We start from the raw sequence: 144179 nt of genomic DNA, 5'->3' as shown, positions 1-144179 counted from the left end.
ACTGCTATTTAATATAGTTCTAGGAGTTCTAGCCAGAGCCATTAGGCAAGAAAAAGAAATCAAAGGGATACAAATTGAGGAGGAAGTCAAACTATCCCTATTTGCAGATGATATATTCTATATATAGGGGATCCAAAAGACTCCACTGAGAGACTATTGGAACTCATAGAAGAATTTGTTAAAGTGGTAGATCATAAAATCAACACAAAAAAAATCAATAGTCTTTGTATACACACACAATTCCATGGTTGAGAAAGAATTTCTAAGATCAATACCATTCATAATAGTTACAAAAAAATCAAATACTTTGGAATAAATTTAACATGGAATGTTAAAGAACTCTACAATGAGAATTACAAAACATGAAAGAAAGAAATAGAAGAAACAAAAATGGAAAAATCCATGTTCATGAATTGGAAGCATCAATATCATCAAAATGTCCATTTTTCCAAAAGCAATTTACAGATTCAGTGCAATACCAATCAAAATACCAAGGATATTCTTCTCAGATACAGAAAAAAATTATGCTGAAATTCATATGGAAACACAGGACACCCCGAATAGCTAAAGTAATCTTATACAATAAACACAAAGCCAGAAGTACCACAATAACAGATTTCAAGAAATACTACAAGACAGTTATAATCAAAATAGCCTGATACTGGTACAAAAACAGATGACTAGACCAGTGGAACAGAATAGAAACTCCAGAAATCAACCCATGCATCTATAACCAACTTATCTTTGACAAAAGAGCTAAAATCAATCCCTAGAGCAAGGACAGTCTATTCAACAAATGGTGCTGGGAAAACTGGATCTCCACATGCAGAAGCATGAAGCAAAACCTGTACCTTACACCTTACACAAAAATCCACTCAAAATGTATTAAAGACCTAAATCTACAACCCTTACCATCAAATTATTAGAGAACATTGGGGAAACCCTGTAAGACATTGGCACAGGCAAAGAGTTCTTGGAAAAGACCTCAAAGGCACAGGCAATCAAAACCAAAATCAACAAATGGGATTACATCAGATTGAGAGGCTTCTGTACTGCAAAAGAAACAGTCAGCAAAGTGAAGAGGCATACAACAAAATGGGAGAAATTATTTGCACACTATGCAACTGATAAAGGATTAATAACCAGATATATAAAGAGATCAAGAAAATCAACAACAACAAAACAAACAACCTAGTTAAGATATATACTTAGGCATTTTTCAAAACAGGAAATCCAAATGGCCAACAGACACATGAAAAATGCTCAGGATCACTAGTCATCAGGGAAATTCAAATCAAAACCACAATGAGGTTTCACCTCACCCCCATTAGAATTGCTTTCATACAGAAATCAACAAATAACAAATGCTAGCGAGTATGTAGGGGAAAAACATGCCCTATTCCAGTGTTGGTGGGAATGTAAACTGGCACAGCCACTGTGGAAGACAGTATAGAGATACCTAAGAAATCTGAATATAGAACTACAATATGACTCAGTCATCCCAGACCTGGGAATTTACTCAATGGAAATGAAATCAGTATATGAAAGAGTTATCTGTACCCCCATGTTTTTTGCAGCTCAATTCACAATAGTTAAGATACGGAATCAACCCAAATGTTGGTCAACTGAAGACTGGATAAAGAAATTATGGGATATGTACAAATCTGAATACTACACAGCATTTAAAAAAATGAAATCCTGTTGTTTTCAGCAAAATGATGAAACTAGAAAACATCATACTTAGTGAAATAAGTCAGTCCCTAAAAGACAAATACCATATGTTCTCCCTAATCTGTGATAACTCATACAGCACCTAAAAGGTAATCTATAGAAGTGAAATTAACACTTTAAGTTGCAATGACTTTGAACAGACTCGTATCAACTGTTGAGGAACAAGTTTTTTTCATATAATTTGCTGAACTCTTTACTTGGTATAGAGTTGATCACATGTTTATAAAGTTAATTGAAAATAGGTCTTAGTGAAAAATAAGAATGGGAATTCGAAAGGGAGAAGGAAGAGAGGTAGGAGTGTGGGTGGGAGGATGGGTAGGTATAGTGGGAAGAATCACTATATTCCTAAAATTGTATTTATGAAATGCATGAAGTTTTATTCCTTAAATAAAAATTTCTGGGGAAAAAAATCACTCCCAAGGCAAAAAAGAAAGAAAGAAAAACCATGATACTTTATTAATCTAATTTTTGTACAGTAAACATTTCATAAATTTGAGTTTTTTGACAAAAAAAGAAAATGCACATCACATCAATAAAGAATTTACTGAAAATTCCTCTTTATGCATTACTTTACATTGTTTGCATTACTCTGAGCCTTTTAAACTAAATTCTCTTCTAAGAAAATGCTAGATTAAAATAGCATTCTCTGTAGAAGTAAATCAATTTGTTAAAATTTCCAGAGATGTTTTCCCTTTGATCATATTCTTATAATCTAAATTGTAAAGTAACTTATCCCAATTTATTATTTTTTCCAGGACCAAAAGTCATCATGATGCAATATTGAGATCAGTCAGAGATTTCTCTGTAAGCTTTTTAATTGAAATTTTCATTGAGGAAATTATAAGTTTATATGTATTATTGAGAAATAATACAAATACATCCCTTGCACATTTCTCCAATTTGTTCCAGTTTAGAAAATGACATTTTGGAAAATTACAATACAATAGCACATCCAGAAAATTGGTGTTATACATTCTAGCAATTGTATTCTGATTTCCCCAGTTTGATTTACACAGTAGACTCCCTTTTCTGGGGGAAGATGCTCTAAGACCCCCAGAAGATACCTGTTACTGTGAATACACTGAACTCTATATCTACTATAGTTTTTCCTATGCATACAAACAGTACCCTGATAAAATTTAACTTCTAAGGTAAGCACAGTACAAGGTTAACAGTTAATGACAAAGCAGAACAATTATGACAATACATTATAGTCAAAATCACATGAATGTGACTTCTGTCTCTTCAAAAATCCATAACAAATATCAATATTTTCAGATAGCAGTTGACAGAAGATAATTGAAACTGGAAAGCAACACCTCTGAAAAGGGGTGAGACAAATGTGTGTGTGTGTGTGTGTAGCATATTAAATGCTATACAATTTTGTGACTAGAATAGGTTTGTGTATCCACAGCCACAATCAATATATTGAATAGTTCCATCGCTACAAGATCCTTCCTAATTTATTTTTTATTAGTCCCATAACTACGTTGTGGTAAATCGAAGGTCAAAGGCTTGCCTAGTTGTCATGTATTCAGTTATCCCCCAAATGTAATTTTCACAGTGGGTGTCCATTTTTCAAATCCATCTGTCATAATCTGCCATTTCAAAAGGATCCAGATTATAATTGCAGTGTTTTCAAACCAAAGCCTTGTTTTCAGCAAGCCATACTTGCTCACATCATTGTCAGCTCAGAAGGAACAGAAACATTTTTAGGATGAAAAACAGACTATCAAAGTCCCAAGACTGATAAATGTTAAAGTCCCCAGAAAAGTAGATAACAACAGACAATATACTCCTTTGCTTTGGCCTTGCCACTATGTCTCCTGCTGTCTGCTTTCATAATGTATGTTTTTCCAACTTCATCCTTATTTTTTAGGGAGATAATGACGTTTAAAAAGTCAAAATTTTCCATTTTTGTACACTTAATACTAGAAGAATTTAAAGTCCAGATCATAAGATGATACACACTAGAGATGATACACAGTAACCAAAAAGAGTAGAAGAGAAGAAGGATGGTGACGGGGAATGTGATCAATAGCTACCCACATAATCCCATCTTCATGAAGCACAGGAGATTCTGGAACAGCAGCAATTTTTAAAATTGAGAGCTGAAGAGAAGTTCCAAGCCTCCATCTCAGATTCCCAGGCTAAAACATTAAAACTGCTCCACTGTTCCAACAAAGCTAGACCCAGAGAGTGGATTGCACCATCTTTGCAGCAAAGGCAAGTTTAGCGTTATCAAGGCCAGGAGAGCCAGGGAAGAGTGGCTGCCCCATGTGGCTGGTCCTGTGAGACAAAAGCATCTTTGAGGATTGATCTCAGGATTATGTAATAGACTCTACGCCAACTTTTATCAAAAGCCCAACCTAAATGGCCAGCCATGAAGTTCACTAGACAAAGATATCTATTTCCATGTAAGAGATGGTCCCACCAGTCTCACTGGCTTAAATCTCACACATGATACAATCTTGGCACATTTTCTCTCTTTCAAGCATTAGAAAGAACCCCAATGTGTATGCTAGTATTGCTGCCAATGTAGTTTTGTCAAACTTTGTTGTATCTTTGTCAAATATGCTACTATTGCTTCAATGATATGTGTTTTAAAATTTAATGTATATGAAGGAAATATATTTATTAGGGATGGAGGGAGAAAGGGAATATCATTTTATTCTTAGAATTATATCTATGTGGGGCCGGCTTTGTGGCCAGTAAAGCCACAGCCTGCGATGCTGGCATCCCATATTGGCACTGGTGTGTGTCCTGGCTGCTCTACTTCCAATCTGGCTCCCTAGTAATGGCCTGGGAAAACACCAGAGGGTGACCAAGTGCTGGGGTCTCTGCCACCCACACGGGAGACTTGGATGAAGCTCCTGGCTCCTGGCTTCAGTCTGGCCCAGCCCTCACTGGTGTGGCCATCTTGGGAGTTAACTCAGCAAATGAAAAATAGCTCTCCCTTCCTCCCTCCCTCTCTCCCTCCCTCCCTCCCTCCTACTCTCTCTCTCTATAACTCTTTAAAATAAATCTTAAACAAAAGTGTCAAATTGTGAAATCAACAACAGGAGTCACTGTGTACTTAGGTCTCATGTGGGATCTGTCCTTAATGTGTTGTCCAACGTGAAGTGATGCTATAACTCGTACTAAAACAGTATTTTTACACTTTGTGTTTCTGTGTGGGTGCAAACTGATGAAATCTTGACTTAGTATATACTGAATCGATCTTCTGTATATAAAGATAATTGAAAATGAAAAAAAAACTGGTGTTAAATTGGAAATTACATAGAAAATTAATCAATTTTTTAAAAATATCATGTGGGATCTCTGTCTTTAATGTGCTGTACACTGTTATTTAATGCTATAACTAGTACTCCAACAGTATTTTTTCACTTTGTGTTGCTATGTGGGGGCAAACTGTTGAAATCTTTACCTAATATATACTAAACTGATCTTCTGTATATGGGGAGAATTGAAAATGAATCTTGATGTGAATGGAAGGGGAGAGGGAGTGGGAAAGGGGAGGGTTGTGGGTGGGAGGGAAGTTATGGGAGGGGGGAAGCCATTGTAACCCATAAGCTGTACTTTGGAAATTTGTATTCATTAAATAAAAGTTAAAAAAATTAAAAGAAATATAAAAATCAAAATAAATAAATCTTTAAAAAATGAAATTCATTCTCTAATACAGTCATTGCTTAATTGCAATTTCAACTAATTATACCCCTAGTCCTCTTAATTCAATTTAACAATTAACATCTACTAATTACCCATAATTGTACAATAAAGAGGAATCAGTATATAGTATTAAGTAGTATTTTCTACAGTTTCATATGCATGCATTTACATATATTCTCACAATGTTTTATTAAAATTATATAGTATACAATATGTACTTTAACAGTAAGGTTAAAAACTTGGGGCCAGCGCTGTGGCGCAGCGGGTTAACACCCTGGCCTGAAGCGCCGGCATCCCATAGTGGCGCCGGTTCTAGTCCCAGCTGCTCCACTTCCAATCCAGCTCTCTGCTATGGCCTGGGAAAGCAGTAGAAGATGGCCCAAGTTCTTGGGTCCCTGCACCCATGTGGAAAACCCAGAAGAAGCTCCTGGCTTTGGATCGGCCCAGCTCCAGCCGTTGCAGCCATCTGGGGAGTAACCATTGGATGGAAGACCTCTCTCTCTCTCTCTCTCTCTCTCTCTCTCTCTTTCTGCCTCTCCACACTCTGTGTAACTCTTTCAAATAAATACATAAATCTTTTTTTAAAAAAATTTCCCCTCTCTTTTTCCCTTGGTCTTAAAATTCTTCTTTATGATAAATAATACAACTAAACTATTAATCTATGCTAACTAATCCAAGTAAATTGTTGGTTACTCTCATTCACCCGGTTTTTTTTTTTTTTTAATTTCATTCTTATTAACAGTTCAAACATAAGGTAAGTCCATTATCAGATAGTTTTTAGTAGTTTGGGTGCTCCCTCACAGGGTCCATAGCACTTTGAACTTCCTGGGTGAGGGTTTTAGTCATCCTGTGCTGAAATGGCCTTGCCACTTGCCATTTGCTACTTGCCATTTAACCCCAGGAAAACATGCCTGTAGAGCACAGAATGTGTCTATCTTATACAACACTGCAATCCCAGTGCCCAGGGTATATATTCAGTTGCTAAATGAATGAGCAGAGCTCCTGTTTACTCTGTGTGCAGCCCTGTTTAGACTGCTGACACAAGTATAACTTGGACACAAAATAATTCCCCACCAATCTGTTGCGAAGCAGTTCAACCATGGCTTCACACACTTTGACCCTTTGCAATATCCATTGCCAGCTGCTGTTTTCCACTCCTTGAAAGCCTATGCAATCAAAGAACTTTTCATTTTCTGTTGATTCTGAACAATAAGCACCTTAAAAATCATGTCAGGTGAATCTCATTAAGCTTTTTTGATGCAGTTAATGCTAATTCATAAAAGAAAGTGTCCTAAATCCCAACTTTAACAAAGATGAAAAATTAAGGATTTATTTAATTCAGCTTGCAAAACTGGGCTACATTTCTTGTGCCATGAACATGGTGAAAGGGATTCAAATGACTGAATGAAGGAAAACAAAAGGAAAGATGAAGTAATGGCATACTCAGTCTGTTTGGGGCTGGGGGAGAGATCCCAATGCTATAACACAGGGATTACTTTTGAACTTACTCTCCCCATCTATATTAATGACTTTGGGGAGGAGAAGCAAATAGCAGCTTAATAACCTCTAAAGGCAAATCGCAACATCCATCTGTGTAACATTGTTAACATTCAGAGCTAAGAAATGAAACCAAGTAATACAGTCAGATTAGAAAAGGAGGCAAGCAATAAAAATAAGATCCAGCCTAGTAAGCTAATATCTCTGTGGGGAATGTTGTAAAACACCTTTTAGGTAATGGAACGAAGGTCCTTGTAAAGATATAATGGTAAAAGAGACATAGAACTGTTATAAGAAACTAAAACAGGATTTACTGTGAGTGATGAAAGTTAAGAAAAAAAAAAGTAACTGAAACGTGGCTGGTACAAACACAGGTATCCAGCCCCTCCTTTAGAAGTTACCCAGTCACCTCACGAACGAACTATGGAGTCAGCATCATAATGTCAAGCTCAGTTCTCAAGATGCACCCTGAGAAAAATTCAGAAAATTAAAATATATATATATATAGGAGGCAGAAAATAATAAGAATTAAAGAACTCAAGAGGATAATTTATATTGAAAGATTTGAAAAATCAGATCTGTGTGCTTTGCCTGAATAATGACTTTGAAGAAATACAACTAGCTACAAATGTTTGTAGAGTGTGAATACTTAATATAAAAATTACTTAGAATGCAACAGAAAATATTTGAAAACAGTGATAAAATGAAATTGAAGGAAAACATTTATAGTGTCTTTATTTGGATTTAACAATAGTCTTTCAAAAGACATCAAGTAAACTACACCATAGACTAAATCTAAGTCTTGCAATACATCTAATTTGGGGGTATATCAGGGTACAAATGCACATTAGGGTTACCTCCTTTTTCACAAGCAGCAAAGGATACATTTTCCCCAGTCTTTTTCCTTGTCCTAAACATCTATGCCTGTTTGAAAAATGTGTGGAAAATACATAAACTCTCTTCTACTTTTTTAAACTGGAATACCCAGCACTTCTGCCCAAATATTTATCAACTGGGATTTATTCAGCTGCTAATACAAAGGTGGAGATTGAAGTTATTTTTTTCTAACTTCCAACAAACGAGGAGGTGACTGAGTCACATGTAGAATTTACTGCATACAACAAGGAAGACTCACACTAGAGGAGCAAGGAACACAGGTCTTGTTTTCCAGCTTTCTTTTTTAAATATTATTTTACCCTAACTTTTTGACCCAAAATTGTTGAATGTGCGATACAGCCCCAATCTTTAATCTCTTGTATGCTCTACTCAGATAATGAGAATGAATTCTAATGAAACCAAGTTAAATTTGTGTGTTAAAATCTCATTTTTGTCCTTACTATAAATGCAGGACCCAGTCTCTACCCACAAACAATCTGCTATCTTCTCAGAGACAGTGGACATGCACATAAAAAATAATTCATCATTATAAAGAAGCACATAATCAACAAATAAGTGTGACAGCAACATAGTGAGTCATGGCCAAGAAACCAAGAAATTTGGGGATACCAAGCTAGGTGCAGAATTGAGAGCTCGTTATTGCATGTTTATTTCTTTTTCTTTTTTGTATGTATGAATACTCAGCACCTAGCCTACTGAAATAACCTTTGAAATAACCTACTGTGCCATTCTAATATACTCATCCAGGTATATAATACTCGCCTGCATACCTACTGTATACAAAGAACTATTTCAATAGCTGCAAATACAGAAAGGAAGAAAAATAAAGTCTCGGGCTGGCACCGCGGCTCACTAGGCTAATCCTCCGCCTTGCAGCGCCGGCACACCGGGTTCTAGTCCCAGTCGGGGCACTGATCCTGTCCCGGTTGCCCCTCTTCCAGGCCAGCTCTCTGCTGTGGCCAGGGAGTGCAGTGGAGGATGGCCCAAGTGCTTGGGCCCTGCACCCCATGGGAGACCAGGATAAGCACCTGGCTCCTGCCATCGAATACGCGTGGTGCGCCGGCTGCAGCGCGCCTACCGCGGCAGCCATTGGAGGGTGAACCAACGGCAAAGGAAGACTTTTCTCTCTGTCTCTCTCTCACTGTCCACTCTGCCTGTCAAAAATAAAAAAAAAGAAAAAGAAAAAGAAAGTTTCTGCTGTCATGGAACGTACATATGGAAAAGCAGGTGCAAACAATAAAGAAATTTCAGGGGCCAGTGTTGTGGTGTAGTGGGTAAAACCGCCACCTGCAACAACAGCATCAAATATAGGCACTGATGCATGTCCCAGCCACTCCACTTCCAATCCAGTTTCTTGCTAATGGCCTGGGAAAGCACCAGAAAATGGCCCAAGTTCTTGGGCCCCCTGCATTGACATGGGAAACCCAGATGAAGTTCCTGGTTCCCAGCTTTGACTTGGCCCAGCGCTGGCCCTTGTAACTATCTAGGGAGTGAATCAGAGGATGGAAGATGCTTCTCTCTCTAACTCTGACTTTCAAATAAGTAGATCAATCTTTATAAAAAGAAAGACATTTCAAAATGTGTATATAAAATATGCCAGGTAGCGGCCGGCGCTGCGGCTCAATAGGCTAATCCTCCGCCTTGCGGCGCCGGCATGTGGGGTTCTAGTCCCTGTCGGGGCACTGGATTCTGTCCCAGTTGCCCCTCTTCCAGGCCAGCTCTCTGCTATGGCCCGGGAGTGCAGTGGAGGATGGCCCAAGTGCTTGGGCCCTGCACCCCATGGGAGACCAAGAGAAGCACCTGGCTCCTGGCTTCGGATCAGTGAGGTGCGCCGGCCGCGGCGGCCATTGGAGGGTGAACCAATGGCAAAGGAAGACCTTTCTCTCTGTCTCTCTCTCTCACTGTCCACTCTGCCTGTCAAAAAAAAAAAAAAATATATATATATATATATATATATATATATATATATATATATATATGCCAGGTAGCAAGAAGTACTACGAAGAGGTAGAATGAAGCAATATTTTGAATGAAAAGGTGGAGGGGTTATTTTAAATGAAGTGGTTGGAAAAATTCCACCTACAATGAGGTAATAATTAAACAGAGGGGCTGGATATAGAGAGGAAGTGAGCCACACTGCTATCTGGTGGAAGTGAATTCAAAGCCAAGGATACCACAAGTGCAAAGGTCCTGAGGCAGAAGCACATCTGCCTGATATGCTTGGGGATTTCAGTGGCAGAGATCAGAGTTGTTAGGGGACAAGAAGATTTAAGAACTTGCTAGCCATGGCAGGATATTGGCTTTTACATTGATCAGGAGAACCACTGGAAAGTTCTAAGCAGATGAAAGTGTATCTGTCTTGTTTTAAAAGGCTTACTGTATGCTCAGTGAGTTTAAATATCAAGGGGAAAGGATGAATAAATGGGAGATGAGTTAAAAGGTGAAGTCAAAGTGTGGTGAGAAGAGATAAGATTCTGAACAATAAACAGTGTTTGCTGAGATGCAGTATAAGAAATGAAGAGGATTCAGGGTGAGTTTTCTGCCTAATAATTGGTAGGTACAGTGGAGCTGCCACTTACTGAGATGGGGAAAATTCAGGACAGAGCAGCTGTAGAGTCCTGGGGTTAGAAGTGAAGGCACAAGAATTCCCTTGTTTTATGTGAACTTTGAGTTGTTCATCAATCTTCCCTGTGGCAATAACTAATAGGCAATTAGGGCCGGCATCGTGGCTCAACAGGCTAATCCTCCGCCTTGCGGTGCCGGCACACCGGGTTCTAGTCCCGGTCGGGGCGCCGGATTCTGTCCCAGTTGCCCCTCTTCCAGGCCAGCTCTCTGCTATGGCCCGGGAGTGCAGTGGAGGATGGCCCAAGTGCTTGGGCCCTGCAGCTGCATGGGAGACCAGGAGAAGCACCTGGCTCCTGCCTTCGGATCAGCGCGGTGCACCAGCCACAGCCTGCCGGCCGCGGCAACCATTAGAGGGTGAACCAATGGCAAAGGAAGACCTTTCTCTCTGTCTCTCTCTCTCACTGTCCACTCTGCCTGTCAAAAAAAAAAAAAAAAAATCAATAGGTAATTAGTTGTGAGTCTAGAGTTGAGGGAAGAGGTTGTAGATAGAGATAAACATTTGTAAACCTTCAGCATACATATGATATATAATGCCATATGGTTTTATGAGATTATATAGGGGTGAGTGTAGAAAGAAAGTAAGCTGAGAACTGAGATTTGGTATACTCCCACATTAAAAGGTGTATGATTCTTTTCAATTTTGAATCCATAGAAATTATGATATAATAGTCAAATACTAAAATTCTGCTCTATTCATAGTAAAACAAAACTCAGATTACTGAGTGACATTTAAAGTGCAGAATACTTTCAGGAATCACATATACACTAAGAAAGTTTAAGGCCTGAACTTAGATTGGTAGCCAATACTCTGCCCTCCCTGATCCTCTCAATCAAATAGAGCATAACAAAAATATAAATGAGAAGATTTACAGATCACTAGGTAATTCTGCAATATGCTCAAAGGTAGTTTTCTACTGTAGCTATAAGTCTAAGAAATACTCAATTGGAAATACACTGTCACTCTCAAGCCAACAGCAGTTTATAGATACAGGGCAAGGAGCCTGGACTAGAGAGGCTGAAAAATAATTGAGAGAAGTAGATACAAATCATATAAATCACACTGTCAACCAGAATGAGGTAGATAAGCAAGAGGCAGCTGAAGTGGCTGGGCAAGACAGGTAGACAGACAAAAAACAGGAGTATGCAAATACCATAAAATACCATAGGTGGGAAGTCCCACATCCAATAAAATACTCAAGCCCCAGCCAACCAAGGGAAGCTTACACAAAGTGGGGAGAGGGGGAGGGTGGAGGCAGCAGCTGAGGGAAAGAATATTTGGGTGAAGGGAAAGGCATGGGATTCTGCAAGGTGGTTGTGGGGATCAAGTTACTTAATATGTTCAGAAACAGAGGTGCCTTTTTGAGGCAGAGAAAATAAATGGGAGCTAGAAAATGGGGGTCTATATAGACCATCATAAAGAAATGGCACTTTATGTGTTGGGGAGCAAGTGCAGGGGTTCCAAGCAAGGTAGTGAGATGAATACAACACATTTCAGAAATACCATAAATTGCAGAGGGGCAGATCTATCTAAACTAAACTGTGGATATGGGAAGAAAATATACTTACGAGAGCTTCAGAAGCCAGGTTCAACAGAAACTGGGTGAGGAGGTGTACATGACCCTAGCTTTCTGACCTGCACATCAAGTTGGAATACTAAGGAGTACAGGAATGAAAGAAGCAGTCCTGGGGTAAGGGTGGAGGTTTATTAACAGGTGTCATTTTGGATAAGAGTTGGAGAAAGCTCAGGTAATTTGTTTTGATTGATCAAGGAAACAAGTGTAGTTGAACATTACACAAATGACAGGAATGTTTCATGATATTGAAGTATACAAAGCAGGCTCAAGAAAGCAAAATATGTTACATTTCTCTTTTGAATAGAAAAATAAGAAGTTTCTGTTAAGGTTTATGATAAGCTATTGCTCCAATTAATCACAGGAAGACAGGATGAATTTAGATTTAAAAGTACAAGAAAATTAGTTGTCTCTTTGCAAAAAGTGAGTCAGGTCTTAAATCAACCTTCAAAATAATAGGCTATGAGACAAATGCAATCCTATTTACTTATTTATCCTTTTCCTTAATAGATTAGAATTTTATATAAAATCTTACTATATTGCAAAGAAACCAATATACTCAATTGCTAATCAGCACTATACTAAAAGTATAAATCAAAGAAATTTTTTAAAATCATGGTGTTCTAAGGGAAATGATCCCAAAATTCTTCCACATGCTTTAGGATAACCATAGTGGAAAAACTCTATGTTCTCTAAAATCATCATATTTAATTAAGCATATATCTATAATAGTAACAACATTAGAACTTAGCAGTTTACATAGCACTTTCATTACATAACCACATTCAACCACATACATAACCACATTTAAGAGAAGTCTGCAATAAATTCAGTTTCTTCATGTGTGTGAAAAACTATGTTTTGAGAGAAGGCATTCATTAGAGTAAATCACAAAGTCTGGGCCTGGGAATTGTTATTTGTTATCATTTGGTCTGTAAATAAATCACAGAAAGCAGACCATCACCCCTGGAAGCATTAGGGGGCCATAAGACTCCAACACCAGAGGCAATGGGCTGTAATTCATTTCTATCACACATTTGTTATAAGGACTCTGTCAAGCATCTCTACAAGTTAACTTGGTAAAACAAAGAAATTCTGTGAAATACGTAACAAAAATATTCTTATCCCAAGATTTTTCTATGTTGTGAGTGTTCCAAGAAGTAGATCTCTAGAGAAAATGGAATACAAATCCCAAGCAAACGTCTAGCTAGGAAATGTAGTTTTAGCAATATGCCTCTCACATCTGTCGGATAAAATCCTACTCATTCTTCACAATTTTCTCAAAAGGCACCTCCTCCATGGCATCTTCCTTGTTCTAACCACCAGCCACACCTGCCCAGAACACATATTACTTTCTATGCGGTTCTCTACAATTAAGACAGTAACTGGGTTCCTATGGATGGGGACTTTCAATTCATTTTTGTGACTCTCACCACAACTGGCATGTACCAGGTAGCCAGCAGCCACTAATAAATGTTGGTTGAATAGAAACCTTAGAACACTACATAATCATTCCAACATGGTTAATCACTATTTAAAATATTTTGGAAGCTGTTTTTGAACTTTTTAGTTTTTGTTTGTTTTTTTTTTTTTTTAGTATTTCCAGTGTTAGTAGACCTTTGCTCTCCCAAACTTTCATACTTTATTTTAGAAATTTTACAAACCTGTAACTCTGTACGTTTTTTCTTCTTTCCCCCTGGATGCTAAGGGTCTCTGCTCTTTCCCGGGCCAACAGCTGCACAACAAATGTGTGGAATGAGTGAACAAGTGAATCAATGAAGTAAATGGGATCTCGAGTTGTATAAGAGCATTTGTATTCAACAATGAGATTATTGCTGGCATTCTATCACCTGGCTGTGTCCTGACCTTGGAAACTCAAAATTTTGACAATAAAGAGAAAAGAGGACCAAATTGCTAATTGCCCCATGTGCACTAAGACTTTCCCAGGGGAAAGAAATTACTAAATTCTTTTCTTACAAAAGATTTATTTTTTTTATTTGAAAGTCAGAATTTCAGAAAGAGAGAGAGAGATGAACGGACAGAGATCTTCCACTTACTGGCTCACTACCCAGATGGCCATATCAGCCAGGACTGAGCCAGGCTGAAGCCAGGAGCCAGGAGCTTCTTCTGGGTCTCTCATGTGGGTGGCAGGAGCCTAAGTACTTAGGTGATTTCCATTGTTTTTCCCAGGGCATTATTAGCAGGGAGCTGGATCAGAAGTGGAGCAACCTGGACACAAACCAGCACTCACATGGGATGCCGCTGTCACAAATGGCAACTTTACCCACTATGCCACAACACTGCCCCCAGTTACTAAATTCTTAATAAGGCAATAACTGCCATCCATCTCCTATATCTGTTATTCCCTGAGGCCTCAAATAACTCAGTACTAACAATGCAAAACCAGAAGCCCAGTGACTTCTAGAACATTACTCATTTCCCTTGAAGTCTTTGCTGTAATAGATCCCATCCCCTGGTTCCCTAATACCCAAGCCTGTGTCTTCATTTGGTAGCAGGTAGCAAGTATCAAACTGGAGTATATGTTTAATATCCCAGAAACCAGACCTCAAAAGTAGGTCTTGATGGGAAATCAGGGCAGGGAAGAGAGAAGAATGGAGAGAAGACATTGTGCTGGATTTGTGCATAAGAACCTAATTCATCCACACAACGGTCTTAGGAGGCATGCACCACTGTGCACAATCAAGACTCAACAAGACTAAATGACTCATCCAAGGGGTGAGCATCTAGCACAGTGGTTAAGACACCAGTTGGGACACCTGCGTCACATATCAGAGTGTTTGGGTTTGAATCCAGGCTCTGTTTTCAATTCAAACTTCCTGTATATGAACGCCCTAAGAGGCAGTAGATGATGGCTCGAGAACTTGGGTCCCTGCTACCCATGTAGGAGATCCAGGACTGAGTTCCTGGCTCCTTCTTTCATCCCAGATGCAGCCATTGCCAGCAATAGGTGAGTGAAGCACTGAATGGAAGTTCTCTTTATTCTCTCTATATATATAGATATAGATATAGATACAGATACAGATATAGATATATCTTCCCCCACCTTCCAAATAAAAATTAAAATAAATACATAACTTATACAACACCCCACAAGTCCACAGACAGAGGCTCAGATTCTAAGCACCTGCAAGACTCCGAAGTTCATGTTTACTCTAAGCAGCCCTAAACTGCAGCTATAAACCATTTCAAATGACTTCTTCTTTGGGCATATCTCTGAAAACCATGCCAATAGAAGAGTTCTCAAACTCCTGTATGAATAATAGAAACAACCTGAGAATAAGCTGATAAATCCCTGGGGTCACTAATTTAGACTCATTTGAACTTCTTCTGTATACATGGATTCAGTGTAAGGAGAAAGGATCTAAAGAAGATGGGGAGAAATGAAATAGGGCCGAGGCTTACACATGTTGACCAGAGCAGATAATGTTAGAATTTTCTTTCCCTTTTTTCCAGACAAATCCAATAAAGATGTCTGTCTCTGTTGTCTAAAATAAGCCTGGAAGCTTTGTCCCCTCCCAATTTTAGTGGCTTCATCTAGAGCACATGATTGAGCTCCTATGGCAAAGACTTCTTTCAGTGTTTTTATACCATTACTTACAGCAAGTTCTGTTTTATCCTTGGCAACCATAAGCAGAATGTCAACAATGCTCCATATATTAGCTGCATTAGAGAGAAAATGCCATGAAGCTCTAATGATTGTGATTACTGGGGCAATGAAAAATCCATGCCCTGTTCTGGTGGACCACAGCTTTGGCAGGGTTAGTGAGCTGCCTTCAAAGTGCACCAATGAACTTTCCAACCTGCTGTTTCAGATAAATGGCTTTCATTTCACTGTTTGCTTGTGCTTGATGAGGTTACTGGATTGATTCAAGTTCTTTGCAATGCCTTGAAGGCAAAGGATGTTATAGCATCTACTGTCCTCACGACACACTTGCTTTTCTCAGGAAGGTGCTTGTCACAATATCCTAGAAATCAATGGGAAATATTCTCCTTCTTATCATGTATTAATTTCCCACTGAAATAAGTAAATGTAATACCCCAACTGCCAATGAGAATTTCATGTGGATGCCTCTGTGTGTTTTCTAACCTGTAGATATTAGCAAGATCTCTTTTAGTTCAAGATTCAAAATCTCAGACCAAGCAGAATAAGCATCTAAACATCTATTCTCAACTTGGAGTTGGAAATTACAAAATAGCATACAAACCACTGGAAAGTAGATCCTATTGTCCTTCAAATAAACACACTGTAAAATTTTGAAGGAAATGTGAACCATGTTAACACCACCCTGCTTTTAGAGTGTTAACAAGAAAGTTACTAGCAAGCATGAAACTTTGAAAGCTTGATGGGTTTAGATACAAATATCTAAATGTTTCATGATCAGCATTTAACCTAGTGGTTAAGATGCCATTTTAGATTGCATCTCACATTGGGGCAACTGGATTCAATGCATGCTTGAGCTCCTGACTCCAGCTTCCTGCTAATGCAGACCATGGTAGACGATGGTGACGGCTCAAATAATTGAGTCCCTGAAACCCATGTGGAAAACCTGGATTGAGTTCCTGGCTCCTGGCTTCAACCCAGCCCACTCTCTGCCATTGTGGGCATTTGGGGAGTGACCTGGCAGAAGTGAGCACTCACTCTCTCTCATTCTCTCCCTCTCAAAAATAAATACACAAACAAATAAATCCATTGTTTCACATTAATCAGAATATCAATCATAGAATCCTATATGCAGGAATGGGCACGTGGCAACAGTGGTTAAGAAACCACATGGGATGCCAGCATCCCATTTGGGAGTGCCCTGGTTCAAGTCCCAGCTCCACTTCTGATCCAGCCTCCTGCAAATGTGCACCTTGGAAGGCAGAAGATGCTGGCTCAAGTGGCTGGGTCCCTGCTGGAGACCAAGATCAATTTTCTGGTTCCTGACTTTGGCTTGGCCCAGCCCCAGCTGTTGCATGCTTTTGGGGAGTGAACCACTGAATGGAACATATTTCTCTCTTTTTTTATCTGTTTGTCTTCCCGCTTTTCAAATAAAATGAAAATAAATAACCTTAAAAAACTCCGTATCACACAACCATTTCTGAAATAACCAAACTGAGATATACTTCACATATAAGAAAATTTTCTCCTGAAAGTAAAGACCTCCAACCATCTCCCCCAGAAAAAAAAAAAAAAGTTAAAATCATTGTTCTCTCCGTTCCTCAGACTGATTTTTTTTTTAAATAATAAAAGAAGGGCTGGCACCATGGCTCAGTAGGTTAAGCCTCAGCCTGCGGTGCCAGCATCCCATATGGGCACCGGGTTCTAGTCCCGGCTGCTCCTCTTCCAATCCAGCTCACTGCTGTGGCCTAGGAAAGCAGTAGAAGATGGTCCAAGTCACTTGGGAGACCCGGAAGAAGCTCCTGGTTCCTGGCTTCAGATCGGCGCAGCTCCGGCCATTGTGGCCATTTGGAGAGTGAACCAATGGAAGGAAGACCTTTCTCTCTCTCTCTCTCTCTCTCTCTCTCTCTCTCTCACTGTCTGTAACTCTACCTCTTAAATAAATAAATAAATAAATAAATAAATAATAAAAGATTTACTTATTCATTTGAAAGTCAGAGTAACAGAAAGGAAGAAAAGGAGGCAGGGAGGAAGAGAGGGAAAGAGAAAGAATCTTACATCCGCTGGTTCACTTTCCAAATGGCCACAACAGCCAAGACTGGGCCAGGCCAAACCCAGAGGTCAGAGGCTTCATCTCAGTCTCCCAGGAAATGGAAGATCTCTGTATGTCTGTGTCTGTTGCTTCCTTGAAACTAAATAAAAATGAATACATTTAAAATTTTTTAAACAGCAAGGAATAGCATTCTGGAATTTTTCAAAATAACATTAAAAAAAAAAAAAAGGAAGGAGGGGCCAGCACTGTGGCATAGCGAGTAAAGCCGCCACCTGCAGTGCCAGCATCCCATAAGGGCACCAGTTAGAGCCCTGGCTGCTCCACTTCCCATCCAGCTCTCTGCTATGGCCTGGGAAAGCAGTAGAAAGTGGCCCAAGTCCTTGGGCCCCTGCATCTGCATGGGAGACCCAGAGGAAGCTCCTGGCTTCAGAACGGCACAGGCTCGGTCATTGCAGCCACCTGGGAAGTGAACCAGTGGATGGAAGACTTTCTCTCTCTCTCTCTCTCTCTCTCTCTCTCTCTCTCTCTTTCTCTCTGCCTCTGCCTCTCTGTAACTCTTCCTTTAAATATTTTTTAAAAAATGAAGGGGAATAAAGAATATTAGGAAAAGGTAGATAAAAAGTCAAATGGAATGGTCAAGGAAGGCACTGTAAGCAGAATAATGCTCTCTGTGCCCCCACCCCACAACAGGTTCATAATTTTACATGGCAAAAGGGACTTTGCAGATGCAATTGAGTTAAGGTTCATAAGACAGAAGGATAGCCTAGATTACCCAATGTAACCATTAGAGTGCTTATATTAAAGAGACTGGAAAAAAAAAGTGAGAGGCAGGAAATCAGAAGATAGGAGTCAGAACGACTCAATTGCTGGCCAGCAGGAGGTCATGAGCCAAGGGATGTGGGTATCCATCCTCTCAAAGCTGGGAAAGGAAAACAAATAGATTGTCTCCTAAGAGGGATTTGTGTTATTTTTTTAAGCCAGTAAATCTGTTGTTTCAGCTGTCATAGGAGACTAACACAGAAGATCTCACTGGGATGATGACATCTGAGCACACTCAAAGGTGCAGGAACCAGCTCTACAGGTAGCTGGAGAAGAGCATCCCAAGAAAAGACACACAGTGGGTGCACTGAACTGAGAAGTAGCATGCCAACATGCATGCAGTGGAGCAATTCTGGGACTCAGGGCAAAAGGAAGAGGTAATACAGAGAGAGAAATAGAGTTGGATGGGTCAGCTTATTAAGAACCTTCTTGCCCATTGGATTTTGGCTTCTTCTGAGTGAGACAGGGAATAAAGAGAAGCTTTGAATATTTACAATAATTCTGAATGTTTACAGAGAGACTAAAAGTGGTATGCTGATAAAAGAGTTGTTGGGGGGATGAAAAACAATCTCAATTTGTAGCATTTGTTGATTTAAATCTTGTAAATATGCCTACCATGGCCAATTTCAAACTACCACTGCTTTGACAGCTAGCCCACAAAATACCTGAATATTATCAGTTCCAGAACAGCACTGCACATGTGATTCTCCATTTGCCAATGCCACACTATATTCCATTTGACCAAGAAGTTTAGGAGGCAACTAATGGCAAAATAGATATGAAAGTTCTCAATAAAAATCAGTGAGACGATATCTACATTCGATAGATGCTATTTTATTCCTCTTTACATGCTCTGCCTGGTGATTAAGTGATGATCTGAAAAGAAGTACTTTTAATTTTTTATCAGAATCTTGCCACCAAATAAATAAGATATACTTACTCTATTTAGTCTTACATGTTTTTCATTGTCCTCCATAGAAACATTATCAGAGCCCAGCTTCATGAGAGGAGATGCATGACAGAAGTTGAAGTTGTTTGGGTAAAAAAAAATTGCAAATTATACTTTAGATCAGGGAAATGGGGAAAAACAGGTGGATCAGAAAGGAGAGGTAGCGTTGGCCAAGCCAAAGAGGCTTGAATTTAGGAGGCATTGAGAGAAAAAGGAATGGTCATAGAAGGATACAATCTAAAATTTCAACAGTAAAGCCACTGCCTGCAGTTCTGGCATCCCATATGGACACCAGTTCGAGTCCCAGCTGCTCCACTTCTGACCCAGCTCTCTGCTATAGCCTGGAAAAGCAGTACAAGATGGCCCAAGTCTTTGGACCCTGATCCTTCGTGGGAGACCCAGAAGAAGCTCCTGGCTGCTGGCTTTGGATTGGCTCATCTCCAGCCATGTAGCAATCTAAGGAGTGAACCAGCGGATGGAACACCCCTCTCTCTTTCTCTCTCTCTCTCTCCCTCCCTCCCTCCCCACTCTCTGTAACTCTGCCTTCAAATAAATAAATAAATCTTTTTTAAAAAATAAAATTTTGAGAGAGCTGAGGGAGCTGTTTGGCCTAACACTCTTGTTTTGTACAGGAGGAAAGTGATATGTGGATGTGGATGCAATGAATAGACAGCATATATAGGTCATGTCCCTGGAAAACAGATCAAGGTGGCACACAGTCGGGCTGAGATTAAACTGCATAGTAGGGCACAGCAGTTAAACTGTAGTTTGGGACACCAACATCCCATACAGAGTAACTGGCTCAAGTTCAGCCTAACCTGCTTCAGACCTCGCTTCCTGCTAATAGGCACCCTGGAAGGCAGCAGATGATGGCTCAAGTATTTGGGTCCCTGCTACCCATGTGAGACACTGGCTTCAGTGCTGGCTTCCTGATTGTAGCCTGGCCCAACCCTGGCTGTTGGGGGTATTTAGGGAGTGAACCAGTGGATGGAAGGTATTTCTTTTTTTAAAAAAAAGATTTTATTTATTTATTTGAGAGAGAGAGAGAGTTACAGACAGTAAGAGAGAGAGACAGAGAGAAAGGTCTTCCATCCGCTGGTTTATTCCCCAGGTGGCTGCAATGGCTGGAGCTGCGCCAATCCAAAGCCAGGAGCCAGGTGCTTCTTCCCAGTCTCCCATGTGAGTGCAAGAGTCCAAGGACTTGGGCCATCTTCTACCGCTTTCCCATGCCATAGCAGAGAGCTGGACTGGAAGAGGAGCAGCCGGGACTAGAACCAGCACCCATATGGGATGCCAGCGCCACAGGCAGAGGGGTAGCAGGTAAAGCCATTGCCTATGATGCTGGCATCCCACGTGGGCACCATTTCAGATCCCTCAGATCCCGGCTGCTCCACTTCCGATCCAACTCCCTGTTGATGTGCCTAGGAAAGCAGTGGAAGACGGTACGAATGCTTGGGCCCCTGAACCCACAGGAGAGACCTGAAGAGAGCTCCTGGCTCCTGGCTACTGGCTTCAGACCAGCCCAGCTTCGGCCTTTGCAGCCATTTGGGGAATGAACCAGTGGATAGAGGATTTCATTCTCTCTCTCTGTCTCTCCTTCTGTGTGTGTGTGTGTGTGTGTCTGTCTGACTTTCAAATAATTAATTTTTTTTAAAAAAAATTTATTTCCTTCTGGCCGGCGCCGTGGCTCAACAGACTAATCCTCCGCCTTGCGGCGCCGGCACACCGGGTTCTAGTCCTGGTTGGGGCACCGATCCTGTCCCGGTTGCCCCTCTTCCAGGCCAGCTCTCTGCTGTGGCCAGGGAGTGCAGTGGAGGATGGCCCAAGTGCTTGGGCTCTGCACCCCATGGGAGACCAGGATAAGCACCTGGCTCCTGCCATCGGAACAGCGCAGTGCGCTGGCCGCAGCGCGCTACCGCGGTGGCCATTGGAGGGTGAACCAACGGCAAAAAAGGAAGACCTTTCTCTCTGTCTCTCTCTCACTGTCCACTCTGCCTGTCAAAAAAAAAAATTTATTTCCTTCTTAAAGCTGAATAATATTTTATTATATGCACACATCATGGAATGCTATTATTTATTCATTTATCCACTGATGAAATTTTAGCTTGTTATAAGTATTTGGCAATTGTGAATAATCCTGATATGAACATAGATATATAAACTGCTTGAGATGCTGCTTTCAATTATTTTGGATACAGATACAAATATAGGTATACAAAAAGACAGAAAAATAGACCTAAGAGCGACACTGCTGAATAATATGGTAAACCCATATGTAACTTCTTGAAGAACTGACACAGTGTTTCCCATAGCTTCCGATGATCTTACATCCCCACAAGCACATCCTTGCCAATATTTGCTATTTTCTATTGATTTGAAGGTAATCATCCTAAAGAGTCAGCACTGTGATTTTTGTTAATGTTACTATAGAGATTTTAATGGGTAATCAGGAGAAAAAAAGTATGCATCCTGAGTCTCAGTTTTTCATATGGGCAAAATAGAACAAAAAACCTACTGAAGAGTTTTTGTGGTGATCTAATAGTGCATGATAGAAGGACATCAAAAAAAGTTGGACCTTCTCTTATTCCCTTGGGTTTCTACTAAACTTCCTTTCTCAATGTTCAAAGAAACTCCATAAAGTTATAAACTATGCAGATTTTGCATAGGGCTGATTTTAACTTCTGTTTTGTTTTACCTATATATCTTGCAACAGATGTCAAATGTGTCCTCCATTATATCAAAATAGTACTGCACCTGCACCCAACTTCCCTCTTAAATTAACTACTCATCAGCTCTATTATTAAACAAACAAGGAGCAGCTGTAATAGTTAAGGGACTAAGTGGGATTATACTTTAAAATTACATCTCTGCCAATACTTTCAGTCTGTTGAATAACTGCAATATCCAGTTAAATTGGTAGAATACTTTGGTGTCCCTAAAATCCTGAAACACTTGGCAATAGAAGCAACAAAATATTTTATAAATAAAGAATAACTATGTGACACCTTAGAAATGCTTTCAGTGATCATTTTTAAAGGGTTTCTTTTTAGATAGCATATTTTCTTTCATCTCTTGGTTATAAGCCGTGGCTTAGTACATCAGTTGAACACTCATTTTATGTTCTTTGTAAAATGCTGGAGGTCTATGATAATGTGATTATTGGGCTTCTGACAGAATTTTCAGAAGACCTCAGGAGCCACAAACCAATAAGTTGGCTATGCAGCCTCTAAAGTGTTTGCCAGAAAACACTGAACAATTGAGTTGTAACAAAGCAGGAATCAAACTATATTAAAGACTAGGTATTCTACCTGAACATTATACAATGCACACCACAACCGTGGATCAATGAAATATTGGAAAATCCAAACCAACTGTGGATCACTGCTGTGCATTTATTCCATGGTGTCAGAATGTGGCAAATTAAAACTAAACAAGTACATAAAGTGCTTTGCGGAGGGAACTCAAAAAATATGTATTAAAGCAAACAAAACTTCATGCAATCTCCAAGGTGCTCAAAGTAAAGTATTCATATGCTTTGTACATTTCCCTCCACAATATAAAAGTTTGGATAGGGTCAGGCTTAGGTAAAAGTCTAAAGTAAACTGCTTATTATTGGTTGGCTTCCCCTCCCTGTTTGGTCTTCAATGCCTTTCCCTTCTGGGTGTCACAGACACAGTGAGTGAATCCATTAGGGGACCTAATGTGCACTGCCAGTTGGGAAAGTTCTTGCTAAGGTCGAGAACTGGAGCAGAACATCATAATTTTTTTAAGATTTATTTATTTTATTTGAAAGGCAGAGTTACAGAGAGGCAGAGGCAGAGAGAAAGAGGTCTTCCATCCACTGATTCACTCCTTAAATGGCCACAATGGCCACAGATGGGCCGATCCAAAACCGGGAGCCAGAAGATTCTTCTGGGTCTACCACATGGGTGCAGGGGCCCAAGCACTTGGGCTATCTTCCGCTGCTTTCCTAGGCCATAACAGAGAGCTGGATAGGAAGCAGAGCAGCCGGGACTCGAACCAGCACCCACATTGGATGCCGGCACTGAAGGCAGCTGCTTTACCCACTATGCCAAAGTGCTGGCCCCATAAACTTCTTTTTAACCTTTGAGTCACCTGGAGGCCTAATTCAAAACACAGATTCTGATTCATTAGGTGACAGAAGGACCTGCATCCTAACAAACTCTCAGAGAGGCTCAGGCAGTTGTCTTGGGACAACGCAACATGGAGCAGGATGACAGCCAACAAAAGAAAAGTAAATGCATCTGTGAACAAGGCCAACTTAAGCATCTGAGAAAAAGGGTAAGGTGAGACTTATGAGGACTAACACAAGAGGTGAGGCTGTAGAGATAGACAAGAGCCAGGTCAATGTGTTAAGTGCCTACCAAGTGCAAGGCACTGGACTAGGCTCTGCATGAACATAAATAAGTAGGGCAGACCTACTCCTTGCATTCTTACAGCTTGTAGTCTAGCAGAATTACCTTGTGCCTTGGAAACCACTGAAGACTTTTAAACAGAGAAGAGGCATGGTCTGATTGAGATCTTTAAAGAAGCCTCTAGATGCTATATAGAGAAGGTACTGGAAGACAGCAAAGTTGGAAATAGGACTTTATGTACACTGCCCAGGTAGGAAAGGCAGTGGGGATGATGGGGGTGGATTATTTTAAGATATATTTTAAAGGTGGAATAAGAAGATATGATTACAAATGTGATAGTAAGTGGTAGCAAGAAGCAGGAAGCAGCAATAATTACTGCTCAGTTCTGACAGAATCAAGTTAGGAAATGGAAGTGAGTTTTATAAAGAACAGGACAGCCAGAGAAGAAGTAAACAAGAAGGAATAGATTTGGGAAGAGGCATAGATCTGGGGTCAGAATTCAGGAGTTCTGGATTCTGATTGTAGAAATGACTATGAAAATCCAAGTGGAAATTTCAAAAAGGAAGGTATACATAAGGTTTTGGAGTTTTGCAGGAGAGGTCTGAAACAGATTTATATATAGGAGTCACAAGCATATAAATGGCATTTAAAGCCATATGAGTTAATAAAATCTTTTCTAGAGTCTGTGTAGAGTGAGAAGAGAAATGGATTTGGAATGGTAGATTGAGAAACTTCAACATTTGCAGTTTGGGCAGTGAAGGAATAACTGGTGAAGGGAAGGGAAGGGAAAAGAAAGGAAAGCCTAAGGTAAGGCAAGGTAAAGGGAAGAAAATCAGGCAAGCGTAGAGTAAAAGAAATGTCCACCTCCTGAAAAAAGAGTGCTTCAAGCCACAGGAAGAGATCTGCTCTACTGAACATTCCTGAGATGCCTTGGACTTATAAGTAGGAACACTTTTATAATTCCTAGGAGCTGAATTGTGTGCCCTCTCCCCACAAAATTCATTTGCAGAAGTCATGATTCCCACTACATTGACTATATTGGGGCCAAGCATTGTGGCACAGTGGGTTAAGCCATTACCTGTGATAACCAGCATCCCAAAAGAGCGCTGGTTCAAGTTCCCAGTTGCTCCACTTCCAATCCAGCTCCCTGCTAATATGCCTGGGAAAGCAGTGGAAGACAGCCCAAATACTTGGGCTCCCACACCCACTTGGAAGACCCGGATAAAGTTTCTTGCTCCTGCCTTCAGCCGGGCCAGTCCTGGCCATTATGGCCATTTGGGGAGTAAAACAGTAGATGGAAGAACTCTCTGAAACTCTCTCTCTCTCTCTCTCTCTCTCTCTCTCTCTCTCTTCCTCTGGCTCTCCTTCTCCCTCTGTAACTCTCTCTTTCAAATAAATTTAAATTTGTTTTAATTTTACTATATTGGAGACAGGGCACATCAAGAGGTATTTAAGATAAAGCAATAGGGTTGTACTGCAATCCAACATGATTGATGTCCTTATAATAGAGGATTAGGTGCCAGCCAAGGGAGCCTCAGAAGAAATCAAACCTGCCAGCATCTTAATTTTAAACTTCTTGCCTCCAGAACTGCAAGAAAATAAAGCATCCAAATTGAGGCCTCCTGTTCTTGCAGCCCTACCACACTAACACAGTGACTTAACAAAAGGAGAGACCTGGAAAAACTAAAGCCAAATTGGCCTCAATAAAAAGTGAAAGGAAAACAAAGAAGAGTCAGAAAATGTGGGAGATTCTGGTCAGGAAGAGAGAAGGGAGTTGGATCAGTAACTAGAACGCCATGCAGAGTCAAGGGAAAGGTTTTCCCAAGACTAAAGTTAACATTTTTTTTAAATGAAAGATTTATATTTAAATGCCAAGAGAAAGCATCAAGAAGGAGGATGATTGGAGATGTAGATGAGATACAAAAAAGAAAACAATAACAAGATTCCTTGAAAAGCGAGGAAAAGAAGGGGCCCAGAGATCATGTAAAGGGATGTCCTTTTACCTTAAAACGAATACTTCGGGGCAGTGCTCCAAGATGGTGGAATAGGGAGGGAGCGCACTGATAGTCCGGAAAAAGATAGTTTAATAAAAGCAGAGATACTGTAGTCTCAGGGAAGAGTTAGGGAAAAAACTGCAGAGGAAACTCTTCCAGAACTAGTGGGACATGGTGGACCTATGTGGAAGGCACGGGCACCCAAGGCTCGGGACCCCAGCCGCCAAGTCTATGCACCAGCACTGGAAAGGGAGGTGAGGTGAAACCACAGTAGCCCGAGACATTGGTGGAAAAGCAGTAGGAAGTGCCTAGAGGGAACAAGGCTTGAAGCCCCATGGGGAAAAGTTCACCAGCCTAACTAGAGGAGAGAAAAATAAATAAATAAAAGGAACTGGTACAGACACGATTCTCTCTCTCCACTCACAAAAGTGGGGAAAACAATACAGCAGACACCATTTTGGACATACATAACAGCTGTGCCAGCTCAGGGCTGTGCCCGCCCTGAGCCAAGCAGAAAAACCTGACTCTGTTGGGGAGAAATAACAGGTTAAGACCTAGTGAATGTGTGGAGCTTATGAACTGGGACTGTGAAAAAAAAAAAAAAACTGAGGATGTGTGAGAGAACTCACAGAGTGCCTGATATATGAGTACTCGAGTTCTTTGTGGAGACGCCACAAACTCAGTAACCTTGGCAACACAGTGGGAGACATTGCAGGGGAATCTGAGTTTACACTGAGGACTCCACAGATCCTTTGTGTGGTCCTTGGGACAGAGCAGATGAATATTATACCCCCTGGGGCTAGCGCTCAAGCACTGATTGCCATCAAGGAGAAGAGCTCAGCTGATCGGAATTACTTCCCTTCTGAATAAGAAGAGAGAGAGAGAGAGAGAGAGAGAGATTTACCATGCCAAACCTGGGTGTGTCACCTTTGGCACACCCTTAACCCTGAAGAACTGAACAGAGTTCTCTGGCCACACCCACCACAAGCCTTTAGAGATTCACCAAAAGCAGACAGTCCACTTAATCTAGAGTCATAGCATAATGAGAAAAGCCACCACAGCGAGGAAAAAAAAAAGGAAGAAGAAACCAAAGAATATCTCCACAATGCCAAACAACAAATGCAGAAACCAAGGAAACAAAAACAAGGAAGACATTATGATGACCCAAATGAACATGACACTCCAATACAAGATTATGAAGATGATGAGATAGAAGAAACACAAGATACAGATTTCAAAAAAGTTATGATAAGAACATTTAGAAGTTATAAAAAACAAATTCATGAACTACAGAAATTCATACTGGGCAGGATAGAAAATCTCTCTCGTGAAATGAAATCTTAAGGAGGAATCAAAATGAAATGAGGAATTTAGTAGAACATGAAAATGAGACATTGAAGAGAAATCCAAATGAAATGAAGAATTCAATAGATCAAATGACAAATGAATTTGAGAGCCTTAAAAACAGAATGAGTGAAGCAGAAGAGAGAATATCAGACTTAGAAGACAGAGAACAGGAAAGGAAACAGGCAAACCAAAGAAAAGAAGAGGAAATTAGAAATCTAAAAAATATTGTTGGGAATCTAAAGGATAATATTAAAAACCCAACATTCGGGTTCTAGGAGTTCCTGAAGGCATGGAGAGAGAGAAAGGATTAGAAGGCATTTTCACTGAGATACTAGCAGAGAACTTCCCGGGTTTGGAGAAGGACAGAGACATCCTAGTACAGGAAGCTCATAGAACCCCTAATAAACATGATCAAAAGAGATCCTCACCACGACACATTGTAATCAAACTCACCACAGTGAAACATAAAGAAAAGATCGGCCGGCGCTGCGGCTCACTAGGCTAATCCTCCTCCTTGCGGCGCAGCACACCGGGTTCTAGTCCCAGTCGGGGCACCGATCCTGTCCCAGTTGCCCCTCTTCCAGGCCGGCTCTCTGCTGTGGCCAGGGAGTGCAGTGGAGGATGGCCCAAGTCCTTGGGCCCTGCACCCACATGGGAGACCAGGAGAAGCACCTGGCTCCTGCCATCGGATCAGCGTGGTGCGCCGGCGGCGGCCATTGGAGGGTGAACCAACAGCAAAGGAAGACCTTTCTCTCTGTCTCTCTCTCTCACTATCCACTCTGCCTGTCAAAAAAGAAAAAAGAAAAGATCCTAAAATGTGCAAGAGAGAAATGTCAGATTACTCTCAGAGGATCTCCAATTAGACTCACAGCAGACTTCTCATCAGAAACCCTACAGGCTAGGAGGGAATGGCGAGATATAGCCCAGGTACTAAGAGAGAAAAACTGCCAGCCCAGAATATTATATCCTGCAAAGCTCTCATTTGTGAGTGAAGGTGAAATAAAGACCTTTCATAGCAAACAGAAATTGAAAGAATTTGTCACCACTCGTCCAGCCCTGCAAAAGATGCTTAAAGATGTGTTACACACAGAAACACAGAAACACGGTCATCAATATGAAAGGAGGTAAAGGAAGGAAATCTCACAGCAAAAGATCACAGGAAGTTCAAAGCATATACTAGAAAATATCTTTGGGAAAATGGCAAGGCAAAGTTATTACTTATCAATAGTCACATTGAACGTTAATCTCTTCAACTCTCCAGTTAAAAGACACAGACAGGCTGAATGGATTAAGGAACAAAACCCATCTATTTGCTTCTTACAAGAAACACATCTTTCCAACAAAGATGTATGCAGACTGGAAGTGAAAGCCTGGAAAAATATATTCCATGCCAACAGAAACCAAAAAAGAGCTGGTGTAGCCATATTAATATCAGACAAAATAAACTTTAACACAAAAACTGTTAAGAGAGACAAAGAGGGACACTATATAATGATTAAGGGATCCATTCAACAGGAAGATGTAACTATTATAAATTTATATGCACCAAATTACAGGGCACCGGTTTATTTAAAAGATATGTTCAGGGACTTAAAGAGAGTCTTAGACTCTAATACAATAGTACTGGGGGACTTCAATACTCCACTTTCAGAAATAGACAGATCAACAGGACAGAAGATCAACAGACCTAACAGAAATCTACAGAACTTTTCATCCTACACTTAAATAATTTACATTCTTTTCAGCAGTACATGGAACCTATTCTAGGATTGACCACATACTAGGCCATAAAGCAAGTCTCAGCAAATTCAAAAGAATTGGAATCATACCATGCAGCTTCTCCAACCACAGTGGAATGAATCTGGAAATTAGCAACTCAGGAACCCCTATAGCATATGCAAACACATGGAGACTCAACAACATGCTCCTGAATGAACACCGGGTCATAGAAGAAATTAAAAGAGAAATCAAAAACTTTCTGGAAGTAAACGAGGATAACAACATGACATATCAAAACTTATGGGATACAGCAAAAGCAGTGTTAAGAGGAAAGTTTATAGCAATACATGCCTACATCAATAAATTGGAAAGGCACCAAATAAATGAGCTTTCAATGCATCTCAAGGATCTAGAAAAACTGCAGCAAACCAGATCCAAAACAGTAGGAGAAGAGAAATAATTAAAATCAGAGAAGAAATCAACAGAATTGAATCCAAAAAAAAAAAAAAAAAAAATTACAAAAGATTAGCCAAATGAAGAGCTGGTTTTTTGAAAAAATAAACAAAATTGACACACCATTGGCCCAACTAACTAAAAAAAGAAGGGAAAAGACCCAAATCAATAAAATCAGAGGGTTGCAGGTGGGAGGGAGGTTATGGGGGCAGGGAGCCACTGTAGTCCAAAAGCTGTACTTTAGAAATTTATTTATTAAATAAAAGTTAAAGAAAAAAAAAGACAAATACTTCATCCACTGCCCCTGGATTGGAAAAGCTTGTAAATGGCTGGCAATATGCACCCAATTTTCGAGATTTATGCTTTGCAATAAACTTGGTTGTACATGACCTAATATGGTCAGCCTGTGAGATGACAAGTTATGCACATTTACATATGAACAAAAAAAGGGCAGAAAAAAAATGAAGTGGTCGGCTTGAGTTCACATAGACGGTTGCAGGGAGCCTGACTCACTACTTCTGTGAACTTAAATCCTGCAAAGGCTAAGTCACACAGCATGCTGTCCGCACTGTGAAAGTGCCCTGCAGCTCCTCCCCGGGTAATAAGACCTTTTAAGACACATCAAACCATGACTAAGCAAACATCAGCTATGGGCAAGGAAACAACCACTGCACTGTAGAAGTTGTAAGCTTTACATTTAGGGGCCATTGTAGGACGGGGGATTAGTGATCCCATCGCTGGCCTTCCCTTGCTTTTGGAAATGAGTATGAGAACATAATGTGATTCCTTAATCAATAATCAAGTCTGGTGACTGGCACTGTGGCACAGTGGGTTAAAGCCCCAGCCTGAGCACCAGCATCCCATATGGGCAGTGGTTTGAGTCCCGGCTGTGCCTCTTCTGATCCAGTAGAAGTCAGGTCCAAGTTCTTGGGCCCTTGCACCAGCGTGGGAGACCCAGAAGCAGCTCTTGGCTCCTGGCTTCAGATAAGCTCAGCTCTGGCCACTGCAGCCATCTGGGGACTGAGCCATCAGAATAGAAGACACCTCTCTCTGTGTCTCTACCTCTCTCTGTAATTCTGTCTTTCAAATAAAAAATCTTTAAAAAATAATCAAGTCTATTAGCTGTTACCAGGTGTTCTTTGATTTTCAGTGTGATCGATAACCACACATAAATCTTTATTGTTTAAACCTGATTCAGTGCATGTACTCACCCTGTAAGAAAAGTGGAAAACCTATAACCAGACTTATGCTTGCAGAACAGCCAGCTCAGGCAGCTGACTGGTTGCTACTGAGTATAAATCCTCAGTTGGACTCACTGAATAAAACTTTAACTTTGATTTCTCAACCAGACTCTTATTTTCAGTTAACATTTCATACCAGAATGTAGATAGAGTTAGATATCATGTCAGTTATTATGTTTTTCAATCTTGAAAATAAGAATATTGTTGGATTTTTCAATTCATTAACCAAGCACAAATCAAAGAGGTAACTTCCTTAAAATACTGTTACACAAATCTCGAATTAAAAAAAGGTTTTTTTTTCCAATTTTCTAATTATTTGCAACAGTTAAATAACCTGGGTCAAATAGAGGAACTTCTCATAGATGAAGGTTATTTTGAAATGATGAGATTAAAGCTAGCATAATAGGTAGGTGAGTATTCTAATTAAATGAAAGGTGATGAAATTCATTGTGAAAGGATTTCACTTTCAGGAATCTGAGATTTGATGAGAAGGAGGGAGCAAAATTCAGAAGAAGAGGATGAGAAAGATCAATTAGAAAGCTCTTCAAATTCAAATGGGCTCCTCAAATTATTGAATCCCTGGGACTAGACTCCAACTGGAAAAAAATGGAAGAAAATGATGTCCTTCTCCCGTGAGATCACAAACAAGATTTAGGTAAAAAGCTTTTCGTTTTATGGCTAGGGAGGTAGCAATAAAGAAAATGAACTTCCTGCCAGTGATTCTTTTTCAAGCCCTGCCAATTCTTATGTCTGGGGAAGCCATAAAGAATGTCCAGCCTCACGTCAAAAGAATTGCTGTGCATCTCCAACCTGCCTGCATGCAGGCATCCAAACATCTCCATGCCTGCTCCCAGGTCAGCCTGCACTCGGAGAGCCCCAAGGTCCTTTTCTGTTCTGCTGCAGCTCCATTGTCTGGGTGTCAGCATCACCAGAACTATCAGCAATAGGTGCTGGAGAAATAGAGCAAAAGTAAACAGTTGATGAAAAGCAGAAACTCTTCTCTTTGGCAGCAATACCAACAGCATGAAACATGTCTCTTTTGGAGCTTTCCAGACCACTTCAAAAGCAAGTTTCTGGTCTGCATCAAGACAGCTAGGAATATCATCCCTGAGCACACAGCCACCAGCTGAGACACTGATGAGTGAGGGCAGCTGAGGACCCAGGCTCGAGCCCTGGTGATGTCCTTCTCAGGGCGCTGCTTAACACCAGCAGGTGTGGGCAGCTTTGCAAGAAAGCAGAGTGGATTTCTGTGATCTTTTGCCAAACCTTACATGGCCAGTTCCTCCTCCAGCCCCTGCCCCCTTCACAGTAGCCTGCCTAGACTTGCTATCCCCAGATCTGACTTGTGCCTTTGTCGAAATCTAGCAGTCTTGTGTCTGCTTCCCTTTGGACTATACAAACTAATTTGGTAAACCTGTGAAGTTAACTTCTACTCATGGTTTAGTGGGAATTGGGCACTGAAGGGTTTGCTAAAGATTACCAAAATCAATTCTATTTTCTTGCAATTGAACTGAGGACTGCTGGGGTTGAACACAACTCTAAGACCTAAGTATAAGAAGTCAACTTCTTGTTTTATCTTCCTGGCCTTTTTAACTTTTTGCAGAGATTTTCCTTACTCTAACCCAGAAGAGAGATTCATATAACATTTGCATACTGTAGAAGAGCCAGTAGAACAATGTGTTTACCATCTTTCAGAGCCCCACAGGTATATAAAGTTTATCAGTAAAACCCTCCCTTATGACTCACTCCAAGCTCCAAATCTGCACTGATGCCTCAGGCATCTCTTCCCTATGAAATATGCAACTTGAAGATAAATTCCTGAAGACCAATGACTTAGAAGAATTAAAGAAAAACTCGTTAATGGAGAAACCTCATAAAAAATGGCACTCTAAAGGTAAAGAGAACTGCTTTAAATCTCAGTGACACCTGCTCCTGGCTGTGTGATCCTTGGCCTTCTGATTCTTGGCTTTATCAGCTCTAAAATGGGACTAATGATATACACTTGTGAGGGTTGACTATGAAGATTTTCAAAGTACAAAGCACAAAGCAAATACTCCATAAATATTAATAGCCTTCCCAGTCAACTTAGTGGAATTTCAGGCCACAGTAACAAGAGACTGTTCCCAGCAGTCCTTAAGGTGAGGATATGATTTGCCATGAACCAACCAGTTAGTTTGCCTCAGACCACATCACCACTCTTATGCATGCCTGGTATCTGGTGAAGAAGAATGGGGAAGCAATCAATGTCCCCAAAAACCTGCTAAGAGATTCACCTCATAACATGATTCTTTCACCATTCTTGTTTCCTGAATCTCCATTTTGATTTTAAATCTGAAATGGAAATAAAGTTTTTAATAACAGATATTATTAAGATGGTATTAACAAACCTCCCCACAATGTTCCTAGGAAAGATATATATGCACAGAAAACAAATCGTAGTGAAACTACACTTTATGACTACCCAGAGGGTTTTTTTTTTTCCAAACAGAGTGAGCTCTACTGAGCTGAACTTAAAACCAGAAGAACTCTGTTCCTCATTTGTTCTAATCCCAAAGCAAGCCAGAGATCCCTTTGCCTACTTCTACTCAAACCCACATGGTTTTAGATCCAGCCACTCCAATAAGAGAAAGAGCTGAATCCCTGGCTGAGGACAGAGAGGAAAGCAGCCAGTAAGAGAGGGGATTTGTTGGTGCCTGAGGAGTGCACCTAAATTTGATTTGAGTTTATATATTCGTTTTTGGTTGTGTGTTGGGTGTAAAAGAGTGAATATGAAGTCCACAGCCAAAGGATTAGTCTCCATGCTTATATTTCCCAGCATTTGGGGGAACAAAAGCAGTCTCCAAAAGAAAGGAAATGATGATACTTTCTCCCAAAAGGAGCAACCCCAGGCTGGCCTGCCCCTCCAGCTTGCTTATGAATCCCCACCTACAGTTATGAAAGTGTTACCCTGAGATGATAAAACCATAGCAGTTTATCTCCTTGGAAATGACATGAAAGGAGATCAGTAAGAAACTGGGAGCTTTATGTCCTCTACAGGCCAACGGTATGTCTGCCACTTCTTAAAGACCTTGTGCACAGAAAGCTTCCATCTGAGGTTTGCCCACTGACAATACCACAGACGTTTTCCTTTGCTCAGCGGGAATATTAAAGACACCAAAGAATTTGTCAGGAATATGGTGTCCTAACCACAGGTTAATAAGCTGCTATGCAGACAGATGTCCTGGGACAAGCCTCCCAAACTGAGTTCCTCTGTTAAACCAGAATAATAAAGGCAAACAACACAGGGGTTTCATGTGGATAAGATTAAGTAACATTATATGTTTAGCTTTGGCATTTAATTAATTCTATTGCATGATACCAAAAATACATGCTTTTACCTATCATAATATTTTTACCTACCTGTAATATTTTGAGCAACTGCAAGTTTTGTGTATGTGATTCTGTAAAAATTCTGTATGTATAATTGGGAATAATGAGAAAATCTATCAAGGAAATGGTCAAGTATGCTTGGTTTTTAACAAATCGAGGCAGAGAGCTTTGGCAAAGATCAAGCTATAATTTTGTCTTTTTATAGGTATGACATTTGTTTTCAAAGGATAATCAATTGTTATTAGACAAGAAGTACTGACTGCATGTTTGTGTCCTTCCAAAATTCATATGATGAAACCCTAACTTGCAATGAGATGGTATTAGGCAGTAGGACATTTAGAAGATAATTAGGTTTAGCAGAGGTAGAGACCCTGTGGTGGGATTAGTGTCCTTATTAAAAGAGAAAGAAACTATTGTAGAACTCTTTCAGCCATGGAGGATATAAGTAGAAGACAACCATCTGCAAACTGATTCTAGGGTCTTCACCTGACGCTAGACGTGCTGGCACCCTGATCTTTGACTTCCCGGCCTTCAGAACTGTGAGAAATGCAGATTTAATGTTTTAGCTGCTCAGTCTGGAAAAATCTGTGACAGCAGCCTCTAAGAGAATTTTCCAATTTTTTTCTCCCCCAGAAACCCAGCTTAGTTGCAGACCTCTACTATTCTGAGGTGCTGTTTCTGCCTCTTCCCTTGAAGTGTAAATTCTGGGACTATAGATTCACGGAGCTGAATCTGTATCCCAGACCTGAAAACTCTATCTCTGCTCCTGTGGGGTGTTCTGTCTAACCTAAACAATCAAAGAATGTTTGCTAAATGGATTTAAACATTTTGATGCTGCTCACCAGACTGCACCTGCAGAACACACTTCTGTGGATTCTGTCTGCCTTGGATTTCTGAGATCACTTAATCCTGCCCATCAGACCGGGGTGTCAGTGCAGTCAGGAAGCTCAGATTCTGAAGTAAGCTTTGTCCTCAAGATGTGCATTAATACCTACTTAGCACGGAACACTGAGCATTGGGCCATTACCTCTGGCTGGTGTCCTCTCCCCTTATTCCAGTTTCCTGCCAACTCCCATGCAGCCCAATTGGCATTTATTGTGTGTTTGGCCTGCTGTGGCCACCAATGACCTAGTCAAGTCAGGACACAGATGTGCTGGTTCCCAATCCAGTATTTCTCCCCAGTTTATCAGTATATACATTAAACAACCAGGCTCACTCTATTTTCGTTTTCTCATTTGCCATTTCTTAGAATTCTCCATTTAGAGAATCCTGACCTCCCAATATTCCATAATCCTGCTGGAAGTGACACAGCAAATATGATGCAAACCACAGCCAACTTCATTTTTCCATCATCTAAAAAGCACATAAGGTAATTTCTAAACAAGCAGTAAAATCTATTTATAAAGAATGCTGATTTGTTTTCTGTACTTTCCAGCACAGAGGTTCAATTTATTTCCTTACCATAAAAAGAACCATTACCTTTTTTAAACAATCATAGTTAGTGCATTTTAGAAATATTTTAATTTCAAAAAAAAACCCAACTTGCAAATTGGAATGTAAATAGCTTTCTTAAAATGGCACCATTTTAAACCTAGTTTGCTGATTGATGATTGTACTATGCTTCAAAGCAGATGATTTCAGTCACTGTGTATATAAAATAATGATGTTTTTATAAAGCACTCAGTATCACTAAAATATTATAGATAAAATTGTAGGAAAATAAAAAGAAATCTTTACTCTGGCAATGCTGCATTTTGAGCTCATTGCTGAAAAATACATTTCTTCAAGAAAACCCACACACACCTACGGTATTAACTTAATAGCAGCTTGAAAGCTTAATAATTATGGGACAGGAACTATGGTAATTTTTTAGAGTACATTGTGTTCTTGGGCAGGAATGAGCAGCCTTGTATTATTAGAAGGGAAACAGCAGCCTCTTGTGGACAAATGAGAAACTGGGTGGATTTTGCTCCAATAGTACCAGGTTATATTAAGAACACCTGTGCTTTCAAAGTAGTATCATGTCTGTATTAAGGGACACCACAGCACTGCTCATAGATACTTAGAAATAAACCTACAAGGTCTTCATGGAGCTATATCATCTAAAGATAGGTATATGAATTATTTTGGGGGAGTGGGGATGGAATGAAACAGAAGACTTCTTGAAATGCACCAAAACTCAGGAGAAAAGGAAAAACAAACCAAAAAAAGCTTTAATCAGGAAGTATTAAGTATACACAATCACACCATTCCTAATTCATGATAATATCATAATATAAAAAGCAAATCCCAGCAGCAAGATCCCAATGGAAGACGCAATTGTAGTACTACAGGTTAAACCACCACCTGGACACTTGCATCCCATATCTGAGTGCTAGTTCTACCCTTGGCTATTGCAGTTTTGATCCTGCTCCCTGCTAATGATCTTAGGAAGCAAGAGGTGACGGCTCAAGTACTTGAGTCCCTGCCACCCATGTGAGAAATCCAGATGCAGTTCCTGGCTCCAGACTTCTGTTTTACCCAGCCCCAACAGCTGTAGTCATTTGGGGAGTGGGACAGAAGATGGCAGTCTCTCTCTCTCCCACTCTCTTTCTCTCTCTCTCTCATCAAATATACGAACAAACAATATTTTTTGAAGCCCAAAGGAAAGGAAAGGACGATGACAAGGGCTGTGCTTTCCATACCCCAAACCTCCTCCACCACCACTCAGCAAAAGCTCCCACAACTCACAATCACTGCTTTGTCTCCTGGATTTATCCTCTACTCTGCGGCCCAGGAAGCCCTGGGAGTTTCCGGAATTCCTTCCTGGGTACCTGCAAAGTCAAAACACTTCTTTACAAATTCTGCAGGTGTTATTTCTACTCACATTCTATCACAAATGTATACTGGAGCATCCTGAAAGCTACCAAACACAGGATATCACAAGAAACTGAATGTGGAAGCAGATAAAAGGACCAAGCCCTCTTCTTTTCAGCCAGACATTAAAGATATGAGCAAATATACAAAACAATACCACTCTACTCATCAATTTTATTGCTTTGAAAACAGTAATTTTAATAACAATGATTTATGCTGACTTGTAATAAAAATATTTTAATTGTTTAAATTCCTTAGTTCTAATCTTTATTTTTTTTAAAGATTTATTTATTTATTTGAAAGTCAGAATCACAGAGGGGGGAGAAAGAGAAAGAAAGAGAGAGAGAGAGAGAGAGAGATCTTTCATTAGCTGGTTCATTCCCCAAATGGCTGCAACGGCCAAGGCTGGGCAAGGTCAAAGCCAGGAACTTCATAAGGGTTTCCCACGAGGGTGCAGAGGCCCAAGTACTTGGGACATCTTCCACTGCTTTCCCAGGTGCATTAGCAGGGAGCAGGATCAGAAGTGGAGCAGCCAGGACTCAAACTGGCACCCATATGGGATGCCAGCATTGCAGATGACAGCTTAACTCTTTGTGCCATAGTGCTGCCCCACTTCTAATCTTTATGCCATTAACAGAAACAGATATGATCCACATAAACAAAAGCTCCGTGTGCTTCTTAGTAACTTCGAAAAGTGTAAAGAGATCAGGGCCAGTGCTGTGGTGCAGTAGGTTAATCTTCTGCCTGCGGTTCCAGCATCCATCAGATGGGCACTGGTTCGTGTCCCGGCTGCTCCACTTCTGATCCAGCTCTCTGCTATGGCCTGGGAAAGTGGCAGAAGACGGCCCAAGTCCTTGGGCCCCTGCACCCATGTGGGAGATTGGGAAGAAGCTCCTGGCTCCTGGCTTCAGATAGGCCCAGCTGCGGCCATTGCGGCAATTTGGGGAATGAACCAGCAAATGAAAGATCTTTCTTCCTCTCCCTCCTGCTGTCTGTAACTCCACCTCTCAAATAAATAAACAAAATATTAAAAAAAAAAAAAAGAGAGAGAAAGAGATCAACAAGCTTGAGAACCACACAGTTTTTAAACTTTCAGTAAATCTGAAAACTTAAATACATGGCTTTTTTGTTTAGTTTTTAGATGCTTTTATTTATTTATTTATTCCCAAAGAAACCTTTTATTTAAGGAATACAAACTTCATGCATTTCATAAGTACAACTTTAGGAATATAGTGATTCTTCCCACTGTACCCACCCTCCCACCCCTCCTCCTCCCTCTCCCATTTCCAGTCCCATTCTCCACCATGAGAATTTCCACTAAGTTAATTTCCATTAACTTTATACACAGAAGGCCAACTCTATACTAAGAGTTCAACAATTTGCACACACACACACACACAAACACTTGTTCCTCAACAGTCGAGACAAGGGCTGTTCAAAGTCATTGCCTCTTGAAGTTAATTTCACTTCTTTTTTTTTTTTTTTTTTAGAAACTTAATTAACTTTAAAGAAGCACCCAAGAATGACACATCTTTTGGAAGCACTTAGATATAATTATAATACAACTCTTTGAGGACAGAAGTCCTGCATGGGAAGTACATTCCTTCTGATGTAGCTTACAGTCTGTCCATTTCTTAAAGAAAACACTTCATCAATCAACTCCCATTACTCTCATTCTACAACTCTTTTTGCAAAAATCTAAGAGTATTTCCCTATTCCAGTCCTTCCTGTTATGGAGTTCGGAGTGTTAAAAGCATCACCTATTAGCCTCTTTTTTAAGAGTTTCCTTGAGGGGTGTGCGTTTTGTGTAGCAGTTAAGACACTCACATCCCATACTGAAGTACCTGGGTTTGAGTCCCAGCCCTGGCACTCACTCCAGCTTCCTTGGTGGGGGGAGGGAGGGGGTGTTTGCAGTGATGACTCAAGTGGTTGGGTTCCTGCCACACATGTGGGAGATCTAGATTACATTCCTGGCTCCTGGCTTTGACCCCAAACTAGTCCCGTCCCTACAGTCATTTAGAGAGTAAGCCAGTTGATGGGAGCTCGCTCCCTCCCCCTTTTCTCTCTCCCTCTCTCTTTTTTGTCTCTCTCCCCCTCAAATAAATAAGTAAAATATATTTTATTAGAAAAACAGCTTTGGGAGCCGGCACTGCAGCGCAGTGGATTAATGCCCTGGCCTGAAGCGCCGGCATCCCATATGGGCCCTGGTTGGAGACCCAGCTGTTCCACTTCCCATCCAGCTCTCTGCTGTGGGCTGGGAAAGCAGTAGAAGATGGTCCAAGTCTTGGGCCCCTGCATCCATGTGGGAGACCCAGAAGAAGCTCCTGGCTCCTGGCTTTGGATCAGCCCTGCTCCGGCCATTGCAACCATCTGAAGAGTGAACCAGTAGATGGAAGATCTCCCTCCCTCCCTCCCTCTCTCTCTCTCTCTCTGCCTCTGCCCTTACCTCTCTGTAACTCTGCTTCCCAAATAAATAGCCTTTAAAAAAAAAAAAAAAAAGGAAGTTGTCAACATCAGGCCCATTATCTTTTATAGTCCCCAAGCACACTTGCTTACACAGAGATGGTTGATAAATCAATAGAGAATTGACTTCTAATTACCTAAAAAATATAGTATCTCCCCTTTCATCCAGTTTTCCTCCCATTTCCTCCCGGCCGTTGCGGCCAATTGGGGAGTGAACCATTGAATGAAAGACCTCTCTCTCTCTGTCTCTCTCTGCCTCTCCTCTCTCTCTGTGTAACTCTTTCAAATAAATAAATAAATCTTAAAAAAAGAAAGAAAAAGAGCTTTGTTCACATATTTTAAAATGGATATATTTAAAGTGTACAATTTGATATTTTGATATATCAGGATATACATTATGAATCAATCACTATAACCATGCATATTATAAATATTATCTTGGCAGAACTGCCTTTATGTGTGTTGAGAAGCTTTAATTTATGATCTATTCTCTTAGCAAATTAGAAGTACACACTAGTATTGTCAACTATCATTTCCATGCTAGACATTAAATCTTCAGAAATTATTCTAACTGAAAAATTGCACCATTCACCCAACAACTCCCCATTTCCCATTCTACACAGTCCCTGGCAATCACCATCCTACTCTGCTATGTAAATTTGACTGCTTTAAGTTTTGGTCGGGCCGGCACTGTGGTGTAGCAGCTAAAGCCACCACTTGCAGTGTCAGCATCCCATGTGGATGCCAGCTCAAGATCTGGCTGCTGCACTTTGATCCAGCTCTCTGCTGTGGTCCGGGAAAGCAGTAGAAGATGGCCCAACTCCTTGGGCCCCTGCACTCGCATGGGAGACCCCGAGGAAGCTCCTGGCTCCTGGTTCCTAGCTTCAGATCTGCATAGCTCCAGCCCTTGCAACCAAATGGGGAGTTAACCAGTGGATGGAAGACCTCTCTCTCTCTCTCTCTCTCTCTCTCTGCCTCTCCTTCTCTCTGTGTAACTCTGACTTTTAAATAAATAAATAAATCTTTAGAAAAAAAGTTTTAGTTCCTGGTATCCAAACTCCATCTCCCTACCCCTTCCAATCTTTACTAATCACCATCCCGCGTTCAGATTGAGGGTTTTTTTTTTTCTTTTAGTTGCCACAAATTAGGGAGAACATGTAGTATATATCTTTCTGTGTCTGGCTTATTTCACTAACATGACATCTTCCAATTCTATCAGTTTTGCTTCAAATGACAGGATTATAATAGCTAACATCTTTTGGGGGGGGGGGATTTTTTTAACTTTTATTTAATAAATATGAATTTCCAAAGTACAGCTTTTGGATTACAGTGGCTTTTTCCTCCCATAACCTCCTTCCCACCTGCCACCATCCCATCTCCTGCTCCCTCTCCCATCCCATCCACATCAAGATTCATTTTCAATTATCTTTATATACAGAAGATCAACTTAGTATATACTAAGTAAAGATTTCAACAGTTTGCACCCACACAGAAACACAAAGTATAAAGTACTGTTTGAATACTAGTTATACCATTAATTCACATAGTACAACACATTAAGGACAGAGATCCTACATGAGGAGTAAGTGCACAGTGACTCCTGTTGTTGATTTTAACAATTGACACTCTTGTTTATGGCGTCAGTTATCTCCCTAGGCTCTTGTCAGGAGTTGCAAGGCTATGGAAACCTTTTGAGTTCACCAACTCGGATCTTATTTAGAAAGGTCATAGTCAAAGTGGAAGTTCTCTCCTCCCTTCAGAGAAAGGTACCTCCTTCTTTGATGGCCCATTCTTTCCGCTGGGATCTCACTTGAAGAGGCTTTTTTTTTTTTTTTTTTTTTTTTGCCACAGTGTCTTGGTTTTCCATGCCTGAAATACTCTCATGGGCTTATCATAGCTAAGCAGCCCAAATTAAGCACTCTGTGACTTATACCATTTAATCCTCACAACCCTCAGAGATTCTTTTACTAACTCTACTTTAAGAGATGAGGTTTTTTAAACAGTTTTTTGCCAAAACCCTAAAAAAGCCAACATAAATAGCCTCCCATCATCCATTTTGCTACTGACTCTAGAAGTTTTTTCATCATGACCTATAGATTGATATAATAGGGAATTATTATAAAAATGTTAGAAAAGATGTTATAATAGTAAGGACACCGAACTAAAACTTATGAATGATGAATTTGTCTTCTGACTTGGGTTTGTGATGGACTTACTCTGATTCAGTGCTACTATGGAATCATAACAGCTCCCAAGATTCTTCTATCCAAACTCTCCTCTATGGTTTTTAGTTCACATAAAGAAGATCTTGAGGCCGGCGCCATGGCTTAACAGGCTAATCCTCCACCTTGTGGTGCTGGCACACCGGGTTCTAGTCCCGGTCAGGGTGCCGGATTCTGTCCCGGTTGCCCTCTTCCAGGCCAGCCCTCTTCTATGGCCCGGGAAGGCAGCGGAGAATGGCCCAAGTGCCTGGGCTCTGCACCCCATGGGAGACCAGGAGAAGCACCTGGCTCCTTGCTTCGGATCAGCACGATGCGCAGGCCGCAGCAGCCATTGGAGGGTGAACCAACGGCAGAGGAAGACCTTTATCTCTGTCTCTCTCTCTCACTATCCACTCTGCCTGTCAAAAAAAAAAAAAAAAAAAAAGAAGAAGAAGAAGAAGAAGAAGAAGAAGAAGAAGAAGATCTTGAACAACAGGTAGGATTTGGCAAATGGAGACACTTGGGGGAGGGAGGCAGGTGGTTGGAGTACAGGGCCTTATGGAGTGATGGGAACTAAGTCTGAGAGGATAAATCAAGGTCGTGTTGGAATTGAACTTGAATGAAATCATTAAGCAGCTGAGACATTAAGTGGCAGGAAAGTGAGATAAACATCAATACTGCAGGATGCTTATGTCTTACAGAATCCATCCTATTTGTTGCTGCAGAATAATTATCCTAGAGTACTTCTCTGTTTATCTCATTTTCGTGTCATTCAATCAGTCTCAATTGCTTACTGATTTCATTCACATTCTTCAACTCCAAAATGACCTCATCTTACTGACTCAGTCCCAGTTCTACACACTCGACACTCCAACCATCTGGACTACTCACTGCACCTTACATAGCCTGCTACTGTTCTACCACCATGCCTCTGCACACAGGGATTCCACTATCTGACAGCCTATATACACATACACGCACACACAATCTCCACTTAGCAAAATCCTACCTGTTGTTCAAGATCCTCCTCAGATGCCTTCTCGACTATTATGCGTCCCCTAATCCCAGAACATGCCACTGAGCATTTACTCTGAACATGAGCATGTTGCTTCCATATCCTAATAGAATATCTTGCTTGTATCTTTCTCAGGAACTTGGACAATGAATAATAATAAATAACATGTATGAGGCACTATTTATCCAGGGTTTTAAAAGTGTTTTACTATATCAATTAAAGTATCATCTGATTCGTTGGCTGAAGAAACAGATACACAGATCTAAATTACTTGCACAAAGTCATCCATCTTCAAAAAACAGAGTGAGAGGGCCAGCGCTGTGGCGTATTGGGTAAAACTGCGGCTGGCAATGCCGGTTTGATTCCCGGCTCCTCCACTTCCAATCCAGCTCTCTGCTATGGCCTGGGAAAGCAGTGGAAGATGGCCCAAGTCCTTGGGCCCCTGCACACACGTGGGAGACCCAGAAGAACTCCTGGCTCCTGGCTTTGGATCAGCCCAGCTCTGGCCATCGCGACCATCTGAGGAGTGAACCAGTGAATGGAAGATCTCGATCTCTCTCTCTCTCTCTCTCTCTGCCTCTGCCCCTACCTCTCTGTAACTCTGCCTCCCAAATAAATAAATAAATAAATCTTTTTAAAAAAAAAAAGTGGCCAGCGCCGCGGCTCACTTGGCTAATCTTCCGCCTGCAGCACCAGCACCCCGGGTTCTAGTCCCAGTTGGGGTGCCAGTTCTGTCCCAGTTGCTCCTCTTCCAGCCCAGCTCTCTGCTGTGGCCCAGGAAGGCAGTGGAGAATGGCCCAAGTGCTTGGGCCCTGCACCCGCATGGGAGACCAGGAGGAAGCACCTGGCTCCTGGCTTCAGATCAGCGCAGCCCACCAGCCGTAGCGGCCATTTGGGGGGTGAACCAATGGAAAAGCAAGACCTATCTCTCTCTCTCTCTCTCTCTCTCTCTCTCTCTCTAACTCTGTCAAAAAAAGAAAGAAAGAAAGAAAGAAAGAAATGTGTTTATGTATCTATTTGAGAGAGAGAGAGAGAGAGACTTCATCACCCACTGGTTCATTTCCCAAATTGAGCCAGGAACTCAATCCAGGCCTCCCACATGGGTGGCAGGGACCCAACTGCTTGAGCCATCACTAGGTAGAACCTTAATTCTTTAACAGACACCCAGGTAGTGCTTACTTAAAAGCTGGCAATAGGGAGGGTATAGGTGAAATGAGGGTGAATAAGCTACAATTCATGTACTAAAAAAAAAAAAAAAAGCACACAATTAAGAGATAGCATGAGAAATATAAACTATTTGGGGAAATACAGGGGGTCATTCAAAGATGGATTTTGAAGGACATGATGCCTGAGCTTGAATGTTTGAAAAAGGGACAAAGACTGCATTCTGGACAGCAGACAACAAACAGAGCATTTGAAAATTTCCAATAACTGAGTGTAACTGGCAGGGGTTAGGTGATGAGAAAAAAGGTCAAGTCACCAGCAGCCTGCTGCTAGAATCTTTGCGCCCTGCCTCACAATGGAAGACTCTGAAAGAGGCAGGAGAAACACTCGGTGAGCAACTCCAGGATGCTCTCTGACACAGTTTTCTCTGTCTTCTGACTCTTCAATGCCAACTGCCACCTCAGCTCTACCCACATCCCTACAGCTCTTGTGACTTGTGCAACCCCAAACTGGCACTTAATTATATATTATGTTATTCCCTAATTGCTTCCTGCACTTTACTCACGCCTCTCTCGTTCGCACAATATAGTAAAAGTCTGTGGCATTCAAGTGGCTTATAAAACTGCCCAAAGGGGCCTGCACTGCGGCATAGCAAGTAAAGCCTTCGCAGCGGCCAGCATCACACAAGCGTGCCCATTGGAGTTTGGGCTGCTCCACTTCATATCCAGTTCCCTGCTAATGGCCTGGGAAGGCAGCAGAGGATGCCTTGGGCCCCTGTCACACATGTAGGAGACCCGGAAGAAACTCCCAGCTCCCGGCTTTGGCCTGGCCCAGCCCTGGTGGTTGTAGCCATTTAGGGAGTGAACCAGAGTATAGAAGATCTCTTTCTCTCTCTCTCTCTCTCTCTCTCTCTCTCTGTAATTCTTTCAAATAAATGAATAAATCTAAAAAAAAAAAAAAAAAACCTTGCCCAAGGCCCAGCATTCGGCTGCACCAGGTAGTCAGGCCCGGTCCGCTGTAGACAAGCACGGGGAGGGTTGACTGGGTTATTTCACCCTGTGACTAAGCAAATCCTCACCTACTCCTGAGACGCTGCAGGAAGCTGAACAAAAATGGCAAAGACCGCCACTGCTGTGAGAGCTGCCGCATCCGCCAGAGGGCGAGTCCTTCCCGGCGTCCTCGTTTGAGAAAGACTTAACATTCAAGAGTTCCGCCAGAGGGCGCACATGAACGCCGATGTATGTTGACCCTCTGCAGCCTCCGTAGCGCCTCGCCTTAAAACAGGAAATAAGAGTTCCTGGGTTTGGAACTTCTCTTCCGGTGGGAAACAAACGGTGTTTTGAGCGGAGGACTGGTTGCGCAGTCTTTCTGGGAGTCGTTACTTCTCCCGCGTTCCCGTTCCAGTGTAGACGTTTTGTCCGGAGGCGGCTGCCGCCTCCTTATACGGGTTTCTTCAGAACCATGGCGGAATACTCCTACGTGAAGTCCACCAAACTCGTGCTCAAAGGGACGAAGGCTAAGAGGTGAGACCTGACTCTGGCGCGGGAAACTCTTCGGTTCTTGTTGACGTGTCCCTGCCCACCCCGAGCCCCGAGGGAGCCGCAGAGGGCTGTCTTTTCTCGTCTGCTGGAATCTGAGCCTGGCCCCGTGTCCTGGGTGGACGGAGGCGGCCGCTCGGCTCGCCGCGCCGGTGCAGGGCCGCGGAGAGGGAACACCGAGGCCTGGCCCCCTCGTTGTTAGCCCCTGAGAAGGAAAGAGCGGGGAGACCAGTAGCCCGATAGCTAAAAGTTTGGGTCCCCCGAGCTTCCCCTCCAGACCTGTGTGTGATGGGTTGGCTTTAGTCTGATCCAGTGAGTCGGACAACTTTGTAGGTGTGTATTTTCACCTTTTATTTCTTTCCGCCTAAAATAACTGTTGGTTCATTTTTTTTCTAACGAAATGGGGAGAGTGGAGCTGGGCTGAATCTCATAGGGATTAAGGGTGTGTTGGTAGGAATACGGCCTGGAGTCTGGTCTCCACCAGGCAGCTGATGTGGTCTGCTGCAGATCGGTTTATATCTGAGCTTCCACTTAGCTCAGTTGTTTTTTTGAGTGTCCATATGTACTTTAAAAGAATTATTATGAAGATTGAATGAAGTAACGTGTGCAGTAAATAGAGCCAAATGCAAGGGACCGTGGTGATGAATTGTGATTAACTTTTAGGGAAAGGTAACTAACTGTCCACTCGTATCTCCACGTCGTTTTGAACTGGTAGGTTTGTCCGAGGTTGACGGCTTTTACAAATGTGGAACGTTTACAGCTGAGCACAGAGATAAATAGCTTTGGGTAACTTGGATTGAATTGTAGAGAAAGTGTCGAGGAGCCAGCTGAAGCCATTGCCCTTGAGAACCCTACCTAGAGGTCTGGCATCATGAAGAACTGGTCTGGAGTAAATGTGAAACTTTTACTGTCCGAATTTGCTGGGCGGAGTGGAGAATTAGCTTTTGAAAAGTTACTTGATGATTAAAATGCAAATAAATGTGTCTTATTTGTAATTACTGACCACAGCAGGAATGTCTCACTTTCTATGTGCCAAGAATTGTTCTAAGCAGTTTGCATATTAACTTTTTCTTAAAATTGCCCTTAGAGTCTATTTTATCATTTTCGAGATGTAATTCATACACCATAAAATTCACTCCTGTAGTACTCAATAGTTAGTGTATTTATAAGGGTCACTGCTTTCTACTTATTCAACATTTTCATCACTCCAAAAAGAAACCTTTTACCCATCAAGTAGTCTCACTCCTTGTCCCCTCCTCTCCTAATTCCTTGACAACCTGTCATCTGCTTTCTGTTGATAGGGATTTACCTATTCTGAGTACCTCATGTAAATGGAAACATCTTATGGGGACTTTTCATCTGGTTTCCTGTATTTGGCTATTATGGATAATTCGGATATGAATATTCTTATTAAGTGTTTACGTGGTATCTTTTCATTTTTCTTGAGTATATATACTTAGGTGTGGAATTGCAGAGTCCTATGGTAACTCTGTGTTTAAATTTTTAGAAACCCCAAACTATTTTCCCAAGAGGCTGCTCCACTTAATATTCCCATTAGCAATGTAGGAAGTACATATTAACTTTTATTTTTAAAGATTTATTTATGTACTTGAAAGAGTTACAGGGAGAGAAGGAGAGGCAGAGAGAGAGAGAGAGGTCGGTCTTCCATCTGATGGTCCACTCCCTAATTGGCTGCAAAAGCTAGAGCTGCACCAATCTGAAGCCAGGAGCCTCCTCTGGGTCTCCCACACGGGTGCAGGGGCCCAAGGACTCAGGCCATCTTCTACTGCTTTCCCAGCCCACAGCAGGGAGCTGGATCGGAAGTGGAGCAGCTGGGACTCAAACCTGCGCCCACATGGGATGCTGGCACTGCAGGTGTGGCTGTACCCTCTACGCCACAGCCCCCATATTAACTCTTAATCCTCATGGTGACCTAAAGAATTGGGTTAAGTTATCCTCGTTTTATTAAGTGGGGAAATTCACTCACCGAAATATTAAGTACCTTTTCCAAAAATCACAGCTAAAAATCGACAGAATCGGTACTTAAAGCCGTGTAATCTGGCTCCAGAGTCTTCTCTTACCCATGACACAGTATCCACAGGGCCAGAAGCAACTTCTCTATTCTATAAGTAAGAGTATTTCAGGCCGGCGCCATGGCTCACTTGGCTAATCCTCCGCCTTGCGGTGCCGGCACACCGGGTTCTAGTCCCGGTCGGGGCACCGGATTCTGTCCCGGTTGCCCCCCTTCCAGGCCAGCCCTCTGCTGTGGCCCGGAAGTGCAGTGGAAGATGGCCCAGGTCCTTTGCCCCTGCACCCCATGGGAGACCAGGATAAGCACCTGGCTCCTGGCTTCGGATCAGCGCAGTGCGCCGGCCGCGGCGGCCATTGGAGGGTGAACCAACGGAAAAGGAAGACTTTTCTGTCTGTCTCTCTCTCTCTCACTGTCCACCCTGCCTGTCAAAATAAATAAATAAAAAGAGTATTTCAGTATAAATCAAGAATTTATAAATTAATACATAGCTTAAAAAGCCCATATAAGCTTCCATCTTTTGATAGTTAACATATAAATCAATGTATATGCTCATCCAGATAAATTATCTCCTGTAGTAAGAAGAAAAAGAACAAAGATAAGAAGAGAAAAAGAGAAGAGGATGAAGAAACCCAACTTGATGTTGTTGGTGAGTCAGTTCAGAACTTTATTCTGAGAAAAGTTAACATGTGTTGAATTCTCCTAGGTAAGAATTTATTACCTGGGGCTGGTATTGTGACTTAGTGAGTAAAGCCACCACCTGCAGCACCAGCATCCCTTGTTGATGCCAGTTCAAGTACCTACTGCTCCATTCCCCATCCAGCTCCCTGCTAATGCGCCTGGGAAAAGCAGTGGAGGATGGCCCAAGTGGGAGACCCAGAAAAAGCTTCTGGGTCCTGGCTTCTGCCTTTCCCAGCCTCAGCCATTGTGGCCATTTTGGTGTTTGGTGATTGAATGAGCAGACTGAAGACATCTCTCTCTCTCTCTCCCTCTCTGCCCCCCTCTCCCCCTCTGCCCCTCCCTCCTTCCCCCACTTTCCCTCTCTCCCTCTCCTCTCCCTCCCTCCATCTCCTTTTCTCTCCTTCTCTCCTTCCCTGTCTTTCAAAATGAGGATGTTTCCTTTTACACTTCATTTCCTGGGAGCTTTTATTACTAAGCGGTTTAGTTCCATCAAGTGTTTTTTCTATGCCTGTTCAGATGATAACATGGCAAGACTTTTGCCAATGAATTACCCTAGTTTCATTTCAACTCTAAAGCCAACTTCCTGTGCCTAAGCTACACCTCAGTTGGTTTATGATGTGTTTGTTTTCCTTTGATTTATTGCTGGATTTGATTTCTAGTATTTTTTCAGGCTTTTTAAAGCTGTGTTGAGCAAAACTGGACTTTTGTTTCCTTTTCTCCTAATGTCTTTATTTTACTTTGGTGTTAAGATAATACTGGTCTCAAAATGAGTTGGTAAGCACCCTATCTTCCCCTAATTTGGAACCTGCTGTATAAGATTTCTATTTACATGTTTGGTATAATTTACCAGGGAATACATCTGGACCTAGAGTTTTGTTTAGTTTTGTTTTTTGTTTTGTTGTGTGAAAATGTAAAATTTTCAATTACATTTCTTTAAAAGACATTTTTAGCTTTTTATTGTTTCACTTTTGGCAATTTATATCTTTAAGAAAATTTTTATTTCATGTACCTTGTGAATCTGTTATAAAATTGTTCAGAAAAGTCTCTTAATATTCCTGTAATTTCTGTAGATGCTATATTGCAATCTCTTCACTCATCCTCATATTGGTATTTTGTCTTTTTGCAACTTTTTTCTTGGATTATTCAATCTAGATGGAGATTTACCAATTTGATAATCTTTATAAATTCCAATTTTATTAACTTTTTTCTCGTACTGTTGACTTCGAGCCTGCCTGCCTGCCTTCATTCCTTCCTTCCTTCCTTCCGTCCTTTGAGAGGCAGAGAGCCAAAGAGAGTAAGTTCCTATCCACTGGTTCATTCCCCAAACATCTGCAACAGCTTTTGCTAGACTGGGTCCAAAGCTGAGAGCAGAAACTCAATCCAGGTCCCTCGTGTGGGTTGCAGGAACTCAGTCACATGAGCTGTCACTACTGCCTCCCAGGTTTGGATTCAGGAACCACAGCCAAGAATTGAATTCAGTACTCCTATAAGAGGATACAGAGCCTAGTGGCTAAACACCGTTTCCTGATTTTCTCGTTCATTTATTTAACAGATGTATTATTTTCTTCATTTAACTTACTATAGATTTAATTTACTCTTATTGTATACCTCCTTATTGCGGAAGATTAGAACTCCTTCACACTACTGTAGCTACATCCACAGATTTTCGTGTTTTATTTTCATTCAGTTAAAAATGTTTTGTGGGGGCCCGTGCTGTGGCATAGCGGGTAAAGCCGCTGCCTGCAGTGCCGGCATCCCATAAGGGCACCAGTTCAAGTTCTGGCTGCTCAACTTTTGATCCAGCTCTCTGCTTTGGCCTGGAAAGCAGAAGATGGTCCAAGACCTTGGGCCCCTGCGCCCACGTGGGAGACCTGGAAGAAGCTCCTGGCTTCGGATTGGCACAGCTCTGGCCATTTTGGCCAACTGGGGAGTGAACTAGCTGATAGAAGACCTCTCTCTTTCTCTCCCTCTTTCTCTCTCTCTCTCTCTCTCTCTGCCTCTCCTTCTCTCTGTGTGTGTAACTCTGACTTTCAAATAAATAAATGTTTTGGGGAGACAATGCTGTTAAAGCCATTTCCTGCAACTCCAGCATCTCCCATATGGGCACATGTTCAAGTCCCAACTGCTCCACTTGCAATCCAGCTCCTAATGTGCCTGGGAAAGCAACAGAGGACGGCCAAGTCCTTGGGTCATTGCACCCATAAGGGAGACCCAGATGAAGCTCCTGGCTCCCAACCTTGACCTGGCCCAGCCCTGGTCGTTGCAGCCATTTGGGGAATGAACTAGTGGGTGGAAGATTCAATCTTGCCTCTCCCTATCTCTGTAACTCTGCCTTTAAATGATTCATGGGTTATTTAGGTGTGCTGTTTAAGTTTTTCTACTTAGAAACATCGTAACTGTTATTGTTAATTAACTCATTTATAATGTGGCTAGAGAACATACTTTCGTGGTGAATTTCCATGTACACTTGAAAAGATTGTGTACTTTGCAAGAAAATCGATTGGTGGAGGCAGTAGATGTTCAGATAATTGTATTTCTGATTTATGACTAATTCTACAGTTTACTGAGACAGTTGTATTAAAATCTCCAACTCTAATTCTGGATTTTTTTCTCCTCTGTCACTTTTTGCCTAAAGTGTTTTAAACACTTATCTTATGATGCATGCACATTTAGAATTGTTAAGTGTTCCTTGTCAGTTCAGCCTCTTCTTTTAATGTAGTTTCTTGTTCTTCTGGAGCTCTGTGCCCCTGCTCTAGTGGAGAAACTGCCATTAGGCAGAAAACCAAAGTGAATGAAAACCAAAGGGTTACCTCGTATGTTTGCATTTGTCAGAAATCTCAGTCCTGCTGTGTGTGTGCTCAGTTCCTGAAAAGCGTTTTCTCATACATCCTGTCCATTGTTTCATGGTAGAGGGCAAACTCAGCAGCAGTTTCTTTTCTTGACTCCTTCTTTTGCATTATGGCTTTGCCGAGCTTGATGTATAAATAAGCATATATTTATTTTTTACAAAACAGATCTTCTTTGTTTTTTAAGATTTATTTACTTAGATATTTATTTTTTTTAAAGGCAGAGTGACAGAGTGGGGGAGAGAGAGGTAAGCAGATAGATAGATGGATATCAGGAGAGATCTTCCATCTACCAGTTCACTCCCTGAAATGCTGCAGCAGCCAGGTTTGGACCAGGCAAAAGCCAGAAGCCTGGAATACATCCTGTGTGAGTGGCAGAGGCCCAAGCACTTAGATCTTAACCTTGACGGTTGTCACACAAACACACAAGTTCATATAAACCTAGTGAAATCTGAGTGAGATTCATGGGTTATATCAATGTCAGCTTCCCAGTTTTGACACTGTATTACAGTTAGGAAAGATGCATTGGGAGAGAGTAAAAGGTATATGAGTTCTCTATACATTTATTTCTTGCAACTGCAAAATAAATAGTTTTTTAAAAATTTGTGACAACAACAAAAAAGAACCTATATTTAAAATATAAAGGTTAAATATCTTTTTTTTTTTAGGGATTTGGTGGACAGTGGCAAACTTTGGTGACATTTCTGGAACCATAGCTATTGAAATGGATAAAGGAACCTATATCCATGCACTTGACAATGGTCTTTTTACTCTGGGAGCTCCACATAAAGAAGGTTTGTATCTGGTTGTAGCAACAGAATGGAAAAATCCTTTAAAAGTATATATTTTTTTAAGTTCTTTGACTGAAGCCAAATTCTGACTAGTCAAGCATATTCCAAAGAAGTGGATCCCTTTCAGTGGACTCTTCCATTTTGTTCTTTCTCAATATTTACCAACTATTGACAGCTTACTTTTTCCAGTATAAGCATTTGAAATATTCTATGTAGTTCCAGAAGAGCACAAATAGAAATCAAAAACAGCATGAACTGAAATAGTAAGTGAAAAGAAAAAGAGAACCTGGTTAAGTCAAAGGTTTGAACTTCAGACATTTTTCCAAAATTAACGTAGTTTTATAGTTAACATTTAGAAGTTTTCTCATTCTCTAGTCCATCAGAGAAAGCACTAATGAGATATGAAGTAATTAGAAAGTAAGAAGTAGTCTCATTTTGGTCAAAATGGCTATCCCTTCAATAAATAAAAGCATTTACTGTTTTAAAAGTTCAGTGCTTCCATGTTTACGTGCTGTATTTTAAAACAGAGAGCAAATACCTTAGAAATGACTAAGCATCTTGCCAACTTCCCTTATAATGTAAATTAGCGCTGTACTTATGATACAGTGAAACAGATCTTGATACTGTAGATGCTATATTGTTACAGTATGTCTGAATACCATGATGTTCTTACATTTTAGAATAAAAAGCTACATTTTTAAAAGCCCAGGAGTGTCTCTACATATAAAATAAAAACAAATGACAAGTTTATTTTCTATGTTTTTTTTTCCCTGTAGTTGATGAGGGCCCCAGTCCTCCAGAGCAGTTTACTGCTGTCAAATTGTCTGATTCAAGGTAAGTTTGTGTTGAGCTACAATAATAACTTTTTCCTTTTTCTAAAGATTTATTCTTTTATTTATTGGAAGGGCAGAGTTACAGAGAGAGAAGGAGAGACAGAGAGATCTATCTGCTATTTCACTCCCCAAATGGTCACAATGACCAGGGCTGGGCCAAGCCAAAACCAGGAGCCAGGAGCTTTTTTCAGGTCTCCCACTTGGGTGCAGGGACTCAAACACTTGGGCCATCTTCTGCTGCTTTTCCAGGCACATTAGCAGGGAGCTGGATGGAAAGTGAGCAGCAGGGACTTGAACCATATGGGATACTGACATCGCAGTGGAGATTCAACTGCTACACCACAATGCCCCATAACTTTTTATTTCCTAATTTAATTTCATTCCCTAAAAAATTCTAGTATCTATGTAGATAAAGCCAAAGAAATAGATTTTGTGCCATTTTAAATATCTAACATTATGTAAATATTTTAAGTATATAAATTGGATATATAGTAACTGTGTTTTTAGAAGAGAATTAGGGGCCAGCACTGTGGCATAGAGGTAAACAGCAGCCTGAAGTGCCAGCACCCCATATGGGTGCTGATTCGAGTCCCAGCTGCTCCACTTCCAATCTAACTCTCTGCTATGCCTGGGAAAGCAGTGGAAGATGGCCTAATTCCTTGGCCCACTGCACCCTTTTGGGAGACCTAGAAATAGCTCCTGACTCCTAGCTTCAAATCAGCTCAGCTCCAGCCATTGCAGCCATTTGGGGCGTGAACCAGCAGAGAGAACACTTTCACTTTCTCTCTCTCTCTTTCTCTCTCTCTCTTTCTCTCTGCTTCTGCCTCTCTCTAATTCTGCTTTTCAAATAAATAAGTATTAAAAAAAAAAAAGGAATTAAAGTTACAACATAAAGTGTACATTATGATTTTTTTTTTTTTTTTTCATTTTTGACAGGCAGAGTGGATAATGAGAGAGACAGAGAGAAAGGTCTTCCTTTGCCGTTGGTTCACCCTCCAATGGCCGCCACGGCCGACACGCTGTGGCCGGCGCACCGTGCTGATCCGATGGCAGGAGCCAGGTGCTTCTCCTGGTCTCCCATGGGGTGCAGGGCCCAAGCACCTGGGCCATCCTCCACTGCACTCCCGGGCCATAGCAGAGAGCTGGCCTGGAAGAGGGGCAACCGGGACAGAATCCGGTGCCCCGACCAGGACTAGAACCTGATGTGCCGGCGCCGCTAGGTGGAGGATTAGCCTGTTGAGCCACGGTGCCGGCCGTACATTATGATTTATACCCATATGTGATAGTAGACTGTAAATATATTTTTAAGTTAAAACAATGAATATTGATAGTGTCACAGACCAGAAAGATGGTGTGAAGAAAACAGAGGACAAAACCTGGTCTAATGTTGCTGTGATACTTGAAGGAACTTCAAAAAGGACATGGAGGCCGGCGCCGCGGCACACTAGGCTATCCTCCGCCTTGCGGCGCCGGCACACCGGGTTCTAGTCCCGGTCGGGGCACCGATCCTGTCCCGGTTGCCCCTCTTCCAGGCCAGCTCTTTGCTGTGGCCCGGGAGTGCAGTGGAGGATGGCCCAAGTGCTTGGGCCCTGCACCCCATGGGAGACCAGGAGAAGCACCTGGCTCCTGCCATCGGATCAGCGCAGTGCGCCGGCCGCAGCGCGCCTACCGCAGCGGCCATTGGAGGGTGAACCAATGGCAAAATGGAAGACCTTTCTCTCTGTCTCTCTCTCTCACTGTCCACTCTGCCTGTCAAATAAAAAAAAAAAAAAAAGGACATGGAAAATGAAATGATTATGGTGCAAAAAAGTTTTGAAATACATATATCTGAGTGGTCTTCAGAAAGTTCACAGAAAATGCATAATATGAAAAAACTATGCATGAATTTCAGATTATTTATACGTGAACATACATCTTTTAATCCCATTTTTCCAGAAATTTTTTGAAGCCCCCTTCTATAAGCTTGTGCTGGTTCAAAGGCAAGATACATAAATAAGAGAGTCAAAGAAAGGAGTAGTGGGGAAGGTGTTGGCCACTGGGGATGCCTCTTTCCCTCACTGGAATGCTTTTGTTGGAGTCCCAACTCCTCTTCAGTTCCACTTTCCTGCTAAATGCATAGGAGGGCAGCAGGTGAAAGCTCAAGTACTTTGGTCTCTGCCACCCAGATTGACTTCTGGCTCCTGGCTTCAGCTTTGACTCAGCCCTGACTGTTCCAGGCATTTGGAGGGTGAATTAATGGTTAGAAGATCTTTGTCAGTGGCTGGCATTCTCTGTGCCTTTCAAGAAAATAAAAAGAAACAAATTGTTTTAAAAGTTTTAGTATATTGCTAAAACCAGCAGAGAGGGACCAGCGCTGTGGCATAGTGGGAAAAGCTGCCACCTACAGTGCGGGCATCCCATATGGGCACCGGTTCGAGACCTGGCTGCTCCACTTCCAATCCAGCTCTCTACTATGGCTTAGGAAAGCAGTAGAAGATGGCCAGAGTGCCTGGTCCCCTGCACTCATGTGGGAGACTCAGAGGAAGCTCCTGGCTCCTGGCTCTTGGCTTCAGATTTGCCCAGTACCAGCTGTTGTGGCCATTTGGGGAATGAACCAGCAAATGGAAAATTTCTCTCTCCCTCTCTCTCTCTCTCTGCCTCTGCTTTTCTGTAACTCTGCCTTTAAATAAATATATCGTTTAAATAAATAAATAACAGAAGAGAATACAACATAATAAAGTTAACAAAAAAATTTTTTACTCTTTTTACAACCATTTTAGAACCTGACATTTTATGTTCTCTAAATGCAAAAATGCAGAATGATCCTTTGTATAGTAGATGTAGAAAATTTATACATAATATGGAATTTCAATATTCTAATAGTTGGTTCTTTCAACATGTTAATCATTTGTAATATATTTCCATTAACCAATAAGAATATGAAGTCAATTCTGGTATCACAAAACATTGGTATGGTAAAAAGTTGGAAATCATCTTTTTTTTTAAATCACAGTAATTATTTTACTATATAGACTTGAAAGCCTTAAGCATAGTAAAAGACTTAAAGAATCAAGTGAATCAACTTAAACAAATAAGTTGATACAAACTTCTTTATAAAGAAAGCACAGTGTAAAAAATTAAGACAAGTGAGAAAAATGTTTGCAATAACCTTAATAGGTTTCTTTACTCTTTCTGTGTATGTACAGTACTGTTGACCCAATAGAAAAATGGCAAACAATAAGACCTCTGTAGAGAAATGGACAAGCAACCTATCCAGATAATTTTAAATAAATCACTCACTAATAATTAAAATAAAAATGAAGCCGGCGCCGCGGCTCAACAGGCTAATCCTCCGCCTAGCGGCGCCGGCACACCAGATTCTAGTCCCGGTCGGGGCACCGGATTCTGTCCCGGTTGCCCCTCTTCCAGGCCAGCTCTCTGCTATGGCCCGGGAAGGCAGTGGAGGATGGCCCAAGTGCTTGGGCCCTGCACCCACATGGGAGACCAGGAGAAGCACCTGGCTCCTGGCTTCGGATCAGCGAGATGCGCCAGCTGCAGCGGCCATTGGAGGGTGAAGCAGTGGCAAAAAGGAAGACCTTTCTTTCTGTCTCTCTCTCAGTATCCACTCTGCCTGTCAAAAAATAAATAAATAAAATAAAATAAATGAATGTCTGAAATCTAAGAGCTATAATCATAAAATTCTTTTAAAAAATACAAATGAAATAAATAAAATGCAAATAAAGTACTTTTTTAAATTCTATGATAAAAAAGATATCAATATGAGATGAGAATACAAGTTGACGCAGTTTTTTGGAAAATATTATGACAGCAAAATATGAGTGTTGTGATGCACGTCGATAATTTCCTTTCTATGGGAAAGCATTTGGCACAGCAGTTCAGAAGCCACTTGGGATACCTGCATCCCATATTGGAGTGCCTGGGTTTAAGTCCCAGCTCTAGTCTGATTCCAGCTGTCAGCTAATAACACACATCATGAATAGTAGGTGATGGCTCAAGCACTTGAGTCCCTGCCACCCACGTTGGAGACCCAAATCGAGATCCAGGCTCCTGGCTTCAGCCTGGCCCAGTCCTGGCTGCTAGGACATTTGGGAATTGAATCAAAAGATGGAAGATCTCTCTCTTTCCATATCTTTTTTTTTTTTTGACTGGAGAAAATCTGTTTATTGTATATGTTCTTCTTGGAATTAACTTGTATACAGTATGCATGCAATTCCCATTCAAAAATAAAGTTACAAAATGCAGGCTTGGAAATATTTAATAGCAGACAAAATAGAATTCAATATGAAAAGCATTATATGAGACAAGACAAAGGCAATTTTCAAAAATTGAAAAAAGAACATTTCACTAAAAATCAGTAATCCTTTATGAACCTAACAATAGCTTCTCTTTCCATTTCTTTCTCTCCCTCTGCATTTCAAATAAATGAAAGTAAATAAAATTTTTAAATCCTTTCTAGGAACCTCTTCTAAGGATAAATCAAGAATTTTCTATGTGGAAATGATGTCAGAGAACTACCGATAATAGAAAAAAATTTAACACAACTGTAATGGAGCATTTGTACCTATTAAAAGTACTATATTTGAAAAATAATGAATTTGGAAAATGTTTGCTATATAATATGTAAAATATTATGTAATGCTTATATTAGAAAGCAGAAAATACCATTTATACATAAAACTGCACTGTCTGATATAGCAGCAACTAGCCACATGTTGCTTTTGAACACTTGGAACATGTCTAATCTAAATTGTTTCATATTTGTTTACACACACACACACATATATATGCATGCTGTTTTTCTGTTTTATTTCTCTCAGTTTTTATCATTTATCTGTTTTATGAAAGAATTGCCCTGAAATCTGGCTATGGAAAATACCTTGGTATAAATTCAGATGGACTTGTTGTCGGGCGTTCAGATGCAATTGGACCAAGAGAACAGTGGGAACCAGTCTTTCAAGATGTAAGTTTTGTTTTTGTTTACAAGAGCCTCTTAGTAAAAGTCGTTGTCTATCAAAGTATGTTTTCCAAAGGAAACCAAAAAAAATAAATAAATAAAGGATGAATATGATACATTAAATTGGCAACACTCAGTATAATTTCATAATCTTAAAAAGATCTCATGGGGCCAGCCCTGTGGCATAGTAGGTTAAGCCCCCACCTACAGCACCACCATCTCATGTAGGTGCCAGATTGAGTCCTGGCTGCTCCGCTTCCAGTCCAGTTCTCTGCTATTGGCCTGGGAAATCAGCAGAGGATGGCCCAAGTCCAAGTACTTGGGCCTCTGCACTAACATGGGAGACCCAGAAGTAGCTCCTGGCTCCTGGCTCCTGGCTTTGGATCAGCCCAGCTCCGGCCATTGCGGCCATTTGGGGAGTAAACCAGCAGATGGAAGACCTCTGTGTGTGTGTGTGTATCTATTCTCTTTAACTCTGCCTCTCAAATAAATAAATCTCAAAATCTTAAAAATAAATCTTTAAAAAAAAATCTCAAAAAATAGTGCAGCAAAAATATCAGTAGTGCTTTTTCCTACCATTGTTTCCATACATTCTTGGTGCCAGCATGTGGGTCTCTTACTTTCCTTTAAAGAACCAGGATGGTAGCCAGTTTCAAGCCTAGTTAGACACTAATTCAGGAGTATCTTATTAGCAGTAATCATTAGTTCTTCCATAAACATTAGAGACTGTGTTAGGAAGACAGTGGAGCAAGCTAGGCCAAATTTTGACAACTTCTACATAAAATAGTAAATTATGATAATGGTTCATTGAAGTAAATATATTCTTAAAAGCCTGTCATTTCACAGGAAACTCCATGAGCAAATAATGTACAAAAAGATCGTTTGGGTACAAAAAAAGATGAAGATAGTATATGAATTTTTAATAATTTTAATAAGTAAGCAGTTCTAACATATGGTTGTTTGTTAAGTCTTTGTTATTCAGGATACATAATTTCCTTTTTCTCTTTCTCTAAGCAGTAGACTTAACAAAATATCCAAGAGCTAAATAGTGCCCAGAAAATAAATGATATATCAAAATTGAGACCACTTGGCACCAAGTAGAACAACCGACCAAGTGGAAGAGAGGCTGAATAGTTGAGCAGCACGTATGAAAAAATTCAACAACAAATTCAAATTAGGACCAAGTGTTTTCCCAAAATGTTAACTAGCCAATATCTGTAAAAAGGAGATGATTACATTGCCTCAGTCAGTGATTTTCCAATTCTGGCCACAACCCAGTGAGAACAGCATTTTTGTTTTTAAAGATTTATTTATTTATTTGAGAGGCAGACTTAGAGAGAGGGAGAAACAGAGAGCGAGCTTCCATCCACTGGTTCATTCCCCAAATGGCCACAATGGCCAGAACTGGGAAGTTTGAGGAGCCAGGAGCCTCTTTGGAGTCTCTCACATGAGTGCAAGGGCCCAAGTACTTGGGCCATCTTCTGTTGCCTTCCTAGGCCTTGAGCAAAGAGAGAAAGAGGTCTTCCATCAGCTGGTTCACTACCCAAATGGCCGTAACAGCCAGAACTAGGCCAATCTGAAGCCAGGAGCCAGAAAGGATTTAAAATTTTTATTTACTTTCATTTATTGGAAATGCAGAGGGAGAGAAAGAAATGAAAGAGAGAGATCTTCTAGGAGCCAGGAGCTTTTTCCAGGTCTCCCATGTGGTTGCAGGGGCCAAAGCACTTGGGCCATCTTCTTCTGCTTTCCCAGGCCATAGCAGAAAACTGAATCAGAAGAGGAGCAGCCAGGACTAGAACCGGCACCGATATGGGATGCCAGAACCACAGGCAGAGGATTAACCTCTCAATAAATATTTTAAGGCCTTCTAGGAAACAATTATATTTCATATGGCTAGATTTTAGTCTACTAAAAGAATATACCAAAAATGTTTATTATGGTGATTCTGAAGTCATAAGATTATAGGTAATTTTATTTTCTATTTGTTTTTGTTTTCCAGGTTTTCTCCAAATTATTATTCTTGATTTTTAGAATCTGGAAGGGAAAGTTAATTTATCTAAAGACTTAAGATTTCTTTTGCAGGTGTTCTTATAGATCTGTTTTTTTGCTATTTTTAGGGGAAAATGGCTTTATTGGCCTCAAATAGCTGCTTTATTAGATGCAATGAAGCAGGTGATATAGAAGCAAAAAGTAAAACAGCTGGAGAAGAAGAAATGATAAAGGTAATCATGACATTTCAATATATGGCATCTCTTTAAAATATTGACTAGCCATTTACTATCCCTAAAGATTTAATTAATAGCTTGTAATAATATGGTGTTCCAAGTAGGCTTTGTTTTTAATTATAAATTCCGTAACTTGTGGCTTATTAACACAGTGTAATCAAGAAATTACTACATTCATGAACTACCTTGGTCCCCATGTGTTAATATCTTTTTGTGAGTAGTTCTGCTTTTTAGGTCTATGTTTTCTATTTGTTGAATTTTAAATTTTAATTCTGTAAATATATAATTTGTTCACACAGCACAAATATTCTAAATAAAAATATACAATGATGTGTGTCTGCCATCCACCTGATCTCCTGTCTCCCATCTGTCTTGTCCACATCCTTCCTCTTGTTTCTTGTTTAGCTTTCTTATCAACAGGAGAATATGTTTATAATTTACTAATTTTTACACTGAAGATGACCTCTTGTACACATTCTTCTAAACCTTAGCTTTTTTCCTTCATAGTATATCTTGGGGATTTCTTCCCTAACAGTATATGTGGAAAGTTTGCTCTTTTGCTGTTTCTCAGCCATAGCTGCATCCTATTCCATTTTAGATATGTGCCATAATTTAATCAGTTTCTTGTCTCTGGAAATGTGGGTTGTTTCTAGGCTTTTGTGCTTCCAAGCAGCACTGCAGTATGTAACTATGAATGTGCATTGTTTTGTAGGCGTGTAAGTGTGTCTGAATGTAAATTTCCAGAAACAGAATTATAGGCTCAAGGGGAATCTGCATTTCTGATTTGGTTAGAGACTGCCCATTTCCACAGAGGTTGTACTGAACTACAGTCCAGCCAACATGTATGAGAAGGTTACTAGGTTGTTTTGCTTGGTTTGCTAATTAAGCATACATGAGACTAGTCACTATATAAAACATAAAAGCCATAACAGAGCTTCTAAAGCTTTAGCCTTCAAAGTTTTGATCTTTTTAGGAATAAGCAAAAGTCATCTTTACATGAGGACAAATATGAAGTACATAAAACTTTTTTTTTCTATCACTAAGCTGGTTATGAATATTCCTTATTCCAGGCCAAATTCCCTAATCCTACTCTTTGTTTGACTTCATTGTAAAAATTACACAGACATCTTCATATCAAGATGAAATTCTAAATAAAACTTTTAAGATTACTTGGGTGCATCAGGTAAATTAACTGAAATCTGATGAAGACTTTTTTTTTTTTTTTAAGATTTGTTTATTTAATTGAAAGTCAAGAGTTACACAAAGAGAGAAGGAGAGAGAGAAAGGTCTTCCATTTGCTGGTTCACTCACCAATTGGCTGCAATGGCTGGAGCTGTGCCGATCCAAAGCCAGGAGCCACGAGCTTCTTCTGGGTCTCCAGCAGGTGCAGGGACCCAAGGATTTGGGCCATCGTCCACTGCTTTCCCAGGCCATAGCAGAGAGCTGGATCGGAAGTGGAACAGCCAGGACTTGAACCAGCACTCATATGGGATGCTGGTACTGCAGGTAGTGGCTTTACCCATTATACCACAGTGCCAGCCCCTGGTGAAGACCTGTAAGGCTTGATTCTTAAAGAAGCCACTTGATTTTCAATGACAGACACCAAGATGTGTTTAAATTGTTTTTTCATGTAGATTTCTTCTTTAAAAAAAAAAAAAAAGAGATCTATTGATTTATTTTGAAAGAGTTACAGATAGAAGAAGAGAGACTCTCCATCCCCTGATTCACTCCCCAGATGGTTACAACAGCCCATGCTGGGCCAGGCCATCCAGGTCTCCCACATGAGTGGCAGGGACCCAAACACTTAACCCATCTTCTTCTGTTTTTTCCCAGGCCATTAACAGGGAGCCAGATCAGAAGGAGCAGGCGAGACATGAACCAGCACCCATATGGGATGCCAGCATCATAGGCAGCAGCTTCACCCATTATGCCACAACACTGGCCCCTGGATTTTTTGTAACCAGAATTGTCTCATAAATCATACACGTCATTGGCATAAAGATCCTATTGGTCATCACTTTCTCGGCAGTGAGCCACAGAGATCACTTTGCAGACTTGGGTCCTTTAGGTTACAAATTGCTAGTTCCAGGGCCGGTGCTGTGATGTAGTGGGTAAAGCCACCACCTGTGATGCCAGCATCCCATATGGGCATCCTTTCCAATCATGGCTGCTCCACTTCCAATCCAGCTCCCTGCTAATGTGCCTGGGAAGGCAGCAGAAGATGGCCCAAGTGCTTACGCCCCTGCAACCATATGGGAGACCCAGACCAGCCCAGTTCTGGCCATCGTGGCCATTTGGGAAATGAACCAGTGGATAGAAGATCTCTTGTCTCTCCCCTCTCCCCTCCCTCTCTAAATTAAATCTTTAAAAAAAAACAAAAAAACTCCGAATTCCACACTTGATTGTATTACTCTATATTCAATTAATCTGCGGTATATGATAGTAAATATCTGTCAATACTTGGTTATAAGGCAAATTTAGAGGTGGTAGATGTCAATTTAGTAAAAACAAATTGTGTTATTAAAAATTTAATGTATTTATTTGGTAATTGTGCTAATAAGTAAAAATAGCTATTAAGCTATTAATCAGATAAAATGAACATTATGTACCAAGGATAATTTTGATTCTGGTGTGTTTATTTTGAGGCCAGCATTAAATTAATGAAATTACTGCTTAATTGCTCAGAAGTATCTGTAAAATATCTTTCAAATAATTTTTAGTGTTTCTAATAGAAGGCATGTAGAGAATTATTACATTTCAGATTTTGTTCCAGACACCACAGTAAATCAAGTGCTGTGCATAATAAAGCAAATCACACAGTTGTTTTAGATGTCTAGTACAAATGAGAGCTATGTTTATAGTGACTGTTGACTATTGTATATGATATCATTATGTCTAAAAAACTGGTATGCATTCATTTTTCTTTTTAATTTTATTTTAATTTATTTGAGAATCACAGACATAATGAGAGGTCCCATCCACTGGTTTACTCCAAAGGTGCCTATAAAAACCACTATTGGACCATGGCTGAAGCAAGTTACAAGGTCTCATTTGGGTAACAGAACTCAGTTACTTGAGCTGTCACCCCTGCCTCCCAGGGATCACACTATAGGAAGCTGGAGTCAGGAGCCAGAGCCAGAAATCAAACCCATGTACTTCATGTAAGAGATAGGCATTTAACTACTAGGGAAAATACCTATTCCATAATGTACGTATTTCAATTTAAAAATACTTTGTTGCTGAAAAACCCTAATAATTATCTGCACTATTGGAAAAATGACACTAATAGATTGGCTCAACACCAGATTGCCAGAAAACTTCAGTTTGTTAAAAAAAAAAAAAAAAACACATTATTTGAGGAATATAGTAAACAAATGTGCTTCAAATAACAGTTATTCATATAAACTTTGCATTCATAAAAACAAAACCATGTGTCCAGAACCTGGTTTTATCTGAATGTAATTGCTAAGTTGGTTGTTTTCTTCTTTTGCATAAGCAGTCACCTAGAATGGTTAGTATACTGAGTAAAGCAGAGAAGATGGAACAAAAATGTTTAAACTCTTGGCTTCTCATCTCTAATACCAGATTAGGTCCTGTGCTGAAAGGGAAACCAAGAAAAAAGATGACATCCCAGAAGAGGACAAAGGAAATGTAAAACAGTGTGAAATCAATTACGTGTATGTATGCTTCTCCTGTTAGACTTACAGATTTGACAGTGAAGTGCATCTCAAAACATTTTTAATATAATGTGCCTGAAAGGCACAAAGAGGGACAGCATAATACAGACTTCAGCACAGAGCTCTGAGCTGAATGCTTCACTTTTCTGGTGATTCCACTTTCCCTAATTATCCCACTGGCTGTGAAAGCTACAGTCACTGGGATAGTCAGTTCTCAGGGTTCATTCTTAGAATGGCTGTAAGGCCAACCAGATGATGTTGCATGACCAGAACATGGGGACTCCAGCAAACATTCCCCAGGATAAGGGGGTTTTGTAGAACTGCCAGACAACAGCCCTCTGGGTGTTGAATCACACAGGTCATCTTTGTAATTGAAAAGATATAATTAAAGAAATACAATTTTTAAATAAATGAAAAGAGTAACAGTATTTGTAAATTCATCATTAAACATATATTATCAAAATTTGAAGTATTTTTCAACAAAGACATTTTCTTTACAGGAAGAAATTTCAGAGCTTTCAAGATCACAAACTTAAAATAAGCAAAGAAGATAGTAAAATCCTTAAAAAGGCTCGGAAAGATGGATTTTTACATGAGACACTTCTGGACAGGTAGTTTTCAACTTACTCATTTCCAGCTATTTTCATTAGTCAGTAGGAACTGGCGTGTAAAATTTTTCTTCTTAAATTATTATGATTTTCAGTTTTTTGTCTTAATTTATAATGTGTGTATAATAATATTACCTAGAGAGAAAATTATAATTCTGGGAAATGATTACCAAAAAGGATATCTGAAATCTGTAACAAGATTCTCAGTACTAATACTTTTTTGTAGGAAATTGAGGTTTGATTGAAACTACTTCATAAATTTCATCTTTTTCTAACTGTTAGAAAGTTTGACTAATTAAAATCATGTGCCTTCTGTTAGAGTAGCTCAGGTTCCTAGACATGAGGCAATAATCAATTTTAAAAATGACTAAGCATGAAAGTTAAATAAGAGACATTGAAGTGATTTTATTAAGTTAGATTCAGAAGTGTACTGAATATTTGTCATAGCACATTATTAGTATTTACCACTATTCTTATTTAGGTAAGTAATATACTAGGTTCTCAACATAGAAAAATAGGCAGAGGCATTTAGCTATGTTGAGTGTACAGCTAAATCAAAATCTAGCTTATTATTAAGTTACTCTTAACCTTTCCTTACATTATTTGTAAAAGGCAATACTTAGTCATATATTTCCTATTTACTAGTTGATACAGTTCCTACTCAATGTTGGTAAACAATGTAAACATTTCATTTTTTTCCAGCTGACCAATATCTTTAAGAAATTTTTTAAAAATTAAGAAGAGGCTATAAAACACAATCACAATAAAGACTCTAAAACATAATCTTTCTGCAAATTTATCAGATGTAAATATATTGCATTGCAAAAAATAAGCATTGACACCCTTTTAATTAGAAATTTAGAGTACGCTTAAAAGCAGAAGTAATTAAAATTGTGAATTGAAAAAATCCTAGGCAACCTTTGTTTAATATAAGGAAGTAACTTTAATAAGACTAGATCCATGTTGTATAGAAATAAAGTTGAAATTTAAAATGTTAAAATGCTTTGATGTTTAATAGTAATATAACCAAAATTGAACACATAGTTTGTAAGCATCAGTTTCATATGTAATAGCATTTGACTATGAGAATGGTATGTTATACATTGATTTTGTCTCTGTTTAAACAGTTTTTTTATTTGTCTTTGTTTACACAGGAGAGCCAAATTGAAAGCTGATAGATACTGCAAATGACCAGAATTTTTGTTTCTGTCTTATCCTTTGGTTTTCTGAATAAAATATTCACCAAGTATTTTCACAGATTTAATATGGGATTATTGCTTAACTAGTAGCTAGTTCAACCAAGATTGATCAAATGTAGTAGATTCTTTATGTATGTAGTATGTCCCATGGAAGGGAAATTTAGTATCCACAAAGTACTGCAGAATGTGTGTGTGTGTGTGTGTATGTTTTCCTTTTCTGGGTTTCCTTCTGAGAAACTGATATTTCCTGTGCTGTCCTTTGATGGATGCTTTGAAAGGAAGTTAGAAAATCCCAAGCCAGTCAATCCGCAAGGCTTTGGGAAACTCCTTATATACTGCCCGAATCACAGCCCAAACAAGTATCAGAACAGGGGACTGGGCAGAACGACACTACCTACTAAGGCATTGGGATGGGAAAGTGAACACATTACAGAAGAGCAGGCAGACTCAGAACAGAGGGTAGGGACACACCGGGGAGAAGCCTTAACTAGGACATTTATCCACAATGGAAATGGATTGATGCGTTCAAGGGGAGCTTTATAGAGGCTCAGATCTAAGTATTGCTGAGGTCTGCTTTGCTGAGACCTGGCTCTTTCTCAGTTCCTGCACACAGTATTCTGAGTATCCTTCAATTCCAGTGAGTGTTCAAAATCTAGGTTGGAGATCAGATCCTGGATTTCACCACAGGAAATTTGATTCAGGACTGAGGTTGGCTCAAGCATCTGTATGTTTTTAGAAGTCCACATTGAATCCATTGCATAACTAGGATTCAGACCTGGGCTAACCTGCCAGACCGTCACCAAATCTAGAGTTGCATGGCCTCTCAACAAGCAAGGTGTCTAAGCTGCCCATCACAGCCTTACAAAAGAGCTGTTTCTGTAGGTAGGTGTAGCCCTAACTTGACACTGTATTCCGAAGCTGGACCTTCTTCATCTTGTGTTCTCCTTCAGATTCTTAGATTAGAAATGTGATTACTGTGATCTCAGAAGCTTTGGTTCTGGCTTCCAGCTGGGATCACTTTTAAATCTCAAGGGACATTTCACAGTGACTGGAGACATCCTTGGTTGTCGCAGCTGGACAACAGTACTGCTGGCATCTAGTGGGTGGAGGCCAGGAATGCTGCTAAACATCCTGCAGTGCACAGCACAGCCCTACACAACGATGCATTGTTTGGCCCAAAATGGACAATGCCAAGGAAAAGAAACCTGCCCTATACTTGACCTAGTCCTCACTTTTGCCAGCTCTCAGCCCCTAAAAATAATTAAAACAGGGACCTAGGGCCTCTAGTTTTCCAGTGTAAATTTTCAAGACTCATTCAGGAGATGCAGGCTTAGCAGGTCTTAGGATTGAGCCCAAGAGCTCATTTCAATGAGTACTCTAGAAAATTCTAAAGTGAGTAATATGAACCACAGTTTGATACCGTGAGTATGATACCACGACCTTCTGCCTGCTGACTGAGTCCCCTGGAACACTGGTGGCCTGCATTTCTGAACATAGGGTGTTCCTAGATTCCTGTCACATCACTCACTCCCATGTTTCCCCTAGTTCCTGCCCCATTCCATTGAGCAGAACTACAGATCCCAACAAAAACAAGAGGTTTTTTTAATGCATTGCCTGTTACAGGGTTTATATTGCCAGGGAAGCAACAACCAATGCTGTTAAGAGATGAGTGCTCCTCCCCTGTTTGTCCCAGTGTATTCATACAAATTGTGCTGTAACACTGATTTCAGTGTAGGAGATAGACAAACCCTGCTATAACAGTGATTTTAGGGGCCGGCGCCGTGGCGCAATAGGTTAATCCTCTGCCTGCGACACCAGCATCCCATGTGGGCGCTGGTTCTAGTCTCAGCTGCTCCTCTTCCAATCCAGCTCTCTGCTATGGCCTGGCAAAGCAGTAAAGGATGGCCCAAGTCCTTGGGCCCCTGCACCCACGTGGGAGATCCAGAAGAAGCTCCTGGCTCCTGGCTTCGGATCGGTGTAGCTCTGGCTGTTGCAGCCATTTGGGAAGACTTCTCTGGCTCTCCCTGTCACTGTAACTCAAGTAAAATAAATAAAATCTTTAAAAAAATTAAAAATGATTTCAGCGTAGGTGATTGGCAGAGGCAAAGAGATCTAAATGTCATCTAGTCCACATTTTTCCAGCCTGAACATGAGGACATCATGAGGTATTTAAAGTACAACTGATATCAGGAATCACTCTTGTAGAACTGGCACTGTAGCATACAGGGTAAAGCTGCTGGCTGCAACCTGGCATCTCATTATGGGTGCTGGTTCAAGTCCCAGCTGTGCTGCTTCCAATTCAGCTCCCTGCTGATGTGCCTTGGGAAGCAGTTGAGGAGGGCCCAAGTACTTGGGCCCCAACACCCAGGTGAGAGACCTGGATAAAGTTCCCGGCTTTGGCCTGGCCCAGCCCTGGCCATTGTGGCCATTTGGGGAGTGAACCAGTGGATGGAAGATTGATTGATCTCTCTGCCTTTCCCTCTCTGTAACTCTGCCTTTCAAGTAAATTTAAAAAAAAAAAAAAATCAATCTTGCAAAACATCCCCCTGATTTACCACTATAGAACCCTTACCAAGAATAGGATTACGTAAAACTAAATGGCTAACACAGAAAAATCTCCCTGCACTCAACCTATTTATTTATTTATTTATTTATTTGAAAGGCAGAGTTACAGAGAAGAAGAGGCAGAGAAAGAGGAGGTCTTCCATCTGCTGCTTCACTCCCCAGATGGCCACAATGGCTAAAGCTGGGCCGATCAGGAGCCAGGAGCTTCTGGGTCTCCCGCGTGGGTGCAGGGGCCCAAAGACTTGATCCATCTTCCACTGTGTTCCCAAGGTCATAGCAGAGAGCTGGATCGGAAGTGGAGTAGCCAGGACTCGATCTGTCGCCCATACAGGATGCTGGCACTGCAGGCAGTGGCTTTCCCCACTACACCACAGCACTGGCCCCCAACCTGTTTTCACTAATATTTTCCATATTAATTTCAATTGTTTTGTTGTCAGTTCCCCTAACTTACCATTGTCAAAATGCTGTTGTGAGCATATCTGATAATTTTTTTAATTTCAAACTATATTTTTCACTTTTAGAATTTATAGTAGTTCCTGTTTTTTATTATTTTATTTCTATTATAATTCTTTTTCTTTACTGCAATTGCTTATATGTTACGAGGGTTCTTTTCCTTTCTGGTTTTGAGCAGAGATGTAACAGTTACTTCAAAAATTTTAGTGGTACACTTGGTGCAGAGGTGAAGATGGCTGCCTGGGACACCCAAATCCCATCAAACTACCTGGGTTCAAGTCCCAGTTCTGGTTGCAGTATCAGCTTCCTACTAATTTGCACCCTGGGAAATAGCTAATGATGACCCAAGTACGTAGGTCCCTGCCACCAACACGGAAGACCAGATTGAGTTCCCAGCCCAGGCTGTTGCAGGCATTTGGGTAGTTAACCAGTAGATGAAGACCTTTATCTTTCTCTCTACCCTTCAAATAAGTTGAAAACAAGCAAATACTTTTTAAATTTATGTCTACTGCTTCCAAAATCTGGGTCCTCTTGGGCCTGGACTCCACTAACTGCCTTTTCTTTTAATGTTTCTCCATGTGTGAAAATCAGTTGATAGCCTAATCACTGTGGAAACTTTCATTTTATTCCTCAGAAGAGTGTTGATGTTTTTGTATAGTAGGCACAAAAACTTCAAGTACTTCAAGCTCTAAATTCAGTCTCCTTGCAGTGGGTCACAGGTAGAATCTCTTCAGTCGTGTCAGTTGGGCTGCTTGAAGTCAGCCCCAAGTATGTGAGGTTCAGGGATTCACAGAACTGGGGAGTGTGGCTTCCCTCTTGTGGCTGTTGTCAGTTCAGGATGTCTCCCTCAGTTTCCAGATTATTTATTCTGAACTTTGCCCTGCAATTGTTCAGCTAGGGAGAATGAAGTGGTTCATTGCCCTCTCCTCCCCAAATGAGGATATGGACTTTCCTTTATAGACACAGAACTCTGACATAAACAAGGAAGTAAAGAAATTGTCTAAATGATGCATCCATACATCTTAAAATAGGCCTAATTTAAAAGACGGCTCATCAACTTGATGACTATACCTGCCCCACAACAATGTGGAGTTCCTGAGCCAGCACTAGTGTAGATTTCAGTCGTTCCATGGATTCAACTCACTATTGCAGGATTATGTTTATAAGGTTATTCTAACCCTTGAGACACAAGACCATGTTAAAATATGCTAGCTTAATTATTAAGCAAATTATAAAATGACTTTCAAATTGGTATAAAAACATCAAAAAAAAAATTTTTTTTTTTTGTTTTTTTGACAGGCAGAGTTAGTGAGAGAGAGAAAGAAAAAAGTCTTCCTTTTCTGTTGGTTCACCCCTCAAAATGGCCGCTACGGCCTGTGCGCCGCGCCAATTGGAAGCCTGGAGCCAGGTGCTTCCTCCTGGTCTCCCTTGCGGGTGCAGGGCCCAAGCACTTGGGCCATCCTCCACGGTCTTCCCGGGCCCCAGCAGAGAGCTGGACTGGAAGAGGAGCAACCAGGACTAGAACCTAGGGTACCAGCACCACAGGCAGAGGATTAGCCAAGTGAGCCGCGGCACCGGCCCAAAAATTGTTTTCATAATATTGTTCTTTTATGGTATTGTCACAGTACAGTTCTGAAAAGCTTAATGTAGGCAAGCTTAATTTTAACATTTTTGGCTTGCAAATGTGGAAATCCATTTCATGAAAATATCTAAAAATATGAGATATAGATGATTCCATACCTTTTGTGTTCCTTTCCTCACCTGCCATTTTAGTTTCTTTAATAGTACATATTTTGTTAAGGGAATTTGATGGTGTGAAAAAAATTTTTTTATTTTTGCCATTTCTTGAAAACTGTATATTCTAGGGAAATCTCTAGCAGTCTTGGGCGTATTTATTTCAAAGGGATGTTGGGCTTAAGTTTTACTGAGGTTTGGATAGAGAAAATTTGGGTTCTTTCTATTTAGCCTTGTGTTTCAACACTGCCTTCGTATTTCAGTTTTTTAAAAAATTTTGTTTTCACAGTCATAGCCAGGACTTATAAATTCAGATCTGCAGGTGGTTCTTAGAGTGTTTTGCAAATCTAATGAAGTGTTGCAATGCTGTTCCCAGTGCTACTGCTAGAGCTGAAGGGTGTAGCGCTGCTTGGTAGTGTTTGTCTTTCCATCATGCGATTTCCTAATTCTGGCCCTTGGAACCCAAGTGGAATGGTAAGAAATGGAACAAGGAATACAGAGTACATCTCCTTATTCCTCTCAGCAGTAGAAACTTAAGTATATGTAGACTCCAAGGTAAACAATCAAGTCAACTTCCATCCTTAGTTTCCTTAACTGCCACATGACTAAGTGGCATAATTTCAGTCACATGGGGAGTGGGGGGAGTCACCACTTCCAGATTTAAACTCTTTATTATTCATTATGCCTGTGTTGCTAATTATTATTCACTGGGTTTTTTGTTTACTGGTTTTTGTTTATTTGAAAGGCAGAGGGACAGAGACAGAGATCTTCTATAAACTATTTTATTTCCAAATTCCCTCAACAGCTGTGGCTGAGTCAGGTCAAAGTTACAAGCCCAGACCTCAATCCAGATCAACCACATGGGTGACAGGGACCCTACTACTTGAGCCTCCACTTGCTGTCTCCCAGGGTCTACATTAGCAGGAAGTTGGAATAGCAGTCAGAGCCAGGACTTGAACACAGGTATTCCATTATGGGATGCAGGTGTCCCAAGGGGCATCTTAACCACCATGCTAAACACCTGTTACTATTACCTGTTTTGTTACCCTGCTGTTAAGTATATCCCCCAAGACGTTTTTTGTTTTTGTTTTTTTTTTAAACTAATACTAGAAAAACACAAGTATGTACTGAGATTCAGGAAAGCCTAAAGTTAACAGTTTAGCTGGTCACCTACACCCATTCAGTCTGATGCTGCCTGTGTATGAGTTGGCCACCTACTGACTGGTGACTTGTTTGTACCAACCTAGGCTGCTCTGTAACTCCTCAGTCACAAACTCTACTTTAAATTAGCTTTAGGGGCTGGCGCTATGGCTCAGCGGGTTAATGCCCTGGCCTGAAGCGCCTGCATCCCATATGGGCGCCAGTTCTAGTCCTGGCTGCTCCTCTTCTGATCCAGCTCTCTGCTATGGCCTGGGAAAGCAGTGGAAGATAGCCCAGGTGTTTGGGCCCCTGCACCCAACTGGGACACCCGAAAGAAGCTCCTGATCCTGGCTTCAGATCTGTGCAGTTCCATCCATTGTGGCCAATTGGGGAGTGAAACATGGGATGGAAGACTCTCCCTCTCTTTCTCTCTCCCCCTCTCCTCTCTCTGTGACTTCCAAATAAATAAATAAATTAGCTTTAATTTTTTTAAGGATTTATTTATTGATTTGACAGAGTTAGAGGAAGAGAAAGGAATTTCCATCAGCTGGTTCACCCCCAGATAGCCAGGCAGAAGCTAGGAGCTCCATCCAGGTCACCCACATGGGTGCAGGGACCCAAGCAGTTGGACCATCTTGTGCTGCTTCCCCAGGCTCATTAGCAGAGAGCTGGATCAGAAGCAGAGCAGCCCATATGGGAAGCCAGCTTCAAAAGCAGTGGCTTAATCCACTGCACCAAAATGCCGGCCCCTTAGATCACCTTTAAAGCAGAGCAGCAGGAATTCTTTGAATGTGTCTCCCTTCCTATTATTCTGTAGGAAAAAAATTTCCTCAACTGCGTGTATTAATCTTCTGGAATGTTTCTTTGTTTTTAATTGTTAGTCCCCAAATCCTCTCTGGAAGACCTATATCCCCTACTACACCTTCAACCTCTTTACCTCTGCATCTGTTGTCACCACCCTTTCTTTTTTCCTTCGGGTCTCCCACGTGGATGCAGGGGCCGGAGCAGTTGGGCCATCTTGCACTGCTTCCCCAGGTGCATTATCAGGGAGATGGATCAGAAGTGAAACAGCCAGGACTAAAACTGGCGCCCACATGGGATGCCTGCATTGCAGATGACAACTTTACCCACTATGCCAGCCCCTACCATTTTTCTTTAACCATGTTCCTTTTCCTGCCAAAGCCTCATTCCACACCAGTGTTCTCTCTGCATAACCAAGGAAAAATGGTTAAAGATTTAAGCATATGACAGAAAGGTTATCAAAAATTCCCAGCAAGCTGGTGCTGTGGCATAATGGTAGAACTGCCTGCATGCCGGCATCCTATATGTGTGCCAGTTTGAGTCCTAGCTGCTCCACTTCCAATTCAACTCTCTGCTGTGGCTTGGAAGAGCAGAAGATGGCCCTTGGGCCCCTGCACCTGTGTGGGAGACCCAGCAGAAGCTCCTGGCTTCAGATAGTTCAGCTGTGGTTGTTGTGGGCATTTGGGGAGTGAGCCAACAGATGGAAGACATTCTCTCTCTCTCTCTCTCTCTCTCTCTCTCTCTCTCTCTCACCCTTCTCCCTCTCCCTCTCCCTCTCCCCCTCTCCCCCTTTCCCTCTTTCCCTCTTTCCCTATCTCCTTCTCTCCCTCTCTCCTGTCTGCCTCTGTCTCTCCTGGCTTCAGCTGCAGCTGTTGCACCCATTTGGTGAGTAAGCCAGCAGATGGAAGACTTCTCTTGCTTTCACTCAGATGGGGAAGTAATAATAGTAATTCAGATTAAACCATTGCAAAGTGTAATTTGTTCTAAGGATAATAAAAATATTAACTGTAGACTGATTAGGGAGCAGATTAATCATGATCATAAAGTATGATCTGTATACATAGAGAAATTTTCGAAACAATAAGAGGACTGGCATTCTTTTCAGGGACATATCTATAAAATGACTTAATTATTAGTAATAATGTTAGCCTTCAAAAATGAAAAAAAAGGAATAGACTATTCTTTAAAATGCAGTTAGTTTAAAAACCATAACAATATCTTAAAAATGTAAGTTGATACTTAGTAAGTGATGCCTTTGATATACATAGAGTTATCTCCTTTTGTGGTCTATAATAAGAAACAAAGAGTAGACATAAATGAACAGTTTTGCAAATAAAAAAGTGGGATAACTACAGTTCCTGTGGAGATTAATAATTGGGTTTCATGATCAACCAAAACTTGAAAGCTTAAATGAAGCTAATTTCTAAAGAAAAGACAAATTGATTCAAGAAGAAACTAAAATCCTGATTAATCTTATTAACTTCCAGAAAATTAATAGTTTTAAAATTTTTAGATAGAAAATACCAGGCCAAGAGAGGCATACTTTATCAACACTCAAGGAACAGGTTAATTCCAGACTTGAACAAACTCTTTGAAAAAATACAGGGGAAAAGAGGAATATACCTCATTAATTTTACAAGGCTAGTATAATATTTGATATCAAAATCAGAGAGAAAAATAAAAATTCAAAGCTATGAAGATAAAAGTACAGACCAGGGTCACTCATGAACATAAATACAAAATGCCTAAACAAAATAATAGCAAACAATATCCCATAAAGTATAAAAAAAAAAGCTATGATTGATCAGTTATGCCAGCAAAGCAAGTGCAATTTTATTATTTTGAAGTTAACTGATTTATCATATTAACAGTTTAAAAGAACCAAATCAAAAAAAAATCACATTATCATCCAAAAATATAGTGAAAAAATTGACAAAATTCAATACCCTTTCAAGATAAAAACAACAAACTAAAGTGTAGAAAGGACTTAACAAAATAAAGGCATAAAAAGAAGCCCACAGTTAATACATCAATAGTGAAAAATTGAACACTTTGCCTCTAAGGTCAAGAACAAGGCAAGAATGTCCACTCACCACTTCTGCTCAACACACTCCTGAAAATCCTAGTCAGAGCAATTCACAAGAAACAAAATAAGATGCAGCCACATGAAAAGGAAGAAGTAAAATTATCTGTCCAGATAACATGATCATGTATCTAGAGAATCCTAAAAAAAAAAAAAAAAGTGTGAGAACTAATAAATCCAACAAAGTTGTAAGATATAAAATCAACACAAAATATCAGTGGCATTTCTATACACTACAAATCACCAAAAAGAAAATTAGGAAAATCTCATTTCCAGTAACATAAAAAACAGTAAATTTACTTAGGAGTAAGTCTACTCAAGGAAAAAAAATTATACCCTGAAAACCATAAAACATTGAAATTAATAAAGTGAGGCATGGGGCAGGCACTGGGACACCTGCATCCCAGATCACAGTGCCTAGGTTCAAGTGTCCACAGTGCTCTGGATCAGCTTCCTGCTAATGCAAATTCTGGGAGGCAGCAGGTGATGGCTCAAGTACTTGGATCTCTGCCACCCACATGGGAGACCAAGATGGAGTTCCGGGCTCTCAGCTTCAGGCTGGCCAGCACTGGTCCTGCAGACATCTAGGGAGTGAATCAGCTGATGGAAAGGCTCTCTCTGTCTCTATGTCTGTCTGTGTGAGAGGCTCTGCCTTTTAAGTATATAAAAATAAAATATAAAAATAAAAGAAATTAATGCAAACACTAATAAATGGAAAGATGCTCCATGTTGATAGATAGGAAAACTTAAGATGTTCATGGCACTCAAATTGAATTCATATTTACTGTAATCTCTCTAAAAATTCCAGGGTATTTTTCACAGAAATAAAAAAAAAAATCCTAAAACACAATAGAACCACAAAGGATTACAAATAGTCGAAGTAAATTTGAGAAAGCGGAACCATAGGTAGAAGCATAATGCTCCTTGACTTCAATATATATTACCAAGCTATATTAAACAAAATAGTATGGTACTGGCATAAAAAATAGACAAATAGAGCAAATATAAGCCCACAGATGTACAGTCAACTGATGTTTGACAAAGGTTCCAAGATAACAGTGATCATAGTCTCTCTTCAAAGAACAAAACTGGACCTCATCTCACCATATACAAAAATAAACTCAAAATAGGTTAATGACAAAGCATGAGACCTGAAGCCATAAAACTCCAAAAGCCTTTTAACATCTGTTTTCCCTGATTATTTCTTTAATATGACACTAAAGGTTCAGGGAATAAAAGCAAAAATATAGACAAGTAGGATCACAATCAAACTTTAAAATGTTTCTGCTCAGCAAAGGAAATGAAAAGACAGCCTACACTACAGAATAGGAAATCTTTGCAAACCGTGTATCTAATAAAGGGGTAATATCCAAAACATAAAAGAACTGTAGTTCTACAGTTCAATTTTTTAAGAAATTCTGATTTAAAATTTGCAAAGTAATTGAATAAGCATTTCTCCAAACAAGACATACAAATGACCTACAGATATGTAAAGAGGTAGTCAACATCACTAATCATCAAAGAAATGTTTTTTTTAAAGCCACATTGAGATCACCTCACACATGTTAGGCTGGCTTTTATTTAAAAAATAAAATAAAAAATGGCCGGCACCACGGCTCACTTGGCTAATCCTCTGCCTGCGGCGCCGGCACCCCAGGTTCTAGTCCCGGTTGGGGCGCCGGGTTCTGGTCCCAGTTACTGCTCTCCTAGTCCAGCTCTCTGCTGTGGCCCGGGAAGGCAGTGGAGGATGGCCCAGTCCTTGGGCCCTGCACCCGCATGGGAGACCAGGAGGAAGCACCTGGCTCCTGGCTTCGGAACAGTGCAGCGCGCTGGTTGTGACGGCCATTTGGGGGGTGAACCAACAGAAAAGGAAGACCTTTCTCTGTCTCTCTCTCTCACTGTCTAACTCTGCCTGTCAAAAAAAAAGTAACAAATGTTGGCAAGATTGTAGAGAAGTGGGAGCCCCAGTACACTGCTGAGGAAAATATAAAGTGGAGCAGTCACTATAGAAAATAGTGTGGAGGTGCCTTATATAACTACTAGCACAACACACATCTTTATGTGTGTATGTGTGTGTGTGTTAGCAAATTAAAATCAAGATCCCAAAGAGATAGCTCTCTCCCAGGTTCTGTAGCATTATTCACAATAGCCAAGAAATAGAAATAATCCAACTGTGTAGATATACCAGGGGATAAAGAAAATGTGGTATATGCACACAATGCAATATCATCCTTAAAAACAATGAAATCTTACAGATTTGCTACAGCATGGGTGAACATGGAGGACATTATACTTAGGGAAGTAAACAGATATAGAGGGACAAATGTTATCTGATACTATTTACACGATGAATCTGAAACAGTTAAACCCATAGAAGCAGAGTAGAACAGCGGCTGCCAGAATCTTTGAAAAGGAAAAACGAAATGGAAGGAAGGTATTAGTCAAAGGGTATAAGGTTTTAGTTATACAAGATAAACAGGCCCTAGAGAGCAAGGATACAGCATAGCTAACAATACTGTACTGTGTACTTAAAATTCTGTCAAGCAGGTAGATCTTATGTTAATTATTCTTACCACAAAAAAAAAAAAAAAAAAACACGAAGGGAGGAAGAAACATTTGAAGGTGACTAATAGGTTATTAGCATAGATTATATTGACTGTCATTGGAGTATACTTATCTCTGAAATCATCAAGTTGTGTATGTTAATTATGTACCACTTTTCCTATGTCAAAAAAAAAATCTTAAGGACTATTACCAAAAATAAAGAAATAAAAAAGCTTCCTGCTGAGAGAAGACATTTGTAGTACCTTTGTATCAGTCAGGTTTCCATTGTTATAACAATGCCTGAGGCAAGTAAAGTGGTTTATTCAGCTCACAGTTTTGGATGTGCAAAGGCATGATGGCAGTAATGGTGATGGCAACACAGTGGTAGAAGGACGTGAGAGAGGGCGATGGTATGCCACTCAGGAAGCCAAAGAGAAACCAGGGTTATCTCTTCTAAAGACAGGTCCCCAGTGACCTAACTGTTTCCTGCGAGGCTCCGCCTTAAGGTCCCCTACCTCTGCTAATGTATGTATTTATCATGTTTGTTACTTACCGTCTGTTCCCTCCCACTGGTACCAAGGAAGCAGAGATCTTTGTCTCCTTTGTTCAGTGATATAGTCAAATCCTACAATAACAGAAACTTGCAATATTTACAGAATGAGTGAATCAAAGGATTCTCCTTATTTATTTATTTGTTTATTTTCATTTTATTTGAAAGGCAGAGAGACAAGAGACAGATAGAGAGCAAGAAATCTTTCATCCTCTTGTTTACTCCTCAAATGCCCACAACAGTCAGGGCTGGGCCAAGTTGAAGCCAGGAACCCAGAACTCAATCCAGGTATCCCACATGGGTGGCAGGTATCCCAGTACTTGAGCCATCATCTACTGCCTCCCAAGGTGCACATTATCTGGAAACTGGAATAAGAAGCAGAGCTAGGACCGAAACTCAGGCACTCCAATATGAGAAGTGGGGGGTCGCAAGCAGTCTTTGCTATGCCAAATACCTGTCTGCATTTATATACAGACTCAGAGTGCAAGAGTAGATTTTGTTGGGGCAGGTGCTGTGGCATAGTTAGTTAAGCCTCTGCCTGCAGCGTTAGCATCCCATATGGGCCCCAGTTCAAATCCTGACTGTTCCATTTCCCATCCAGTTCCCAGATAATGGCCTGGGAAAGCAGTGGCAGGTAGCCCAAATGCTTGGGCCCCTGCACCTACACAGGAGACCTGGAAGAAGCTCCTGCTCCTAGCTTCGGATTGCTGTTACAGCCTTAAGGAAGTGAACCAGTAGATGGAAGACCTTTCTCTGTGTCTTTCTCTCTCTTTGTCTGTAACTCTATCTCTCAAATAAATAAATCTTTTAAAAAAAAATGTTGATTTTTTTTTCTAAGATTTTGTCTTCTCCTACATGATCATGATGAAAGGAGGTATAAGATTGTGGTTCATTTGGTTGTGCTTCTTGTCTTTACCAGAACCACAACAAAAATCTCTAAAATTTTAGAGCCTTAAGAAATAAGGAGAAAATGTATATATGATGTGCTCAGAGATTTAAAACCTGATTCCCAAGATGTCTTGCCCAATTCTTCCAGAACCCATACTTATTCCAATACTCATCACATGCAGACTTTCTCACACACAAGCTAGAGTGTAAATATCATTTCTACATATATGGAGATAGCAAGAGATAGAAAAAAATGAAAGAATAGTTAAAGAAAGAGGAGAAACTATGCATTCTCCCACAAAACACTGCGATTTAGAGAGGTTAGGATCTTTTCTCTAAGTAATCATATATTTGTTATGGATTCACACTATGTCAAGGCATTATGCTAGATGCTACAGATATGGTGATAAATGACAGACAGGACCCTGATCCCTGCCTTATAGTTTACAGGAGGGCAAACATTAAAGAAGTAATTCACAAATGATTTATCAAATAATTAGGTATGCAAAGTAATTGGCAAAGAAAAGTACAAGATATTTAAGAACTGATAATTAGGGTGAATAAACTTGGTAGGGACTGATATAGGTCAGGAAAGTGGTTTTTTGTTTTGTTTTTAATTTTTTGACAGGCAGAGTGGATAGTGAGAGAGAGACAGAGAGAAAGGTCTTCCTTTTTGCCATTGGTTCACCCTCCAATGGCCGCTGCGGCCGGCACATCTCGCTGATCCCAAGCCAGGAGCCAGGTGCTTCTCCTGGTCTCCCATGCAGGTGTAGGGCCCAAGCACTTGGGCCATCCTCCACTGCCTTCCTGGGCCATAGCAGAGAGCTGGCCTGGAAGAGGGGCCACCGGGATAGAATCCGGCGCCCCAACCGGGATTAGAACCCGGTGTACCGGCGCCACAAGGATTAGCCTGTTAAGCCACGGCGCCGGCCAGGAAAGTGTTCTTTAACGAGGATGTAAATTAAGCTGAATTCTGAGGGATGAGTAGGAGCTATGCGTGTGAAGACTGGCACAGGAGAAATTATTCCATGCACTGGAACTCCATGAGCAGCAACAATGAGAGAAGAGAACAGGGTGTTTTTTGTAGGAGCTACTTTTTGGCTAGAATGTAGTCAAAGAGTGAGAATGAGGAGAAACAAACCAGTGAGGAAGTCAGAGGCAACCAAGCACCTGAGCAGAGCCTTCTGAACCATGCTGAGAATTCTGGACTCGGCTGCAGGGATAACAGAAAAGCACTGCAGGTACAGAAGTCATACAATCAGACTTGCATTTTTCAAAGAACATTCTGGCTGTAGTTGAGAGGACTTTTTGGAGAAGAACAAGAGAAAACTGAATTGCAGTGGTGGACAAAAGTATCCTGTAATTGCCACTGTTGGCTTCTGTTGTCATTTCAGAGTGATCAGCACCCTCCTCATCTTTTTTAAAACATGGGCATTAGAGAGGGCTCAACATCAGCTTGACTGATAATTATGCTGGAATAGAGAAACAGCTTGGAGCTGAGGCCAAAGTGAGATTCCAACTCCTCCTTTGGAAAGTATCTGTGCACTCAGTCACCTGACAAATACAAATTGCTTCTTAGGAACACTACCAGTTTCTAACTTGAAAGGGAGTGGACTGAGAGCAGGGTGAAGCTGGAATGGCAGGGTGAGGCTGGAAGGGCAGGACGGGACCTGTACCATGGGCAGCCAGGGGTGCAAGTATTCCCAAAAGGCTCCATTTCTTGACTCCCTCCTCTCCTTGTCTCCCAAAGCTCCCCTTTCAGAGTTTTCACAGCAACCATGTGAACATGGATTTTTAAAATGGGTTGGGCCGGCACCGTGGCTTCACAGGCTAATCCTCCGCCTTGCGGCGCCAGCACACCGGGTTCTAGTCCTGGTTGGGGCGCCGGATTCTATCCCGGTGGCCCCTCTTCCAGGCCAGCACTCTGCTATGGCCCGAGAAGGCAGTGGAGGATGGCCCAAGTGCTTGGGCCCTGCACCCACATGGGAGACCAGGAGAAGCACCTGGCTCCTGGCTTGGGATCAGCGAGATGTGCCGGCCGCAGCAGCCATTGGAGGGTGAACCAATGGCAAAAAGGAAGACCTTTCTCTCTGTCTCTCTCTCTCACTATCCACTCTGCCTATTAAAAAAAAAAAAAAAAAAAAAAAAAAAAAAAAACTTATAAGACCTTTCTCTCTGTTTCTCTCTGTCTCTCTCTCACTGTCTAACTCTGCCTGTCCAAAAAAAAAAAAAAAAAAATGGGTTGGAGATCTGTCCATTTAGAAAGATAATGTCAAAGTCAGCAACTACTTCTGCTCGCATCACACCAGCTGGCTGCAGTGAGCCTAGCACTGTGGACTGGCAATTTGAATGAGAGAGTCAGAGAGGGGTCATATATTCTTTTTTTTTTTATTTTTTTGACAGGCAGAGTGGACAGTGAGAGAGAGAGAGACAGAGAGAAAGGTCTTCCTTTTGCCGTTGGTTCACCCTCCAATGGCCGCCGCGGTAGCGCGCTGCGGCCGGCGCACCGCGCTGATCCGATGGCAGGAGCCAGGCGCTTCTCCTGGTCTCCCATGGGGTGCAGCACCCAAGCACCTGGGCCATCCTCCACTGCACTCCCTGGTATAACCCTTCTCCCCTAGGGAAATATCAATGGAGCAGAATAGGAGAAAGGAAGTTCTCTCCAAAAACCTCTGATGGTAGATCCTGGCTTTGTGAGACCTGAAGTATATACAGTAAGGGTGCTCCAGGTGCTCCTCTTTAAGAAAAAACCAAGGGGCCGGCACTATGGCTTAGTAGGCTAAGCCTCCGCCTGCAGTGCCGGAATCCCATATGGGGCCAGTTCTTGTCCCGGCTGCTCCTCTTCCAGTCCATCTTTCTGCTAATGGCCTGAGAAAGCAGTAGAAGATGGCCCAAGTGCTTGGGCCCCAGCACCCACATGGCAGACCTGGAAGAAGCTCCTGGCTCCTGGCTTTGAATCAGCCCAGCTCCAGACAATCCTGCCATTCAGGGAGTGAACCAGTGAATGGAAGATCTCTCTCTGTCTCTCCCCCTCTCTGTCTATAACTCTGCCTCTCAAATAAATAAATCTTAAAAAAGAAAAAAAACAAACTTCTTATTTGATGAAATATTAACCATTTATAGTGTAATGTAAATTTAAAACATGTTATCTCAAAAACTAAAAAAAGGGGCTGGTGTCGTGGCTCACTGGTTAATCCTCTGCCTGTGGCACCGGCATCCCATATGGGCGATGGGTTCTAGTCCTGGCTGCTCCTCTTCCAGTCCAGCTCTCTGCTGTGGCCTGGGAAGGCAGTGGAGGATGGCCCAAGTGCTTGGGCCCTGCACCTGCATTGGAGACCAGGAGGAAGTACCTGGCTCCTGGCTTCAGATCAGCACAGCACCGTCCGTAGCAGCCATTTGGGGAGTGAACCAACGGAAGGAAGACCTTTCTCTCTGTCTCTCTCTCTCACTGTCTATAACTCTACCTGCCAAATTAAAAAATAAATAAATAAATAAATAAATAAATAAATAAAAGAAGGAAGGAGCATGGAAGGGAAAAAGAGGGAGAGAGGGAAAGAAAAGAATATCATCATGTTCTTATTAAAATTTTAAAATAAATAAAAAAAAATTACAGACACAAAATTTGGTGGAAGAGTAGGAAGGAGTTGAGCAAGGAATGATACAGTTAGACAGTGAGAGAGAGAGAGAAAGGTCTTCCTTTTCCATTGGTTCACCCTCAAATGGCTGCCACGGCCGGCGCGCTACGCCGATCCAAAGCCAGGAGCCAGGTGCTTCCTCCTGGTCTCCCATGCGGGTGCAGGGCCCAAGGACTTGGGCCATCCTTCACTGCCTTCCAGGGCCACAGCAGAGAGCTGGACTGGAAGAGGAGCAACCAGGACAGAATCCAGTGCCCCAACCGGGACTAGAACCTGGGGTGCCAGCGCTGTAGGCGGAGGATTAGCTTAGTGAGCCATGGCACCGGCCCAGCTTTTTTTTTTTTTAAGATTTATTTTATTAAAAGCCACAGTTACAGAGAGAGGCAATCTGCTGGTTCACTCCCCAGATGGCCATAACAGCCAGGACTGGGCCAGGCCGAAGCCAGGAGCCAGGAACTTCCTCTGGGTCTCCCATGTGGGTGGCAGGGCCCCAAACACTTGGGCCATCTTCCGTGGCTTTTCCCAAGCCATTAGCAGGGAGCTGGATTGGACATGGAACAGCTGGGACACAAAGCAGTGCCTGTAAGGGACGCCGGTGTCACAGCTCAGCGGCTTTACCTCCTACACCACAATGCTGGCCCAGGTTCACAGTGTTATCGTAAGCCTCTTCTGCTCTTGAGAAGGGAGAAAAACCTATTCTTATGTGTATTCCAGTTAGAATGTGCTCAGATATAATAATTCAACTTGCAAACAAACTGACCTCACAGAAGAGTAGTGGCTCATATAAATGAAAAGTCCAGTTGTTGGACAGGCTCCGTTGTTGGTTAATCTAGCATGTTAACAAAGTCATCAATGACCCAGTTTCTTTTTTATCTTTCCATTGTGCTCTTCACAGTATCTGTTTCATCTTGGGCAGCTCCCTTCGATTTACAGCGTGAATACCGCAACATTCCGATCTAACTTCCTCTTTTCTGTTAGAAGAGAGAGGACAGTTGGCCCAATTACAAAGCAAAAATTCTGAGCTTCAAACCACACACTGTTTGGTTCTGGTGTCCAAGTGACTAAGGTCTACACCAAGCACTTCGGCAAGAGGGTTATAGTACCTTCAAATGTTTTTAGCCAGTCAGGGTCTCATCCAAATCATATGGGCGCCATATCACAGAACAGTGGAACTGAGGTTGGGACACAAACCATAAGATACAGTATTAAGCTAGAGAGTAGAATCTGTTTTGAAACACATTTGAAATACATTTTAAATAAACTAAGCCTTTTTTTTTTCAAAAAACTTAAATAACCAATTGGTAAATATTTGCTATTTTCAAACTGAAATATTATCTCCGTATTTCTTGACCTTCTAGTACAAATATTTGAATACTTAGTTTGAGTGAATCAAGTCATACCTGTTCTGGGTTATGCGGTTTTATATTTCAGTTAGGGTGGGGTGCTTACGTTGCAATGACTTTAAATAAAGGCTCCACCTCAAGAACCTAGGAGATTAGGATGTCCATAGCTTGCCAAGAACTTCAGCTATTCTCATAAACAATCTCATTACTTATGCTGACTCTTGCATACTAAACAGGTTATCCAAGTCTTAAACTTGATGCTTCTGTACAGTATTTGAACCACCCTTTAAACAGACACAATCATTCATTTGTACATTTAAATACCCTTTTCTATGAATAGGTCAGTGTGCTAAAAACCATGTCAAAGTTTCCAGTGGCCACACACCCTATGTGTGTACACTGCTAGTACCAGAAAACCAGATAGGCAAAGCGATGTATGTGTAAAAAAATGCATCAAAATACCATAATTGTAGCTAAGTAGATTTAAATCTCAAAGTGACTAAAATTAACAGTATATAGTAGGCCTTTGAAAGTTCTATGCAGAATTATATAAAAGTTTCCAAAAGAATATTACATATTGACATTAAATTGTATAAGTTGACAAAAATCTGTATAAAGAATCTGATTTTGACAAACTACCAAATAATACTCTTTCATAGGGAAAACGTGCACTGACACATTGAAATAATTCTCAGTGTTTACAGTGAATAATCTTCAAAGCAAATAGCTGATTTAGCAATAGCTACTAAAACTCGGAATCCTCTATCCTGACCAACTTATTTTAAGCTTCAGGTAATTCAACATATTCAACATTAAATATGTATATTCAGCATTACCTTGTAAAATTTGCCCTTCTCTCTTCACCTCTCCAACTTCTTTCCCCTGTTCCATCTGTTCCAGCCACATTGGCTCCTTGCTGAGGCAGAACACCCTGGGCACATCCTCACTTTGAAACCTTTGCACCTGCTGCTCCCTCTGCCTGGAATACTCTTTCCTGGGCACGCACAAGACTGACTTCCTCACCTCCTTCAAATGTCTGCTGGTCTTTCACCCCCTTCTCAGCACTGTCCGTCCTACCTGGCTAACTTAAAATAGTTACTCTCTGCTCCCAGCCTGCACATCCTTGATCCCCTGTGCCTGGCTTTTTCTCTGTAGCATTTATTACCTTCCCACATCCTGCATAATCTTCTCACTGCCTATATCTCATCTAGAATGTAAGCCTCATGACGGAAGAATGTTGTTCATTGCTTTACATCCAGAAAAATCCCTGGTACACCGCAGATCCCCCTGAGTTCTCTTACATTACTAGTGAATGTTTTTATGATCTGCCTGCTTATCGCTGAAGCAGGAACTCAGATATGCCCTCATCATCTGATTTGTTTCAAAAGTCAAACTTCCTCCTTAAAGAGAACAATGGGGGGGGTGTGTCAAATTCTCATTTCCCAACGTCCAACAAAGAGGCTTTGAATTTTCTAAAGTAGTACAAACAAAACTGCGATTTCACACACATACGTAGAAGAAAGGAGAAACACATGAAGATGTTCGTGAACTGTGTTTTGTGTTTATTGACGCATGGGAAAAAAACGTTGCCCGGGACGTCAGAGGCTCAACCAGAAAGTGCAACCCAGAGGGCAGGATTTCCAGACGGACTTTTACGTAACTCAGGCCGCGAGGGTGAGCTGTCCGAGGACGGCAGGTAAGGTCAGCGGCTGCTGTACTCCTGTCCATCTCCGTTCCCCAGGAGCGGGCGACGCAGGAGTGCCTACCCTCCTTTCCAGGATCAGCCCGGCTCCACCAAACTAAAGTCACCCACGAGTCAGACGAAAACACCCAACTGCCCAATGGCGGGACACACACGTGAAACTAGGATCCGCGGGTTCTCGCCCCGCCATTCCACCTGAGCCTGCGGGCAAATAACCGAAGCCGAAATTCTGAGAGCGGCCAGCTCCGCGGTGAAAGCCCGCGTGGGTGACAGCGGCCGGCAGCGGCCGAGTGGACCAGACGCCCTCCCCCTCCCCGGCGTTGTCCCGTGACCTCGCAGTCAGGCCGAACGGCCAGATTCCCTCGGGGCCACCTCCGTTCTGAAGGCAAACAAACATGGGCCGGGGTCGGCCGTCACACCGCCCACCCGGCTCCAATACATCCACGCGAAAGCCGCGGCCAGGTCCGCTCGCCACGGCCCCGCCTCCCGCGCTCGCCCGCCCCCGCACGCACCAGGGGAAAGGTCCCGCGGCCACGCCCCCGGGGCGGGGCTCCGGCAGGGCCCAACCACTGCCCGCGGGGCGGCGAGGAAGGTGGGGGGAGCGCCGATCGACAACCGCTTCTTAACACGAGCCCCCGCTCGCATCCTGCGGGCCGGTGCTGCGGCTGGGAGGCTCCCTCTTCCCGCCGCCCCTTCCTCCACCCTGAAACGCGGAGTTCTTCCCGCGCTGTTTTCTCCGCTACCCCCCTCGCCTCCTGTGGTGTGGTCCCGGGGCCGTGGGTTACGCGGCCGCGGCGGCGAAGGCGCGGCCTGCTCCCCCCCGCCACCCCACCCGACCTCCCGCCCCGCCGCGGGTGGTACCTTTGGCGGCGTCTGCAGGCGTCCTTTGGAGCGGTGCCCGCGACCGGAATGATGCTGGGCCGGAGTCCCCTCACCTGTATGCTCCTGGTGGCGGCAGCCACCTGTGCCGTGGCGCAGCACGCGCCGCCGGTGAGTGGGCACGAGCAGGGGTGCGACCGGGGGCGCCCAGGTGCAGGCGGGGCGGGGCGGGGCGGCCCGGAGGTGCGGAGCGCCCGGGCCCGGGCCACATCCCTGCGAGAGTGCGTGATGTCGTGCGCGGGGCTCGGGTATGGGGGCGAGCCGGGCTGGTGAGCCCCATCCCCGGGGTGAAGCCGGAACACCTGTTAGGGAGACCGCACTCTGCAGAACGGCTGGGTGTGATTGGCACATCCTCCGAGTGGAGTGGTGATGCCGGGCTCTAGGCAGTCACGGCCGTTAACGCTCGCCTCCTGAATGTCCCTCCGGCGACACGCACCGTGATATGTGGCCACATATCTCTGACCAGGTGCTTTCTCCTGGAGAAGTGCCTTGCAGGACCATGCCCGCGCCGTGGCCCGGCCCTGAGGGCAGCGGCGGCAGCCGGGAGCGAGTCCTGGCGTGCCTGCTGTGGCCTTGATGCCAGTCACGGGAGCTGGCGCCTGTGCCGTGACTCTAGCCCGCAGGCAAGTCACAGGGCCAGGAACTTCGCAAGTCAGGGACCCGCGTGACTGTGCTCTGCACTAGAGGAAGTAGACCTAGAGCGAGAAAACCCTAGCCAGAGGTCACACTGGTGTATACACATGCATTCCTGAATCCAGCCTCTGGACGCCCGGTCTGGAGCTCTTTCATCATTCGGTTGGTTATAAAGCAATAGCACTACATGTTGCTTTGGCAACAGGGCAGGTAATTAGGAACCTGGCCGCACCTGACCTGAGGCTACTGGAGGTGCGCTTGACTCCTTAGGATGTTGGATGTTGTACATTCTCCTCCTTTATTCCTGTAAAGACAAATGCTGTAAGGATTAAAAAAGAAAAAAATTGGTGATATATTATACAGCCATTAAAACTGATACAGAACGTTGAGCAGACAAAAACAGAGTTGGAAATAGTATGTCTTTCAGTATTTCAGTAATACTCCTACGTGGTAAGTACATATGGGCATATTGAAAGGTTGTAAGTGTGGGTAAGAAATCGCTTGAGAGTGTGTTGGATTATGGGATTTTAAAAAATAATTTAATACCTGGTTACTGTGAAGTCCATATAGTATCAAGAACACACTAGTAATGGAACAAATTAGGTTTAGTGTTATTCTCTGAGGCAAGGGAGAATCCACACCAGGGGCACAAGTGGGTCACAAAAAATCTATTACAGAATTAAGACTTTGATTATGTGGTTTGGGGTTAAGTCTGAGAAATAGGATTTGCCTTTGGTTGAATGCTTGTGGAAAACGAGGCTGTTCTGTGATTGGATGAAGAAGTAATATTCATATGGCAAAAGAACAGAACATCTGGTATTTTGTGGGTTATACCAGCTCTTGTTTTTGCCTGTGCTTAGAGTCATGGAGTGGCCTTGCTTTGTCCAACTTTATCATATCTTAGTGTAACCTTCTCAGAGCTAAATATTTTAAGATCGCTTGTGTCCAAGAGGAGGAATAACTTGGCTGTGAGTGTCACACCAACTTGAAATAATATTGAGGTTTTGCTGTAAACTTGAGAAAGTTTCAGAGATAAGGCTGCTCTTTTCCCCTTTCTTTTAAGCAAACATTTTAAAAGCTGCTTTCAGAACAAGAAGAGTCAGCTGCCTGTCAGTGAGTTTAATACTAGCTCTTATCTGGAACAACAGTAATCAAAATCTAGTCCAGCCACTGGTGTGAATTTGAGAGGCTGTTTTTTCACAGATCTTCAATGAAAGTGAAAAATAAAACCAATAATTTATAATGTTAGACTTTATGGACATCCAACTGTTGTTAAAACATTCTTTTAAAAAATAAAATATGCAGGTAGATGTAGTACACATAGGATTTGCATTATTTTCCCTGAGTATCTGCTTAGCGGAGTGGAAAAGGGAACCCTTCTGTACCAGGTCCCTGTTCATTTTGCCAGAAACACCTTTGGAACCTCATAGAAATCAAGTGACTTCTGTCTCCCTTGGGAATAAGCATCATTTCAGTTTGCACCATTCTATGATAAACTGTAGTCCCGTGGTAACAGAAGATATTTCAAAACATCTTTTGATAAATATGAATAATGAGGACCAGCTTTAAATGACAAACAAGAGTCACTTGATCTGGAGCATATGTAGGAGTGCTTTTGTTTTTGAAGCTTTTCACAATATGTCTATTTTAAGGTCCTCCTGAGCTATTTTTCATTATTGAGTCTATTGAAGCCTACTGTGAGATGATTTTGGTAGACTCTTCACTCCTCAACAAGTTCAGCACACTCACTCTCTTTATGCTTGCTCTGTTCCAAATGCTGGTCCTGGGTCAGCCATGGAGGTAGACAGGCCCCTACCTTCCAGGAGGGTTTACTCACATTCCTTTTACTAAAATAACATCCATGATTTAATAGGTGTCATCAAAGCTCAGAAGGGAAAATATGTAAAGAGAGACCAGGACACCACCACCCAGGATTCTGGAGAATTATGACTTTATCCTAAAAATAATGGATTTTAACCAAGATAAACTTTTAATGACAAAATGAAAACTTCATCTGAAAAAGATCAGTTTGGATCAGAAAGAAGCAAGAATGAGTATGAGGAAACATCCAGAGGAACAAATAGAGGGCAGTAAAGGAAGGTGGTGCCAGGGGCAGGGGAGAGAAGTGGATGTTTCTAGAGAAAACCAGGAGGCAGAATGCACAGAAGGAAGGATTGGATGAGGAGGTGGAAGTGCAGTGTCAGCGTGACCAATGGCAAGGAACGCAGGGAGGGGAAAGTGTGGAGGCTAAAGAATGAGGGTCATTTTCATTCTGATTTGGGTTGAATTTCAAGTAGCAGAACTGAATTTCAGGTAGCAGTCCCCACAAATTGATGGGACTGGAGCTTAGGAGAGAGGGAGATGTTGGGAGTTGTAGGCGTAATATTATTGGAAGCCATTGGAGCAGAAGACCTCACCTAGGAAGAGAGAGAAAAGTAGGCAATGGGTAAGTGATTTGTAGTTATGTGTGCCAGGTGGAGAAGAAACTGGCAAAGTTAAAGCAGTGACCTAAACAGGAAAGTAAGCGTGACAGGATGGTCAGGGAAGAGACAGTCACCTTACACTGAATGTAAGGTGTCCTTTATGATTGGCAACTAGGGGTCATTGGCCATCTTGGCCAGAGCACAGTGCTAGGGACAAAAGTAGAGGTTGATGGGTGGAGGAGGAGTGATCAAGAAGGAAATGACTGGAGTGGGAGAGTTAATTAGTCTCAATAATAAAATTGTGCAGGTTCATAACATGGGTGAGAATGAAACAAAATTGCTCAGTAATTACTGAAGCAAACTTATTTTTTTTGCACCAGTTTCTCATGTGAGGAATGACACTATTGACATTAGCTGTTGAGTCAGCATTAGCAATGGTTCTCAGAAAATTTCCAGAAATCTCACAAAGCCCATCTGTCTTCTGAGTGTTACTGCATTGCATCCACATTCCCCTTGAACTCCAGAGGAAGTGGCACACAGGTTAATCTGTTCACTATTCGACAAATACTGCACACCCACTGTGCACCTGCTCTGGCCCTGGGTCAGTCATCAAGATGGACAGGCCCCTCCCTCCAAGGAGGGTGCATTCACATTCCTCTTACCCGTGAATAGTTGAATAGGATGCTATCTATCAAGGCCCAGAAGACATGAAAACATTCAGAGGTTCATGCGAAGTATATTCACAAGAAATGTGCCCTTTCATAGTAAGTTTGTCTGCTAAATTGTACATAGAGAACATTTTAGAAAACAGAGATCTAGAAAATAAAGAATTAAGCTCAAAATTGCCTTGCTGGAGTTTGCTTTCTTTTCTGATGACTTTGAAAACTGGCATGAGCTGTATGATTTGTTTAAACTATCTTATTTTCTGGGTATATGAATAAGACACGCACACATATCTCTCTGAACCTCATTGTATATTATTAGAAGCATACATTTCATTGATTTCTCACTAATTGTGCAGGACTCATTTTAAGGAGCTAGACAAGGATGTCATTTCTTTTAGGAGTGAAGCATAAAGTCCTTAATGAAGTAATTTGAACTTCATGTGTTGTCTTCCTAAGTATGTTATGTTCAGTAGATCTGTAATTAGTTTTTCCTAATGAGTTAAGAGGACATAAAGTCTCCTTAATTTGAAAGAGGTTTAATTTCCAACCAAATAATCAGAATACTTAGAGATTTTGCTGTCACAGATGTCTTGTAAAGACATTTTACAGAGAGTTTATAAACAGATTGGAGGATCAGATTTTCACTGTCTTTCTCAGCCCTTGAGAAGCTCTGGGGGTTGGGGGGGGAAGGGAGGGCGAAGTCAGAAACAGAAATTGATTCTGAATTTGTTTCTCCTATTATAGAGGAGCATAGTATATCAAGGAGACTGTGTACTCTGTTTGCCTATCATCTGATTAAATTCTTACCTATCTTGAAGGGATGTTCAGTGTTAACTACTGTGCAGTTAAATTTGGAAATAGTAAGAAACTTCAATAACCAACAAACTCATTATGACTGTCTCAGGGCTGTACATCCATTTTAAAGTTGTGTCTCCCATCCCCCCAAAAAAGAAAAAATAATAAAGCTGTGTTTCCTTTGTGGAATTCTCCCCTGAGGGTGAGGATACAGCTCTCTTTCTGCCCTATCTTGAGAAGGAACCTTCTTTGTTTAAATGACCTCTGTGTTAATGCCTTCTGCACACCTGAAACAACGTGGTCTTCTGTGGCTGCCTTTCTTGTTTTCATTCAGATTAACCCTTTATGCTTGCAGCTGGTTTCTACACAGATTCCATGTCTGCTTATTGGTGCAAGAAGTATCATAGTTTCAACCTCAGAATCCCATATGTACTGTTGCAAAATTGATCTTTAGCTGTTACCCATGGGGAAGATCAGATTCTCCTAATCCTTGACAGGGCTTGCAACTCCTTCACATCTGTCTAGTAGGAACTGTGCGTGTAGTTGGTTTTTACGTCAGCTGTGCAGGCCAGGGGGATGCGGTTGTTAGGGAGGTGTAGGAGTCACTATGTTTCACTCATTTGCTGCGTTGATTCTAGTGATCATCAAAAGCCCTGCACTAAGTGCAGATTATTCTTGATGTGCAGTTGAATTGAGGCATTGATTGTTCGGGATCACAATGGGAAGTGGCCTGATAAAACCGCAGAAACCCTGGGCTCTGATCCTGTCACCAGCTGTGTAATCTACAACTCACTTTCACATTCAGACCCTGGCCATAAAATCCCCATTAGCCTGAGACTCAGTAAAAGGACAAAGGTTGGATTTTTTGTGACTCAAATCATATTTTAAACTAACAGAAAAGTCTGATATTTAGAACACTCTTACACTGAAATAAATTTGTATAGAGTAAAGATTGCAATTATGAGGTTAATAATTGGCTGTGTTACTAAATGATGTATTTGGAAAGTTCATATTAGTAAATTGAAAGTTTCTTAAGCATTGTGCTACTTTTTATATCTGTTTCCAAATTTGCTAACAAGGACTAATGAGTTCAGAGTACCATACCCTCTATTGCAGTAGCTGTTGTTGTTTTACATCACTTTCAGAAATTTACCATTTAAGACATTTAAAATTAATAACAAAGAATCATTCTCTGAAATTTTTTATGTAAGATAAATAATATCATGCCATTTTAAAGTTTAATGTTTGAGAGTTTGTATCAAACTGTGCATGGCCAAAGGAAATGAAACAATCTGTACAAGCTTATTCATTCTATACTAGCACCCATTCCTAGGAGCAGCCACTTCCAACTGTTCCTGCCCCTGGTTAACCAGGTAGTCATTTCACCCAAGGGTGAAATCCAGCCAGAACCCACATCTATTGCCATCTAGTTGTTTGCAGCGTAGTGTCTCTGGTTTGATTGGTGTTCTGCCCATTATGGGTGCTAAAACTTAATTTCATCCCTAGTTATCTTTATGAATATTCACAATAAGTTTGTCCTGTATTTGTCTGGATTAACTGACTTTAGCCATTGCCTATCTTATACTCTTTCCACATTCCTCCCTCTTCTTTTTAAAAATAATGTTATTGAAAATAGCCATATGTCATACAAATCACCCATTAAAAATGTAGAATTCAGTGGCTTCAGTATATTTCCAGGGTTGCGAACCCAACTTTAGAATATTTTCATCAGCTCCAAAAGAAACTCCTCACCACTCAAATCTCACACTTCTCCGAATACACCCCTCTCCTGTAATCTATTTTTATCTCTGCAGCTTTGCCTGTTCTGCCCATTTCATATAAAGGGGGCCATAAAATGGGTGTTCTTTTTGAATGGCATTTTTAAAGTACACATATTAGTATTCACAGTTCATCCTTCTTGTAGCATGTAGCAGTATTACATTTCTTCTTTTTTAAAAAAGATTTATTTATTTAATTTGAAGTCAGAGAGACAAAAGGAAAGAGAGATCTCCCATCTGCTGGTTCACTCACCAGATGGCCACAATGGCCAGCAGTGCGCCAGGCTGGAGCCAGGAGCTTCTTCCAGGTATCCCATGTGTGTGGCAGAGGCCAGAGCAGTTGGGCCATCTTCTGCTGCTTTCCCAGGCCATTAACAGGGAGCTGGATCAGAAGCAGAGCAGCCAGAACACAAAGTGGCACCCATATGGGATGCCAGCACTTTAGGTGGTGCCTTTACCTGCTACACCACAACTCCAGCCCCTCCCTTTCTTCTCATTGCTAAATAATATTCCATAATAGAGGTATACCACATTTTGTTTACCCATTCATTTATCAGTTAATAGGTATTTGGCCATTTCCAACTTTTGGGCAAGATGAATAATGCTGCTATGTATATACATATATTTGTGATTGGTATACAAATATTTGTGTGTGTGTTCTATAGTTTTTTTTTTTTAAGATTTATTTATTTACTTGAAAGAGTTACAGAGAGAGAGAAGGAGAGGCAGAGAGAGAGAGAGTGAGAGAGCTCTTCCATCTGCTAGTTCACTCCCCAGTAAGCCTCAATGGCTGGAGCTATGCCAATCTGAAGCCAAGAGCCAGTAGCTTCTTCTGGGTCTTTCACGCAGGTGCAGGGGCCCAAGGACTTGGGCCATCTTTTGCTGCTTTCCCAGGCCATAGCAGAGAGCTGAATCGGAAGTGTAGCAGCCGAGACTCGAACTGGCGCCCACGTGGGATGCTGGGTGCCACAGGTGGAGGATTAACCTACCGTGCCACGGTGCCATCCCCCAGTTATCTTCTTCATCATGCTGGCATTGCAGGCAGCAGCTTTACCCACTATGCCACAGCACCGGTCCCTGCTGTATTCTACAGTAACTCTATTTTAACTGTTTATGGAACTGGCAGGTTGTTTTCCAAAGCAGCCACACTGTTTTACATTCCAGCAGCATGTATGAGTGGTGGTTTCTTCACATTCTCACCAACACTTATTGTTACAATATTAGAGGCATCAGGGTGTGTGTGACAAGGTGTCTCCTTGTGGCTTTCATAGTTATTTTCCTGATGACCAATGATATTGAGCATCTTTTAGTGTGCTTATTGGCCATTCATATATCATCTTGGAAGAAATGCCTGTTCAAATCCTTTACCCATTTTTAAATTGGGTTGTCTTTTTATTATTGAATATAAGATTTTTATGTCTTTTAGATGTAAGTCTCATCAGTTTTATGCAATGGCTGAATGTGGTTTATTTCTATACTTTTAATTCTGTTCTTTTGCTTTGTATGTCTACATTTATGCTGGTGCCACACTGTCTTGACTACTATAGTCAATACATTTTGTTGGACTTATTTATGTAAAAACATATCTTATTACAGTAACTTAGTGTAACACAGGCTTACTCTACTTACTATTGCGGTAAGTTTTTAAATTGTGAAGTATGGTCTTCCAACTGTATTCTTTTTGAAGGTTGTTTTGGCTCTTCTGGATCCATTGACTTTCCATATGAATTTTAGGATAAGTTTGATTATTTCTGCAAAGAAACCAGCTGGGATTTTGATGGTTAGTATGATGAATGGGGGAAAGTTATAAAAGGGCCTGTTACTGAACACATGGCTCTCTTGGCTCCTCTCGTCTGTTCTCCTCTCCTCCTCCTGTCTCTCTTCTCTCCTGGCTAGTTCCTCTCCTCGCTGTCTCTCTCTCTTATACTCGCCTTCTCTGCCTTTTTCCCTCTTTGCCTGTTCCCTCCAGCCTGCTGGTTTTCCCCAGTAAACCCTTTCCCTTAAAAAAAAAAAAGTATGATGAATGGGGAATATTTCCTTGTTAACAATATTAAATCTTCCAGTCCATGAATATGGATTTAATTCCATTTATTTGAATTTATTTTCTTTGTTCTGCAGTTTTTTTTTTTTAAAGATTTATTTATTTGGAAGTCAGAGTTACAGAGAGAAGGGGAAGAGACAGAGACAGAAAAATCTTCCATCTGCTGGTTCACTCCCCATATGACCACAGTGGCTGAGGCTGGGCCTAGGCCAGACCAAAACCAGGAGCCAAAAGCTTCTTCTGGGTCTCCTTTGTGGGTAGCAGGGGCCAGAGCCCAAAAGGGATGCTAACATTTGTAGGAGGAAGCTTTACCTGTTGTGCCACAATGCCAGCCCCTGTTCTGTCGTTCTAAATGTACAAGTCTTGCCCTTGGTTAAATTTATTCCTAAGTATTTTTTTCTTTTCGATATTTATTGTAAATGGAATTGTTTTCTTAATTTTATTTTTAGTTTGCTCATTGCTACTTTATAGATGCACAATTGAGTTTTGTACATTGGTGTGGTGTCCTGAAATGTTGATGAATGCATTTATTTTCATAAGTTTTTAATGGATTCTTTAGAATTTCCTATATACAACTTTATATAAATAGAAGTAGTTTTATTTCTTTTCCACTTTGAATGTTTTTAATATCATCATCTTTGGAAGTTGTCCTGGCTAGAACCTCCTACAAAGTTGAAATAAAGCAAGTTGTAATCATGTCCCCTTTGCTTTTTTAAAAATATTTATTTATTTATTTGAAAGGCAGAGCAAGAGAGAGAGAGAGAGAGGGAGAAACACAGAGAGAGAGATCTCCTATCCACTGGTTCACTCTCCAGGTGACTACAACAGCAAGGTCTGGACCAGGCCAGTGCTGGGAGCCAAAACTCCATCCTGGTCTCTCACGAGTGGCAGAAGCCCAAGTATTTGGGCCATCTTCCCCTGCCTTCTCAGGCTCATTGGCAGGAAGCTGAATCAGATGTGGAGTAGCTGACATGCTGGCATAGCTAGCAGCAGCCTAACACACTGAGCCACAACTCTGGCCCCTGCCTTTTATTTCGCACTTTACTTCTTTAGTTCTTGATAACATAATTGTAACTATAATTGAGTATTCCATGCTTTGTCTATATGCCTCCTTAAAAAATTGAAAACAATATTTAAAGAATTATGACTTGTAAATATCTGTAATTATTCAATGTGCTTGATTATGTTTATTTTCTATAATTCTTTTTTTTTTTTTTTTTTTGACAGGCAGAGTGGATAGTGAGAGAGAGAGACAGAGAGAAAGGTCTTCCTTTTTTGCCGTTGGTTCACCCTCCAATGGCCGCTGCGGCCGGCGCATCTTGCTGATCCGAAGCCAGGAGCCAGGTGCTTCTCCTGGTCTCCCATGTGGGTGCAGGGCCCAAGCACTTGGGCCATCCTCCACTGCCTTCCCGGGCCATAGCAGAGAGCTGGACTGGAAGAGGGGCAACCGGGATAGAATCTGGCGCCCCACCGGGACTAGAACCCAGTGTGCCAGCACCACAAGGCGGAGGATTAGCCTGTTAAGCCACGGCGCCGGCCTTATTTTCTATAATTCTAACACTGAAACTCTTAGAGCTCTTAAAGAATATTCAAATATGTCCTCTACCAGTACTCAAAATCATGCAGCATTTTAGTATGCTTCATATTTTTAGCATGCCCTAATTGTACAAACTTCCCCACAGCGTTGTTCATTGTTTTTTTCTTTTTTTGTTATTGGAGGAAGAAATCAAACCTATGTCATCATCATTATATCCTGTATATTTTCCAACTTCTGACTTATTTTCTTAACATTTACTTTATCTACTCTTCTTGATTTCATGGGAATACACTGATATTTTTTTTTTTAAAGATAAGATATCATGGTCTGTTGATACACATGGCACTCAAAATGCTTTTGGAAAATTCACGACACAAAAAAGAATTAAGACTGTGCCAGCTATAATAGAAATTTCATAGGTTGCAAGAAGAGTAGGTATGAAAGCTATGAAATTTCTATTATAGTTGGCACAGTCTTTATTCTTTTTTGTGTCGTGAATTTCCCAATAGCATTTTAAGTGCCATGTGTATCAATAGACCATGACATCTTATCTTTTAAAAAAAAATTATCAGTGCATTCCCATGAAGTCAAAACATAAAAAGAAGGGTATTGTGGATCATGAATTATATTGTAACATTGCATGGATTGGCAAAACATTGTTTATTACGCATTGTCTCTGTAATTGCATAAAAAGAATACATACTGAAGGAGCTGGTATTTAGCTTAGCCTGCATCCCCTATCAGAGTGCCTGAGTTCAAGTTCTGGATCTGCCTGCAGACTTCAGCTTCCTGCTAATACAGACCCTGGAAGGAAGTTGTAGAAGTGGCGATGGCTCAAGTAATTGCATTCCTACTGCCCGTGTAGGAGATCTCAGCTTCAGTTTCTGCCTGGCCAACCCAACCCCAGCTGTTGTGGGCTTTTGGGTAGTGAACTGCCAGTGGATAGAAATGTGCATTTGTGGCCTGAGCCTTGGCTTAACAGGCTAATCCTCCGCCTTGCGGTGCCGGCACACCGGGTTCTAGTCCCGGTTGGGGCGTCGGATTCTATCCCAGTTGCCCCTCTTCCAGTCCAGCTCTCTGCTATGGCCTGGGAAGGCAGTGGAGGATGGCCCAAGTGCTTGGGCCCTGCACCCGCATGGGAGACCAGGAGAAGCTCCTGTCTCCTGGCTTCGGATCAGCACGATGCACCAGCCGCGGCGGCCATTGGAGAGTGAACCAACAGCAAAAAGGAAGACCTTTCTCTCTGTCTCTTTCTCTCACTATCCACTCTGCCTGTCTAAAAAAAAAAGAAATGTGCATTTGTGTGTGATCTCTCCTCTCCCTCCCTCTCTCTCTCTCTCAAATAATTTTTTTTTTTTAAGAAAAAGAATACATGTTGACATTACCAGATTAAGGACTGGTTACAATATTTGAAACTCCTAGGAAAGTAATGGTTTGAACAACAAAAAACATTAAAGCACACCGTCTATCGCAGCAGAATATATTTACAAATGTCAAAACATAAAATGAGGCTGCAACCAGAAGTCTCCAAGTAGTATGTTTGTTAGGAAAGCAGGTAAAGCTGTTTACTGATAGAGAATTAATTTGCATTTGATTATAGCAGAAAAAGAAAGGAAATGAAAATGAAATTGTTTCACATTGCTTTAAGTGAGAAGAACAAGGCAAAGGATTTTGAGTGGGTTCCTTGGCTCTTGAAATTAAAGATACTGATCACTTGTTGATATTTATTAGAAGATTGATGTAATAGAAAATATTTATATATTAGAAGATCTTTTATTTATTAGAAATTGATTAGTCATTAAATGCAATGACTGAAGAACAGCCTCTGTGAATAGTCTATGTGAAATAGCTACAGGCAAGGAAGTTTTCAAAGATGTTGAGAAAATAGCAATTCAATATAAAAGAGAAAATCTGCCAAGATATGGAAGCTTGATGGGTAAAAATACCTGTGATCCAAAAAAGGCTAACTTGAGCAAATTTATAAAGCTTGTATATTTTGTGGAAAATATTTGAATCTAACATGTTGCTGAACCAGCGGTGTAAACCATGAGCTTCATTTGCACTTGCGTATATAACCGACATCATCTACTTTTGTCAGAAACAGAAGCTGAACAGCCCAACTTCCCCCATGACGGGGCAGTGAGGCAGCTTGCTGTAGCAGCAGAGTTTTACACAAATTTAGAGTTTAGAGCTCAGGCCATTCTGAACAAGAAGATCTCTTTCAACCACTATTATTGAACATGAATGACTTTGGAAATTACCTTTTGCAACACAGTTGATATTGTTTCTTGATGAATGTAACTCGGAACTGCAGGGCAAAGTTGCATTTATATTAAAAAAAACAGAACTATACATACTATATACTATATAAATATATTAAAAAAACAGAACTATACTATATACTATATAAATATATATTCCCTGTGCTTCAGAAATTAAAATGTGAAATCTCCACCCCTAAAGAAATGTACCAGATCTGTAGCAGATATATTTTCTGAGCTCAAACTACAGTTCTAGTACTGTCCTTCTGTCATCTTAAGGATTTATACTTCTTTAAAACAATTTACAATTGATTTACAATTGATTTTACAATATTGGGTCTCCAGTGAAAAGGAGATAAACATAATTGCCATGTTGAACTTGTAATAAAAGAGTCATAAATCTGGGTTTGTTTGGGTTTTTTTTTTTTTTTTGATAGCTTTATGTTAGCTGAAAATTCTATTTTGCTACTAAGCTCAAAACAGACTCACCATTAATATGATCGATTGTTTGGATTTTTGCAGAAATTTTCCATATGAATTGCTTGAGGGGAATCCAGGCATATGTGATTTTTCTCTGGTTAGGTTGTTTTTCATAATTAAATTTGACACTTTGTTCATAAAACCAAAAAAAGAAAAAGAGAAAACTGAGATTCATTGTCTCAAGCAGTGGCCGCAATGTTGAGGGCTCCCCTCACCTCAAGAAACTGGAGTCTAGTAAAGAAAGGTACAGACAGTTATAATGAGAGTCATGTGGTAATGGAGAAGTGTTCCCGTGCTGGGAAATGCAGAAAGGGATGACTCTTTTCATATAGGAGGTGGATGGGAAAAAAGTGTTTGAATTGGATCTTAGAAGCGGAAGTTCACTGGGCAAGGACTGGCTGTGCAAGGCAAGAAGGAGCAGCACGTGCCGGGCGTGGAAGGGTGAGAGGTCAGAGAAGTGTTTGTGTAAGGCTGTAACTATTAAGAGTGTAAGGAGTTGCGTCTGGGATGGTAAAGTATGGCCAGATTATGGAAAGGCCCCGTGCAGTGTGCCCTGACAATCTGGTTTGGGATGCAGATCTCAGGACAGGTTGCAGTAGACTTGACTCATCATGAGGGTACCATCACAGCTTTCCAAGCCAGTTACTTCTGGTGATAAGCCAGCCTAGCTGACATGAAATTTTCTGTCTGCTTTCTGATATCTCCCCTTTGCTCAGTGCACTTGCAATAGAAGACCCCATTTATAAAACCTGGCCCTTGCGCACATTGAATTGAGACTGAATTGAATTGAAAATGCACTTACTGGTTTGGGATTTTAGAAGTCTTAAGAGGCAAAGACTTTTAGGTATTAAAATGATCTGAAAGGGTAAAATCACATTTGATTTTGTACTCAGCAGCTGTCAGTGAGCATTTATGATTCTCAGAAACTTTTAAAATTCTGTTTTTCAGTGGACAGAAGACTGCAGAAAATCAACTTACCCTCCTTCTGGACCAACGTGAGTAAACCTCACCTGATCAAAACTCACTTTGACCTTTATGGAGGTTTTTCTTTATGTAATCTCAAATAAAAATAAAACCAGTAATGAATAAAAAGCAGATCTTTCCTTTATCCCGAGACAAAAGTCTCTATACTGTGTATTTGGCTAAGAACCTGGACAAATATTAAAATACTCAATGATTAAAATGCCCATTTCTTGTCTATGAAAGTCATAGGAAATACAAGTGTGTCAATTCTCCATTAAATTCCTCTGTCTACTACTAAGCATTTTTCTCATCTTTGACAGATGCAAGCCAAGGCCTGTATTCGGACTGACTTGGAATTCTCTTTTGTCCCTGGAAATAAATCACCAAATTATATTGGAATAAAAAAGCACAAGACCACTTACGTTAAAAAAAAAAAAAAGGTCAAGAAATAACCTTGACACGAGAAAGGAAAGCCATTGAGGATAAAACAGGATTGGAAAACAGAAGAGCAAAGATCATGTTCAGCATTACTTTTAGTCTAAATTTTGATCTTTCCAAACCCTCTGTGGCTAAATGGGCCTATGAGAATGACACGACAATAGGACATAGGCCCAGTGTCTACAGAATGTGGCAAAGAGGGAAGCGGCCTGGGGAACAGGAGTATTTCCTCCCCTTCTTCCCTCTCACTGAACATTTGATTATAACTTTTTTGATTTGATATATAACTGAATTTTGAATATGAAATTATACCTGCTGAGGTAGCGGAGAGCAGGAATTGAACCAGTGATACCAAGGTGATTTTGAGTTTTCTTGAGGTTCCAAATCTCTCCCTCTCTACCTCTCTTTACTATGCACACACATACACACACACACACACTCTCTCTCACACACACACTGTGGTATCTGGAAATAAACTAGCAAACTATATTGGAACAAAAGCGCACAAGACCTCATATGTGAAACATTCAAGAAATAAACTGATATAATGACACTATTGAGAAAACACAGAATTGGAAAACAGAAGAAGGGCATTCCAAATATATATATATATATATATATATATGTATATATATATATATAGTTGTCTAATATATTTATATTCCAAATATATATATAGTTGTCTAATTCTGTATTCTAAATAGCCTCTAGTCCAATGTCTCTAGGATACTGAACTATCACCCCTGTATCCCAGAGTCCCATAGTGTGTTTCTTTTATGTTGCTCACGGAGTAATTAGCCTCTGTGTCCTATTTGTATCTGTTGTACCACTTGGAATGGTGGGTTCAGGCAATGTGACTGATATTTTGATGACCTAGACATAGCAAATGCTAAGTCTCGGAAGTGATTAAATGGTATTTACTGTTTAGTAAAGTAGGAAGCTCTACCATGGTAATTGCTGTTGATTGAGTACCAATTACTTCTGGTTGAGTGAAACTGTATTAACCTAAATTCTTTGGATTTACTCACCTTTATGTAGAAAGAGACAAGCACTAGGCAGGAAGTAATTTAGAGCTAACCAATTTCCATGTATTTCTCAAGCTAATTCACATTCCAGTGTTCTTTTTAAGGGCTTGTTTAAAGGCCTTTCTTTTTTTTTTTTTTTTTTTTTTAAGATTTATTTATTTGAAAGTCAGAGGTACACAGGGAGAGGAGAGGCAGACAGAGAGAGAAAGAGGTCTTCCATCCACTGATTCATTCCCCAATTGGCCTCACCAGCCAGAGCTGCACTGATCTGAAGCCAGGAGCTTCTTCCAGGTCTCCCATGTGAGTATAGGGGCCCAAGGACTTGGGCCATCTTCCACTGCTTTCCCAGGTCATAACAGAGAGCTGGGTTGGAAGTGGAGTAGCCAGGACTCAAACCCGTGCCCATATGGGATGCCGGCACTACAGGCAGTGGCCTTACCCGCTACACCATAGCACCGGCCCCTAAATGCCTTCCTTTCTGTCACCACTGAGACTGGCCTTCAGTGTCTCACTGATTGCATCTCTTGGATGGTCTCATTGCCCAGTTTGGTGAACATTTAATGAGGATCTTCCATGGTTAAGGCCCCTTTTCTTCCTCCCTTTTGTACATACTTTTCATGTCTCTGTGAAGCGAGTGCAAACTGTAAACCTTCCCTGATTGGGCATTTGACTGGTTCCTTGTTGCTTTGTGTATGTGTGTGTGCACATACATGTGCATGTACAAATGTTCACATATATACACCTAAACACATGCATATTTGTCCATGCACTTAACACAATGTCTGTTTCTCTCCTTGCGTTGGCATTTCTGCTGGGTTTCTTCCAACCTTACTAGCCTGGTTGCCTACACAGAAATCCTCCTCTCTGCTCAGGTCCTGCTCTGCTCTGAACTATAAGTGGATCTTGAGACCTGGGGAAGAAGTGTGGTGTCCATGTACCTTAGAAAGACAGTCTTCCTGAACCAGTGAGGCCATCCTTTTCATCCAAGCGCATGGGTTTTGGCAGCATGCTTGGGCAACTGGGAGGGAGGGCAGAGACACCTGTTCATCCAGCGTGACCTGTCAAATCTAGCTGGAGATCAAGGAACTGATAGCCCATCACCCCTGTATCCTTCTTAATCCTATTAAGCATTTCTTTATTTCTGCTCATTGGGTGTTAAACATCTGCTCTTTTATTTGTTTGTCTGTGTTGTGTCACTTGGTCTAGTTTCCAAGCCACCTGGGGAATCATGTGGGGTCAGGACATAAGATAGGTATTATGATGACCTGGACTTAGCACATGCTAAGTCTCAAAAATGATTAAATGGCATTTGCTGTTTGTAGTAAAGTAAGAAAACATACTATAATAGTTACTATTGAGTACCAGTGCTCCTAAATATTTTTTTCCATATTTTATATAATCCTCACTGCTCTCATAGAAGATACTATTTTCTTTCCATAGGAAGCTGAAATGCAAGTATAAAGTGCTGGGATATTTTACAAGCATATGTAATGAGAGATAAAATGTGGGATTATGGTTAAGTTTAAAATGTTAAAATAATTCTGTTAGAGTAAGCAGTTATCTCAAGCATTCTGATTAGCAGAGGTTTGATTTTGGAGAGGCCTCTGGAGTCTTACCATCCCCACGTGGTTGAGATCAGATTGCCTCTCTGTTTCCTCTTTGAAACCTTGAGCCTTTGGGGCTGATGCTGTGGTGTAGTGGGTAGAGCTGCCGCCTGCAGTGATGGCATCCCAAATGGGCACCAGTTCGAGACCCAGCTGCTCCACTTCCGATCCAGCTCTCTGCTGTGGCCTGGGAAAGCAGTAAAAGATGGTCCAAGACCTTGGGCCCCTGCACCCATGTGGGAGACCTGGAAGAAGCTCCTGGCTCCTGGCTTTGGATAAGCACAGCTCCAGCTTTTGTGGCCAATTGGGGAGTGAACCAGCGGATGGAAGAATTCTCTCTCTCTGCCTCTCCTTCTCTCTCTGTGTAATTCTGACTTTCAAATAAATAAATAAATAAATCTTTAAAGAAAAAAAAAAAGAAACCTTGAGTCTGTCCCAGACTCTAGCCTGAAAAAGAATTGGAAATTTATGGCAGATAGAGTGGTATGATTGGGTTTTGTGGAGTCTTGTCAAGGGAGGAGCAAATGATTGGAATTTAAAAGTAGAATACATTTTACAATAGTGCTACCAACATGCATAGCTCCAGGGGCCATTGATTTGTCATTGCTACTAGACATGGAAATGCAAACCCATGCTTGGGGAAGGAAGAGTTATGTAGTATCTGCCTACCATTGGTAGGAACAAATAATTGAGTTATGGGACTGAATTTTGAATATGAAATTATATTCAAAAATGGAATTTGTTGGATTGAAAAGTTGTTTTTCTAGATTTTAAGTAGAATAGTATTTCATTTATATGGGTATCAGGTGCTAAGGGAAGTGGGAAACTTAAAACTGCTTTCAGAAGAACAAAATTCATTCAGTGTGATTTTGTTTAAATGCATGTTTCCAAAACTGAGTGTGTTTTTCTGTCTAACTTGCACCACAAGTGGCTGCTGGTTCATAGTTTTATAAAACTTTTTACGTATCCCGGGACCCCAAGCTTGGCAGTGTTATTTAGAAAATCAAATAATTGTTCATGGAAGTGAACTTATAAATGGAAGTGTACTTATACACAGAAGCACAATTCATGACTTAGGAAGTAACCCATTGCCCCGCTATAGACATAAGTCTAGGTGAAGTTTTCAGAGGCTGTTCACATGGTAGCACACACCAGGGGCACCCTGCTTTTCTCTGAAACAGTACAATAATGGATCAAATGCTGTTAAAGCACCGAATGGCACACTCCTAAAGCTTTCAGTTTGGTAACAAGTGCCAGAAAATCATGCTAGAGTTCATCTACCAGATCTCTGATCCAGTCATGGATAAAGGAGTGTCTCACGGTAGAAACTGCTGTTTGTAAGGCAAAGAGTGGGGAGCTGGAGAATGGATGTGATAGAATAGGGGTTGGGCTTGCACTTAGTGCAGAAGAAGGAGGAAGAAGGAAATACACACAAGGGAAGATTGAGACAGCAGGGAAAATACTGGAGGCTCTCGAGTCAATCATGGGGAGCTAATGTATGTTTCTACTCTAGGCCTTAAAAGATGACTTTACCAGGGCCAGCGCTGTAATGTAGCATGTTAAGCTACCGTCTGCAGCACCAGATCCCGTACTGGTGCTTGTTCCAGTCCCAGCTGCTCCACTTCCAGTACAGTTCATTGCTACTGTGCCTGGGAAAGCAGCAGAGGATAGCCCAATTGCTTGAGACCCTGCACCTACGTGGGAGACCCAGATGAAGCTCCTGGCTCCTAGCTCCTGGCTTCAGTCTGGCCCAGCCCTGTTCATTGCAACCGTTCGGGGAGTGAACCAGTAGTTGGAAGATTGTCTCTCTCTCTGTTTTTCTCTTTCTGTGTGTATATGTGTGTATGTGTCTCCCTCTCTCACTATAACTCTGACTTTTAAAAAATTTGACTTTACCGACAATGATTTGGCAATAATGTTAGGCTATCTCAGAGAGCACTCTGGTACTGGGAAACCAATTGGAGAAGTGTCTCAAGCCTAGACTGAGTATTTGCAGATATATAGAAGGGGAAAAAAGGCAGGTATTTATCATCAATAATACTCAGATTATAGTCTCACACTCCATTCTTTTTTCATGTATTATCAATTCTCGTTAACTTCTAGAATGCACAAGTATAATTCTCTTCTAAGATTTCCAAGATCTATGATTGATTATATGTGCAACATAGAGCAGAAGCACTGGGTGGAAAATGAACTCTTTTTTTTTTTTTTTCTTGCAACTTCTGGTTTGAGTGACTAACATCTGTACTGTTACTAAGAATATGTCTCAAATATATCCTTATATATATAACTGTCTAACCCCCTCAAAAAATGCTTTCAACATTTAAAGATGATACACCTTTTGTTACAGCTTTAGGGGACAAGTTCCATGGTATACCATAAATCTTGATCTACCACCCTACAAAAGATGGCATGAATTGATGGTTGACAAGGCAGCAACGGTATGCTATGATTCTTAAATCCTCTATTTCTGACCTTACTGAATAAAAGCATGCTTTTTAAAGAATAACAGCTTGAAGTTATCCACTAAAGAGTTTAAAAGTATACCCTTGATATTTTTCTACCCAGCACAAGGAATGATAGTGGAGGAAAATATGTCATCTAGGAGAGAGAGAGCTTCTTGCTCCTTTCTGTAGACTTTGCTTTTGTTTCTGTAGATTTTTGAATCAAAAGAATCAAAATCCCTTCATCTAAGTGACTAAAAGTCAAGTGTCATTTTAAAAATAAATTGTGGTTGTATTAAAATATTTTTGCATCTTTTCACTTAGTAACAGATATTCTCTATTTGATCTAGCTGTGAATAAGTCAAAAGGTATATGTCCATTCCCGTTATACCAATATTAATCTTAAGGTCAGCACTTCTTTATATCTTTTATTGTGTTTTACTTATTTATTTTTCAGGTAAAAGTTCTAGTGAATTCCTTGAAGAATGTAGTAAATGCATTTGTGCCAAGTGGGAAAATTATGCAGATGGTGGATGAAAAGTTGGTAAGAAATTATTTCCTACACACAATATAAATATGCATATACACAGAGAGTTCAAAAAAATGCTCTGATATTTATTTAATGGGTAATTCAAAAAGTATCTTCTGAGGATCTTGGGCAAATTTGCATTTATTGTAGGTCACTCTGAAAACTTCAGAAGGACTTAAACTCTGGGGATTGGAACGATTAGAGTAACAGGACATGAAGCTTGGGAAATGTTGGCAGCTAACTACTCTCTTTGATGATTTTTGAAAGTCTGGACTCTTGCAGAGCAGAGAGCAGTATACATATTTCACCTGGGAATGTGGAATTTCCTGTCCTCTTGCATGTTTTCATTTTCAAGTGCATTATTGAAAACTTAGTTCCTTTCTTGGGTACTTTGCCTTGGTATCTCAGGACACCCAGAGATTTTCCTAGCTCTAACCAAATAAACATGTTCTGTGGAATCCTTTCATACAGCTACGGCTTATGAAACTCACTTGGGTTGAGGGTTCCTTGTGACTTTCATTTTCCATGTCATTTTCCTCCTTGGTCATGCAGGAAGAGCCCATTTCCCAGCTTCTTTTTCATCTAGATAGGACCCCGCTCCTGGAGCTCCCTTTTCTCAGTCCCCTCTCATGTTTCTGCAGGGTGCAGAGGGCTAGGGGAGAACACCAAGGCCGTAGGGCACACTGAGCACACGGGCCTTGTTGAACACTTTGTTCAGGAGTAGTCCTGTGCATTGTTGAGGTTTAGCAGCACACCTGGCCTCTGCCTACTGGGTGCTGCTACCACAGTCTCAGTCGTGACAACCAAAAGGGTCTTGAGACGTCGCCAAATCTCCCATGGGGAACAAAACTGCCTCTGTTGAGAATCATCATCCTAGAAGCTGGGTGCTGGACACATCCTCTTTGTAACACTTGACCTGCCGACCACCGTTCATGCTCTCGGAGCCTTTGATTAAAGCAGTCTTTGATGTTTGTACCTGCCCAGACTTCCCCCAACGTGAGCAATCTTGACTGGAGCAAAAGAGGAGTAGGTCCCTGCATACCTCCACTGCCCTAATTTCCCTCTGCCTTGAATATCAATAGGGGTAACAGCACTGCAAAGTGTTTGCTGCCTTGCTTTGAAATCAGCCGTTAGGTTTTAAGGCTGATCCATCACGGACTGGCTGTGTGTTCTTGTTAAGTTTCTTAACCTATGAAACTTAGTATTTAATAATTATATGTATTTTGCATGGTAGTTGTGAGGAATAAGTGACATACTGTATGTGAAGCATGGTTTTAGAACATAAATGTTTAATTAATGTTCATTGAATTGTATTTGTTAAGTTACACTTATGCAATACTTTGAATTATTAGGAAAAAATAAGGTCACGGTACCAAATTGGTGAGAAATGAGACTTGTGAAATTTTTTTTTTTTTTTTTTGACAGGCAGAGTTAGACAGTGAGAGAGAGAGAGACAGAGAGAAAGGTCTTCCTTTTCCATTGGTTCACCCCCCAAATGGCCGCTACGGCCGGCGCGCTACACCGATTTGAAGCCAGGAGCCAGGCGCTTCCTCCTGGTCTCCCATGGGGTGCAGGGCCCAAGGACTTGGGCCATCCTCCACTGCACTCCCCGGGCCACAGCAGAGAGCTGGACTGGAAGAGGAGCAACTGGGACAGAACTGGTGCCCCAACCGGGACTAGAACCCAGTGTGCTGGCGCTGCAGGCAGAGGATTAGCCTAGTGAGCCATGGCGCCAGCTAGGACTTGTGAATTTTAAGCACATTATGTCAGCAAGAGCTGTGAACTTCAGTTGTGATCTCAGTGTTAGCGAGTCATTCCAGTTGTAAGTAAAAGCATGATGTCTCCTGTTGAACTTGCTGTTGTGTTTCTGTGGTTTGCTAACAGAATGTGGTTAATACTTAGGAGGGTAAGTTGTAATGGAGGTAAGGAGTGCTTGTTATGATTCCCTGTGTTGTGGGATGTGTTAGGTCAGCCAGGGGGAATCATCCCAGTATCTGCTGTCTCTGGAGAATGGGGGAAATATCAGGCAGGAGAAAACAGTCTGAGAATCATGGGTCTCTTTCTTTATAGGACCTAATTCTGAGTACAACATAGGAGCTTTTGGAAATATATGATGTGAAAATAATTTATCACCTGTAGTGGTAACGTTATCCAATACAAATTATATGTCAAAGCACCAGATCTCAGAGCATGCTTTTAGGTTAAATCATTGTTAATTTATTTGTTTTCAGCCTAGTATGCTTGGCAACTTTCCTGGCCCTTTTGAAGAGGAAATGAAGGGAATCGCAGATGTTACTGGTATACCTTTAGGTAAAGTTCACTTTGTAGCATTTAAAAACTTTTAATAAAGTACTTTAAAATATTTTGATGAAGCCGGCGCTGCGGCTTACTAGGCTAATCCTCCGCCTTGCGGCGCCGGCACACCGGGTTCTAGTCCCGGTCGGGGCTCCGGATTCTGTCCCGGTCGCCCCTCTTCCAGGCCAGCTCTCTGCTGTGGCCAGGGAGTGCAGTGGAGGATGGCCCAAGTCCTTGGGCCCTGCACCTGCATGGGAGACCAGGAGAAGCACCTGGCTCCTGCCATTGGATCAGCACGGTGCGCCGGCCGCAGCGCGCCAGCCGCAGCGCGCCAGCCGCGGCGGCCATTGGAGGGTGAACCAATGGCAAAGGAAGACCTTTCTCTCTGTCTCTCTCTCTCTCTCACTGTCCACTCTGCCTGTCAAAAAAAAATATATTTTGATGAAGGCATGATATAAATGTAGTAAACTGTATAGATCTTAACTAAACAGATCAATGAGCTTTTTTTTTTTTTTAATTTTTATTTATTTTTTGACAGGCAGAGTGGATAGTGAGAGAGAGAGACAGAGAGAAAGGTCTTCCTTTTTGCCGTTGGTTCATCCTCCAATGGCCGCTGCGGCCAGCGCATCGCGCTGATCCAACGCTTGGAGCCAGGTGCTTCTCCTGGTCTCCCATGCGGGTGCAGGGCCCAAGCACTTGGGCCATCTTCCACTGCCTTCCCGGGCCACAGCAGAGAGCTGGCCTGGAAGAGGAGCAACTGGGACAGAATCCGGTGCCCCGACCGGGACTAGAACCCGGTGTGCCGGCGCCGCAAGGTGGAGGATTAGCCTGTTAAGCCACGGCGCCGGCCAATGAGCTTGTTTTTTAACTGCATACATGCATGCAGATCAAGGTGTGGAACATTCCAGCATCTCTGAATGCTCCGTCATGCCCTTCACTGTCTCCTTAAGTAACCACTGTTCTGACTTACTCATAGATCAGCTTTGTCTCTTCATGGCTTATAAGTTGAACTGTTGTGTATAGTTTCTTAGGTTTATTTTTACAGGTAGTAAGCTGTTGTATGAGTAGGAAATTTAGGTTGGATATTAAGAATAAAGCAGTTATATGAATATTCTTGTATTGCCTTTTTTTTTTTTTTAAGATTTTTTAGGCCGGCACCGCAGCTCAATAGGCTAATCCTCCACCTTGCGGCGCCGGCACACCGGATTCTGTCCCGGTTGCCCCTCTTCCAGGCCAGCTCTCTGCTGTGGCCCGGGAGTGCAGTGGAGGATGGCCCAAGTCCTTGGGCCCTGCACCTGCATGGGAGACCAGGAGAAGCACCTGGCTCCTGCCTTCAGATCAGCGTGGTGCGCCAGCCGCAGCGTGCCGGCGGAGGCAGCCATTGGAGGGTGAACCAATGGCAAAGGAAGACCTTTCTCTCTGTCTCTCTCTCTCTCACTGTCCACTCTGCCTGTTAAAAAAAAAAAAAAAAGATTTATTTATTTATTTGGAAGTCTGAGTTACACAGAAAGAGGAGAGGCAGAGAGAAAGAAAGATTTTCCATCCAATGGTTCACTCCCCAATTGGCTGCAACAGCTAGAGCTGCATCAGTCTGAAGCCAGGAGCCAGGAGCTTCTTCTGGGTCTCCCACGTGGGTGCAGGGGCCCAAGGACTTGGGCCATCTTCTATTGCTTTCCCAGGCCATAGAGAGCTGGATCGGAAGTGGAACAGCCGGAACTCGAACCGGCACCCATATGGGATGCCAGCACTGCAGGTGGCTTTACCCACTGAGCCACAGCGCTGGCCCCAACTGACTTTTTTTTTTTTTAAGATGAGGTTTTTTGGGGACTTTTTAAAAAAAAAAAAAAGTTAATTCATTTGTTTGAAAGGCAGAGTGATAGAAAGGAAGAGACAGACAGGTCTTTCATTTGCTGATTGACTCCTCAAATGCCCACAACATCCTGGGCTGGGACAGGCTAAAGCCAGGAACCAAAAACTCCATCCAGGTCTCCCACATGTGTGGTGTGGACCCAGGCACTTCAGCAGTCATCCACTGCCTTCCCAGCTGCATTAGTGGGAGGGTGGATCAGAAGCAAAGAAGCCTGGACTTGAACCAGCATTCAGAAATGCAATGTGGGCCCCCTCCCATTGCACTACAACACCTGACCCCGTGTCCTTTGATGAGCATGTGCACACTTTTTTTTTTTGGATATTGAGTAGGAACTGAACTGTTGGGTACCAGGGTAGCTGTATATTTAGCTTTCATTCTGCAAAACAGTTTCTCACAGTGATTGTATTGACAATCAGCATAGCACAAGTTTCTGTTTTCCCCACTTGATGGTGTCAGTCTTTTTATTTGAGCCATTTTTCTGAGAGGGTTCTATTATAGTTATAGTTTGCATTTCCCTGATGACTAATGAGATTATTGACTTTCTTCAGTCAATGCACCTGCTTTCCCAGGTGCATTAACAGAAAGCTAGATCAGAAAGAGAGCAGCCCAAACTGGAGCCAACATTCTGATACAGGCTAACACATATGGTGACTTGCCTTGCTGTGCCATAAAACCAACCCTTTAAGATAGATTTTGTGTATGTTAAGGATGAAGGAATTTTTTTTCATTTGGTACCTCCAGTTGACTAGACATCTATTAAAAAGACTGTTCTTCTCTCAGTAAATGACAGTGGTATCTTTGGTATAATTCAGATTATTGTAAATGGCTGTTTCTGATTGGGAACTTTATTAAGTTGCATTGATCTCTTTGTCTTTCCTTGTATCAATACCATGCTACCTTAATTATTATAACTATTTTATGTAAGGAATGCTAGCAAATCAATACTAAATGTAAATATCAGGAGCAAAATGGATTAGCAGATGATTTATAATAAAGTAGAATTTAACCAAAATGGAAATAAACATTGGATTGTGCTGAAAAGCACGTTAAGCTTAGCATGTTGACATTAAATGGGACAGTGATCAAATGTGCTGTATATCTTTGAATTAAATGCTAAGTCGTAGTATATAGTTTTAGAAAAATATTCAAGAAATAAGATATTCTACAATGGATTTTCTTGGCAGCTCTGCACTAATTATTATTGGTTCTTAAATTTCCTTTCTCACCTTAAAAATGTTAGTCACACACTAAAAATTTTTTCTGGACAAAGTACATTTTCAGCACACAGCCAAGAGCTAGTTGGATTATATTGTCATGTTTGTGCTCCCCAAAGAAAACGTAAAATGAAGCATGATGGACCTTATTTTGTAGCACAATTCCAACTTGCCCAGATGTTCATTACACCAGGTAGCTGCCTCCTTGAGCATCTGTGTTGTCTTCAGACTCGAGTGTAGGTAGGTGAGGGACACTGCCACTTGGCCAGCTGCTCAGGCACATGCAGACTGCACATGCTAACACAATGAAGAGTTAAACTTCTTCAGTTTCCTCATACTGTTATAATTCAGTCTGTTAACAAAAATTCTTTCTTTCCTCATAGGAGAGATTATTTCATTCAACATTTTTTATGAATTTTTTACCATGTGTACTTCAATCATAACAGAAGACAAAAAAGGTAAATATGTATTGAGGAAGAATAGGCCAAGAAAAATCCTTTTTTATTTTGTTTGGTTTGGTTATTTTTTTTTTAAAGATTTATTTATTTATTTGAAAGTCAGAGTTAGCATGGAGAGAGAGACAGAGAGAGGTCTTTCATCCGATGGTTCACTCTCAGATGGCTGCAACGACCAGAGCTGCGCTGATCCGAAGCCAGGAGCCAGGAGCTTCTTCCCGGTCTCCCACGTGTGTGCAGGGCCCCAAGGACTTGGGCCATCTTCTGCTGCTTTCCCAGGCCATAGCAGAGCAGCTGGGTCTCAAACCAGCACCCATATGGTATACCGGCACTTCAGGCCAGGGCATTAACCCACTGCGCCACAGCACCGGCCCCGGTTTGGTTATCTTAAAGGCATAATTACAGAGAGAGAGAGAGAGAGCGAGAGAGAGAGAGAGAGAGATCTTCCATCCACTGGTCCACTTCCCAAATGGCCACAATGGCCAGTGCTGGAGCCAAGGGCTTCTTCCAGATCTCCCACATGGGTACAGGAAGCACTTGGGCATCTTCTACTGCTTTCCCAGGCACATCAGCAGGGAACTGGATTAGAAATGGAGCATCTTAACCTGCTAAGCCACTGGCTCTGAGAAAAATCTTCTAAGAAATTACTGGAATTAGAACTTCTGTGTAAATGTGGCATATGTTGTATGTTTGTTTATCTTGGCAAATTTTTTATCAGGGCATTGAAAACTGGCCTTATTTAATACTATAATATATCTATTAAAGTTTAATCAGGATGCAAATAACTTAGAAGTATTTCAGGACAAGAAACATTCTTTTTTTTTTTTTCAAGATTTATTTATTTATTTGAAAGTCAGAATTACACAGAGATAGAAGGAGAGACAGATAGAGAGGTCTTCCATTTGCTGGTTCACTCCCCAGTTGGCAGCAACAGCTAGAGCTGCGCCAATCTGAAGCCAGGAGCCAGAAACTTCTTCCAGGTTTCCCATATGGGTGCAAGGGCCCAAGGTCCTGGGCCATCTTCTGCTGCTTTCCCAGGCCATAGCAGAGAGCTGGATCAGAAGTGGAGTAGCTGGGACTTGAACTGGTGCCCACATGGGATGCCAGCACTGCAGGTGGCAGCTTTCAGCTTTACCTGCCAAGCCACAGCACTGGCCCCAAGAAACATTCTTAACTTTCATCAGTCAACTAATCCCATCTGTGTGATTTCCTAAAAGTACTTCCTTGTCTTCATATTCGTAAAGGTGTATGTTTTTCTTGAGACCTGGAACAAACATTCTCCCATTGTATTAGCCTCACTTACTTTTATTTCTCCTGGCTGGTTCCCAAAGTACAAGACACAAGATGACTTCCCGTGATTAACCCTGACTTTTGACCTATACTCTGGTATGTTCTGCTCGCACCTCTGAAACCTTGACATTTCCAGCTGGAGGTGACAGTCTCTGAAGGGAAGCATTGTTCAGCCACATTAGTTGAGCCCCAGGTATCTATGTCCTGGCAGAACCACATCATAGTGGACCAAAGAATGACCATTGATCCTTTTCCCTTGTTCTGATCTTACCTTGAACCCTGTGCTTTCAGACTTAATGGGAACATGTAGCAAATGTGATGATGACAGCGGTTTGATCTTAAGACTTATGATCTCAGACTGCTTCTTAATTCTTATTAGATGAAGCAGTTATAAAAAATAAATTAACCAAAATTAAGTTTCTAGCAGTGACTTAAAATCAGTTATACTATCTCAATTGCTACTGCAAGTCCCTTCTGCTTACTTTTAAATAGGTCATCTACTGCATGGGAGAAACATGGATTTTGGAATATTTCTTGGGTAAGTAAAGAACACAATATATATCATTCCTTTGAAAGAGTAGATCGTGTTAAATGGATGAAAAGTAAGTACCGAGTCATGGCCACAATATGACCAGAAGATAACTGAATTCTTCCATTTTGAGACAAGATAGGCCCACTTTGTTATTTAAGTTTGTATCTGAGAAATGACACCTAGTCAACAGAAATTTAGGGCGTGTTTGATGGCCACAGAAGCACATCTGTTGTTCATGAGTTGCCTAGAAGGAAGAATAGCATTGTATTGTATGTATGTCTTAACGTTTCTTAAAAAAAAAAAAAAAAAAAAAAATAGCGGTTTTGTACTTAGAGACTAACATTTGATTCTGGAGCTTGTTACTTATAGTCTCAGTGATTCTGGGAGCTCACTCAACTTTTGTGTGCTCAGTTTTATCCTCTGGAAAACTGGAGATAAAAGCAGCCACTCTTGGGAAGATGTTAACTTACCCTAATAGGATTGATCATTAGCGATTAGATAAAGTGATCTTCAGTGGTTATCTGCTGATAAGTCTGGCTCTCTTTCTCATCATCAGGCTCATCCTTGTTCTTAACTGTTACTGAAATTTGTCTTTTGTAGGTGGAATGTAAATAATAATACCTGGACTATAACTGAGGATCTAAAACCTTTAACAGTAAATTTGGACTTCCAAAGAAACAATAAAACTGTCTTCAAGGCTTCAAGCTTTGCTGGCTACGTGGGCATGTTAACAGGATTCAGACCAGTAAGGAATCTCTTATTACATGATTTTATAGGTAGCTTTCTGTCCTGTTCCTACTCTCTGTGAAGGATACAGTCTAAGAAAATGAGAGCCTAATAGAAATATGAAGCCACAGTGCGTGCGTTGTACTTCTTGTCACTTTCATAGGTGTGCGATCTCGTGGTAGAGAAGAGTAGAAAGAAAATGAAGGCTTCCTAGCCAGTGAAAGAGCATGCAGCCCGGCGTCCAGGGCTGGGAGTCAAAATTTGGGATCTGACTTGGGTCTGCAGTTCACTTAGGCGAGTGCATCCTTCTCTGCTCTTCAGTTTCTTGTCCAAAAAATATGGTCTGCTTACCTCACGTACCAGATATGAAAATGATTTGAACTTTTTAAGAGGCCTCGTTAATTTTTTAAAAGATTTATTTATTTATTTGAATGTCAGAGTTACACAGAGAGAGGAGAGACAGAGAGAGAGAGAGAGAGGTCTTCCATCCAATGGTTCACTCCCGAGATGGCCGCAATGGCGGGAGCTGCACTGATCAAAAGCCAGGAGCCAGGAGCTTCTTCTGGGTCTCCCACATGGGTGCAGGGGCCCAAGCACTTGGGCCATCTACTGCTTTCCCAGGCTACAGCAGAGAGCTGGATCAAAAGTGGAGCAGCCGGGTCTTGAACCAACACCCATATGGGATGCCGGCACTGTAGGCCAGGGCGTCAACCCACTACACCATAGCGCCAGCCCCTGAGGCCTTGTTAATTTAAACTATTATTATCATGTTTTTTTTTTGTTTTTTTTTTTTAAGATTTATTTATTTTGAAGGCAGAGCAACCGGGAGACAGAAAGAGAGACAAAGTAAGGGAGAGATCTTTCATCTACTAATTGACTCCCCAAATGGAATGGCCACAATAAGCGAGGGCAAGGCCAGGCTGAAGCCAAGAGCCAGGAACTGCATCTGGGTCTCCCACATGGATGGGAAGAGCCCAAGCACTAGAGAGCTCCCAGGACTAGAACTGACACTCCACCCGGTGTTTCAAGTGACAGCTTAACCTGCTGTGCCACAATGTGGGCCCAATTTAGATTTTTCTTTGGCTTTCCCTCTGACCCAATCCAGACCTTTATGTGCTGCTATAAAGCAAAGTGATAGGGCCTTAAAGAGATTGACTGAAGATTTTGACTTCATTGCTTTGTCTTTTTTTTTTTCAGGGACTGTTTAGTCTTACACTGAATGAGCGTTTCAGTATAAATGGTGGTTACCTGGGTGAGTAGAGTGTAACTGAAATGGGAATTCACAGCTGTTTTAAGAGGAAGACTGGACTGTGCCTCCTGGATAAGGAGGCTAACCTCTTGCATGTCCTGCACCACTGTGTGTGCTTGCTCTTTTCCAGGTGTCTTAGAATGGATTTTGGGAAAGAAAGATGCCATGTGGATCGGGTTTATCACTAGATCAGTTCTGGAAAACAGCACAAGGTAAAATGATTGGTTGCTTTATGATCACATATTTAGCTTATTTTAAAGTACATCAAACTACAAAGTATTTCCTAAATTGCAGTTTACCTTCTCCTTCTTTGAGGAACTACTGTAGAATTTCTTTGTGTTGTGTGTTCTGATAGCAAGGAAATGAATTGAACTATCTAAAAAAGTACAAGGAAATGAATTATTTAAACAGTACTTGGGATAATAATACAATGAAGTATATTTATGAATCTTTTTGTTTTAAAAGGAAATCACTCACACACCAAAGAAAAGCTGTACCATAACATCACCATTTAAATGATGATACCAGTTAATCTATAAGTTATACTCTGCCCCAGCACAGAAACCCTACAATAGCAAAATTACCATTCCTTCAACCAACACTGCATCTGAATGACTTCAGATTGTGGGCATCGATCCTATCTCTCCTACTTTCCAAGGAATAATATTAGGTTGTCTTGGATAATCCATTCCAGTTTTTAATAGCCCTCATTTTCAAGAAGTTTACCTTCTATTCCCAAAGTCTGATGTGCTGTATAGTACTGTTTCCCTGTGTTGTGATGTTGAGTGACATAAGGGTGGAGGATGACACCTTGAGGCCCGTTTGTCTCTCTTTCAGAGAAGAGGGACCTTCTGCTGTTTCCATCTCTGATCTCAGCGTCACGTCGCTTGGGAGGGATCACTCCTCCTGCAGCCATGTGCACTGGCTGTCTTTAAAGACCAAATGTTCCTCAGATACTTGTTTTCCCTTAGTTTCCATAGATCCAAAACAGTTCCAAGTCATCTAAAAATATTTTCTTCCTAAAAAAACATGTTTCTATGTAGTTATGAAGAAGCCAAGAATATATTGACCAAGACCAAACTATTGGCTCCAGCATACTTTATCCTGGGAGGCAACCAGTCTGGGGAGGGTTGTGTGATCACCCGGGAAAGAAAAGACGCTCTGGATGTTTATGAGTAAGTAGATTTGTTAAAGCAAAGTAAACAGGGGGACTTGGGGTACTCAGTGTACTGGTTGAAATACCACTTGTATTGCCCACATCCCACATTAGAGTCACTGTGTTCAAGTCCCAGTTCCACTCTCAATTCTGGCATCCTGCTAATGCATATCCTGGGAGGTAGCAGATGATAGCCCAAGTCATCTTGGGTCCCTGCTATCCATGTGGAAGACCCAGATTGAGTTCCAGGCTCCCTATTGTGGCCTGGCCCCCTGTCCCAGGCTGTTGTGGGCATTTGGAAAGTGAACCAGTGATGAAAATCTCTGTCTCTTGCTCGTTCAAATAAATAAAATTACAAATAAATTTATCTTTGAAAGTAGAAGCCGAAACATAGACTGATGTACAGATTTAAGGCGTGAAATCTAAAAGGAAGCCTCTCCTTTTGTATCCAGATTGGCGGCTAAGCAGGGGAGATGGTATGTGGTGGAAACAAATTATGATCGTTGGAAAAACCCCCTCTTCCTTGATGATCGCAGAACACCTACCAAGATGTGTCTAAACCGCACAACCCAAGAGGTACATTTACAATGTCATGCATAGGAACTGTCACCATTAAAGGTGATCTTAGTTGGGGCTGGCACTGTGGCATAGTAGGCTAAGCCTCCACCTGCCACGCCAGCATCCCATATGGCACAGGTTCGCATCCCGGCTGCTCGTCTTCCCTTCCAACTCTCTGCTAATGACCTGGGAAAGCAGAAGATGGCCCAAGTGCCTGGGCCCCTGCATCCACGTGGGAGACCTGGAAGATGCTCCTGGCTTCAGAGCCAGCCATTGCAGCCATTTGGGGATTGAACCAGCAGATGGAAGACCTTTTCCTCTGTCTCTACCTCTCTGTGTCTATAACTCTGCCTCTCAGATAAATAAATAAATCTTTATACTAAAAAAAGATACATCAGGAAAAAAAAAAAAAAGATGATGGTCTTAGTCCTGCCATTGCTCTTTGCTCTTTAGAGATTTTACAAGCATTTTATGAACCTGGCATTCTTCAGTATCCCCAGACAATCCCCACTGGGTTGTTTTTTTTTTTTTTTTTAACTTTAAAAACAAAAATTTGGGGCCAGCGCCCGTGGCTCACTTGGCTAATCCTCCACCTGTGGCACCAGCACCCCGGGTTCTAGTCCCGTTTGGGACTCTGGGTACTAGTCCCAGTTGCTTCTCTTCCAGTCAGTCCAGCTCTCTGCTGTGGCCCGGGAGTGCAGTGGAGGATGGCTCAGATCCTTGGTCCCTGCACCCGCATGGGAGACCAGGGGGAAGCTCCTGGCTCCTGGCTTTGGATCGGCACAGCACGCCAGTCGTAGCAGCCATTAAGGAAGTGAACCAACGGAAGGAAGACCTGTCTCTCTGTCTCTCTCACTGTCTATAACTCTCTATCTGTCTCTCTTACTGTCTAACTCTGCCTGTCAAAAAAAAACAAAAAACAAAAATTTGCAATAGCTTCCCTTTCTTATTCTAATGCTGGATACCACCCTGTGCAGTTGAATAGCAAACAGGTAATTAAAAGAGGGAAGGAAGAGAGAGAAGGGAAAGTAATACACTGGAATGGTTCCCTGCAGCAGGGAGCCCATAGGGAGCCTTCTAAGAGCACTGGTGGGGGAGGGGAGAGTGACTGAAGAGTGCCCATTTGTGTGGATAAATGCTGCTGACATAGGCATTGCACCTACTGAACAAAACGATTTTTATGTTTTAGAATATCTCATTTGCAACCTTATATGATGTCCTGTCAACAAAACCTGTCCTCAACAAGGTACTGTAAAATATTTACATCAGTTTGTTTATTTAGGGAGTGAATTTAGTCCTGTGTGGTATGTTCCCCTGTTATCTCGGATCAGTCTTGAGCACAGAATTTTTATTCAACTAAAGATTGCTTTTTTAAAAAGGTCTTTCTGTGGCTAAACCATGAAGTTTGGAGTTTTGACAGAGAAGAGTTCTATTTCCAGCCTTACTCAAGTGGCATTTTGATTAAGTCTGGCATTTAACTCTTGAGCTTATCAAAAGATCTCATGCCATACTCAAAAGCTAACACCTAAAACTCAGAAAAATAGTCTGAAATCCATTTTCAGACAGAGATCTGTGACTTGGGAGGTCAGGGTTCCCTTTAACTTCATCGCATCCTTTTTTTTGTTTTTCTCACACTGTAGCTGAAAAGTGCAAATTGCAGTCCTGCTGTTTGCTAATAGTCATTTGTTCCGGATAGACTCCTCCTAACTTATCCCATGTGTCCCTTCTCTTCTTTTTCTTGAACCTTTTCCCTCGCTCTCCCTAAAACAAATGCGCGTCCACTACATCTGCCCGAACAAATCATGTTCCTTAGTGCAGCGACCCTGCCCTACTTCTCTTGTTGCCCACACCATCTTCCTGTGAGCTCACAGACGGTACACGGTTGGTGACTTCCACCGTCTGTGTGACCCCAGTGTGAGTGTAGGCGCATGCTTTGTGAGCCCTGTGCCTGCAGAGTGCCCCACTGTCTTAGAAATACTAGGAGGCTAAGGATAGCCACACTTTTGAGACTCCTGGACACCGTTAGACACTGGGAATGGTTCATTGAGTCTTAGAGCACCGGCCGTGAAGCAGTGAACTGCTCAGGAATAAGCTCTTGTCAGGGCTGGAGAATCTCCCTGAGCCAGTTTCTATTCCTGACTTGGAACCATGGTTCTAATGAAGTTGGTTGCTTTAATTACTATATTAGTATTATATAATAGCTTATTATAAATATATTGCATATTATGTTAGTATATAATTATTATATATTTGTTGTTTAATATTAAGTAACTTTGTAAAGAAAATCCTGCAAGTACAGAAAATGTTAATACTTGTCAGAACACCTTAAGATTGAAAATATCCTTAAAAGAAAAAAATTAATTTTTCTTTCAGCTGACAGTATTCACAACCTTGATGGATGTTACCAGAGGTCGTTATGAAACTTACCTACGGGACTGCCCAGACCCTTGCATAGGTTGGTGATCATGCAAGTGGCCAGCAAACCACGCTCTGAGACGTGAAGCTGAGATCACAAGCGTGGCTGGGCAGCGTCCCATCTTCTTCCAGGGCCTGAGTCTCGGGTCAGGTTCCCTGGAGTCATGAGCTTGTCTTCTCAAGTGGTTTACAACTTCTGCACTGTTTTTGCCAGATCAGTTGATTTCTTCTTATGAACAGGTAAAACAATCTTCTAGAAATTTGATGCCTTCCATTTTACTTTGACATTTGTAGATGGGCCATTAAACCCTGTGAGACCCACCTCCACGGAATAATCCAGGATTCTCTAGGTGTCTGCTGTAGTACACCTGCAGGTGGAATGTGTGCGTAAACAGCCCACATGGTTCAGTGTTTCACTTCTACTCTTGTAGAGGGATGCTTTCCTAAGTACCAGTCTTAGCCTGCTGGTCCTAACCACTGTTAAAGTTACTCTGCTGTTAGTGACAGCAATATAATTTCACCGCATTTGACTGGGGGATGAAACATTCAACTGTGTGTTTCTTTTAATGGTCAATAAACGGGCCTCTGACTGTGTACTTCTGGAAGGTTCATGAAGTAAGCACTGTGCAAGGCAGTCTTTTACACAAAGAACCACAGTGTTCCCTTTAGCATAATTATTCTACCTCCCAGTAAGCCCAGAAAGTTCGTGACTTTAAAAATTGAGTCCTTGATTCTATGAATTAATAAGTAAATTTGCCTACAACCTATATAAAATAGGAGGTGAACTCATTATTTTAAATTCTCATAAGTATCATCTATCTAATAAATAAATTTTTAGTTTTTACTTCTGATTAACATGTATTTTTTAAAAAATTTATAGAACAGTTATTAAAAATGTTTTACAGAAATCAAACTACTTATGAAAAACACTAATGAGACCTGTTAATCTGTCTAACCTTTACAATTAACTGTGAAATATGTGCCATTTGTGCAAGACTGTGTCCATATCATTTTGTATGATCTCAGCTGTATCCTGGTACTCAATAAACAGCCACTGGAAACAGTGTCAGTCAGCGGTCATGCATGCTGATTGGGTGTGTGCAGTTGTGTTGGTTTGAGGGTGCGGGGTTGTTATGGAGAAATACAAGCTGAACATAGTATCTGAGTTAAATAGCAGGAGTTATGTAAGTAGGTTATTAAATATGTGACTAAATGGTCACAGTCTTGCATGACTAATACTTAGCAACTCTTTTTTTTTTTTAAGATTTATTTATTTATCTGAAAGGCAGAGTTACAGAGAGAAGGAGAAACAGAGAGAAAGGGATCTTCCATCCATTGATTGATTCCCCAAATGGCTGCAATAGCCATGGCTGGACCAGGCCAAAGCCAGGAGCTTCTTCTAGGTCTCCCATGTGGATGGCAGGGGCCTAAACACTTGGGCCTTCTGCTTTCCCAGGCCATTAGCACGCAGCTGGATCAGAAGTAGAGCAGCCTGGACTTGAACCAGCACCCATATGAGATGCCGACGCTACAGGCCACAGCTTTAACCCACTGGGCCACAGCTCCGGGCCCTACTTCCCACCTCTTAGCTAGCATTAGCCTAGTTTGCAGGTGTCCAAAGACAGAGTCCTCCCCCACCAAGATAGGATAGGCTTCCATAAAACTTTATAAATGCATTTCTAGCATCACCCAAGTAAAGCAAGAGGAATTACAAGATAATTTTGTTTTGTTTTATTTTGTTTTGTGTTGTTTGTTGTTTGTTTGATTTCAAAGACAAAGTTACAAAGAGAGGTAGAGCCAGAGACAGAGAGAGATCTTCCATTCCATTGGTTTACTCCCCAAATGACCCAATGGCCAGAGCTGAGCTGATCCAAAGCCAGGAGCCAGGAGCTTCTTCCAGGTCTCCCATGTGGCTGCAGGGGCCCAAGGACTTGGGCCATCTTCTACTGCTTTCCCAGGCCATAGCAGAGAGCTGGATCAGAAGTGGAGCAGCCAAGACTTGAACCGGCGCCCATACAGGATGCCGGCACTACAGGCTGGGGCTTTAACCCACTGCAGCACAGTGTGGGCCCCAGAGAATTTGTTTTTAAATAGGATCCCATTAATGAAACAAACCTTTTCTTCAGATTTTGTCCCTCTTATAAAAATGAAGGCAAACGATATATTTTCTTAATGTCATAGTCTGTGATGTGCATGGTAGTAAACAGGTGGGATGATAATTGCTGCAGACTGATCCTTCCTTAAAGAGTATAGCATGAAAACTTTAGGCAGTATTTTGTAGTAGATAAGCAGTTTATAAAATAGTATGTACAGGCCGGCACCGCTGCTCACTAGGCTAATCCTCCGCCTTGCGGCACCGGCACACCGGGTTCTAGTCCCGGTCGGGGCACCAGATCCTGTCCCGGTTGCCCCTCTTCCAGGCCAGCTCTCTGCTGTGGCCAGGGAGTGCAGTGGAGGATGGCCCAAGTCCTTGGGCCCTGCACCCCATGGGAGACCAGGAGAAGCACCTGGCTCCTGCCATCAGATCAGCGCGGTGCGCCGGCCGCAGCGCGCCTACCGCGGCAGCCATTGGAGGGTGAACCAACGGCAAAAGGAAGACCTTTCTCTCTGTCTCTCGCTCACTGTCCACTCTGCCTGTCAAAAAGTTAAAAAAAAAATAGTATGTACAGTATAAGCGTATTTATATAACATTCTGTGTGTGTACTTATGCATAACTAAATACATGTCTAGAATATGAGCATGGCTGGGAGAGTATTCCCCAAATGCTGAATTTGGTAATAATTGCTGTTGTAATTTTGAGAGGAGAAAATATACTCGTGGTGAACATTACTGAGACAGTTTTTAGAAATACTATTCAGGCCGGCGCCGTGGCTCAATAGGCTAATCCTCCACCTGCGGCGCCGGCACACCGGGTTCTAGTCCCGGTCGGGGCGCCGGATTCTGTCCCGGTTGCCCCCTTCCAGTCCAGCTCTCAGCTGTGGCCAGGGAGTGCAGTGGAGGATGGCCCAAGTGCTTGGGCCCTACACCCGCATGGGAGACCAGGAGAGGCACCTGGCTCCTGGCTTCCGATCGGCGCGATGTGCCGGCCGCAGCGGCCATTGGAGGGTGAACCAACGGCAAAAGGAAGACCTTTCTCTCTGTCTCTCTCTCACTGTCCACTCTGCCTGTCCAAAAAAAAAAAAGAAAGAAAAACTATTCAAAATTAAGATTCAGGTTGGACCCAAGCCATGAACTCTTTTTGTCTGCCTTGTTTGAGGGAGTCTAACAGAGCTATTTTCTCCACATGCATAGCTCCTAGATGCCTTTTTTTTTTTTTATTCATTTATTTATTTGAAAGAGTTACAGACAGAGACAGAGGTCTTGTATCCCCTGGTTCATTGCCCAGATGGCCGCTACAGCCAGCACTCGGCAAGGCCAAAGCCAGAAGGCAGGAGCTGCACATGGGTAGCAGGGGCCCTTCTGCTGCCTTTCACAGGTCATTAGCAGAGAGCTGGATCAGACGTGGAGCAGCTGGGACTCGAAGGGGTTGCCGGTGTCACAGGTGGCAGCTTTACCCTCTGTGCCACAACACTAGCCCCCATGACACCTACCAGAACTTAGCTATGTTCCGGGCTGTGTGATAGATACAAACTTGACACACATTACCTTATTTAATATTCTTAAGAAGCCAGTTACCTGAAGGTACTTCAAAAAGCTCAGGGAAACAGAATTAAAAGTTCATTTTAGTGCAGACATTTTTTGGAACTCCGTATATACGTGGGGTCTTTAAGATGTTCATTAAAATGCATATTATACAAAAAAGTATGGATTTCAATGTTTTGCACCACAATAAACATCTTTGAGATAAGAGAGATCTTCCATCCACTGATTCACTCCCCAAATGACAACATAGCCAGGGCTGGACCAGGCTGAAACCAGTAGCCCAGAACTCCACATCTGGGACTCCCACGTGAGTAGCAAGAGCCCAGTTATCTGAGCCATCATCTGCTGCCTCTCAGGGTGCAGATCAGCAGTACTCTGGATTGGAAGTGGAGGTGGGACTAGATCCTAGGCACTCTGATACGGGATGCAGGCATGCCACGTGGCTGCTTATTTTGCTGCACCACAACACCCACCCCAAATTTACTGTTTAATTCCATTGTTCTCTGTACTTATCTGTGTTCCGTCATACTTTCAATCATCTGTTGCTAACAATGAGAATAAAATCAAGTAACTTGCACAGAGTTACCTCAACAGAAAGAGTGAACGCCAGGATTTGAGCCAGGTCTACCTGACTTTCTGCTCTTAGCCCTACCCTCTCCCTTCTTAACTTTACAAACAGGACGGACGAGCAATTCTACCATAGGAGACCAGCCCTTGAGCTGAAGGGTTCCAAGCATGGAGTTTAGCCATCATTTTGGTCTGCCTTCTTCTAGTTGTTTATAAATCATTTGCTCCATGTGGAAGGGAAGCTGTTGGGGGTTAGGAATTTGGTGTCAGTGTACTTATTCATCTAACACATTGCTTGTTTTTCACTACCCCAATTGTGCTCAGCATGTACTCAGTCAGAGTTAAAGAACGTCAGGCTTTTTGTGGCTGTGGGCCAACTGTATATTAAAAATACAAAGTTTAGAATTTTTTTTAAAAAAATTTAGGGGGCTGGTGCTGCGGTGTAGCGGGTAAAGCCATTGCCTGCAGTGCCGGCATCCCATGTGGGTGCCAGTTCAAGTCCTGGCTGCTCCACTTCCTATCCAGCTCTCTGCTATGGCCTGGGAAAGCAGTGGAAGATGGCCTAAGTTCTTTGGCCCCTGTACACACATGGGAGACTCAGAAGCTCCTGGCTCCTGACTTCGGATGGGCGCAGACCCGTCCATTGCAGCCAATTGGGGGAATGAACCAGCGGATGGAAGACCTCTCTCTCTCTGCTTCTCCTTCTCTCTCTAACTTTCACTTTCAAGTAAAATAAATAAATTGTTAAAAAAATTTAAATTTAATTTAAATTTAAATTAAAAATTTAGGCCTTAGAATGGAGCAGAATGCAAAAGCTTGGGCAGTTGTCCCAGAGTATATGGGGAAGTCTTGATTAATTGATACAATTCACCAACTTAGTATCATATATGACAGAAATGGCCATCAGGTCCAACACAGTGTCCTGTGCACTAGCCCCATAGTCGACAAGCCCCAGAAAGAATGCCTGGCCCCTCTACCATTAACATAACCTCTGGTGGCAGCAACTTAAAGGGTTATAAAGTCACAGGAGGTCAAAAGGACGTACTCCCTCTTAGATTGCAAAAGCAGGGTTTCCCAGCCCAGTGCAACAGGGGATTCCGGTGGGCGTTGGGCTTTCCATAGCACTTCTGTAGCTTTTGGGGCAGCGTTTGTCCCAGTTAATTCACTTCACATACCACATCCAGTTGATTGCTTCTGTCCATTTGGAGCGGACAGGCCAACCTGGAAGCCTTTCAGCCTGCTGCCTGTGAGTCTTCTAACAATGCACGGTGCCTTTTAACAGAGTGAGGCATCAATATTTTGTTAGCAGACAGTTCAGTAGCAGCCACCCTCCAGGGATGACTGGGCACAACACAATTGTTGTAGTGTTTGTTACTCATACACGTGCATGAGTGAATCTGGTCAGTATTTTCACATCAGGTGTTTCAAAATGACGATGTTCTATTTGGCGTAGAGCACGACACTCACAGGCAGCTTGCTTGGATGCCTACTAAATAGCTTGTCAGTTGCAAGTGATGTAATTTTTATACATGTATAGCATATAATATATATATTTACATGCCTAGGGATTGACAGTAAATATGCTTGTTTGAAAACATGTAGTATCTGAGTTTAACACCAACCCTGTTTGAGTCTCAGAAAAATATAACAAATTCAAGTTGTGTTCCATGATAGTCCCTTAACCTAAACAACTGCAGCTCCTCTCACATTATAGATAAGAGTGACAACATGTTGAAGGCATGCTTTCAAGATGTTATGGTAAGAGATGAGTCCAAAGCAGTCAACCAGAAAATCAGGTGTGCCCAGGTGTGTGAAGGTGAGTGAAATCTCATTAAGACAAGGGTCAGTACCCAAAGAGAAATAACTTGATGGCAGTACCAGTTTCTGTTTTTCACATACCACATTGCCAGAGGGAGTAAATCAGACTTTTCATCTTAGTTATTGAAGAAAGTATTCCCTTGTAAATCTAACAGCCAGTGGCTGAGTCTTTCATTATCAGTAGAGAATGAGGTGTATTGTCTTCCTAAAGATTAGGCAGTCCAGTTTCAGAACTTGAGTTTAACTGCCCTTTTGTTTCTGGTTGTTAATTTACAGTTGCTGGGCAGCAAGAATGTGCAAAATTTTCACTTTTGCTTGCCATAATGAGTACACATCACACACACACACACACACACTTAGCAGCGTAGAAAAGCTCATGGAGTAGCAGGTGTTTGGCACAATAGTTAAGGTACCACTTTGGGTGCCTACATCCCATATCAATGCTTGGATTTGCATCCCAGCCTTCCTCTTAGTTGATTTCAACTTCCTGCTAAGGTGCACCCTGGAAGCCAGCAAGTAGCTAGGTCCCTTCCACCCATGACAGAGACCAGGGTTGAGCTCCTAGCTCCTGGGTTTGACCTGGCCCGGCCCCAGCTTTGCTGGCATTTGAGGAGTGAACCAGCAGAGGGAAGCTCTGTCTCTGCCTTTCAAACAACTTTTTTAAAAAAACTTTTTGAAGTTCATGGAGAATTCACATTATCCCTTGAAGAATTGTTTATTTACTTCACTCCCTGTATGGCTGCAACAGGTGGAGTTGGGCCACACCGAACCCAGGAGGCAGGAACTCCGCCTGGGTCTCCCACATGGTGGCAGGGGCCCAAGCACTTGTGTCATCTTCTGCTGCTTCCCAAGCACACTAACAGGGAGCTGGATCAGAAGCAGAGCAGTGGGGACTCACACTGGTGCTTGGATATGGAAGCACCATGGCTGAACCTGCTGCACCACAATCCCAGCCTCCCACATTGTCTATATTTTTAAATTTTTTTTGAAAATAGATTTAATGAGCTCCTTTCCTCTCCTTTCCTTTCCTTTCCTCCCCTCCCCTCCCCTCCTCTTCCCTCCACTCCTCTCCTCCCCTCTCCTCCCCTCTTCCTTTACAGGCAAAGGCAAAGGCAGAGAGATCTTCCATCCACTGATTCACTCCCCAAATGGCTCATATGGCTGCAATGGCCAGAGCTGAGCCAGGTCGCAGCCAAGAGCCAAGAGCTTCCCGGTCTCCCACATTGGTGCAGTGCCCCAGGTACTTGGGCCGTCTTCCATTGCTTTCCCAGGTGCATCAGCAGGGAGCTGGATCAGAAGTGGAACAGCTGGGACTTAAGCCAGTGCTGCAGAAAGAGGGTTTACCCACTGTGCCACAGCGCCACCTCCCGTGTGATCTTTAATTCCATTTTTCCTTTTTTTTTTTTTTAAGATTTATTTATTTATTTATTTATTTATTTGAAAGGCAGAACTACAGAGGCAGAGACAGAGAGAGACAGAAGAGAAAAGAAAGGTCTTCCATCCACTGGTTCACTCCCCAGATAGCCTCAATGGCCAGAGCTGAGCTGATCCAAAACCAGGAGCCTGGAGCCTCCTCCAGGTCTTCCCACATGGGTACAGGGGCCCAAGGACTTGGGCCATCTTCCACTGCTTTCCCAGGCCATAGCAGAGAGCTGGATTGGAAGTGCAGCATCCAGGACTCAAACTGGCACCTATATGGGATGCTGGCACTACAGGCGGCGGCTTTACCCAGTATGCCACAGCGCCAGCGCCATGGCTCACTAGGTTAATCCTCCGCCTGCAGTGCCAGCATCCCATATGGGCGCCGGGTTCTAGTCCTGGTTGCTCCTCTTCCAGTCCAGCTCTCTGCTGTGGCCCAGGAGGGCAGTCGAGGATGGCCCAAGTGCTTGGCACCTGCACCCGCATGGGAGACCAGGAGGAAGCACCGGGCTCCTGGCTTTGATCAGCGCAGCGCAGGCCGTGGCGGCCATACGGGGAGTGAACCAACAAGGGGAAGACCTTTTTTTCTGTCTCTGTCTCTGTCTCTGTCGCTCTCTCTCTCTCACTGTCTGTCAAAAAAAAAAAAAAAAAGTTATAATGTTCATTGCCAACAAGCACTGGTGTCATATAAGGAAAGTTTAACTTAAGAGACTTACTGAGTGCTGGCTCTGCCACTTAGTTCTCCTATATTTTAAATATGAAGAAACAGTCACAATGACAGACCTTTGATATGTGCTGAAATTTTAGGGCTGCTGAAGAATGCAAAGTTTTGTGTGTTTTTTTTTTTTTTTAAGATTTATTTATTTTTTTGAAAGAGTCACAGAAAGGCAGAAGCAGAGAGAGAGAGAGAGAGGTCCTCTATCTGCTGGCTCACTCCCTGAATGGCCACAACAGCCAGAGCAGGGCTGATCAAAGTCAGGAAGCTCCTCCAGGTCCCTCACGTGGGTACAGGGGCCCAAGCACTTGGGCCATCTGCTGCTTTTCCAGGCCATAGCAGAGAGCTGGAGCAGAAGTGGAGCAGCCAGGACTAGCTGGGTAGCCTAGCTACCACTGCAGATAGCAACTTTACCTGCTACACCATGTGCTGGCCCCAGAATGCAAAGTTTTGATAGTCCTTTGATATTTGGCTGTTTTTTAACCAAAAGAATGTAGGAATCTGTACCACGTATAGTATATTTACCAACAGTACTGCTGTCCTATAAGCCAGATAAAATTTTATATTTTCTTTAAATCATTCTCCATGGGGAAATTCTGTCACTGCAAAAAACAACCTAATGACAATGAAAATATTTTTCAGTCATCCTCTTGAGAGTTCACTATGTTACTCTAAGGAAGTGTTTAAAATCTTAAGTGGTGTTTAGGAAGAGATTTCAGTTTTTTTTTTCCCCTGGTTGTAGAATTGAGTGGCTACCCAGCTGGACTCAAGATTTCAAGGGCTGAGTATAGGTGCTAACTTGCAGTTCTTTTTTCAACTCAGTAATTTAAAGCAGTGACAGATTAGGCCAGCGCCGTGGCTTAACAGGCTAATCCTCCTCCTTGCGGCGCTGGCACACCAGGTTCTAGTCCTGGTTGGGGTGCCGGATTCTATCCCGGTTGCCCCTCTTCCAGGCCAGCTCTCTGCTATGGCCCGGGAGTGCAGTGGAGGATGGCCCAAGTGCTTGGGCCCTGCACCTGCATGGGAGACCAGGAGAAGCACGATGCGCTGTCCGCAGCGGCCATTGGAGAGTGAACCAACGGCAAAAAGGAAGACCTTTCTCTCTGTCTCTCTCTCTCTCAGTATCCACTCTGTCTGTAAAAAAAAGAAAAAAAAGAACAAAAGCAGTGACAGATCTAGGATTATAAACACACAGAGAAGGCAGGCGTTTGGCCTCGTGCGTATGTGTAGGAGTGTGTATATTTTTATATACACACAGAGTCGTTATAATGTTCATTGTCAACAAGCATTTAAGCCACCTGCATCCTGTATCAGAGTGCCTGGATTTGAGTCCCAGCTCCACTCCCAGTTCTAGCTTCCAGCTAATGCATACCATGGGAAGCAGCAGGTGATGCCACCCACTGGGAGAACTGGACTGAATTCCCTGCTCCCAGCTTTGGCCCCCTGGCCATTGCAGGCATCTGGGGGAGTGAATCAATGCATGGGAGTAACTAAATAAAAAACCACTCACAGAGGAGCAAATAAAATTTTCAAGTGGCTTACATACTTAGAATTATGACCAAAGTGGGCCTGGCATTGTGTAGTGAGTAAAGCTTCCATCCGCAACACTGCATCCCATATGGGCACAGGTTCGTGTCCTGGCTGCTCCACCTCTGATTCAGCTCCCTACTGTTGGCCTGGGAGAAGCAGCAAAAAATGACCCAAGTGCTTGGACCCCTGGACCCATGTGGGAGACCTGGAAGAAGTTCCTGGCTTCAGCCTGGCCCAGCACTGGCTGTTTCAGCTATTTGTGGAGTGAACCAGTGGATGGAAGATTCTCTCTCCCTGCCTCCCTTCCTTCCTCCTTCTCTCCCTCTTTCTAATAAATAAATCAATAGATAAATCTTTTATAAAAAATTCACAGGCTACATTAAGAAAAGAATTATGACCAAACCAAGTGTCTTTTACTGTCATCAATAAAATACATTAAGGTAAAACTTTTAAATAGCTGTTTGCATATTTATCAAGGTAGTTATAAAATACAAGGGTATATTTTTTCTGAAATGGTTATCATTTTTTGAAAGTTCCATTGTTTTTCTTTAGAACAACCTTCCTCCTGCATTCAAAATTAGAATGCCTTCAAAACTCAGGGAGCACCTTGGACAGCAATGTTTTACAGAGCCCTCAGTACCTAGAGCTTAAGCACCTGAGAACCTGGAAGTTGCAAGTTTTTATCAAGGGATGTTATTACTAACAAATTTATGCCAAAGGAATGTTTCCTACCTTTTCATATTTCACTTCAGATATAGCTGCAAAGTTTGTTAAATGGTAATTTCTGAAGTTCACTAGTACACTTTTATGACTCAGTGCCGTGGTTTGAACGAGATTTAGCTCCTGAACTCATGCAGGACTTTAAACCCCAAAGACTTAATACGTAGGCGAAAGACTATCCAAGTATGGTGTGCGGGAGGTAGGCCTAGCGGGAGGTCCTTAGGTCACTGGGGCATGCCCTCTGAGGGAGTTCTCCAGAGAGACACTTGCTTATAAAAGCCTGAATTGGGCCCAGCATGCTCTCTGCTGCCTGGATCACCAGGTGATCCATCCTTAGCAGGTATTCCATCGGTGCCATCCAGCCATACCGGACGCCCAGCCACTAGTGCTGCCCAGTCTTGGGCCTGACCCTCCAAAACTGTGAACTAAATAAACCTCTCTTTTCCTTTGTAAGTAGCTTGTCTCTGGTATTTCATTGTAATTTCATTAATGCAACCATGAACAGAAAAATAAAGGATTCATTTTTATCAGTTACACCTCTGAGTGACCTGACAGCTTCTGAATCAAGTACAATCATTCAAGAAGCACTGGGTTAGCTTAGGTTATTTTAAAAAAAATTTATAAACAGGGCCGGCGCTGTGGCGCAGTGGGTTAACGCTCTGGGCTGAAGCGCCGGCATCCCATATGGGCGCCGGTTCTAGTCCCCGCTGCTCCTCTTCTGATCAGCTCTCTGCTATGGCCTGGGAAAGCAGTGAAAGATGGCCCAAGTGCTTGGGCCCCTGAACCCACGTGGGAGGCCTGGAAAAGCTCCCAGCTCCTGGCTTCAGATCGGCATAGCTCTGGCTGTTGTGGCCATCTGGGGAGTGAACCAGCAGATAGAAGATCTCTTTCTCTCTGCTTCTGCCTCTAACTGCCTTACAAACAAATAAATAAAAGACCACTCTCTGTTTGTCTCTACCTCTCTTTGTATCTCTTTCAAATAAATAAAAATAAATCTTTAAAAAATGTATAAACAACATATTCATTTATCTCCTTTGATTAAAAACTTGAGAAATAAACAAGTCTTCCTTTGTTCTACTCTCACTCTGATGCTGTTTCTCTCTCTAAAGGTGACACCTTATGGCAGAGGTGGGGAACATCCGGCCCATGTGCTATATAAGGCCCACAAAATCATTGTTCTGGCCCTGCCAAGACAGCCACAGGTGGGATCCGAAATTCAATAAATCTGTAGCAGGCTAATTTTTGAGTTAATAATTTTATATGACCTGAAGGTGATGTTAGAATGGCTGTTGACAGAAAAACTGTTACCTACCCCTGCCTTACAGGTATTTTCTGTGCCCTACTCTGTGGTCATTTTTGTTTTTTATCAAACGGTACAAACTTCTTCTTTTTTTTTTTTTTTTTTTTTGAGGACTTATGCTCACTTTATTTCAGGAGACGTTTGATCACACTGATTGTGTGAAGACAGAAGGCATGGCTACCCCTAAAGCAACCAGTATCCTGTGGCCCAACGTGTCCCCCACCCCCAGCCTGGGTTCCCCCTCAGTTACAGTTAGGGAGAGGAAGAGCTCACTGGAGAGCCTTGGGGGAGGGTCTGCCTCATGCACCTGCCCCCTACCCAGAGGAGTCTGAGCACAAGCTATTTATAGTACTCACATCCACTTGTACAAACCAGACACTTAGGAACAGCAACCGTTATCAGACCTCACAGAGCCATGACATTAGTGCACAGTTGTGTACAATTACACTATTCGCATCACCAGGTTTGTGTTCACGGATCCCCTGGAGTAGCCTGCAAAGGCATTCCTGAGGAGATGCGGCTTACAGGGCTTCAATTTTAATCTGGCAAAGACAGTTCTTGAGAATTGATGCATAGTTATCTATGTCAGGGCAACTGAAGGGAGAAGGAACATCTGGAAAATCTGATCCAAAAAGGTAGCAAAAGAGCTTGATTCCATGTTAAATAGAAAAGACTGCCAAAAATTGCCTTAGAGTCCAAGCCACCATTTCCCACCAAGATGGAACGAGTAGCCTGTAACACAAGCACTTCAGTTGAATTCAACAGGTGCACTGAGCAGAACCTGCAGTGTGCCCAGCAGGCACTGTACCAGGTTGGCTGAGACACAGTGCCTTCCCTCAAGGATCTTGCAGCTTAAGAGAGGATCTGGTGGAGTAAGTTGCTCCCTGTGTTTGGCCATGATGGCAGTTTGTGCAGGGTGAACAGACAAGAAGCTGCAATTGAAAAAGGAGGGTCGGAGAGGAGTATCATTGTAAAGAATGGTTTGGGGTTTGATGGATGACAGAGGAAGAGAATACGTGTGAAGTGTGGAAGGACAGCACGACCAGCTCGGGGAACTGGAACTGGGATTTGTAAAGCGCCTGCGGCAACACAGAGACATGTCCAGGAACCTCTAATTACCATTGTAGATCAAATCTTTTTGAAAATGGAAGCTTACTTAACATTCACCCCACCCCCTTGATTGCTGAATCACTGTGTTCCCGAAGCCTTTGGGGACAACAGTTTATCCTAGAATAGAAATCAAAAGGTTCCACTTTGTCATTCCAACAATGCCTCCTGTGAACTTACTGCTCAGACCCAGACCCATATTATTCATAAGGGCAAGACCTGGGATTCTCCCTGGATGCTGCGCTGCAAGCGCTCCCCTGGCGGTATCTCAAGGGAGTGTTCTATCATGGATACGATCCTCTGTGTACAAACAAGTCAGACGCCCTTCTCTACATTCCTCCTACTTCTCGCAAATCAGTGAAGAAACCAACCCTTCAGTTCCCGTTTAGTCACTCAACAAGATGTGCAGTGGCAGAACATGTCATCAGAATGTAGGCTGCCGGGCAAGGTGCATAAAGCAGGAGTCAGATTCTCCCACCTGATAAAACGGGAATACCAGTCAAAATACAGGAAACAGCTTTGTTTGAAACCAAATTGTCATTTATTTATCTTTTTTTTTAAAAGATTTATTTATTTGAAAGAATTACACACACACACACAGGAGAGTCAGAGAGGGAGGTCTTCCATCCGATGGTTCACTCCCCAATTGGCCGCAACGGCTGAAGCTGTGCCGATCCGAGCCAGGAGCTTCTTCCAGGTCTCCCACATGGGTCCAGGACCTGCCATCTTCTACTGCTATCCAGGCCACAGCAGAGAGCTGGATTGGAAGAGGAGCAGCCGGGACTAGAACTGGTGCCCATATGGGATGACGGCGCTTCAGGCCAGGGTGTTAACCCGGTGCGCCACAGGGCTGGCCCCTATTTTTTTTTATCTTAAGAGGCAGAGAGAGAGCTCCTATCTGTAGGATCTCTCCAAATGTCTACAGCAGACATTTGGACCAGAGCCAGGAACTAGGGATGCAATCCAGTTCTCCTACGTGGTGACAGGAACCCAATTGTTCGAGCCATCACTTGCTGCCTCCCAGGGTCTGCATTAGCAGAAAATTGGAATCAGGAGGTAGAGGTGGGACTGAACTCAGGTGCTTGGATGTGGGACATAGACTTTTTTTTTTAAAAAGATTTATTTTTTTATTTATTTAAAGGGCAGAGTTACAGAGGTTTACTTCATCCACTGGTTTACTTCCCAAATGGCTGCAACAGGCTGGGCCAGGTCAAAGGCAGGAGATTCATCGGGGTCTCCCACGTGGGTGCTGGGGCCAAAGCACTTGGGCCATCTTGCACTGCTTTCCCAGGAGGCACATTAACAGGGAGCTGGACTGAGTGGAGCAGCAAGGACTCAAACTGGCACCAAATGGGATGCCAGCTTTGCAGGCAGTGGCTTAGCCCACTATACCACAACACCGGCACTAGAACATGGGCATCTTAATCAGCATGCCAGCCATTCAGCCAAAAGCCAGCCTTGAAGCAAAGATTTTTAAGACACTTGATATGAGGTATCTGAAAGATAGGAGGAAGGAAGTTAAGTTGTATGCTTGCCCCAGTGTCTTGCCTCAAGAGTGTTCGTGCCATGGAGTCAAAACGGCAGAGCCTGTTAGTATTCCTGGGTTGGAGAGATAGAGCTGGGAGTTTGCGTAGCAGAGGTAGAATAATGGCTCTCCAAATATGTCCATGTTGTGATCCCAAGAACTTGTGAATATGCACCTAATATGGCAAAGGAGACTTCGCACATGTGATTAAGTTAAAGGTCTGCAGCAGGACCATTATCTGGGTAGGCCCAGTCCAAATCACGTGGGAAGAAGAGAACTTAGCCACTATGACCAGAGGGAGATACAGCTACTGAAGAAAGGCTGGGAGAAGATGCAACACTGCTGACTCCGAAGATGGAAGAAGGGAGCCATGAGCGAACGAAGCCAGAACTCCAGAGCCTAGGAATGAGGGCAGTGAGTGGTGCCAGAGCTGCTGACATCTTAATGTTATCCCCCTGTGATCCATACAATTGTAAGATAATACAATTTCTTAAAGTTTTATTTTTATTTGAAAGGCAAAGTTACAGAGAGGGAGATGAGACAGAGAGAGAGAAAGAGCACTTCCATCTGCTGATTCACTCCCCAAATGGCTCCAGTCGCCAGGACTGGGCCAGGCTAAAGCCTGGGAACTCCATCCAGGTCTCCCACATGGGTGCAGGGGCCCAGGCACTTGGGTCATCTTGCCCCTGCTTTCCCTAGCATGTTAGACAGGGACTGGATTACAGCGGAGCAGCCAGGACCCAAAACGGGCACCACATGGGATGCCAGCATTGCAGGTGGCAGTTTGTGTCGTAAGTCACTAAGTTTGTGGAAATTTTTTTGTGTTAGCAATAAAAATACTTATAGGGTAACATTGTAAATTATCTTTAAAACCTGTACAATGAATATTATAAAAAGTTGAGAGGAATTAGACCAGACCTAAAGAGAGATTTGTCATGTTTATGCTTTGGAAAACTTCATACTTCAATACAAACACAGATTCAGGTGGTTAGTGCATTTCATAGTTCTTTATATAAAGGGTTAGAAAAACCAGAATCCAGAAGTACAATTCACAACTTTATGACACCTCCTGAGTTTAGCGTAGAGGATTCAGAGCCTCATATTCCCCTTATTGATGACCCTGATGCTGAAGGTGATGTTCCTACGAAACTGTCCTCTCTCCCTCTCCCAACAAAAATAACCGTGCTGCTGACAGTGGAAGTCACCTTACAGTCGAAAGGAACAAGTCTGCTACCTCCAGTTTCCCAGCAAGACTGTTACATAGTTTGGAAACATCACCCTGATGTGTGAACTGAGTGTTAACCCACTAGCTGCATTATAAAGAAAGTGAAACTGTGACAGACAAGCTAGTCAAAAGATAGAGTTTATGAACATAGATTTAAAAAAAAAAAAAGCTTTCTGCCACACTGAGGGTGTTTTTTTGAACTGACAGATAAAGAGTAACTCAGCACAGGTGCCCCGTGCATCACCAGCAGTACCTAAGAATGAACTTGACCCGTGCATTGGCAGAGTTCATCTAGTTCATCTCATCCTTGATGTGAGAGAGGGAGGAGTAACTGGGCAAGACAAAGAGCCTTGGATCGTTGGATTGGATTTTAATTTCTGCTGTTGGCTGTTAAGAATTTGGATTATTAATGTTGATAAATGATACAGATCTGTTTAGAAGGTTTGTAGATCATTTTTTGTTGTTACTGTTCACAGTGGGAAAGCTTCCTTATGCAGAGAGAAAGGAGTCCTTCAAATACTGCTGTACTTTCAAGGGGAAAAAAGGAGTAGTTTCTATTGAAACTATACTGAACTTTTGCCTCCAGTTTACCTTGTTCAATATTGAAGATAAAGTTGCTAATACTTTTAAGCAACTAGATAACACTAATGCTTAAAAAAAAAAAAAGACAAAAAAAAAAAAAAAGCCGTGGTGTTCTAATGAAGTTATGACATCTGTCCTAATTAGTTCCTTAAACGTATTTACTACTTTAAGGTTTTGAAACAACTGTTTAATTCTTAAAATTTTTGAAAAGTTGCTAATAACCTTTTGTTCAGAGTTAAGTAGATTGTTTAATTCAGGACATTAAATACATAGTGAAAGATACTTGGAATGCTTTTGTTCTTTCAGGCAAATCAAAGTAAATCAAACCATCAAAACACAAGAGAACCTTAGTCCTTTTTTTTTTTTTTTTTTGTATAATCATGTGAGTTCAGTGATGTATTGGTGAATGGTGAGTGAACCGTATTGATTTTTCTAGTAACTTTGAGACCTTCACACAGCATGAGGGCTGTTGGCATTTTGAAAAAAGTTAATAAGTGAAAGCATACATGTTTCCCTTTGGTTTTTGAAACTTGTTTGTATATATAAACTAATATGCTCTTTTTTTAAAAAAGATTTATTTTATTTATTTGAAAGAGTTACAGAAGAGGTAGAGATAGAGAAGTCTTCCCTCTGCAGGTTCACTCCCCAAATGACCGCAATGGCCAGAGTAGAGCCAGGAGCCTCCTTCGGAACCCACATTCGGTGCAGGGGCCCAGGCACCTGGGCCATCCTCTCCTGCTTTCCCAGATGCATTAGCAGGAAGCTGGATAAGAAGTAGAGCAGCTGGGACTCGAACCAGTGCCCATATAAAATGCCGGCACCACAGGCCAGGGTTTTACCCTGCTGCGTCAGAGTGCCAGCCCCAAAATGCCATTTTATTAAATAAAACAAAGAAAAGTTGATACTGCATTGGGATGAAAATTGTCTCTAAATTTACCTATAAATTCAATCCAATCCCAAACCAAAAATTGCTCAGCTGATCCTGCAGTTCCCACAAAAATGCAAAGGATTCAGAATTGTTGAAAAAACTTTGAAAATATACAAAATTGGAACACTTGTATCACCTGACTTATTATAAATTTCTAGAGAAGAAGATAGTGTGGTAATGATTTAAAGAAAGACAAGTGGGCGGGTACCGTAGCGTATCATGTAAAGCCGCTGCCTGCAGTGTAGACATCCCATATGGGTGCAGGTTCTTGTTCCAGCTGCTCTACTTCCAATCCAGCTCTCTGCTATGGCCTGGGAAAGCAGTAGAAGATGGTCCTAGTCCTTGGGCCCCTCCACCCACGTGGGAGACCCAAAAGAAGCTCCTGGCTCCTGGCTTCGGATCAGTGCAGCTCCGGCTGTTGCGGCCATTTGGGGAGTGAACCAGTGGATGGAAGACCTCTCTCTCTCTGCCTCTGCCTCTCTGTAACTCTGCCTTTCAAATAAATAAATAAATCTTTTTAAAAAACAGAGACAAGTATGCCAATAGAATTGAAAAGAGTCCAGTCAGATCTACACATATTATACAGTCAACTGATTTTCTACAAAGGTGCAAATGCAATTCAGTAATAGTGTTTTTCTTAAAAAAAAAAACTTTTATTTAGCAAATATAAATTTCCAAAGTACAGTTTATGGATTACAATGGCTTTCCCCTCCCCATAACTTCCCTCCCACCTGCAACCCTCCCATCTCCCGCTCCCTCTCCCATTCCATTCACATCAAGATTCATTTTCAATTATCTTTATATACAGGAGATCCATTTAGTATATATTAAGTAAAGATTTCATCAGTTTGCACCCACACAGAAACACAAAGTGTAAAATACTGTTTGAGTACTAGTTATAGCATTAATTCACATTGAACAACATATTAAGGACAGAGATCCTACATGAGAAGTAAGTACACAGTGACTCCTGTTGTTGACTTAACAATTTAACACTCTTGTTTATGGTGTCAGTAACCTCCCTAGGCTCTTGTCATGGGTTGTCAAGGCTATGGAAGCCTTTTGAGTTCGCCGACTTATTTAATTTAGACAAGGTCATAGTCAAAGTGGAAGTTCTCTCCTCCCTTCAGAGGAAGGTACCTCCTTCTTTGATGGCCCATTCTTTCCACTGGGATCTCACTCACAGAGATCTTTCATTTAAGTTTTTTTTTTTTCCCAGAGTGTCTTGGCTTTCCATGCCTACAATACTCTCATGGGCTCTTCAGCCAGATCTGAATGCCTTAGGGGCTGATTCTGAGGCCAGAGTGCTGTTTAGGATATCTGCCCTTCTATGAGTCTATTGTGTATCCTGCTTCCCATGTTGAATCGTTCTCTCCCTTTTTTATTCTATCATTTAGTACTAGCAGACACTAGTCCTGACTCTTAGACCTATCAGTATGATCTATTGTGACCTGAAATTGATCACTTGGACTAGTGAGATGGCATTGGTACATGCCACCTTGATGGGATTGTATTGGAATCCCTGGCACATTTCTAACTCTACCATTTGGGGCAATCTGATTGAGCATGTCCCAAATTGTACATCTCCTCCCTCTCTTATTCCCACTCTTATAATTAACAGGGATCACTTTTCAGTTAAATTTAAACACCTAAGTCAGCCCTTGTCCTGACTGTTGATGTACAATTTAATACTTTATCCCTTTTAATATTTTTTGTTCTACTGGTTGAACTCTGTAATTAACACACAATTGACAGTAATAGTGTTTTAAACTAATGGTGCTGGAGTACTGGATATTAAATACAAATGAAACATTGATCGTATCACATCACATACCAACATTAATTCAAAAGGGATCAGTAACCTACATATAAAATGAAAACTATACAAATTATAGAAGAATACAAAACAACTTTTGGTGACTGGGTTAGGAAAAATATCTTAGTTACAGTACTAAATAACACAGTGCACATAAGAAAAAAGTGAACAAATTGGACTTCATCAAAATCAAGAACTTTCAGGAGCAAATATTTAGCCTAACAGTTAAGACACCTGTGTGCCTTATCAGAGTGCCTGCCTCATTTCCTGCTGCTGACTCCAGCTTCCCGGTGATGCAGAGCCTGGGAGGCAACAGTGATGGCTCTAGTAACTGGGTTCCTGCCACCCACACCTGGTCCAGCCCTAGGCCAGTCCCAGCTGCTGCAGGCACTTGTGGCGTGAACCAATGGCTAGAAGCTCGGTCTCTCTCTGCCTCTCAAATGAATTAAAAAACAAAAATGAACTGCTTTTCAATAGGCACTGAAATGAGAATAAAAACACGAGCCGTAAACAGGGAAAATAGGGGCCGGCATTGTGGAGTAGCAGGTTAAGCCTCTGTCTGGGACACTGGCAGCCCCTGCTGCTTCACTTCCGAAGCAGCTCCCTGCTGGTGTGCCTCGGTGAGCAGCAGCAGATGGCCCAAGTGCTTGGGTCCCTTCACCCACATGGGAGACCTGGAACAAGCTCCAGGCTCCTGGCTTCAGATCAGCACAGCCCGGACCGTTGCGGCCATTATGGGGAGTGAACTGGTGAGTGGGGGATCTCTCTCTCTCTCTCCTCTCTCTGTCACTTTTCCTCTCCCAGTAACTCTGCCTTTTAAATAAATAAAACATAAATAAATATTAAAAAGAAACAAGGAAAATATACAAGGGTACCTCAAGAAGTTCATAGAACAATGGAATTAAACGATACTGAGATTGGCGCCAAAATATTTTAAAATTCATGCATAGTTTCTTCATGGACTTTGAAGATCTCTCATAAACATGGATTTCAAAAAATTAGTTACTTCACCAAAATAAACTCAAGCTTTTCATTCCATTTGTGAGAAATTAACATGTGGTTCATTTTCAAAGTAAGGTGTTTAGCTGAGAGTAGACAACCAGCTAGTTTAACAGCTTGCAGACAAGCAGCTGGCTAGTATAACAGCTAGGTGTTGCGCACCTGAAAGTTCTTAACAAGCGGGAGAATAGTGGCCAAAGCAGCTGAAGCAAATGCCAGGAAGATTGTAACCTCATGGTTGCTCAGCCAATGAGGAACAGGGGAGGGGAAATCTGTGTGCTAGGAAATAAATAGCTTGCTGTAACGCACTCTGGGTGTTATATGCCCTCCCCCCCGCCCTCCATGCACTCGGTCTTGTGAGACTGTGCAATTGAGACTGCAAATGAAGTCTCACCTTTGCTGCGCTCTGAGTCCATACTTTTGAATATAGAAGGGTGAAGCCGCTCCTCACAACTTGGGGGCTCACCTGGAGTCTGCCCACGTGGAGTGGGGGCTCTGACAGGCGGAGACGTGTTCCACCCTATTTTGAGTGGTCTGCTCTGTCTGGGTGCACCATCTTACTGCAGGAGCCACAGAAAAGCCCATGACTGCTTACTTGGGAGGACAGCGGAGGTGGCAAGAGAAAAAGCAGGCAGCGTGGGACCAGGCAACCTCATGCACAAGCCAAGGTAAGAAAAATTGGGCTGCAAGTACTGCTTTTGTGGTTAGGTATTTTTCAGAGTCGAGTGTGTTTGAGACCCTAGATAAAAACGAGGATGGAGTTTGAATCTGCAGTTCTGTTCTCCTGCCAGGGAAATGGCTGGAGATGGATGAAGCAGGTCCTGGGGTGTACAATAAACCTTGACTGTGAGGGTCGAGCTCGCCGGAGAACTCGGGGTATTGTGCAGAAACTCCGCGTTACTGGGGCTTGAGTGCACGTGTGTGAGAGCTCTGTGTTCCGAGAGAGTGAGCACACAAGGAAACGCGGACACGGAGGAGTGGAAAGTGGGAAATAATTCTGGGTCTGGGGAAGGGGGTGGGGACAGAGAGGATCCCTCTGATATTCCCCCAGGTAGAATGTTGGGGTGTTGCAGTGTGCCCCCCAGACCAGGAACAAAGAAGGAAAAAATGACTAAATACTGCAATTTTACTCAGCTTAAAGACCCAATTTGTGACCCCTCGATCTTTTGGCCCACGTTTGGCTTTTCAAAGTATCTTTTTTAGCTAAGAACTGGTCTGATAAGTTACTGAAGTGGGTGGAATGAGAAATCGATTGAACTGTTAAGGGAAGCACAGAAAGCTTTCGTGAAAAGAAGGAAAACCAAAAGCAAAAGTCAGGGTTTCTGCTGCAGAAGAGGCAGGTCAAAATCCCCCACATGAAAAGTGAGGAAATTCCAAACTTGAGCAAATGGCTAGAAGGGAAGCGGGTGTGGCAAGAACTGGAGGGTAAGACCTGAGGGGGAAGAGAACATTTCTGGTTGATCGTGGGACCCGTTCTTTGCTGACATGCCTTCAAAACGATGCAGATTTGCCAAGGAAAAGTTGATGGTGTTAGGGGTACAAGGGGAGGGGTTCAAGTTCCAATAACAAAAAATGCTGGTCAGGCCAGGACTCAAACAGAGGGTCTTACTAATATGCACCTGAAGGAGGAGTTGATCTCCTTGGCCAATCTGATATTGATACCAGATTTAGGATTAGGAGTAGATAAAGGGCAAATTAAAGTGAACATGGGTTTACAACCAGTAACGGAATAAATTGCTGATCTTGTGTGAAGGTGGACGATTACCTAGCAATCAGGCAGCTGAAACCTGGGATTGTATGCTCTCAATCAAGCCTTAAAATTAAAATCTGGAGAGGGAGGGACCTTGTAAACAGAGGAAAGAAATAAGGCCCGGTGGACTCAAGATACTTACATGTCTGCTAGGTGTGAAAGTTCTCTGGAAATTTCTAGGTCTTGGACTTTTTGCTGAGAAAACCATAAGCATGAGAATGTATTTTTGGTGGAAAAGTTGATACAAAGAAACTGAAGGAATGTCAAAAGGTTGGTGAAAGTGAAATGCTGTGAAATTTGGATGAATCTTGGTCAAAATAGCAGGATTACCTGGTTCTCTACCTCTTGGTTTTGTGATGCTGATACCACATGCCAATTAAAACATGTATTTTTGTAACTAAGTTAATTTAAAGGTTTCCTGTGTTTTTCTGTTGCTATTCTTAAACCTTGATTGGGGAAAACTAAGTCCTAAGTGGATAGCTTTGATTTGACTCCATAGTTTGAACCTCTGAAAAGGCATTGTGAAATGCCAAACTTAAGTGGAAACTCTTGTGGGGAATGAAGTATTACATAAAGAGAGCCATCAAAGACACCAAGCTTTGTGTACTGCAACCCTTGGAGACTATAGGTGTATGGGAATCTGTACCCTCACTAAACAGGTTAGAAGGACTCCGTGCCCAGCTTCCTCCTCTCGAGTTTGCAGTTCATCACTTTGAACACAGCAACTTGGCTCTGAATAAGACCCTAAGAAGACAAGCTCCAACCCAGCTAAGGCCCCTATCAAGAGCTCCTCATCGCTGAGACGACTGTAGGAACCATTGGAGAGGACTGGTGAACGAGACCCAAAGAGGGGTAAACGACCAGTGGGAGATCATCTGAACAGATGATGGGTTGGTTCAGTCCTCAAAAATTAATGTAAGCAAAGAACTGTGGGACAGACAAGCAGGGACATAAATTGAGACTGGATACAGAGATAGGAATGCCTGGGTAGAAGGGTCCGATTTCAAGTGCAAGCCCTTACCTCCTACAGAGGTTATGTTTCCCCTAGGGAGGCATACAAATCCTAATGCGTGTCAGTTCTACACCAAGACAGGGGGCATGGGGAAACAAGACTTGGAAAAGCCTGTCCGTGTTTCACCCCCGACACTGCAAAGGTCAGATGCCAGGGCAATGCCTTCTCTACCTGCAGGGAACATGAACTATTCCTCTTGCTTCTCCAGGCAGGAGGCCAAGTTCAATAGACCTGTGGGAGAACTGTTGACCTGCACATGCATCCTGAATGTTACTGGTGAGCCTCCCAGTGGTCATTACTCAGCCCTCCTTATACCCTGGTCTGATATCTGGTATTATAAAAAGCAGAACCTCTAGACTGGGACTTGTGCTTTAGTTTTAATTGGCCACTCCTTTCCCCCTGGCATTCCACAAAACACCTGGAGGTAAAAAGCAGGTCATCAAATAAAAATGAAAATGAGACCAGAAATGAAGGTTGTGAGAAGTAAACACTTGGTTCATTTTCAAAGTAAGGTGTTTAGCTGCGAGGAGACAACTAGCTGGCGTAACAGCTTGCAGACTAGCAGCCAGCCAGTACAACAGCTAGGTTCCATGCACCTGAAAGTTCTTAGGCAAACAGGATGATACTGGCCACGGCAGCTGAAGCAAATGCCAGGAAGATTGTAACCTCGTGGATGCTCAGCCAGTGAGGAACAGGGGAGAGTTCTGTGTGCTAGGAAATAAATAGCTTGCTGTAAACCACTCCAGGTGTGCTGGCCCCCAGGCACCTAGTCTTGCAAGACTGTCCAAATGAAGTCTCCTTGCTGGACTCTGATTCTGAGTCTGTCCTCTGAGTGGATGGGTGAGGCTGTTTCACATTCATCAAATTTTTGAAGTAATTCTATTTGCAAATCGCCTACGCAATAAAGGACTTGGATCTAGAAGATAAAAAAATCTGAGTCAAAAATCTGGGGCCAGCATATGGCCTAGCACTTAAGCCATTGGTTGAGATGTCTGCATTCCATGTCATTGTCTAGATTTGAGTCTCGGCTCCACTCCCAATTCCTGTTTTCTGTTAAAAGTGCATCCTGGAAGGCAACAGATGATGGCTCAAGTAGTTCGGTGCCACCACCCATGAAGGAGTTCTGGGTTGAGTTGCTGACTCCCGGCTTCAGCCTGACCCAGCCTTAGCTGTTGCGGGCATTTGGGTAGGGAACCAGTTAGCTGGGAGCTGTCTGAGTCTCAAATAATTAGGTTGTTGGATTTATCTTTTTTTTTTTTTTTTTTTAATTTTTTATTTTTTTTTTTTGACAGGCAGAGTGGACAGTGAGAGAGAGAGAGAGACAGAGAGAAAGGTCTTCCTTTGCCGTTGGTTCACCCTCCAATGGCCGCCGCGGTAGTGCGCTGCGGCCGGCGCACCGCGCTGTTCCGATGGCAGGAGCCAGGTGCTTATCCTGGTCTCCCATGGGGTGCAGGGCCCAAGAACTTGGGCCATCCTCCACTGCACTCCCTGGCCACAGCAGAGAGCTGGCCTGGAAGAGGGGCAACCGGGACAGGATCTGGTGCCCCGACCGGGACTAGAACCCGGTGTGCCGGCGCCGCAAGGCGGAGGATTAGCCTGTTGAGCCACGGCGCCGGCCGGATTTATCTTTTTAAGACATGAACAACATACTTGGACACTTCAAGAAGATGAGTACCAAATAGTGAAATCTTTTAAACGGGTGAACTATTTCAGCCAACACTTCAAAGACTACAGAGGAATAAGAAATGAATGCATGATGTCAACATCAGTTACTAGGAAAATTGAGTCAAAACTACAATGAGATACCACTGCACATACATTATTATGTATAAAAATTACAAAGACTGATAACAGCATTGTAGGGATGTAGAGAAACTGAACTTTGCTTGTGGTGAAATGATGTAAAATGTATAAACTAATCTCAAATATGTACTTATTTGATACAGCCATTCTACTCCTAGGTATTTATGAAGAGAAATGACAAATTTGTGTCCTCAAGTTTTTGTTAACAGTTTTACTGCTATTGGTCCCAAACCAGAAAAGACCTGAGTGTATATCAGGATAGTAGATGAACAAATTTGCTATGTACATGATGGAATACTCAACAATTCAAGGGAACAAAGTGTTGATGCATCCTACACCATGGATAGAACGCAATCTTAAAATAAGATGTTGAATTAGAATGGCCTGACAATAGAAGCATGCTATATGCTTATGTATATTTCAGAAAATGAAAACTATAGTGACAGTATAGTTGGATGGCTTGTAGAGATGACAAAGGGGCCTGAAAAAACTTCTGAGGATGACCATTTGTGATCTTTATAATAGTGATTAAACTTAGCAAACTATATACTTCAAAATAATTTAAAGGGGATCAGCACTGTGGTACACCTGGTTAAAGCCTGCAGCACTGGCATCCCATATGGGTGCCAGTTCAAGTCCAGGCTGCTCCACTTGGAATCCAGCTCTCTGCTAATGGCCCTGGGAAAGCTGTGGGGAGTGGACTTGGGCCCTTGCACCTGTGTGGGAGAACCAGAAGAAACTCCTGGCTTTAAATCGGCTCAGCTCTGGACACTTGGGATGTAAACTAGCAAATGGATGATCTCTCTTGTCTCTGTCGTCTTTTTCTGTAACTCTTCTTGAAATTTTTTTTTTTAAAAAATCTTAAGCAGGCAGAAAAGATCTCCATCCAGTGGTTTACCCCCTAAAGGCCCACAATAGCCAGGACTTAACCAAGCCAAAGCCAAGAGCCAAGAACTCAATGTGGGTCTCCGACATAGGTCACAGGAACCCAAGTATTTGAGCAAGAATCTGAACTA

The 144179-nt window shown here is 42.0% G+C and overlaps 2 protein-coding genes across 3 annotated transcripts; both read left to right on the top strand.

Moving 5' to 3' along the window:
* Nucleotides 1-44926: 44926 nt before the first annotated feature.
* FRG1 (FSHD region gene 1) lies at nt 44927-65062 on the top strand. Its single transcript, XM_062213511.1, has 9 exons — nt 44927-45154; nt 47777-47847; nt 51394-51519; nt 52293-52350; nt 57195-57309; nt 59421-59525; nt 63114-63205; nt 63706-63816; nt 64968-65062. Exons 1-9 carry the CDS (start codon nt 45093-45095, stop codon nt 65002-65004), a joined length of 777 nt encoding a protein of 258 aa, XP_062069495.1. The 5' UTR covers nt 44927-45092; the 3' UTR covers nt 65005-65062.
* A 20198-nt stretch (nt 65063-85260) lies between these two features.
* ASAH1 (N-acylsphingosine amidohydrolase 1) lies at nt 85261-119774 on the top strand. Of its 2 annotated transcripts, XM_062213368.1 has the most exons (14): nt 85262-85440; nt 98891-98937; nt 104323-104413; nt 104874-104960; nt 107177-107255; nt 110708-110782; nt 112562-112607; nt 113202-113346; nt 114525-114579; nt 114707-114788; nt 115620-115751; nt 116185-116308; nt 117480-117536; nt 118664-119774. In XM_062213368.1, the coding sequence occupies exons 1-14, from the start codon at nt 85360-85362 to the stop codon at nt 118751-118753; spliced, it is 1191 nt and encodes a 396-aa protein (XP_062069352.1). In that variant the 5' UTR covers nt 85262-85359; the 3' UTR covers nt 118754-119774. The 2 variants fall into 2 exon arrangements, with proteins under 2 accessions (XP_062069353.1, XP_062069352.1); XM_062213369.1 differs by lacking the exon at nt 110708-110782 and having other exon boundaries at nt 85261-85440.
* Nucleotides 119775-144179: the final 24405 nt, after the last annotated feature.

This window comes from Lepus europaeus, chromosome 16 (assembly GCF_033115175.1).
Source record: "Lepus europaeus isolate LE1 chromosome 16, mLepTim1.pri, whole genome shotgun sequence".
In the NCBI taxonomy this organism is placed as follows: Eukaryota; Metazoa; Chordata; class Mammalia; order Lagomorpha; family Leporidae; genus Lepus; species Lepus europaeus.
This window is presented reverse-complemented; position numbering and strand designations above follow the sequence as displayed.

Coding starts and splice junctions, on each gene's coding strand:
- FRG1 (XM_062213511.1), top strand. CDS start 45,093: ATGGCGGAATACTCCTACGTGAAGTCCACCAAACTCGTGCTCAAAGGG. Junction 59,526..63,113: donor GAGAAGAAGAAATGATAAAG/GTAATCATGACA, acceptor CTCTAATACCAG/ATTAGGTCCTGTGCTGAAAG. Junction 63,817..64,967: donor CATGAGACACTTCTGGACAG/GTAGTTTTCAAC, acceptor TTGTTTACACAG/GAGAGCCAAATTGAAAGCTG.
- ASAH1 (XM_062213368.1), top strand. CDS start 85,360: ATGATGCTGGGCCGGAGTCCCCTCACCTGTATGCTCCTGGTGGCGGCA. Junction 104,961..107,176: donor AGATGGTGGATGAAAAGTTG/GTAAGAAATTAT, acceptor ATTTGTTTTCAG/CCTAGTATGCTTGGCAACTT. Junction 116,309..117,479: donor TAAACCGCACAACCCAAGAG/GTACATTTACAA, acceptor TTTATGTTTTAG/AATATCTCATTTGCAACCTT.